Genomic DNA, 139548 nt, shown 5'->3' with positions numbered 1-139548 from the left:
GTTCCATCCCCGCTGCTCTGACCTCTAGATCCCACTCCCATTCCCCCGGGATAGAACCCAGGAGTCCTGACTCCCGACCCCCCTACTCCAACTCCTAGACCCCACTGGACTCAGGGGTCCCAGGTCCCTTCCCCACCCCCCAACCCCCAGTGCTGGAAGCTGGGGCTGGGGGGGCAGGGGTTGCAGAGCAGCCTCAGAGAGGAGGCCAGTATAAATAGCTGTTTGTTCTGCAGCAGAAGCTGGAAGCAGACAGTGACTCATCTTGGGAAGGCGCATGTGGGAACTGGTGCTTGGGGAGGGGCTCCTGCCGCAGTCAGTCCCATGGGGGCTGCGGCCCTCTCAGCCAGTCCTCCTGCCCCGGGGCTGAATTGGGGCAAGGGCTCCCTAGAGTGGAAAGGGCCTGGATCCCATTCTTCGCCTACCCTGAACCAGACAGCCCACCCCCTCCCCACCCTGGGGCTGGGCTGGAGTTAGTGCCCCCCCAGGGGAAAGGTCAGGTCAGAGCTGGTGCCCCTGGAGGCGAAAGGCCCTGGATCCCCATCTCCAAGGTCCAAGCGGTGTCTCCCCGGCAGACGCTCTCGATTATGGTTTGAGTTAAGGCTGTTCCCGTCACTCAGCAGATCAGCAAAGGGGCCAGCAGCCAGCAAGCCCTCCCTCCGGCCGCGTCTTTGCCATGCTCAGGGGGAGCCGAGTGCCCTCCCATGTGGGTGGTCTCATGCACCCAACAGAGAGTTAAGTGGTTCCCCTCCAGGCCAGCAGCAGACGAGGTCTAGGGCCTTGGGGGGTGATTCCTGGGCACCCCAGGGGCTGGGGCGATCTGCTCACATACAGACTGTGCCGGAGCCCTAGTGGGGCACAGCCCCAGGAGGAAGCAGAGGGACGATTTCCTAGTGCTACCTTCCTCCGCACGCCGCCCATGAGCTTTGGCACCGATCCCCAGCCGCCCACGCCAGCCTGGCTCCCAAGAAGCAGCTGTCCCGGTCTCCAGGCAGGACACGGTGCAGCACCCACACATGCTGCCTCCCCACCCCCCGCTTTCCCAGCCCCACTGCAGCTTGCCCAGCTGGGCCACCCTGCACACATGTGAGCTTGTGGCACGCTGGCTGCGCATCCCACTGGGATCGAGCAGCCCTGGCAGCTCCCCTTTCACCTGGCACCCGCAGGTGGGACGGACGAGCTCTCCCCACAGTGCACGGTATGAGCAATGCTGGAGTGACGTCCCCAAAAATCTCCATGCCAGTGAGGCTGCAGGGAAGAAGACTGTTTTCTGCAGCTTGGCCTCCTGCCTCATGCCAGGGCAGTGAGTGGGGGTGGGAGCCCGGACTCCTGGGTTCTATTCTGTTCTCAGCCATTCGCTCAGTGTTCCTCTGATGAAGGCATCCCAGCAGGGGATTTGCTCTGAGGAGCTATTAGGGGAGGGTTTGGCTCAGAGCTGGAAGCTGCTGACCCTGGAGGGGCGGGGGGTGTTGAAGACCCATGGGGGAGTGATTACAGGGTTAAATGTTTACAGGGTCTCCTTCCCTACAGCTGGGCTTGGGGCGGGCTGGCAGGGTCCGGCCCCTCCTAGGCCAGGAGGGCTGTGCCCCTCTGTCCCCTCTAACAAGAGAGTGAGGGGGCCCACACAAAGGGGTTTCTCTGCCCACTGGGCTAAGATCCCTTGTGATTAATGGCCACACAATTGCCCTTGCATCCTGCCCATGCCCATGCCTGGCAGGATGAGGCATGGATACCACCCCTGCCCCAGTCCTTGATGTATCCACCAAGTTCCAGAGAGAGCCGCCAAATGATACGAGGGGAGGGGCCACCCCCAGCGTTAGGGAGCCAGCCATTGAGGGTCACCGTGAGGTCTGGGTCTATCTCTCCAGAGGGACAGGGGGGCACCACAACACTCCCTCCCCCACTGCAGCGTCCCACTGGGAGTCTGCATGACATTCCCATGTTAGAGAGACGGGCACAGATCCACACCAGGGAACCACCCAGGGGTCCTGACTCCCAGCCACCCCATGCCTAACCACTCGACACCACTCCCCTCCCAGCGCTAGGGACAGAAGTCAGGAGTCCTGACTTCCAGCCCTACCTGTTAGACCTCATTCACCTCTTTTTAGTCAGTGCCCCTTGCGAGGCACAGGCCGGGACAGAGACAAAAGGCTCACTGCCATGAGACATGACAATGCTGTGCATGTACTGCCCTCAGGTGGGGGCTTTGAGACTGCAGGAGCATTGACGTAAAAGCCTGCTCCATATGTGTACAGAAGTTGGAGAGACCAGATGGGAGCGGTAATATCTTTTATTGGACCGACTTCTGTGGGTGAGAGACAGGGCTGCCTCCAGCCTTTTGGCCGCCCCAAGTGGCGAAGAAAAAAAAAAAGAAAAACCCGATTGAGCCGATGTCGAAGTACCACCGAAGACCTGGATGTGCCGCCCCTTTCTATTGGCCACCCCAGGCACCTGCTTCCTTCGCTGGTGCCTGGAGCCGGCCCTGGTGAGAGAGACATGCTTTTGAGCCACATAGAGGTCATCTTCAGGTCCAGGAAAGGTACTCCAAGGGTCACAAATAAATACAAGATGAAACAGATTGTTTAGCATAAGTAGTTAGCACATACTCTAAGGGACCATTCAAGCCTGTTAACACCTCTGCAGTCATAGGACAAAAAGGGGGGTTAGTGGGTGACAGATTATTGTAATCAGCCATAAATCCAGTGTCTCTGTTCAGTCCATGATTTTTAGGCCTTATCTACACTACAGTTTTGTTGATGCAAGTTATGCCGATGATCAAAACCCGGTATAATTACATCTCCTGTGCATATTCACACAATGCTCCTTCAGAGGAGCATCAACAGAGAGAGCAGTGCACTGTGGATAGCTATCCCACTGTGCTACTCACCACCTTCTGCAGCTAGGAGTTGCGGGAAGGCAGAATGGATCGAAGTGCATCATGGGTAAGGCTTTGTGTTTGTCACGGAGGTCACGGAAATTCACGGAATCCGTGACTTTCCATGACCTTTGTGACTTCTGCAGCGGCCCATGTGGCTGGCTCGGGCAGCCCCTGGGCTAGTCGCACTGGCTGCTGCTGGGGCAGTCTTGGCGCTCCTCTGCCACCCCACAGCAGCAGGAGTTTGGGGGGGGGGCTCAGGGCTGGGGGTTGGGATGCTGGGTGGTGCTTACCTAGGGCAGGCTCCCCAGAAGGGCTATAGGAACTTCCATCCCTCAGCTCCTAGCTCAGGGATCATCAATTTTTCAAAAGTGGTGTGCCAAGTCTTCATTTATTTACTCTAATTTAAGGTTCCGCGGGCCAGTAATACATTTTAACGTTTTTAGAAGGTCTCTTTCTATAAGTCTATAATATTTAACTAAACTATTGTTGTATGTAAAGTAAATAAGGTTTTAAAAATGTCTAAGAAGCTTCATATAAAATTAAATTAAAATGCAGAGCCCCCAGGACTGGTGGGCAGGACCCGGGCAGTGTGAGTGCCACTGAAAATCAGCTCGCGTGCCGCCTTTGGCACGCGTGCCATAGGTTACTTACCCCTGTCCTAGCTCCATGGCCTGCCTCTGTCTGTAGGCACCGCCCCCCCAGCTCCCATTGGCTGCGGTTCCCAGCCAATGGGAGCTGCAGAAGTGGGGCTTGGAGTGGAATGGAGGCAGCACGTGGAGCTAGGAGCTGGAGGTCGGGGCTTCCCAGGAGCGGGATAGGGAACCTGCCCCAGCCCCACCAACCCCCCACCCCAGCATCCGTGGTGCCCCTGGGCTCCCCCCCCCAGTACCTGCAGTGCTCCCTGGGTCTCCCTCCAGCACCCACGGCGTCCCCCGGGCCACCCCTCCAGCACCCATGGCACCCCCCAAGCTGCCCCCTGGAGCCGCTCTCCCCAACTTTTAGTCAGGGATATATAGTAAAAGTCATGGAGAGGTCATGGGCCATTAATTTTTGTTTACTGCCCATGACCTGTCCATGACTTTTACTAAAAATAACCATGACTAAAATGTAGCCTTAATCCTGGGTGCGGGCTCAACGTCCCATGATGCAGTTTTTTCCATCCCATCATTCCATGGGCTTTTGACTGTGTTTCGTCATTTTTCAAGGGTCCATGTTTTCTGTGCACCCACCATCTCTGTCTGAATGGATGGATCCTGAACTGCTCTCTTTTGTTGTGGTCATTGTTATGAACACATTGTGGATGGTCATGCAGTATATCATGAGCTCCCAATCTGAACAAGAATCAGAGGTGCCTGATCTGCTGTGTGCTATGAAAAGAAACAACAAACAAACAACAACACTGGATTACTTTTGGCATTCACAGAGGCAGCTGCACATGGTGGACCATCACTTTTGGGCTCAGGAAACAAGAACTGAGTGGTGGGATCACATCGTTATGCAGGTCTGGGATGACCAGTGGCTGCAGAACTTTCAGATGTGCAAAGCCACCTTCCTGAAACTGTGTGAAGAGCTCGCCCGAGCACTGTGGTGCAAGGACATCAAAATGAGAGCTGCCCTCTCTGTGGAAAAGCATGTGGTGATCACTGTGTGGAACCTGGCAACTCCAGACTGCTACTGGTCAGTCGGGAATCAGTTTGGAGTTGGGAAGTCCACCGCTGAGGCTGCTTTAATGCAAGTGTGCAGGGGCCATTAATCACATCCAGCTACAGAGGACTGTGACTCTTGTCAATGTGCGGGAAATAGTGGATGGCTTTGCGTCAATGGGATTCCCTAACTGGGGCAGGGTGATAGATGGTATGCATATCCCAATTTTGGCCCTGGATCGTTTTGCGATGGAGTACATCAATAGAATGGGATACTTCTCTACGGTATTTCAGGCACTTGTGGATCACCGTGGCCATTTCATTGAAATCAATGCACACATCTTCAGGAACACTGGCCTGTACAGAAAGCTGCAACTAGGGACTTTTTTTCCAGATCAAAAGATTCCAATGGGGTATGTTGAAATGCCCATAGTGATCCTGGGAGATCCAATGTATGCCTTACTCCCACAGCTCATGAAGCTTTACACAGGTAACCTGGTCAGCAGCAAGGAGCGCTTCAGCAATGGGCTGAGCAGGTGCAGAATGACCATAGAATGTGCCTTTGACAGATTAAAAGCATGCTGGCGCTGCCTTTATGGCAGGTTAGTCCTAAATGAGGAAAATATTCCCATGGTCACAGCAGCCTGCTGCGAGCTCCATATTATTTGTGAACTGAGGTTAAAAGTTTCCCCCAGGGTGGAACACAGAGGCTGATTTTGAGCAGCCAGATACCAGTGCTATTAGGAGGGTACAAGGGTGGAGGGTGCTATTTGAATCAGGGAGGCTTTAAGGCACCATTTTGACAATGAGCTCCAGTAAGCATCCAGAAAGATGTCTTTCTATACAGCACTCTGCCATGCTTTGTTAACTTGCCGCCATGCATGAAAACCTTGATTATTCCTGACCGTGATTTGTTCTCAGCAAATGATTAACTGTGTATTAATTCCGGCAGCAACCACAATGTGTAGCAGACAAATAAAGATTGGTTATCATTCAGAGAGTATGTTTTTATTAAATACCAATTAACAACACACACAAAAGGCTTCGTGAGAAGGGAGATAACAATGAAGGGCAGTGTAGGCTCTTATAGCTGTGTGTAAGACCAGCTATCATTCTGGAAACTGTCCGAAGGGGTAGAGTGAAGGGGTACTGAGACGGGCCAGGAAGTTACAAGGTATGTGTGGGAGGAATTTGGGGAGGGCATGGAAAGCAGTTCTGTATTGGCTGAAGGAGCTGCAGAGCACACATGAATTCTGCCTGCAGCATGATTAGGGACTTCATCAACTCTGTTTGCTCCTCCATCACTTTTATCATCCACTCCTGGCCCATTACAATTCGCTCCTGGCTCTCCTTTCTGTCCTGCCTGTCTATTTTATAATTTTCTTTTAAAGTCTCTCTCCATGCCCTGTGTTCTTGTTTTTCAGCCTGAGGATTGGAGCAACCCTTGAAATATGTCCTCTTTGCTCTTCCTTGGTCGCTTCCTTGTGTGGCGGAGGCGCTCCACCGATGTGTAGGCATGTTGCAGTTCCTGGGGTGCAATCTGAACTGTGGGACTGCTGAGTCCCCTGTCTCAGCAACCTGGGCTCCCTCTTACACTGTGATGCTGTTGGGAAAGTGATAGATGTAAGGGGTCAGAGCTAGTTACCAAAGAAAATAAAAGATAAGGGCACAAGCCAAATCTTAAACCTTATTACACTAGGCAGTATTTAGATCTAGCAGTTTTCCCACCCACTGGATGTTACAGTTCTTAATTCACAGGCTTCTTCCTTAAGCCTCGACCAGTCCCGCGCTGGCCTCTCCAGCCCTTCAGAACCACAATTCCCAGCAAGCAAAGCTACTGGAGGGGGTCAGCGCCCGCATGCCTCAGAACTACAACTCCCAGTGGACAGCGCGGTACCTTGTTTCCTTACTGGTCGCTTCAATACATGCGCGCTGACGTTGCCCTACTGGGGAAGTTCCCAGGACTACAACACCCAGAAGGCTGTGGGTCACCCGCCGCGTGTTTGCGTGGTGGCGGTGCCTACGGCGGCTGTTCAGGGTCGGAGCTGGCGGGAAGATGGCGACCGAGCACCCAGAGCCGCCGAAGGGGGAGCTGCCGCTGCCGGCCTATGGGGCCTGGGCGCCCGCCGAGCTGCAAGCGAAGTTGGCCGAGATCGGGGCCCCGGTGCAAGGTGGAGGCCGGACCGGGGGGGAACTGGCTGAGTGGGGGGCGGCGGCTCCCTCCAGGGGCATGCGGGGGGGGGGGGGAGCGGTGAGCCCCGCTGGGGGAGGGGAACCCCACCTAGGAGAGGGGGTGGGAGCTGCTGGGGTGATGGGAGTGGGGGTGGCGCCTGTCAGGGGGCGTCTGGGGCCCGGGAAGCCCCACTGGCGGTGGGCGAGCTGGGGCCGTATGCGGGCGTGAGGGGGGCAGGCTCTGTGCCGGCCCGCGGGCTCCGAGCTGCGTTTCCCGGGCAGCCCAGAGACGTGGGGTAGGTTTGGGGGCGGACGGGAGCCTACTGGGCTGCGAGGGGTGGGGGAGCCCTAGGGTGGGGAAAGGCAGCTGGTGGTGGCTCAGCGTCGGTGTTGGTCTGTGAGCGCTGATCCTTCACCTTGTTTTCCAGGCAGCCGTGAGGAGCTGGTGGAGAGGCTGCAGACATACACGCTGCAGGTGAGGAACAGCCTCTCTCCCGTGCGCACACACCACCAAACGCGCGCTACTCACATGGGGCGAGGGGCGAGGGACTTGCTCTGCCATCAGAAACAGCCGCCCCAGTGCACCAAGCTTGAGCCCTGGCACCAGAAGTGGAAGTAGGCCGGTACGGTTCGCAACTGCGTACCAGTAAGAGCCGGTACACAGCCGACCATACCGGCAGGGCCGCTGATGAGGGGGGCCAAAAGGGGTAGCTTCCCCGGGGCAAGGCCATTTAAAAGGGCCTGGGGCTCCTGGCTGCCGCAGTGCGGCTGGAGCCCCGGGCCCTTTAAGTCACTGCCACTACTCCGGGGCTCTGGCAGTAATTTAAAGGGCCCAGGGCTTCGGTCGCTGCTGCAGTAGAGGCAGCGCCAGCTGGGAGCCCTGGGCCATTTAAATTGCTGCTGAAGGGCTGGCTGGGGGAGTCTGGCCCCAGCCCCGCCCCTTCTGGTTGATCTGCCCCTCCCACCCCAACCTTGCTCAGGACCCCGGCAGTCCTGAGTACTGGTAAGTCCCTTAAGTTACTTTCACCCCTGCTTGGCACCCACATCCCAACTCTTCTATATGAAAGGCATCCGTATGGAGGCCCAAACCTGGGGCTGGCAACTGGCAGTGGGAGACCTTACTGCTTGGCATGTACTGTAGTGTCACACCCCAAACATGCATGGGGGCATGTAGAGGGCTCCCACCTTTACGCCCCCATAGCCACATGCACACCATGCCAACTACACAGTGTGAGCAGTAATGGCACGCAACAGCCTTGTGTCTAGTGACATTGACTAGGAGCCAGGAGGCTCTCAGCCTGGATTCACTGGTGTTAGAGTAAATGAGCAGCGTTAGAAGATGAAGGTTGCTGTAGTGGTTAGGGCACTAGCTGGGACTAGGGAGATCTGGGTTCTAGTCCCTGCTGTGCCACAGATTCCCTGGGAAATCTTGGGTGAGTTACCCAGCCTCTTTAGGCCTCAGTTTGGCATCTGTATAATGGGGATAATAGTGATGCCATACCTGTAAGGATAAATTAACAACTGGGAGGCGCTCAGATACTGTGTTAACAGGGGCCTGAGAGGTACCGCTCGGCATGAACAGTAAGCTGGGTTGTGACAATCACCTGATTGAACCATCTTGGGTGCTAGCGACCTGTGGAAGGAACTTGTGATCTTTATCTTAAGACTGGAACATGTGGTTGCTGCTGCCATGTTGGGTAGGAGTTGGGGGCACCAGTGACATAGCCAGCGCTGTTTGGGTGCCAGCAAGGAGCTCTGTCCTAGTGAGGGTCATTGAGATTTCATCTGGGCTCCTGTATTCCTTCCTGTCCCAAAAGACAGCAGGGTCTGACTAGCCAGCCCACCCACCCGCCCAACAGCAGAGGGTTAATGGCAAGTGTTCTGCTGAGGCCTCACCTTTCCAGTATGTCTGCTGGTGTTCATAGTAATTAGGGCAATTATAGTGCAACCTGCGGGGATGAAGCTAGTGTGTGGGCTGCCGGGGGTGGCCTTACTTCTATCCCCTCTCTGAGCCACATGCCCTGTGGGCATCAGTATCCCCATCCTGCTTTCTGTCTTGGCTATGGAGACTCTGGTATTCTGTGTTGTGGGGGTGTATGTGCAGTGCCCCCAGGCTCCATCTTGCTTGGAGAGCTCCACACTAATATCTTTCCTTGCCATGGTGGTGTATTGGCCTCCCCAGAGCCTGGAGTTCCTCTCCTGACCCAGCACAAGTCAGTGGGAGTCTGAGAGAGAGGCTCCCCAGTGGATAGGCTTTCACCTGCTTTGCAGCTGCATTTACTGTGTCTTCCCTCCGCAGACTGGCATCGTGCTGAGCAGGCCGTCTCTTAGGGGAGATGATGGTGACAAGCCCACCCCACCCCCGATACCTGGACAGGTAAGTGAGGGGGATATGGAGAGGAGGAATCCTGGCCTGGCTAGGTCACAGGGGCTGACTGCCCTGCCATAGCTCTCCTATGCAACAGCTGCTGTGCAGCTTCTCAGGGTGACTGACATCTGTTGGTACTTCCTGCCAGGAGCTATTGCTAACCCCAGCATCCTGAAGAACAGTGCTGTTCTACCTTCCGAAGTCCCTCCAACTGTGTCTGGGATCCAGGAGCCACCTCCTCTTCCTATACTGAGCATGCTCAGCGTTGCTTTGTGGCTCCTGGGCTGTTAGTGCTGCCTCTGCAGTGGGACACAGCATCTCAGTGCTGGGCAATGGATCTTGGTATAAATAACCTATGAATTGCTTTGTGATCCTGCACACTCTGTGCTGGTCCTTATCTCGTCATCTTTTTTCTCGTTCACAGCTCCCTGGGATCCCCTTGCCCCCTCCCCCCATGGGGATGCCACCCATGCAGCCCCCGCCACCCCCTCCTCCTCCCCCTGGCATCAGTCTCAACTTCCCCATGGGCGTGGGGCCCCCTCCGCCGCCCCCAGGCATGGGCCCCCCCCTCCGCATGCAGAGTGTGGACCCCTCGGCTCTGTCAGAGGAAGATCGTCTGAAGCTGGCGCAGCAGCAGGCAGCCATGCTGATGCAGCAGGAAGAGAGAGCTAAGCAGGTAAGGGCTGTGTTGCCGGCAGCAGGTCAGAGGTGCTCTCCCTCAGTGCTGGCCTCAGGGTGGCACTAAGGGGTGCTGTGCTGTCGGGGCTCAGTCTTTGTGCTCTTCCCTGTCTGTCAGTGCTGACATCAGTGCCCCCTATGTGGTGTGAGGAGGTGCTATGCTGCAGGGATCTTCAGGGGCACTCTCCCTTGGCAGTGAGTGCTGACCCGAATGCCCCAGTGTGGTTAGCCCTGTGCTGCAGGGTATCTGCCAGATGATGTATAATGAAGATTCAACCACTTTGTTTGCCAAGAGTCTGGGCTTTTTAATCCTGGGGTCCTGGCCATTTGGCCTCCTCAAATCCCTCCTTCCCAAGTGCAGTGTTAGGTGTGTATATGATTCTTCACATCCTGCCCTAAACTATTGTGAAGTGCTAATGCTGAGCAGCCTCTGTGCCCCAGAGGTGGCCACATCTCAGCACTATATGAAGGATCCCTGTATATATAGCCTTGTGCCCCACTTTGGTGGCAGCTATTTCTCAACGCTGGGTGAGGGAAAGTTCGCCTTCAAATTCTAGCTTGTGCAATCTGTTCTGTCTGCCCGTAGCCAGGGAATAGGGAGAGACATGTGGGTGAAACCGACCAGGTAGCAGAGCAGTGGGGTCTGTATGTCGCATCGGGGCCTGAAGGAGCCTGATCCGGTTCCTTCCCTCCTCAAGTTGCAGAAGAGACGCTGCTCTCTCCTCTCTAATATTGAACTGAATTGGACCCAATTGCTGTCCTGTTCTGGCAGAGAACAGATGCTGCGATCCATTCAGCTCCCTGTCTGCCCCCCCAGCCCCTCCCAAAAAAACAAAAAGTTCTGCACGCCCCTGCTGACCCGTTCCCAGATTGTTGCCTCTCCTGCTGGTCCTTTCCCAAAGCCCTGAGCAGGCAGGGGATGGGTGCCACTTGCTCACAGCTGGTTCCCAGCGCTTTGCCCTCCCCCTCACTCCTTGCAGGGGGAGCACTCATTCAAGGAGAAGCTGAAGGAGCAGGAATTGCTGGAGCAGCAGACATGATTAAAGCCCCATGCAGCGGCATCGTACTGGGCATTCGGGGCTGGGACATGGGTGGGGTGGACTAACTGGTGAGGTTGCTGCTTACCGGTGCCATATGTCTCCCCTGTCTGCACTGGTACCCCACTCAGTGGGCCCCTCCAGTAACAAGGGGGCCCACCCAGCCTGGTGTCCCCTTTTTCAGCCTACAGTCTCCCCCAATAACCTTCAGACATCCTGTGGGGAAGGCTGAGGGGGGAGGGCTGCTGATCTTCAGCTCCCACCCATCAGTGACCTCTGCATGTGTTTTCCTTGTCTCAGGCTGCAGTCTTACTAGAACAGGAGCGACAGAAAGAGATGGCCAAGCTGGCCCCCCCGGTGCCCAGACCCCCTCTGGATGTGGGGCCTGTCAGACCCATAGGACCAAGGCCCCCAATGGTGCCACGAGGTGAGATTATTACCCCAGATTCCATACCACAGTTGGGGATTTTGCCTCTAGCAGGCTCTGGCTCTGATCTAGGCCCTGGATGCTGCCCCTGCTTTGGAAGCAGGTGTCAGGAAGCAGCAGGGGGCTGGTTACTTCAGATCAGTTCCTTATGGGGACTCACCCCTTTTGTGTGTGTCTCTCCTGTCCATCTAGGTAGTGCCCCTGTAGGACCCCCGCTGCCTGGAGTTCCTATTGGTCCCCCTGGCCCAAGGCCGCGGGGGCCACCACCGCCTCCTGGGGAAGAAGGCCGAGAGGTAAGGATACAGAAGGTGGTGGCTGGAGGGTGGCCTGTTGCAGGTGGGCAGTTTTCTGAGACGTGTTGGAGGTAAAGAGAAGAATTCATATCCACTCTCACAGGGTGGGTTCTGTACCTGGCTCTGGGAGGGAATGGGGTCTGGGCGGGCTGTTAGGAGCCAGGACTCCTGGGTTGTTCCTGTCCAAGCCAGCCTGTGGGTCCTGTTGTGGTGCATCCCCCTGCTTAGTGATCGCCTCTGTTTGTAGACAGACGATTCCACTGTTGGCCCCAAGATCCCTCAGGCCCTGGAGAAGATCCTGCAACTCAAGGAGATCCGGCAGGAGGAGCTCATAACTGTGCCTGGCACCACAGGTAACAGGCTCCTTCCATTCTTCCTGTGTGGTTTGGGGCAGGAGCTCTGGCTGAAGGCAGAGCCCTGGCCTCTCCCAGCAGGAGATGCTGTAGGGAGCAAGGGCGGGAGCTCTGGAGGGTCAGGACGGACACCTGGGTTCTATCCCCAGCTCTGGGTTGGGAGGAGAGTCTAATGTGTTAGAGCTGGTGGGGGACTGGGAGTCAGGACTCCTGGATTGTACTACTGGCTCATGTGGGAATGGAGCCTAGAGGTTAGAGCCTGGAATTGCATGCCAGTGATCTGTGTCCTCATCATTCTCAAGCCTCTTGCTTCTCCTGCCCTGTTTTTCAGTTGTGCCCTGGCATTGGTAGCTGCTGTTGGGACTTACCCAAGAGCTTGGTGCTGTCTGAAGGCAGGTGGAATCCTGCCTTTCAGGCGCACCCCAGTATTAACCCTTCTCTGCAGTGTCCATACCCCAGAAGACAGGAGACCATCTCCTGTCCCTTGGTAATGCTCCCCACAAAGCAGAGGCAACTAACCCACCTGGGTTGTGTTCCTTCTATATGCTGCACCCCCCACTAAGCCAACTCTTGTACTGTGACAAATGGGGGCTGGTTGGCATGTGTCTAAGGGGGGGCACGGGAGAATTGGCCTCCCTTGTAATGTGGTTGGTCACTCCTGCTCCCAGCATGCAGTTCTGAGGGGTTGGCAGGGCTGTCCCCTCCTTCTCTTCCCCCAGAGCTTGCTGCAGTGTGTCTGACCCCCACACACCTTGCTGATCTCACTGTATTTCAGTAGATGATGATATGGAGACAGATTTGAAGGCATTGATCAGTATCTCTGCTTCTGAGACAGAGGAAGACATGGCTCTATCAAAGAAAGAGGTGAGCAGGCTGCGTGCCTCACTTTAGTCCCCAGCTCCAGCATGTCAAGTGGCTTAGAGGGGGGAAGCTGGGAGCCAGGATTCCTGGGTTCTCTCCTCACTTCTGGGAGGAGAGCAGGGGAGCCTGGACTCCTGGATTCTATTCCTAGTCTGTCATTGGCTTGCTGTGTAAGGTCTGGTCAACCCCTTCATCTCTCTGTGCTTTGGTTTTCCCTTCTGTTGAATGAGGCTTGTCTATCTTCAGAAGCAGAGAGCTCTGTTAGATGCTGAGATGGGCACTTGCCCCCTAGTCCAGTGGTTCTCAAACTTTTTTACTGGTGAACCCTTTCACACAGCAAGCCTCTGAGTGTGACACCCCCCTCCGCTTATAAATTAAAAACACTTTTAAAATATATTTAACACCGTTATAAATGCTGGAGGCAAAACAGGGTTTGGGGTGGAGGCTGACAGCTCGTGACCCCCAGTTTGAGAACCCCTGCCCTAGTCTAACCTCAGCCTGGCTAGCGACAGGTAGATTTAAAGTGACTGCATCAGCTGAGCACAGGCCTTGATGCTGAGGCTGAAAACATTGGCTTGGAATGTAATAGATTCCTATGAACCATGTTTCCAATTAAGGCGTTTGAATCTTCCCTAGCTGCCAGTGTGGGGAGGGATGGGAGTGAAATTGACTGAGTGGCATGTGAAACTTACCACTTCCTGCAACAGGGATGCTAGGAGTGAAAGGAGGTGGGAGATCTTTCCCTTTGCATTCAGGGGGCTTTAGGTTGAAAACCCTTCACAGCAGCTGGGAACTGCCACGTAAAGCTGAGGCTCTAGCCTCACGAGAGCTGCTGTGCCAAGCCCAGCATCCTGCAGGATGATTGTCAGAATCATTTCATGCCGTCACCATAAAGTTCCTCCTCCAGAATTCTTCTTCATGTCTGCCATATATGGTGCAGCCCTGTCATGTGCAGTTGAAGAGCTGCCACTTACAGGATGAAGTGTGACTGCATCTCGGCACTGGGGAGAGTTCCCTGTATAAACAGCCCCTCTGCTCCACCCCAGAGGTGGCTGCATCTGAGCACCAGGGGAGGGATCTGTAGGTATTAATACACTTCTGTCGGCAGAGGAACCGTAAGCGCCGTAACCGGAAGAAGAAGAAGAAGGCACGTGTGGCAGCAGAGGGCAAAGGGGAGAAGGAATCTCCACGCACTGAGCCCAAAGACAGCGAGTCAGTGGTGGAGATTGAGTATGTCACTGAGGAGCCGGAGATCTATGATCCCAACTTCATCTTCTTCAAGAGGATCTTCGATGCCTTCAAGGTGAGCCAGGCTCAGGGTGCAGCCCTGGGGTTTTGGCGCTACACAGGTAAAGGAGCCTCTAGTGGTTCAAGTCCTGGCATCTGACCAAGGAGTGGGGTCTAGTGGTTATATCGTAGAAGGGTGCCAGGACTCCTGGGTGGGGCAGTGGGATCTAGTGGTTAGAACAGTGGGGCTGGAAGTCGGGACTCCTGAGTTCTTTCCCCAGCTCTTTTAAACCCCTCTCTTCAGTGGGGCAAGGGGAGACTCACAGGCTGCACTGAGCCCCAAATCTTGTGGTGATCTGTTTGCAATGGGGCAGGGGAAGTAGCTGCAAGCTCCATCTGCCATGACTCTGGGGGCAGTGCTTCCTGCCTCATCAGGATACAGATCGGTGTCTGCCCTCCAGCATCATGTTCCCTGCAGCCTGGGAGTGGGCACAAGCTGGGTTCTTGCATCTGCTGCTGAGTTGGGAGCCTTGGCTGATCCCTGGGTAGGCGGGAGGGGAGACCTGGTGGTGAGAGGAGGGGAACCTTCCCTTCCATAGTTCAGAAGTCCCTCCTCTTCCTTAAGGGCCTGGCTTGGAGATCTTCATCCCCCAGGGCAGGAGCACCCCCACATGGCCTGTATTCCCCCATCTGCTCCCTTTGGGGTCCTGCTAGCTCCTCTGAGGAGATGGGAAAGGAGCCTTCTTCACTCTGTTCCCCCCCTCCCAAGTCTTGTGCCTCAGTCGCTGTGGGGCTCCCAGCTGCTCCTTGGGGGACGATTGCTCAAGCTCATGTGCTCCTGCTTAAATCTCCATCCAGTCAGTGTCCCCTCCCTGGGGATGGAGTCTCCAGCCTCGGCCCCTTCTCACCCTCCCTTGCCTCCACAGCTGACGGATGATGTAAAGAAAGATAAAGAGAAGGAACCTGACAAGGCAGACAAGCCAGAGAGCGCAGCTGCACCCAAGAAGAAGGGCTTCGAGGAGGACCGGAAGGGCAGCGATGATGACAGTTCTGATGATGAACAGGTGGGCTAGGGGGTGGGGCCAGGCAGCTAGCCAGTGGAACTTCCTGGCACCACAATGGCCCAGAGCTCAGGAGAGACTTGGGGGCAGGTATTGCTAGGGATCAATTAAGCTGGCATCTGCATTGACCCCAGTTGGTGTCATGGCCCTGGGGCTACAAAGCTGGGCTAGTGCTGCAGGGAGGTGCTTTATTGGGAGTGGGAGATCCTCCATCTGCAGCTTGCACTGGCCAGTATCAGTGTGTGTGTGTGGGGGGGGGGGAGGGGTACTGGGTCCATGGGTCTGATCTGGTGGAAGTGGTGTGGGGGACTCGTGCTGGATGAGCCGGGCCTGTTATGCTGCTTTTTTGGGTCTAGGAGAAGAAACCTGAGGCCCCCAAACTGTCTAAGAAGAAGCTGAGACGTATGAATCGTTTCACAGTGGCAGAGCTCAAACAGGTGAGATGGTCAGTCATCCCAGCGCCATGTGGGTGTCACAGCTTCTCTGAAGGGGCATCCTCTGTGGAACAGAGCTGGCTCTGCTCAAGACACTGTGGGGAGGGATGGGGCTGAGCCCTGGTTCAGGGGACTCTGCATTGGGGTTGGTGCCCTCTGGGCTGATGGCCCAGCTTGGCCAGTTGGGTTGGCACTATTTAAGCAGCAAGAGTGAAACTGACCCAGCTGGGTGTTGGGCCGTGCTTTTTCTCGCTGGGGACATGGTACCAGCAAGGGATCTCCCAGGATGAACTTGCCTCGGGTCCTGTTGGGACCCTTCGGCCTCTGCTGTCTGTCTGGGCTGGGGCTGATGGAGCAGGGGGAATCTGATACAGTCGCTGGGAATGCGGGAAGGGAAGAGAAGGTTCTGGTGCTCTAAAAGTTAAGCTGATGGCCTGGGGTAGGGATAATGGGAGGGCACTTGGAGGGTTAAGCCTCTGCTGTCCTGTCCCCAGCTTGTGGCACGTCCGGACGTGGTGGAGATGCATGATGTGACCGCCCAGGACCCCAAGCTGCTGGTTCACCTCAAGGCCACCCGCAACTCGGTGCCTGTGCCCCGGCACTGGTGCTTCAAGCGCAAATACTTGCAGGGCAAGCGGGGCATTGAGAAGCCGCCTTTCGAGCTGCCTGACTTCATCAAGCGCACGGGCATCCAGGAGATGCGAGAGGCGCTGCAGGAAAAGGTACCCACACTGCAGAGGTAGCTGCATCTCTGTGCCAGTCCCTACTCTCAGCTCCCCCTCTGATCTCAGTTGCTGTGTGGTGACTTGGGGGGGCTGGTGCTACATTTCCCTGCCTCGGATGATTGCAAGACTTGGTCCTGTTATCCATTGTCATATTTCCCGTCCACACACACCCCGCCCCATTTGTTGGTAGGTCAGGTCTGCCTCCTGGAGATGGTTTTGCATCCTGGGCCCTGCAGGGGGTGGTAGGAGGCTGTGTCTGGTGGTATTGTCTGTCCCTGCAGCTGGAGGGGGCCCGTGGCATGGCTGAGGTGTGCTCACCCTCTCCTTTCTCCCTCCCCCCGTAGGAGGAGCAGAAGACAATGAAGTCAAAGATGCGGGAGAAGGTTCGCCCCAAGATGGGCAAGATCGACATTGACTACCAGAAGCTGCATGACGCCTTCTTCAAGTGGCAGACCAAGCCCAAGCTCACCATCCATGGAGACCTCTACTATGAGGTGGGTGTAGGGCCAGGGGAAGCCCTGTCCCTACAGGACTCCCTAAGATGGGGCAGTGGCTCTGGCTGGGGTCTGTGCCCAGGGCGGGCCCCATGCTGCGACTCAGAGGGGCAGTCTTAATCTCTGGCAGACAGCTGGGGATTGTGGGCTGGGAAGGAAAACCCATCCTGGCCTGGCTCTCTCTGACCCTGGATTTCTGATTGCTGGAGCCTCTCCCCCAAGCTGGGTGCTAGGCAGTGATCAGCCCACTAGCATTAGGGCACCTTGGTGCTCTGACCAAGACTCCCCTCTTTACCAGGGCAAGGAGTTTGAGACGCGGTTGAAAGAGAAGAAACCGGGGGACCTGTCAGATGAACTGCGTATTGCCTTGGGGATGCCCGTTGGCCCGGTAAGTGCTCTTGGAAGCTGCCTGTTGGGGCGGGGCGTAAGCTGGTGCGACCCTCACCTGCTGATCCTACAGCCAGCCTTTGGGAGGCAGCTAGTCATGGCCACTGCATGGCTGGGCACCTCAGGGCTAGAACAGCAGAGCAGCTGTAGGGTGGGATTGCAGGGCACTGGCAGAGCTGTGGTGGTGGGGAGGCAGGTAGCAGGGGGCTGTAGGTTGGGACTGAGGGATGCCTGTGTGAGCGAGAGAGAAGTTTTTTTGGTCCCCTCTTGGGACTTCCTTGCTGATGGTCCTGAGGGCTGGTTAGCCAGGGCTGGGCAAGTAAGTCTGTCCTATTGGCTAATTCCATGTCTCTCCTGGTTCCAGAATGCCCACAAAGTGCCACCCCCATGGCTGATTGCCATGCAGCGCTATGGCCCACCCCCCTCCTACCCTAACCTGAAGATTCCAGGCCTCAATTCACCCATCCCAGAGGTGAGTGGCTGTGTCTGTCCTACAGGGCGCTGAGGAATGTTCCCTCACCCCAGCATGTGCTCCGAGTGTCTGCGGGGCTCTCGAATGGCCTATGGCACTGTCACTGGTGCCAGGGTGTCTGTTGGAGTGGTCCCATTTCAAGAAGCCCCTCCCTGTTTGGCCCTTTTCACTAGGGGGAAAAGGGGGACTCGTGCAGCTGAGGCACTGGGCTCCCCCAAAAGCTCAGCCTGCCAATGCAGTGTGACTCTATCCCTGAGACTCCCCTTTTCCTAGCAAAGACCAAGCTGAAGCAATGGCCTCTTTCCTGCTTCCCACTCCTGAGGCGCCCCCTGCCCCCCCCCCCATCGTTTTCATCCGGCACTCCATGCATCTTCTTGTTCCTGTGTTTCCACACTCCACGTGGTTATATGCTCTTCTTCCCCCTGCCCCACTTGCACCATCCAGAGACCTGCATTAACCATCCCGGGGTGGAATCTACCCCTTCTACCTAGAACCCAGCGCGCTCACAAGGGGTGGGAGGAGCACTGGCCCAGCTTCCCAGCCCCAGATTAAGGCCCACAGATGGGAGGTGACTTAGCCAGAGTCAGTGGCTGGGCTAGGACCAGAGCCTAGGAGTCCTAGCTTCCAGTCACCCCCTGCTCTAACCCACTGGACTCCACTGTCCTCTGCAGCCTGAATAACTCTTTCCTCTTGTCCCAGGGCTGCTCGTTCGGGTACCATGCCGGGGGCTGGGGGAAGCCTCCTGTTGATGAGACTGGGAAGCCCCTGTATGGAGACGTCTTTGGGACCAATGCTTCTGAGTTCCAGGTAGGTAGCCAAGTGATCACGGCCCTGGAGAGACTATGTGGGGGGTGGGAATAGCCATTGCCTGAGGGATTTGGGTCACATGCCACTCCTGTAGCTTTCTGGGTGCAGTGGGATGAGCTAGGGGCCACCCACTGGCTGGCATTCCCCCTCTTTGGTACTGCCAACCAGGCTGGGGCTCTTCCAGGGTGGTGGGAACCAAGATGAATACACAGCCTGCACTGACCCATTATCTCCCCACTGGGTGTCAGTAGGACCCCTGGAACTGTGCTCCTCAGTGGGGCTGATGAGCTGAGGCAGAGCAAAGGGGCAGCAAGGCTGGTGCTGGGGAAAAGATTGGATCCCTGAACCTTGGAGACTGAACCCCCTGTTCCTACTTGTACTGGAGGTGGAATGGTGCCCCCTAGAGGAGGAAAGCCCATTCCCTACTCCTCTGAGCCAGCCTGTCTGCCTGCTAGGCAGCTGAATCGGAGCAGCACCCTCCAGTGGGGAGAGGCCCCTCTTCCCCACACCTTCCTCTGTCCAACCCATCTCCCCTCATTTCAGACCAAGGCAGAAGAGGAGGAAATCGACCGGACACCCTGGGGGGAGCTGGAGCCATCAGATGAGGAATCCTCAGAGGAGGAAGAGGAGGAGGAGAGTGATGAGGAGAAGCCAGATGAGACGGGCTTCATTACCCCAGCTGACAGGTCGATGCCTATCCGGGGTGGGGGCTGCCATGGGGTTGTGGCAGGTGGGGGCATGGTCAGTGAGGGCCATGTGGGGGCTCCTCCATTCCAGCCAGGCCATGTGGCCCAGGTGCTGTCTCTAACTATTTGCCCTTCCTCCTCAGTGGCCTGATCACGCCAGGTGGCTTCTCCTCTGTCCCTGCTGGCATGGAGACTCCCGAGCTCATTGAGCTGAGGAAGAAGAAGATAGAGGAGGCCATGGATGGGTAAGTCAGGCCTCTGCCTTGCTTGGGCCACTCCACTCCCCCAGAGACAGCAGGGGTGAGCAGGACTCAGGGAGAATCCCATGGAACCCCAGGGGGCATCGTCCTGTGCAGTCTGTGCTGGCCCTAATGCTCCCATGTGGCACTAAGGGGTGCTGTACTGCAGGGAGTGGGGTAGGGTGCTATTGGTGATCCTGTTATTTTGGAGGGCTCTCAGTCACTTACTTTCCCAGTTGGGGCTCTTAGCACTGTTCTCTTGGCCCAGTCTCAGCCCTGCTGTTTCCATTCTGCTTCCCAAATCCCTCTTGCTGTTTTATTAGGGTCAGACTCTCTTTTCCACTTCTTGTCCCAAACTGCTGTCTGGATACCAAACATCCCACCCCCGAGGTAGCTGCATTTCTGTCCCCCTGGCACTCATGGCCTGTTGTGCTGATCTTGTCTCTGCCCCCCCTTTACCCACAGCAGCGAGACGCCCCAGCTCTTCACAGTGCTGCCAGAGAAGCGAACAGCCACGGTTGGGGGTGCCATGATGGGTTCCACTCACATCTATGACATGTCCACGGTGAGTGACACAGGCCAGCCAGCCGGGTGAGCTATGGGACCAGAACCAACGGCTTGGCGGGATGGGGGCCTGTACTTCTGGAACCCACCTATGTTCTCTGGGCCCCTGGAGCAGTTGTGGTGACAAGGCTTCCCGGCAGTGGGATGGGGCTGCTCATCCTTGGCATAACCACTGTTCTGTGTTCACTAGTGATCTAGAGCAGGGAGAGGGCCAGCTGGGCAGGGAATCGGGTACTGGGGGGAGCAGGCAGCATTGGAGCAGAGGGAGCTGGAAAGCTATGGTGCGGGGAAGGGGGCAGGACTCAGCTGGATGGGCTATGGAAAGGGGTTGAGCAGCATGGAGGGCAAAAGGTGGCCCTTGGCTGCTGAAGGGCCAGGCTAGAACTGAAGTTGGGACTCCTGGATGCAGCGAGTCATTCAGGGCACCCTATCCAAAATGGAGGTGGGCTGGCATTCGGGCCTAGACAGTCCCCTGCTTCTGAGCAGAGAACGGCTCGGGGCTGGGATTTGAATGCCTGGTTTAGAATGGCTTGGTCAAGTGCTGCTGTTGGGGGGGCTGGAAGGAACATGTGGCTGGGGAGAGGTAGAGGATGGGCCCAACAGGGGCAGAGGAGTGGGGTTCAGGGGCTGCTCTCAGGGCAGTGATTAGGCCTGTCTCATCATCCCAAACAAAGGGGTATTCAGTGAGACCACCCAAGCTCAGTTCAAGTGCAAGGCCCTGGCCTTCCCCACTGCAGTTGGCCTGTGGGACTCACTGCCCACAGGATCTCATGGTGGCTGTGAACCATGCAGGGTCTGGGTGTTTCTGTGGGAACCCTGGGCATTTGAGGCGAGAATACTAAATGCTCGGCCTGGGAGAGATTGTGTGTCCATCCGTCCGTTGTCGCGCCCCCCCCCCATAAGATAAACCGGGCTAGCTTGGCCCCTGGCTGCTGTTCCCTGGGGGGCAGGGGCTCCCCCTCCCATCCATAGTGCTGGCGTCTCACCCTTCCCTTCACCTGCAGGTGATGAGCCGGAAGGGGCCAGTGCCAGAGATCCAGGGAGTGGAGGTGGCGCTGGCTCCTGAGGAGTTGGAGCTTGACCCGATGGCCATGACCCAGAAGTACGAAGAGCACGTGCGGGAGCAGCAGGCCCAGGTGGAGAAGGAGGACTTCAGTGACATGGTGGCTGAGCATGCAGCTAAGCAGAAGGTGAGGGCTGTGGGAAGGGGTTTGGGGTGGGATATGGGGTTGAACCCTCTATATGGGGTGCCAGCTCCTATCTGGCCCCACAGGGTAGGGGGATTGATTGGGATACAGAGCCTGTCCCCTCTAGGGGGTGCCATAGCTCCTGTCCAGCCCCAGGATGTGGGGACAGTCTGGGTCAGGGAGGGGGTTATGATCCCTTGCTGGCTGAACTTTTTCTCTCTCTCTCTCTCTTTCTCCCCCCGCCCCCCCCCTGCAGCAGAAGAAGCGGAAAGCACAGCCCCAGGACACGCGTGGGGGTGGCAAGAAGTACAAAGAGTTCAAGTTCTAGCCCCATCCCTTCTGTTTTTAACTCACTTGTTCCTGTTCTGTAGGGAGAACTGCACTCCCTGCTGCTCAGCCCCCTCCAATTGTTTTGTGGTTTTTTTGTAAATAAAATCCAGGGTGCTGGGGCAATGGCCCTGCCTGGGCTCTGTCTCAGACTGGCCCCTTTGATCTTGTCTCTAGGAGGCGAGCGCTGCCTCCTCCCTTTGCTGTCTCAGGATCCCATCAACCAACCGCTGCACCTTCCCCTCTGGCCAAATGCTGTGGGGCAAGTGCAGACAAGGGGGGGTGTGCTCCTCATGCAATAAGCCACGCTGTGGAGACTTGGACATAGAGCTTTCTGTTGCCTGGGTGCCAGGCCTTGGAGTACAGTGATCTCTGTGCACTGTGCTTCCAGTTCCCTGCTGGCTCCATGTGTGGCTCTGCCAGGCAGGTGAGATCTCCCGGTCTATTGTAAAACGCCAGTGGGTGCAAAGGAGTAGGTTGCCTTGTAGGGCTGTGCTTTGAGGCGTACTCTCCCCTGGCAGGGCCCCCTCTGTTGTAGCAAAACTGCTGTGAGCTGGGTCACTGACCGCCCCCCCGGGGCTGCAGCCCCTACTGTAGTGTCTCAGCCCTCACTGCTTTGGGAAGAGCTGGCCCTAGGCAGAGGGGACAAGGGGCAGCTGCATATGAAGCAGCACTGCCGCTCAGCCATCTTAAAGTGCTTGCCAGTCATTCCCATGCAGCAGGCAGTGACTTGCCATTGCTCTGTGTGACCATGGGCTGGGCGAGAACCCAGGAGTCCTGCTAGACCAGCAACGAGCTAGAAACATCAGGCTGTAGCCTTTGTGCCATAGCTGTAGGCTGCTGGCCCCCCAGCAGGCACCAGCTGTCCTGGAGCTTGGGGCAGTGTTGGCTGTGGCTGTTTGAGATGGGAAACTTTTCCTTGGCCTCAGCACAGGTGATCTGTGCCCTTGGCCCTGCTGGAAAACCTGATTCTTGTTTCACCCTAGGGTGCTAGCCAGGAGTGTGCCCCCAGGGGACAACTAGCTCAGTCAGCCCAGTGTGGGCCCCACCCCAGGTCAGAGCCACAGCCTTGTCCTCGCTAGTGGCTGGGTAGGTGGGATCCAAACTCCAGCTCCTTTCTGCCCTGATGCCTGCGCTTTGCTTCCTGCTGTTGGTCCCAGCAGCTGCAGCACGGTGGCATGGCAATGCCTGTGACCCTGGTACACTCACTGCCATGCAGAGCAGTGGGCACAGTACAGCCCTGGCACAGGGGTGGGGTTCTGCTCTGGTTAGACAGGAGCTTTTGGGCACATGGAGGGATGGCAGGGGGACCGGGCTTCCTACTGTCCATCACCTTGACAGTGGGGAGGGGGGAGTTAGGGGTTGCCTTGCTCAGCGGCTGGGAGAGTCTCTAAAGCTGCTCAAGGAAAGAGGTGCTGTCCTCCTCTTCCTCCTCCTCCCCTCCCCACCCACAATTGCCAGCAAGCATGCAGGTCTTTGCCATGTGCCTGGGAGAGTGGACTACTAGTAGCTGCCTCACAGGTTGAGAACAGAGCAGAGGGGTGGATAGGTCTTGCTGTCTGATGCTGAGCTAGCATTTGGGCATGGATGGCACTGAAGAAGCTGGGGGCATTCTTTCACTGGGGAGAGGACCCCCACCCCTTTGCAGCAACTAACCTTGCAAGCTGCAGCCTGGGGCTTGCCCCCTGAGGAAAGCAGGTGGGTGGCACAGCCTTGGTGCTTGCCTGGCCCAAGGTGGCTGCAGGCCAGAGCTCTGCCAGCCATGTTCTTTACATGGCCTCCCAGAGTTGGGGAAGGGAAAGCTGAGGCCAGGTAAGCACCGTGACCTATTGCTGCCCTTTGGTGGTAGCTGGGGCCTGTGCAGCAGGTTGGCTGCATGGCAAGGGGTCAGACTGGGTTCCTGACAGGTCCCTGTTCCCCAATACTCACCTATGACCCTTCTCATGCCCTCCGTTCTACCCCTGCAAATGAGGAAACAGATGAAGAGCTGGGCCTAGACCTCGGGACTCCTGTCCCCACTCTGTTCCAGAGGCTGCTCCCTTTTCAAGCTCCAGTCCTGCAGTTGCTGTGGGGAGCTCTTGGGCTGGGGCTAGCGGCTGGAGCCCAAGCTGGTGCATCGCAGTGGATGGGGCTGCTGGAATGATCTGTGTTGTGGGGGTGTTGAGAGCCACTGAACTAAACTAAACCCTGTATATAATGGAAACCACTTCAAGCCAGAGGGTGCAGCAGCACCCCTAGTTCCAGCACCTATGGCAGTGGAAGAAAAGTGGGCCAGTGCCCTCAGTCTGGTTTCCTGCCCTTCCCCCCCCCCCCACCATTCCCTTACTGGCATAGAGGGGTCCTGGGGCCCAGAGTTGGGCTGAGTGACTCCCAAGCTGGGGAGGGCTCTCCCAAGCCAGCATGGGCCCAGCCCCCCTGCACTAGCATAACTGGGGCAGTGGATGGTGCCAGTAGAGGGCAGAGAAATGTGTGCTTGAGTAGGTGCTCTACCTACCTGGAGGCTTGGTGGGGGCAGTGGGAAGGGGGCTGGGTTGGGAGGGGAGGGGGGGCTGGCCAGGGCAGTGTGGTGGGGTGGGCAGAGATGGTTAGTGGGAAGGGTGGGAAGAGGGACAGGGGCTGGATTAGCAGGTGGGGGCTGAGAGGGTTAATGTGGGAGATGGGCTGGGTTAGGTAGGCGGGGAGGGTGAGAAGGGAGGGAGAGGATTAGAAGGAGGGCCAGTTTGGGGCAGAGAGAGTTAGTGGGGAGGGTGGGAAGGGGGACGGGCCAGGTTAGTGGGGAGGGGCCTGAGGGGGTTAGTGGTGGGGGAGGAGGCAGTGCGGTGGGTGGGCAAGAGGATTAGAGGCGGTTAATGGGAGGGAGGGCTGGGGGACCGGTTAGTGGGGAGGGGGTTAGTGGTAGGATGGGAAGGGGGCAAGGCAATAGGGTGGACAGCAAGGGAGGACTAGAGGGGGTTACTGGGTGGGTGGGCTGGGTCAGTGGGGAGGATGGGAAGGTGGACAGGGCCAGGTTAGTGGGAAGGAGGCTAAGGGGGTAGGGGGGAGGCAGTGGGATGGGTGGGCAGAGGGGGTTAGTGGGAGGGGGGGCTGAGGGCTGGGTTGGTGGGGAGGGGGAGGCAGTGGGATGGGTGGGCAGAGGGGGTTAGTGGGAGGGGGGGCTGAGGGCTGGGTTGGTGGGGAGGGGGAGGTAGTGGGATGGGTGGGCAGAGGGGGTTAGTGGGAGGGGGGGCTGAGGGCTGGGTTGGTGGGGAGGGGGAGGCAGTGGGATGGGTGGGCAGAGGGGGTTAGTGGGAGGGGGGGCTGAGGGCTGGGTTGGTGGGGAGGGGGAGGCAGTGGGATGGGTGGGCAGAGGGGGTTAGTGGGAGGGGGAGCTGGGGACTGGGTTGGAGGGAGGCAGTGGGGTGGGTGGGGAGGATTAGAGGGGGTGAGTGGGAGGGAGGACTGGGGGCTGGGTTAGTGGGGAGGGGGTTAGTAGGAGGGTGGGAAGGGGAGGCAGTGGGATGGGTGGGCAGAGGGGGTTAGTGGGAGGGAGGGCTGGGTTGGTGGGGAGGCAGTGGGATGCGTGGGCAGAGGATTAGAGGGGGTGGGGGTGGGCAGAGGGGGTTAGTGGGAGGGAGGGCTGGGGGCTGGGTTGGTGGGAAGGGGGGGAGGCAGTGGGATGGGTGGGCAGAGGGGGTTAGTGGGGGGGGCTGGGGGCGTGGAGAGGGGGAGGAATGGGATGGGTGGGCAGAGGGGGTTAGTGGGAGGGGGGGCTGGGGGCTGGGTTGGTGGGGAGGGGGAGGAATGGGATGGGTGGGCAGAGGGGGTTAGTGGGGAGGGGCTAGGTTGGTGGGGAGGGAGAGGCAGTGGGATGGGTGGGCAGAGGGGGTTAGTGGGGGGGCTGGGGGCGTGGAGAGGGGGAGGAATGGGATGGGTGGGCAGAGGGGGTTAGTGGGAGGGGGGCTGGGGGCTGGGTTGGTGGGGAGGGGGAGGAATGGGATGGGTGGGCAGAGGGGGTTAGTGGGAGGGGGGCTGGGGGCTGGGTTGGTGGGGAGGGGGAGGAATGGGATGGGTGGGCAGAGGGGGTTAGTGGGAGGGGGGCTGGGTTGGTGGGGAGGGGGAGGCAGTGGGATGGGTGGGCAGAGGGGGTTAGTGGGAGGGGGGGCTGAGGGCTGGGTTGGTGGGGAGGGGGAGGCAGTGGGATGGGTGGGCAGAGGGGGTTAGTGGGAGGGGGGGCTGGGTTGGTGGAGAGGGGGAGGCAGTGGGATGGGTGGGCAGAGGGGGTTAGTGGGAGGGGGAGCTGGGGACTGGGTTGGAGGGAGGCAGTGGGGTGGGTGGGGAGGATTAGAGGGGGTGAGTGGGAGGGAGGACTGGGGGCTGGGTTAGTGGGGAGGGGGTTAGTAGGAGGTTGGGAAGGGGAGGCAGTGGGATGGGTGGGCAGAGGGGGTTAGTGGGAGGGAGGGCTGGGTTGGTGGGGAGGCAGTGGGATGCGTGGGCAGAGGATTAGAGGGGGTGGGGGTGGGCAGAGGGGGTTAGTGGGAGGGAGGGCTGGGGGCTGGGTTGGTGGGAAGGGGGGGAGGCAGTGGGATGGGTGGGCAGAGGGGGTTAGTGGGGAGGGGCTGGGTTGGTGGGGAGGGAGAGGCAGTGGGATGGGTGGGCAGAGGGGGTTAGTGGGAGGGGGGCTGGGGGCTGGGTTGGTGGGGAGGGGGAGGAATGGGATGGGTGGGCAGAGGGGGTTAGTGGGAGGGGGGCTGGGTTGGTGGGGAGGGGGAGGAATGGGATGGGTGGGCAGAGGGGGTTAGTGGGGAGGGGCTAGGTTGGTGGGGAGGGAGAGGCAGTGGGATGGGTGGGCAGAGGGGGTTAGTGGGGGGGGCTGGGGGCGTGGAGAGGGGGAGGAATGGGATGGGTGGGCAGAGAGGGTTAGTGGGAGGGGGGGCTGGGGGCTGGGTTGGTGGGGAGGGGGAGGAATGGGATGGGTGGGCAGAGGGGGTTAGTGGGAGGGGGGCTGGGGGCTGGGTTGGTGGGGAGGGGGAGGAATGGGATGGGTGGGCAGAGGGGGTTAGTGGGAGGGGGGCTGGGTTGGTGGGGAGGGGGAGGAATGGGATGGGTGGGCAGAGGGGGTTAGTGGGAGGGGGGCTGGGTTGGTGGGGAGGGGGAGGAATGGGATGGGTGGGCAGAGGGGGTTAGTGGGAGGGGGGGCTGGGTTGGTGGGGAGGGGGAGGAATGGGATGGGTGGGCAGAGGGGGTTAGTGGGAGGGGGGCTGGGGGCTGGGTTGGTGGGGAGGGGGAGGAATGGGATGGGTGGGCAGAGGGGGTTAGTGGGAGGGGGGGCTGAGGGCTGGGTTGGTGGGGAGGGGGAGGTAGTGGGATGGGTGGGCAGAGGGGGTTAGTGGGAGGGGGGGCTGAGGGCTGGGTTGGTGGGGAGGGGGAGGCAGTGGGATGGGTGGGCAGAGGGGGTTAGTGGGAGGGGGGGCTGAGGGCTGGGTTGGTGGGGAGGGGGAGGCAGTGGGATGGGTGGGCAGAGGGGGTTAGTGGGAGGGGGAGCTGGGGACTGGGTTGGAGGGAGGCAGTGGGGTGGGTGGGGAGGATTAGAGGGGGTGGGCAGAGGGGGTGAGTGGGAGGGAGGACTGGGGGCTGGGTTAGTGGGGAGGGGGTTAGTAGGAGGGTGGGAAGGGGAGGCAGTGGGATGGGTGGGCAGAGGGGGTTAGTGGGAGGGAGGGCTGGGTTGGTGGGGAGGCAGTGGGATGCGTGGGCAGAGGATTAGAGGGGGTGGGGGTGGGCAGAGGGGGTTAGTGGGAGGGAGGGCTGGGGGCTGGGTTGGTGGGAAGGGGGGGAGGCAGTGGGATGGGTGGGCAGAGGGGGTTAGTGGGAGGGGGGCTGGGGGCTGGGTTGGTGGGGAGGGGGAGGAATGGGATGGGTGGGCAGAGGGGGTTAGTGGGAGGGGGGCTGGGGGCTGGGTTGGTGGGGAGGGGGAGGAATGGGATGGGTGGGCAGAGGGGGTTAGTGGGGAGGGGCTAGGTTGGTGGGGAGGGAGAGGCAGTGGGATGGGTGGGCAGAGGGGGTTAGTGGGGGGGGCTGGGGGCGTGGAGAGGGGGAGGAATGGGATGGGTGGGCAGAGGGGGTTAGTGGGAGGGGGGGCTGGGGGCTGGGTTGGTGGGGAGGGGGAGGAATGGGATGGGTGGGCAGAGGGGGTTAGTGGGGAGGGGCTAGGTTGGTGGGGAGGGAGAGGCAGTGGGATGGGTGGGCAGAGGGGGTTAGTGGGGGGGGCTGGGGGCGTGGAGAGGGGGAGGAATGGGATGGGTGGGCAGAGGGGGTTAGTGGGAGGGGGGCTGGGGGCTGGGTTGGTGGGGAGGGGGAGGAATGGGATGGGTGGGCAGAGGGGGTTAGTGGGAGGGGGGCTGGGGGCTGGGTTGGTGGGGAGGGGGAGGAATGGGATGGGTGGGCAGAGGGGGTTAGTGGGAGGGGGGCTGGGTTGGTGGGGAGGGGGAGGCAGTGGGATGGGTGGGCAGAGGGGGTTAGTGGGAGGGGGGGCTGAAGGCTGGGTTGGTGGGGAGGGGGAGGCAGTGGGATGGGTGGGCAGAGGGGGTTAGTGGGAGGGGGGGCTGGGTTGGTGGAGAGGGGGAGGCAGTGGGATGGGTGGGCAGAGGGGGTTAGTGGGAGGGGGAGCTGGGGACTGGGTTGGAGGGAGGCAGTGGGGTGGGTGGGGAGGATTAGAGGGGGTGAGTGGGAGGGAGGACTGGGGGCTGGGTTAGTGGGGAGGGGGTTAGTAGGAGGGTGGGAAGGGGAGGCAGTGGGATGGGTGGGCAGAGGGGGTTAGTGGGAGGGAGGGCTGGGTTGGTGGGGAGGCAGTGGGATGCGTGGGCAGAGGATTAGAGGGGGTGGGGGTGGGCAGAGGGGGTTAGTGGGAGGGAGGGCTGGGGGCTGGGTTGGTGGGAAGGGGGGGAGGCAGTGGGATGGGTGGGCAGAGGGGGTTAGTGGGGAGGGGCTGGGTTGGTGGGGAGGGAGAGGCAGTGGGATGGGTGGGCAGAGGGGGTTAGTGGGAGGGGGGCAGGGGGCTGGGTTGGTGGGGAGGGGGAGGAATGGGATGGGTGGGCAGAGGGGGTTAGTGGGAGGGGGGGCTGGGTTGGTGGGGTGGGGGAGGCAGTGGGATGGGTGGGCAGAGGGGGTTAGTGGGAGGGGGGCTGGGTTGGTGGGGAGGGGGAGGAATGGGATGGGTGGGCAGAGGGGGTTAGTGGGGAGGGGCTAGGTTGGTGGGGAGGGAGAGGCAGTGGGATGGGTGGGCAGAGGGGGTTAGTGGGGGGGGCTGGGGGCGTGGAGAGGGGGAGGAATGGGATGGGTGGGCAGAGGGGGTTAGTGGGAGGGGGGGCTGGGGGCTGGGTTGGTGGGGAGGGGGAGGAATGGGATGGGTGGGCAGAGGGGGTTAGTGGGAGGGGGGCTGGGGGCTGGGTTGGTGGGGAGGGGGAGGAATGGGATGGGTGGGCAGAGGGGGTTAGTGGGAGGGGGGCTGGGTTGGTGGGGAGGGGGAGGAATGGGATGGGTGGGCAGAGGGGGTTAGTGGGAGGGGGGCTGGGTTGGTGGGGAGGGGGAGGAATGGGATGGGTGGGCAGAGGGGGTTAGTGGGAGGGGGGGCTGGGTTGGTGGGGAGGGGGAGGAATGGGATGGGTGGGCAGAGGGGGTTAGTGGGAGGGGGGCTGGGTTGGTGGGGAGGGGGAGGAATGGGATGGGTGGGCAGAGGGGGTTAGTGGGAGGGGGGCTGGGTTGGTGGGGAGGGGGAGGAATGGGATGGGTGGGCAGAGGGGGTTAGTGGGAGGGGGGCTGGGGGCTGGGTTGGTGGGGAGGGGGAGGAATGGGATGGGTGGGCAGAGGGGGTTAGTGGGAGGGGGGCTGGGGGCTGGGTTGGTGGGGAGGGGGAGGAATGGGATGGGTGGGCAGAGGGGGTTAGTGGGAGGGGGGCTGGGTTGGTGGGGAGGGGGAGGAATGGGATGGGTGGGCAGAGGGGGTTAGTGGGAGGGGGGCTGGGTTGGTGGGGAGGGGGAGGAATGGGATGGGTGGGCAGAGGGGGTTAGTGGGAGGGGGGCTGGGTTGGTGGGGAGGGGGAGGAATGGGATGGGTGGGCAGAGGGGGTTAGTGGGAGGGGGGCTGGGGGCTGGGTTGGTGGGGAGGGGGAGGAATGGGATGGGTGGGCAGAGGGGGTTAGTGGGAGGGGGGCTGGGTTGGTGGGGAGGGGGAGGAATGGGATGGGTGGGCAGAGGGGGTTAGTGGGAGGGGGGCTGGGGGCTGGGTTGGTGGGGAGGGGGAGGAATGGGATGGGTGGGCAGAGGGGGTTAGTGGGAGGGGGGCTGGGTTGGTGGGGAGGGGGAGGAATGGGATGGGTGGGCAGAGGGGGTTAGTGGGAGGGGGGCTGGGTTGGTGGGGAGGGGGAGGAATGGGATGGGTGGGCAGAGGGGGTTAGTGGGAGGGGGGCTGGGGGCTGGGTTGGTGGGGAGGGGGAGGAATGGGATGGGTGGGCAGAGGGGGTTAGTGGGAGGGGGGCTGGGGGCTGGGTTGGTGGGGAGGGGGAGGAATGGGATGGGTGGGCAGAGGGGGTTAGTGGGAGGGGGGCTGGGGGCTGGGTTGGTGGGGAGGGGGAGGAATGGGATGGGTGGGCAGAGGGGGTTAGTGGGAGGGGGGCTGGGTTGGTGGGGAGGGGGAGGAATGGGATGGGTGGGCAGAGGGGGTTAGTGGGAGGGGGGCTGGGTTGGTGGGGAGGGGGAGGAATGGGATGGGTGGGCAGAGGGGGTTAGTGGGAGGGGGGCTGGGGGCTGGGTTGGTGGGGAGGGGGAGGAATGGGATGGGTGGGCAGAGGGGGTTAGTGGGAGGGGGGCTGGGGGCTGGGTTGGTGGGGAGGGGGAGGAATGGGATGGGTGGGCAGAGGGGGTTAGTGGGAGGGGGGCTGGGTTGGTGGGGAGGGGGAGGAATGGGATGGGTGGGCAGAGGGGGTTAGTGGGAGGGGGGCTGGGTTGGTGGGGAGGGGGAGGAATGGGATGGGTGGGCAGAGGGGGTTAGTGGGAGGGGGGCTGGGTTGGTGGGGAGGGGGAGGAATGGGATGGGTGGGCAGAGGGGGTTAGTGGGAGGGGGGCTGGGGGCTGGGTTGGTGGGGAGGGGGAGGAATGGGATGGGTGGGCAGAGGGGGTTAGTGGGAGGGGGGGCTGGGTTGGTGGGGAGGGAGAGGCAGTGGGATGGGTGGGCAGAGGGGGTTAGTGGGGGGGGGCTGGGGGCGTGGAGAGGGGGAGGAATGGGATGGGTGGGCAGAGGGGGTTAGTGGGAGGGGGGCTGGGTTGGTGGGGAGGGGGAGGAATGGGATGGGTGGGCAGAGGGGGTTAGTGGGAGGGGGGCTGGGGGCTGGGTTGGTGGGGAGGGGGAGGAATGGGATGGGTGGGCAGAGGGGGTTAGTGGGAGGGGGGCTGGGTTGGTGGGGAGGGGGAGGAATGGGATGGGTGGGCAGAGGGGGTTAGTGGGAGGGGGGCTGGGGGCTGGGTTGGTGGGGAGGGGGAGGAATGGGATGGGTGGGCAGAGGGGGTTAGTGGGAGGGGGGCTGGGTTGGTGGGGAGGGGGAGGAATGGGATGGGTGGGCAGAGGGGGTTAGTGGGAGGGGGGCTGGGTTGGTGGGGAGGGGGAGGAATGGGATGGGTGGGCAGAGGGGGTTAGTGGGAGGGGGGCTGGGGGCTGGGTTGGTGGGGAGGGGGAGGAATGGGATGGGTGGGGAGAGGGGGTTAGTGGGAGGGGGGCTGGGGGCTGGGTTGGTGGGGAGGGGGAGGAATGGGATGGGTGGGCAGAGGGGGTTAGTGGGAGGGGGGCTGGGGGCTGGGTTGGTGGGGAGGGGGAGGAATGGGATGGGTGGGCAGAGGGGGTTAGTGGGAGGGGGGCTGGGTTGGTGGGGAGGGGGAGGAATGGGATGGGTGGGCAGAGGGGGTTAGTGGGAGGGGGGCTGGGTTGGTGGGGAGGGGGAGGAATGGGATGGGTGGGCAGAGGGGGTTAGTGGGAGGGGGGCTGGGTTGGTGGGGAGGGGGAGGAATGGGATGGGTGGGCAGAGGGGGTTAGTGGGAGGGGGGCTGGGTTGGTGGGGAGGGGGAGGAATGGGATGGGTGGGCAGAGGGGGTTAGTGGGAGGGGGGCTGGGTTGGTGGGGAGGGGGAGGAATGGGATGGGTGGGCAGAGGGGGTTAGTGGGAGGGGGGCTGGGGGCTGGGTTGGTGGGGAGGGGGAGGAATGGGATGGGTGGGCAGAGGGGGTTAGTGGGAGGGGGGCTGGGTTGGTGGGGAGGGGGAGGAATGGGATGGGTGGGCAGAGGGGGTTAGTGGGAGGGGGGCTGGGTTGGTGGGGAGGGGGAGGAATGGGATGGGTGGGCAGAGGGGGTTAGTGGGAGGGGGGCTGGGTTGGTGGGGAGGGGGAGGAATGGGATGGGTGGGCAGAGGGGGTTAGTGGGAGGGGGGCTGGGTTGGTGGGGAGGGGGAGGAATGGGATGGGTGGGCAGAGGGGGTTAGTGGGAGGGGGGCTGGGTTGGTGGGGAGGGGGAGGAATGGGATGGGTGGGCAGAGGGGGTTAGTGGGAGGGGGGGCTGGGTTGGTGGGGAGGGAGAGGCAGTGGGATGGGTGGGCAGAGGGGGTTAGTGGGGGGGGGCTGGGGGCGTGGAGAGGGGGAGGAATGGGATGGGTGGGTAGAGGGGGTTAGTGGGAGGGGGGCTGGGTTGGTGGGGAGGGGGAGGAATGGGATGGGTGGGCAGAGGGGGTTAGTGGGAGGGGGGCTGGGGGCTGGGTTGGTGGGGAGGGGGAGGAATGGGATGGGTGGGCAGAGGGGGTTAGTGGGAGGGGGGCTGGGTTGGTGGGGAGGGGGAGGAATGGGATGGGTGGGCAGAGGGGGTTAGTGGGGAGGGGCTAGGTTGGTGGGGAGGGAGAGGCAGTGGGATGGGTGGGCAGAGGGGGTTAGTGGGAGGGGGGCTGGGTTGGTGGGGAGGGGGAGGAATGGGATGGGTGGGCAGAGGGGGTTAGTGGGAGGGGGGCTGGGGGCTGGGTTGGTGGGGAGGGGGAGGAATGGGATGGGTGGGCAGAGGGGGTTAGTGGGAGGGGGGGCTGGGTTGGTGGGGAGGAGGCTGAAGGGTTTAGGGTGGGGGTGGGTAGGGGGCTGGCTGGGACGGGGGTGGGGTGGGGGGCAGCGGGCAGGAGTTGGAGGCGCGCTCCCCGAAGCGGGTCCTCGCAGGGCTCAGCGCCCCTCCCCCCCCAATATTCTGTTTCTTGCCCTCCGCATGGGCACGAGCCTGGCGCTCCTGCGGGGTGGAACCGTGGGGAGGCGCGAGTCCCCCTGTGACCAATCAGGTCGGCGAGCCCTCCCCCGTGCTCCGCCTCCTGCCCTCGGGAGCGAGCGGGAGCGAACGGCGACGGGCGGGAGCGCGCCCAGGGCAACAGGCAGGGCCGGGCAGCGGTGCGGGTCCGGCTCGGCTTCATGGCGGAGCGCGGGGGTCCCGGGGGCGGGGGGCAGCGCGCCCCCGCCCCGCAGCCCGCGGCGGCCGCGCTCCCCCAGCAATCTCCCTCGGGGCAGCCCCCGGCCCAGCCCCCGGGCGCGGCGCCCCTGCCCCCCAAGCCGGGCTCCGGGCCCCTCACCCCCGGCGGGGCGGCCCCGGGCGGGGCGGCGGGGCGCCCGGTGCAGATGAACCTGTACGCGACCTGGGAGGTGGATCGGAGCTCGCCCAGCTGCGTGCCCAGGTGAGAGGCTGGTGGGGCGCGGACCGGACCCTTCCCCCTCCCCGGAGAGACCCGGCTGGACCGGACCCCTAGCCCCGCCCCCCATGCTGGGTGACCTGGCTGGACCAGGCCCCCTGCCCATGGAGAGTCTCACCTTCACTTACCCCTGGTCCCTTCTCCTGCTTTGTCTCCCCAACATCTCCCCCCAGAGCCCGCCTTGCCCTGCTGCTCCTTCCTAGGGAGTCTCCTCTCTCTCTCTGCCCTGCTGTTCCCTTGTTTCCTCCCTGCCACCACCCTGCTCTTCCATGGAGAGGCCTCAGGGGACCCTGCTCCTGGACCCAGCTCCCTGCTTAGCCTAGCAGTGGCCAGCCCCTTGGGATAACCTCCAGGCCCTCCTATCCCAGAAGTGGGCTCTGTAGGATACCAGGGCCCCACTGCTGTGGCGGCCCACCTGAACTGCGGTACCTGCTTGGGAACATATGTCTGCTCCTGAGCCCAGAGGGACCAGCATGGGGCACCCACTCCCTGCTCAGTGTCCATCCATCCCCAGGGGAACCATCCCTCTGGAAGCTAGGTGAAACCCAATTCTGTTTCTTCCCCCAAGTATCCAGGAGAGAGATCAACTTCCTCTGCCCCACACGTCCCTCAACTTCCCCATCTTGTGCGTGCGACATGCCCACAGCCACCTTGGGGGAAAGCACCCTTCTCTCTCTCTCTCTCTCTCTCTCTCAGGTGTGTGCTCAGGGGCCCACTGTGTTCCCTTTCTCCTTGTGCCTGAACCAGGGACACACCACCTTTCTAAAAATGCTAGTTGTTGTGAAAGCCCAATTGATGGTGTTGGGCTGGCGGGTGGGGGCTGCTGCCTGGTTGTGCCTGGCTAGGGAGAGGCATGTGGCTAGTGGGAAATAATCAGCCCTCTCAGTTCATTGATTGTTTATTTTTAGCGCCGTTCCTCCGATTCTGCCAGAGTCCAGGTGACTCGTTGTCATTCTGCTCCCGTGCTGCTGCTGTGGCAGAGATTGTAATTGCTGTGCTTATCTGTTGTTTGGGATATTTTTCTGCTACCTCCAACACATCCGGCTGTTACTGTATTGTAGCGATTTGTGGTCACCAAGGCGACTTCCTACATGCTAAAGGGCACCCCAATCTCAAACACGGTGGCGGCACAACACACTTACTTGCACATTTCTCAGTGCACAGAGCATTGGCCTCAGGCTTGCCTCCCACCCCACTGGAGGGTTTAAAAACCAGCCAACTGTTCTTGTTGATTTCTTGGACGTTTGGATGAGAATTCAGGTTTTTTTCCACCCAGTGCATTTAGGATCTGCTCTGTATTCAAATGCATTCAACACCCCTTTAAGAACAATGCATGTAGCCCACAGAACCAAACCTGCACCGAGGTCCACCTCCAGTAAGCAATCCTGCTTCTCCAGAGAACTCTTAGCGGTGGATCCTCCAGGTTTCCCTGTCTAAATAGGTAACTGGTCTACATTTTTTTCACGGTTTGCTCAAGACACTAAATCCCTTGTATTTTATTGTCCTGTCAAACTATGCAGCTAGTGATGAGTGAGGCTCACTGTAGAGGGGACAGGCTGCCTCAGGTAGCTTGTGGTCTGCCTTGGATGGGGTATATAATGTTTGTAATTTCACCCCTCTCTTCCATGTCTCTGTTATGGGGGTCCATTTCTGAGGAAGTGGCAGGTTTAATGTGCTGTGTATGCAGACCTTGGTTGTTCTAGGAGAAAGCTACTTCTAAAACAAATGGAGTGAAAGTTTTGCGTGTGTGATTATACCAAGCTAAATTATGCTCACTTGAGAGGATGGTCTCATAATTCAGTCCTGGGCTAGTGCCTTAGGAGATCTGAGTTCAGTTCCTGGCTCTGCCACAGACTTCCTGTGTGTCCTTGGGCAAGTCCCTTCATCTTTCTGGGCCTCAGTTTCCTATTCATGACATAGGGAATTAAACCTCCCAGCCCACAAGGCTTTGAGGACAAATTCAGTAATATTTGAAGCACTTGGATGTGATGGTCAGGAGGGCCTTATAAAAATACTAGACTGTTACTTAAGTAACAAAATTAGTACTAAGAAAAGGATTACTTGTGGCACCTTAGAGACTAACCAATTTAACCAGTTTATTGAGCATAAGCTTTCGTGAAGCTCACGAAAGCTTATGCTCAAATAAACTGTTTAGTCTCTAAGGTGCCACAAGTAATCCTTTTCTTTTTGCGAATACAGACTAACATGGCTGTCACTCTGAAAGTTAGTACTATAAGACTGAGCTGAATCTATGCAGTATTGTAGCTGTGTTGGCTCTCAGGATACTAGAGAGACATGGTGAGTGAGGTAATCTCTTTTATTGGACCAACTTCTGTTGCAGGGGAGAGAGACAAGCTTTTGAGCTACACAGAGATCTTCAGGACAGAAGAGCTGTATGTGTCTAGAAAGCTTGTTCCTCTCACCCACAGAAGTTAGTCCAATAAAAGAGATTACCTCACCCACCTTGTCTCTCTAAACTGAATCGTGACCTTTCCATAAGAGGTAATAAGGTGCATTTGGTTTTTAAGACCTAACTACTGCTCTCTGTGCTTTATAACTAGACACCTCTAGGCCATTAAGGTCCATATTTCAGCGCTATTTGAGTACTGGCTCAGTATCTCAGTATATTTCCCCTTGGGCTACTTTGCCCTCCCTGAGGCATTTCTGGGCCTGCCACACATGGCAAACTTTTCTTGTCTGCATTCTCCTCTCCCCTGCTGTGAGCTTTTGCTATAAAACTGTGCTGTGCACACAGTTTCTGCTGGTCAAAGAGTTACGTTGATTACCTGGGAGAAAAGGACCATTCCAGATGAATGTGCCCTCTTTGTAAAGGCTGCCGTTTGTCTCTCTTTCAGCACTTAGCTCATTGTGCATGTCCTAGTCAAAGTCACTGACATTTTCAGGAAGAGCTCTGAAACCCTCCTAGGAAAGGTTTCAGAGTAGCAGCCGTGTTAGTCTGTATTGGCAAACAGAAATGCATCCGATGAAGTGAGCTGTAGCTCACGAAAGCTTATGCTCAAATACAGTCTCTAAGGTGCCACATTTTCCTCCTAGGAAAGGTGCCCTGATTGCCAATTATCAGCTCCTGTAGCATTTTGTCATGTGGTTGCTTCTCTTTCAGATGGACTGCTAAGGTCAGGCTTGTGCTACATATGCCTCACCTCCCAGCCTGTCAGGCTGGTAGTTAAATTGTTTCATCATCCATCCAAAAAGAAAGCAGATTTAGGGCCTGATGGTTTTTTCCCCAGAGGTCCTGAGCAGCTCCTGCTCCCATTCACTTCAGCTGGAGCTTGGGAAACTTGCCACTTGTCTGAAAAGCAGACTCTTAGCGTAGGCCTTCCCAGTACCCACAGATTGCTGATGTTTTGGTCCTAGTCAGCTTTAAAGGAGAATGTAGAGCCATGTTCTGCACCAGGGTTCTGTACTGCATTTCAGCATGCTGCTTTGGCTGCCCAGGACCACCCCTTTGTTGGGATCTTGGCTCTTTGTGGCTGAACATTCAGTGCTAGTTCAAGTGGCTTCACAAGATGGAAGCCTCCTTTCTCATTTTAGTGGACAGCGGGTGGGGAGGGGGCAGGGGGAGCAGAGAGCCTGCTGTAATCCCCCCCGTCACTAGCCGGATTCCTAGATTATAAAGCCAGAAAGGACCCTTGTGATCATCTGCTCTGACCTACTGTCTATTGCAGGCCATATGACTTCCCTGGATAAGGAACCTTAAGTCAGTGAGGATATCACAAGGATTAATTTAGCTTCTCATGTACAAAGCAAATTGAAAACCTACAGCCTGAACAGGGACTCTGAGGCACTACTGACTGAGCTAGCCAAGCTTCTAGGGGCCCAGGAGTCAAAGGACCATGGAGCCTGGTTTCTTTCTCCCCTAAAGGGAGTCCATCTGAGCTAGGTTTGAGGCATGTTGGTTGTGGGTACTGCATGCTCACGGCCTTGTAGCTAAACTGGGGGCTTGTTCTCCAGGGCTATTTCTTGTGGTCATTACTCCAGAAATGCTTTTACATTGATCCACCATAAATAAATAAATAAATGCGATCCACTCTAGCCCCTTCCCGGGACCCTGAGGGACCCAGTCCATATTGCAGCTTCTGAAGGTGAGGGTTTGGTAGAGAGAAAATAAACCAAATATACACTGGGATAATAGTCTATTACCAAGTTTTAATGCCTTCTTCAAAGCATTAAGTGTACTCAAGTTTCAGAGTAACAGCCGTGTTGGTCTGTATGTGCAAAAAGAAAGGGAGGACTTGTGGCACCTTGGAGACTGGCCAATTTATTTGAGCATGAGCTTTCGTGGGCTGCATCTCGCTTCATCGGATGCATGCCGTGGAGGCTGCAGCGGACCTTATGTGCACACAGAGTTCGTGGGACGGTGCCTCCTCCCACCCCACTGTCCAGCACCTCCTCCCACCCCACTGTCCTGCTGGTGGTGGCTTGTCTGGAGTGATCATCAGGTTGGGCCATTTCCGGCACAGGTCCTGGTTTTCTCACCCTCCACCCCCCCCCCCCCAGAAGTTTAACCAGAACGTCTGGGGGGGGGGTAGGAAGGAGAGTGAGTTTGTGTGTGAGTGTGTGTCCCCGGGAAAAAAAAGAAAAAGGGGGGGGGTGAGAGAGCCTGGATTTGTGCTGGACATGGCCCACTTTGATTACCATGCACATTGTAGGGAGAGTGGTCACTTTGGATGAGCTATTACCAGCAGGATAGTGAGTTTGTGTGTGTGGTTTTTGGAGGGGGGTGAGGGGGTGAGAGAACCTGGATTTGTGCAGGAAATGGCCCACCTTGATTATCATGCACATTGTGTAGAGAGTTGTCACTTTGGATGGGCTATTACCAGCAGGAGAGTGAGTTTGTGTGTGGGGGGGTGGAGGGTGAGAAAACCTGGATTTGTGCTGGAAAGGGCCCAACTTGATGACCACTTTAGATAAGCTATTACCAGCAGGACAGTGGGGTGGGAGGAGGTATTGTTTTATGATCTCTGTGTGTATATAATGTCTGCTGCAGTTTCCACGGTATGCATCCGATGAAGTGAGCTGTAGCTCACGAAAGCTCATGCTCAAATAAATTCGTTAGTCTCTAAGGTGCCACAAGTACTCCTTTTCTTCATTCATAGATAAAATCTCAGCCCGAGTTGTAACTTCCTCTGCTGTGAAGATGACAGGACCTCCTTTTTTGCCCCATAGATTCGGGGTGATTTGTGCACTACATTTTTATGGCCTCGCCATTTACCGTACTTCACCGTAACTGGCATGGCTCTGGTGGAGAGGCTGGCTCCTGTGTCTCGCACATAAAACTCTGAGCTGCTTGGGTTTGTTTGTCTCTTGTATCTCGCCCATCTGCTAATCCCTGGTGTTTTGGTAGATGTAACTGGCATGCAGAGAGTTCCTGAGGAAATGCAGCAGGCCAGGCCTCCTCTTGTTGGCGGCGGCTGCTGCTGTTAGAGTCCTATGGCAGTTTTGAAACACAGTTGTACCAGAGAGTGGTTTGTTATACCTGCCGTGTAGCGCTCCATTGCCCTGGGGCGGGGGGAGGAATATAAATCCAAGAAATGTGTTTTCCCCATTATCCTCAATTGTTGAGGTGAAGGGCAAAGTGAGAAAATGTGCCTGCATTGGCAAGCGTCCATGGTGATTTGTCATGGTTGCATTAAGAAATAAACGCAGGCAGGGATTTATCAACCTTGGTGGTTTTGCTCTCCCTTCCTTCCCTAATCTTGTAACAAGGAAGCCCTCCATGGTTTTGTAACCTATTTCTGTGTCTTGGTGGTGACTTGTTTTCATGTTTCCTACCTTCCAGAGGTGGCATGATGAGAGGGGTCTTCTGCTGTCTGTGAATTTGGTTCCTGAGCAACTTAACCATGTTTGTGACGTGCTTCATGTATTTGCCGCAGTTTACGGCTGGAGGAATTGGAGTCCTATAGAAATCAAATGAATTTCTAGCAGAGCTAGGAATGGAACCAGGATCTCCAAATTCTAAGGTTCCTGCTCTAACCCTTCCTCCCAGAGCTGCAAATAGAACCTAGGAGTCCTGGCTGGCTCCTGCTAGAGCACGTTCGTATTGCACAGTGTCTGCCAGCCAGGGAGGGTATGGAGGTATACAAGATCATCTTTAATTTACATGTGCCCATGCCTTAGAGCCTTAATTATCATTTTTAAACAACATGACTGATCAGATTTCAGACTGGGAACAAAATCTGAAAATAGCTATGAAAAATGCAGACCCCTGCAAATGTGTGGGAAAAGCAGGAATTGTCAAGGCTTTTCAGTTTAGTGTGCAAGCAGCACGTTCTGGGATTAATTGGTAGAACACCAATGGACTAAGAAGCAGAGGAAAGGAGGCCAGGATTTCCAGAGTCTTAATCCTGCCCTGCCACTAACTATCACCTGGGGCAAGTCACTTTGTCTCTTTCTCTGGCTCTGAAGGGGGGCTACTTGCCTGTTTACCAGAGATTGTGAGGAGTAATGTTTATGCAAAGCTGTGGAAGCATCCATGCTGAAGGATGCCATGAAAGTCTTAGCCTCCTGTGGTGATAAGATGCTCAGAATTTGAGCATGCAAAACCTGAGCTGAATCCTTGTATATTTCGTTGCCCTGCTACTTCATAAGACAGGAACAGATGAGAAATACACCCACACACCAGCTGTAAATTAAAGAATAAAATTGTGCTGTTCTAGGGCGCACGTGTGTACGCGCGCGCGCACATACCTGTAAATTAAATCTTGCTGTTCTAGGACAAAATTCTTTTTTAAAAACTCCATGGAACTTAGATAACAAGCAAACTCAACCTCAGACCCCAGGTATCATTAGTCAGCAAACCTGAACAAGCTTTGGTTTCAAAGAAAATACAAATTTCTCAAGGAACTTGGACACTTCAAACAATTGGGAGAGGAGATCTTTGTGTTCACAAAGAACTCAAAATGCTCCTTTCTGTCTGAAAATGTTGTGCCTTTGGTAGATAAGTGACACTTAAAAGGCCAATAACTGAAGGAAGGTAACCAAGTATATTTTTCTTTGTGCAATGTACAGTGAGTTGTGTATATTCAATTTCATTATTTCCCTGCCTACTTGATTGGCTAGTCAGTTTCTTCTTTCCTGAAAACATCAATAAGGGGGGAGAGAGAAATCATTGTAGATTTTTAATTGCCTTTAAGATCCTGCCCTTGAAGGGTAGGGAATGGGGGGGAAAAACAGGTTGTGTCCCTTTAAATTAGGCCCAAATGTAAATTTTATTTTAAGATTGAAAACAGCCCCTTTTAATAATTGACATTTGTTTACAATGTAAGACTCTAAGATTGTGTCCCTTAAGATCTCAAGTCATTGGCAACAAATATATTGATTTCAATGTTTACACAAGTTTTTTAAACAAATATTTGATCTTGTATTTAACATCTGAAATGTTGCAGAGAGCTGCTTTTCTTGCATTGTTTTATAGGCTAGTGAAGCTAGTATCCACTGGGAAATTTAGAAGCCTGAATGTGAGTATTAGTATATTTAAAAAAAATATTTCAGTGGCAAAGCACTTACTGGGATTTAATGAAGCATTGTGAAAGTGTGAAGCTAACTTTGATGGCTTCTAGATTAATTGTAGCCATTCAGAAAAGGATCCCTAGGTGTTCTGGTGAAAGGCTCAATAAAAACCTCCTTCTGTGCAGGGGAAATCAAACCAGCTGACAAGATCTTAGGGTGTGTAAAAAGACAGAGAATGTCAGAGCCCTGAGAGAGGTCTAGCTCACAGGGATGAGTAAGAGAAAACATGATAGAAGTGTGTAAAATGAGTGGTGTTGAAAAGTTCAGTTACATGCTCCTAATTGACTCTTTCCAATACAAAAAAACCCCACTGAATTAAATGAAAAGGTGGCAAATTAAAGCCGATAAGAGTAATCACTTTTAGTGCAGTGCATAATTAACCTGTGGAACACGTTGTCACAAGATATTGAGACCAAGATCTTAGGAAGGTTTGAGATGCTTATTTGAATAACACCCGAAGCTATGTTAGAGAGGTTAAAAACATCTAAGGTGCATGTTGAGTATAAGCCAATCTCTCTCACTGATCTGGGTTTAGGAAGAAACATAGGGCTGTTACTGATGACTATAGGGGTTTCTTGCATCTTTCTCTGAAACATCTGGTACTGGCCACAGTTGGAAACTGGAGACCAGAAGCTGGAGTAGATGGACTATTAGTCTGATCCAGTGTGGCAACTCATTTGTTCTGAAAAAAGACCTTCAAATGTGCTGATGGGGCCCGAGAGATGCATAGCAAAATGTGTGAAACACACTAATTTGGTTGCTACATCAATGCTTAAAAGGACTGTTTTTCCTTTGGTGGATTAATCCGGTGTGTGCTAAAAAAGTAACCAGTGTGCTTTTGAAACTGAATATTAAACTGCCATCCAAATATGTTCTTATTACAGTAAACATTTCACGCCTCTCGGGCAGTACCTCCTCTGACTTCCGTTGCTTGCTTTTTAACATAGCTATAATGGTTCTGGCGATTTAGGTGACACCTCTCAATTAAAGGAGCAGCAGAGTGGATGCTTTTCTTGAGCTGCTTACGTCTGTCAAGAAATGGTGCAGAAATGACACTTTGTGTTTAAAAACATGCAGCCTATGGAATTTGAGCAAGGTCATTTCAAGGGAAAAGCTGACAGTGTGGAGATCTCTGGTGTTGATGTGGGGAATATTTCCATTTAGTTTCACTTTGGCCTGATCAGCACATCTCTCCTCTCACTGTTACAAGGGGAAATGACAAACAAAGTTCCATCAGTTGTTATAAAATCACTGTTGTCAAATAGTTCAGTGTTTGAAAATAAGTGGCCTGCAAATATAAGGCAACCTGGGTTAGTGCCTTATTAATAATGTATTTAAAAAGCCATCCCTTTCAGTGTGTGTTTTTTTTTTTCCCTCTACTTGCCTTTACCTAACTAATATCAGGCATGTCAAGTCTGCACTAACTGGGGTTTTCTGGAGGACACTTGGGAGGTGTGATGTGTGAATTGTGAGGTTTCTCAGGTGTCAGATCTGTAACCAAGACCCCTCTTTTCCCAAGCGTTCGCTAGATGTCTGTTATAGGCCCAAACACAAACAACGGTTTCAATACTCTGAATAAAAGTTACTCCTAATTATCTATGATATCCTAGTTTTATCTAGTCTTTTGTCCTGGGAGTCTCTATGGAAGACTTGAATTTTTAATGGGTATGGAACAGTTTTGAGCTCTTTCTACATTATAAAGAAGACCAACTCCCTTTCATTTCACCTCTTGTACAATTTAGGGACATAAATTAATGCTGAAACTACAGCACTGTGTGTAGGGGGCAGACTGATTTTATTTGAAGAGAAGTTTTGTTTCTATATTTCATATACCGTCTGGCTTTGCTGGGATAGGCTAAACCTCAGTGCATGTTCATAACTGGCCCAAGTTGTTTTTCTACATGGTGATAGAGTGTGAGGTGAGGGGGAATCATTCTCCGAAGCCATGAAGTGCTTCAATGCATCATAGGGTCCTGGCCCTTAAGCTATTTCTATCCTTCATCAGGCCATTTGTCAGCACAGTTACCTGATTTTTAGCTGCAGCCACCACAGTGGTCCACCCAGAAATGTGCCCCTTGTGTCATGTTAGGTGCCAGAATGAGCATCCCATTTATATGAACGGGATTAGCTCACCCCTCTTTGAGAGCTGTTAAACACTCTAATGTTCAGGTTCTAGTCAGAAGGCTTTTAATAAGAAGGGTTCAGAAAATGAACCCGTCTCAGCCTGAATTTGAATCTGTCATGGGGTGTGGATAGGAACGTCAGGTGGGCTAGGAGGTTAACCCCTGGGGTAGGCAATGGATGGGGGGAGAAGGTAGAGCAATGGTCTCTTGTGGGACAAGCTGAAGACACACCTTCTTCCTTCTCTGCCTATGTTCCCTTCACATTCTTGCATTGCCCTTCTTGTAACCAAACAACCTGCTTAATTAATTCATTTGAGGCAATGGCTTTTCTGATAAGATCCCCTGTCTTCAAAGGGAACAAGTAATGCTAGACGGCCACCACACCCGCTTCCTATTGACACGGTTTGATTTAACCCAGGGTGTTTGAAGGTAAACTCTGGCACAGATCAGCCTGATCTTGTTTATGCAATATATTTTGTTAATTATTTTCATCGCATGGAGGAACTGTCAGCACTGTACTTGCAAGCTAAACAATGAAGGGGGATCTGTGTGGGGGAAAATAGGGGCTGCAGGGAGTAGAGTGGGTGGCTTAGTAGCTGGTCCTCCTCCAAAGTCAGTATTGAACCCAGTACCCTGGCAGTCAGTGTTTGAGGGGGCACCCTGTGTTACAGTGTGTGGTTTAAAAAAAAAAAAAAAGTGTGTGGGGGGGAAGAGATTAACTCCATTATCCTGAGCAAGTATGTCCTTGCTTTTTGCCATTGGATACAGTCTTTTTGTACTTAACTGTTAATCAGATAACTTTTCCATGACCAAGGTAGCTGCTTTGCTGTGATGGTAGGAGGTGATTCTCTTCCCCCCCCCCCCCAATTTTCTAAAAACCGTTCAGGAGGCACCAGTTTGTAAACATTATCATTTTTACTGAGTGTTTGTGTCTGTCCATAAACTACCATCAATATGTTACAGACATCAATAACCGTGTAGAGTCTTAAAGAGCACTGGAGGATGTTCTGATTGGAAGCATGATGAACTCATGGAAATGATTTTCTATTAATATAAATAAATGGAAGTGCACACAACGGCGTATGCTAGTCCTTATCCAAAGCACAGCACAAGGTAGGCCAAAAAATCCAAAGGCTTACTTTGGCTAGCGAGTGAGTTAAAGAATGACCTGGTCAGAACTCATTAGCCTTGTCACAAAGCTAAATAATGATTTGCACACAGAGATTAGCAAAGGAGAACTGGTGGGATCTCAGCTTAAAGATCCAAGGCCAAGGCCAGGCCCCAGAAATGGGGTTGTCAGGAATCCCTCTCGGATAGAAGATGCAGAATGAAATCAGATGGGTGTGAATCAGTTACTGAATTTCTGATTGGGACTGGTGATGAGTGAGCTGCCATTCCCTTCCCTCCACCCCCAAGTTTGTTCGTGTGATCTTATTGTTAATGCAGTACATGGAAGAGGACGGGAGGCCTTGCATTGCTTTTTATGATGGTGAACTGACACCTGTAGGACAATCAGAAATAATGCTCTGCCTGTCTTAGTTTTCCATAGTGCCACACTTTCTGTAGTGCTGGATCATCTATATGCATTGTGACGGTCTTGTCTAGCATCACACAGAAGTCTATGGCACAGTCAGGAGTAGAATGCAGCTGTCCTGGGTTCCAATCTAGTGCCTTCATCACAAGAGAACACCATTGCTCTAATACTAATCTTCACTTCCTATGGCCCCCTTCCTTATTTCCTATTCATCCTGTGCCCTGAATGAAGTAAAGGTCCTGCAGAACAAATAGTATGTGAATGTCATTAAAGACTACCTTGCATACATGCAAAGGGGGCTTATGAAGGTTGCTCATACAACCTTAATTCTGTCATTTCCTAACTTTTGAGTCCATGATTTTGCAGCTTCAGTGTTCTTTCAGTGTAGTTTTTTTGTAAGAAATTTCCTAGATTTTAAAAAAAACTAAACCCATCCTAAAGAACTATATTGGCCCCTGCCTGGGTCAGCAGCAGGGTTTGAACTCAGGACCTGTAGCTTCACAGCATGGACCTCTACCACTTGGGCAAAAGGACTGATTGCTAGCAGTAGTAGGGTGTAATCCTCTGTGGATCCATCATTGTCTGTAACAGACCTTGTCAGCAGGAGTCAGGAATCCTAGGTTTTAATTTTCTGGCTCTGAAGGGGAGTGTGGTGTGATGACAGCACAGTCAGACAGAATGTATGTGTCAGGTCTGAAAGGCAGTATGCCTGTGGATGAGAGGTGGGTTCGCTCTAATAGCGGCAGGATTCTGTTCCCAGTTTTGCCTGAAATGACCTTGTGTGCGACCTCTCAGCTCCCCCATAGGTAACAGGATGAACGGTAGCTGCTTTGCTCGCTAGTAAGAGCTGTGATGTGCAGATAACTATTATCAGCAAGTGGAGCAGCTGAGATTAGAACTCATGGCTTCCTGTTGGCTCCCACTCCAGCACTTCTTCCCACTGACCATAGGGATATTGGCAGCTTTGTTCCATGGGAGCTCAGCATGGGGCCAGGAGCGTGCTCCTGGGAAGATGAAAAGTTCAGAGACTTTTAGCATCAAGCTTCTAGCAAGCTGTATGGAGCATGTGCAAAAGGTGATTTTCCTTCAGCTGCTTGTTAGGCTGCCAGATCTGGGTAGATTTTCATGAGGCAGCAAAGGACCCCTATGAGCACAGCACTGTCCCCCTGTGAGATTGCAAGTTCCTGCTTGAAACCCTGGCAGTGCTATAGCTCTTTAAAGGAGTGATGGTGGAAGGAAGTTTAATCTTGGCAAAACTAACAGTTATTCCCTAACCTCATTTGTGCTCAGACTTACCTCCAAAACTCAGCTTGTGGCAGAGAACAAGTATGGAAAGCTTCAGTGGTGAAAGTTTTGGTAAAGTTATAAGCAACAGAAAACAAGAGCTTAAATGGAAAGTGACACTAAATATCGGTATCAGTACCAGCTGTGCCTGTTATGTATGTACACCTGTCTGTCTGTCTGTCTGTCTCTCTCTCTCTCTCTCTCTCTCTGCCCCTGGGGTCCCTCAAGATTGCTGCTAGGACTAGCCAGGCTGGGTTACTCCCCATTAATGCAAGAGGCTCCCTCTGGATCCTGAATGTACTGCTCTCCCATGTTACTCTGTAACAACCATGCTGTCAGGAAGGACAGAATGAAAAAGTAGTATGTCACCTATTTCATAGTTGCCACATCTAGCAGGTATGGTGCCTACGTGCTCCAACACCACCAGAAGCCTGATCTCCGACCTTATTAGCACCAATACACAGTCTGCCTGTAATAAGGTTTGTATTCAAACAAAGCGTTTTTTGTTCTTGTGTGTGTTTGAGGGAGTCACATTCCTATACAGTGTTCCAGTCTGATTTCTTTTGCTTTGAACTGGTGGAGCATTCTGTGACCGACATTTTGTCTCTGTGTAAGTAAAGGAACAGTATATGTAGCACTCTGTATATCGCCAAATCTGAACTCCTGTAACTAGGTGGGAGGAGTTGAGACAGAGCACAGCCATTTAGGACAGGAAGTGAAGACTAATACCATAGCTAATTGAAGCTGCTGGGGAATGTAATTAGCAAAGTTAGCATGGGCTAGGGAGTGAGGGAGGCTCTTCCCTTTTCAGACACCAAATATGATTCGAACTATATTCAGATATATTTGAGCTTTATTATCAGTTTCATTTTATTGCACTTTCCTCTGCCTGCTAATGATGCTGGGGACCTGAATCGCCTGCAGCATTGGTAGTGCCCCCAACCTGTAACAGCCCAGAGTGCTGTATAGTGGGAGAGTCCTTCGGGGACTTGCCCAGTCTGTCTGCATCAGGACAGAGTCAGTGTAATCCTCCTTAACCCATCCTCAATGCATAGATGTCTAGTTGGAGCTTTGATTCTCTCCAGTGCTGGCCATTCCACAAGCGTCCTTAGCAGCTGGTCCCATTGCCTGGCACGGAGTTGCTTTGTTTCAGTGTATTTTTATTATGGTATCTACTACAAACAGGGCTCAGTCATGGCAGGTGCTGAGGGCTCTGGCTCCAATCCAGCAAAGCACGTGAGGATTCCATTGTCTTTAGTGGGATTACTCAAGCAGCTAAAGTTAAGCACATGCTTAAGTGCTTTTAGTATAGTTATAATAATAAAGCAGTGATTTTCCTATGAAGTTTTTCTTAACCACAAAACTAATATCATTGTTGCAAAATCAACATGAAAGCTTATCAGCGGTGCTGCATGTCTAACCTAAATCTCCTCTGCTGTCCTTACGAGCTCATTCAGTCCTCCATGGCTAATCAGAATAACCCCTCCCTGTTGGTCCTCTGCAGCATGTTGGCCTACATTTACCATGCTTCCCTTGCTGCAGATTCCATTATCTGTCACGGCAAAGGTGTCCTCAGCCGAAGAACTCTCCCAGTCATGAATAAATGATGTGGCAGATCTTCAGCCAACCTTAATGCACTGTTTATGAAACTGCAATTACTAAAACATTTTATGAAATTATTATTACTGGGCACCAAGAATGACTCTGCAGAAATGGGCTCCTGAGGATTGGAAATAGGAATTAAACCGAGATTTCAGTGTTCTCTGTTTACTCATTGCCGTTTGATGGCGCCACACTAAGTTGCTTCTGGTAAGTTTTCCCTTTGGCTAAACTGCTCTGAAAGCTTGCCTGAGCAGGAGGTGACTGAAGAAATGTTGGCTATCCCGCGGGTCTTCAACAGCACAGCGTAGAAAGCTTCTCCTCCATTTGTTTGCTGGGATCCCCGAGCCTTCTGCAGCTCACAGCACATAGTTATGGGTAACAGAGGTGGTTCTGTAACACCACGCTGTTTACTTCCCCATATGTAGGGTAAATATATCAACATGCTGGCTTTAGTTTCAAAAACAGGAAGTAAGTGTTGGCTTTTCTTCTCTCTAACTGTCTCACTTTATGGGGAAGGGAAGGTCCTTAATCCCTAGCTCTGCTGTAGCACTTTTCATCAGCAAATCTCAAAGTACTTTACAAAGGAGGTCAGTATCATTAGCCCCATTTTACAGATTGGGGAAAACTGAGCAAAGAGCAGTGGCTTGCCCAGCATCATCTAGCAGGCTGTAGAACACAGGTCTCTTGAGTCCCAGTCTAGTGCTCTATCCCCTGGGCCATGTTGCCTCTCAGTTAACATAACTGTTCCCACTATGGCTCCAAACCTAACATGGAATCAGGGCACTGGGTTGGGACTCGGCCCTGCATTAAACTATCTGCCCTGCTACAGACTCTGTAACCCTGGGCAAGTCACTTAATTTCTCTGTCTTATTTCCCCATCTGTAAATGGGGATGATGATTCTTCCCTTCCCCGCCGCATTGCCTGTCTTGTGCATTTGGACTGTAAGCTCTTGGGACAAGGGTGCTCTGTACAGACACGACTTTGGTGTGGTTCCTTGCTTTCCTCTTTAGCTATAAACATTTCCATGTCGCATATTGTGTTGCTGTCAGGAAACCCCAAATTCGAGTAATTAGCCTGCCACTCAGCCCCGGCCCCTTCCTCTGTTCCTGGGTCCCCTCCCCAGCACCCTGAGTATCGAGATAACAGATGGAGCAGGCACTATTTAGAGGGATTTTGACCTTTCATTGTTGTGAAGCCTGAGACAAGGCTGATATCTCTGGTGATATTAGATAATGTGACTCAGCTAATTACTGCAAACTAACTGCATTCACCCAGACCTAGGGAAACAACAACTGTGCATCTGCTACCTAGTCAGTGCTAGCCACCTCATGCCCCTGTTTGGCTGTGTCTACACTGGCATAAGCAGGACCCATAATTCACACTGGTGCATGCTTTCCAGGGCCAGATCTAGTGTCAACAGGGCTTGTGCATTTTTACTGTCCTATCCTGTTGTCTCAGCAGGCTTGGTAAATTGCAATTAGATTTGTAATGCCCCTGAGATCATCTTGGCCAGCTCGCTTATCAGTGTCTTGCAGTTTGTTTGCCTGTATTTTGTCTAGCCGGCCGTGCCGTGGACAAGCACTGGTGCAGCGCCTCTCTCGAAGGAGCCCCAGGCTCTGCTTTGGGCTGGCTGCAGTGAAAATAAAAATGGGGTCCCCACTGGATTCCAGTCCTCAGTGACTATGGTTGTTTGGTCTCTCTGGGCCTGCCTTGCTCTCTTTGTAAAGCAGGGAGGGAGCTTGGCCTGAAACACTGCTGTGTAAGCGCAGGGTACCATTAAATGGGTAGGGCAATGCACTTCCCCTGGAAACTACTCCACGTTCAGACTAGAACCCATACTCCTGGCTAGGGAGGCGGGCAGGCTAAGGAGGAAGCTATGATTAATCTTCCGCAGGCTGGTTCTCTGACATCTGTCCCCTTGCCAGTTAAGGGGAGCTTCCTTTCTGGAGGCCTTCTGCTAGGCTTGCTTACACTGGTGTACAAGAGAGCCTTGCCACAGCCCAGCCTGTGTTAGGGCAATCTGAATCCAGCCCTGGGGCTCTCCTGAATAAGCCCTTCCCCCTCTAACAGTGCAATTACACAGTCCCAGTCAGGTTTGTGCTGTTGTTCCAAGGTTGCCCATGGACACTGTGCTGGATCTTCCTGCAATCAAATCTTTCCCAAAATGTTAGGGAGGGGAGGATGCCAGGCAGGTGGTGGGTGAGAGCGGTTCCTCAGGGAAAGGCTGGGAAGGCGCTAGGCAGGCGGTGGGGTGGGAGCGGTTCTCCTTGGGAAGGGCCGGCAGGCACCTGCTCTTGTGTAAGGTGGCAGGCTAGCTTACTCGCAAGTGTCAGTGAAGCGCTCCCTACAGCGTAGATATTTAAGTCTCTTTTCCCCAGGGGTGTGTGTGTATTGGTCAAACACTGTTTGTTTGAAATCTATCAAAGCAGGTCCTGCCTCCTGGCCGCCCTCGGGCCTCTGCAGGGATCCCAAGCCAGGTCTTTCCCCTGGGTAGTGTGTTGAGTCCCCCTTCCAGATCCTTTCCCTGACCTGGGGTCTCCTGCAGGGGTCGCCCTCCCCCCTGCAACTCCCCCTCCCCCTTGAGTGAGCTGCCTTTTGTTTCCCCAGCTGGGAGGCAGCTGATCAGTCACATGGGGACCTTGTGACACCCAGCAGTGAAAGTGCCCTGCTTTTTTCAGCAGTCCCATGCCAGCGTGTCTTTGGCTCAGTTGAGAGCAGCCCAGCCAGTGTGCACTGCCCCCCAGCAGAATGCTGTCTGCTCCACGAATGAAGCTGACATTTAAAAGAAATGACTTTTCTAGCCATACGGCTGCAAAGAACACCTTTAAAAATGGCAACAGATTATAACCGATGTAATGGTGTGACTCCTTGGCCCCTGAAAGAGCTGGGAACTGCTCCTGCCTCTTGGCAGAGCTTAACTCTGAAGCTTAATGGTGAGTTTGGATGCCAGCATTAACTATTTCACTGCTGATCAAAGCACAGCAGGCAGGGACCTACCTGCTCCTCCCGAGCTGTGTCTCTCAATCATGTCAGGTGGACATCCCTTATTCAAAGTCAAACGATTTCAGAGCCTCCTTAATTTCCTATGAGTACAAACATATCAAAAATAGCAATGGTAAGGGTTCTGCTCCCAACCCCGCCACTGGCTTGCTGGGTGACCTTTTGGTGCCTCAGTTTCCCCCCTGTAAGGTGGTGGTGATAATTCTGACCTCCTTTGTAAAGCGCATTGAGATCTACTGATGAACAGCACTGGGTAATAGCTGGGTGGTGATATGAGTTTCTTTTATATCATTATTTTAATATTTCTATAAATGTTTTGATGGCTTTGCTTTAGAAGTGAAATAAAAATCCCAATGCCTCAAGACCCCTCTGATTGCCTTTCATGAGCTCCCTGAGGGTTGCCACCCACCAGATGAGATATGCTGCTTTAGAGGGGGGTAATCCCATATCCCCATGGGCCACTAGAGCAGCACAGTGTGTGGTTCATGAGGATGAAACTCCTTCCTGACCTCTTGGCAGTCAGCTGCTGTCCTGAAGCATAATGATTCTATCACTTCTCTTTTAGGGAGCCTAGCTACTAACCAGGATGCAACAAACAACTTCCTGACAGTGACTCAGTGTGGCTAATCTTTAGTTCATCAACATAGTGCTGTCATGTTTGATTGTTAGCGGAACTTGCTGGTGTAATGAACTTGCAGGTGGTGGAGAGTGAAAGTCCTGATCAGCTAAGGTGCTAATTGCTGTTCCAGCTAGCGAGGCCCTTTCTGTGGCAGGCAGCGATGTTGCTGTATGAGAATCTCGCCATATCCCAAAGCTCCTCTTGACTTCAGCTGGATAAGTGAGTGCCCAATGCTCCTGGAAATTAATATCAAAGAGCGTTATCTTAGGCATGTTGCAACCGCCCGTGGCCTTCGCAGTGGAGGAGGGCTTGAACGGACCGCAGAAAGGTCTGATTAGCTCAGAAATCCAAGGCTTGTCATTCTCATTTCACCGCTCAAGTAGACACAGAAGTTGTCTTTTTTAATTTCAAAAGGATGCTCTTGAATTGAAAATCCCTCTTGTCTGCAGATTTCGCACCTCCTCTTGTTATAAGTAACACTTAAAACGGCTTGAGTGTCTCTGATCAGTTATTCTCAGTTTCTTCACATTGCACTTGGGACCATGTGGCTGCATACACTCGTGGCTCCTTTACTGCATTCTTAGGGGACAGGAGGTATGGTCTTCTATGGAGGAACACTGTTACAGAATGGATTTCACTCCACAGCACAGGACGGGAAAGCTCTAATTCTGTAGTTGGGGACTGTCAGTATTAAACCCCCTCCCCCTTTTTTTTAACCTCTCTTCCCCTTTAATTTTGCAAACCCCTCTTTTTGCACAGAAAATTCTTGTGTCCCAGACTTCAGGAAGCTTGCAGAGAAATGCCCAAGCTGCTGTATGCATTTTAGGGTATGTCTACACTACGGAATTAGGTCGAATTTATAGAAGTCAGCTTTTTAGAAATCGGTTTTATATATTCGAGTGTGTGTGTGTCCCCACAGAAAATGCTCTAAGTGCATTAAGTGCATTAACTCGGCGGAGTGCTTCCACAGTACCGAGGCAAGCGTCGACTTCCGGAGTGTTGCACTGTGGGTAGCTATCCCACAGTTCCCGCAGTCTCCGCTGCCCATTGGAATTCTGGGTTGAGATCCCAATGCCTGATGGGGCTAAAACATTGTCGCGGGTGGTTCTGGGTACATATCGTCAGGCCCCCGTTCCCTCCCTCCCTCCGTGAAAGCAAGGGCAGACAATTGTTTCGCGCCTTTTTTCCTGAGTTACCTGTGAAGACGCCATACCACGGCAAGCATGGAGCCCACTCAGGTAACCGTCACCGTATGTCTCCTGGGTGCTGGCAGACGCAGTACTGCATTGCTACACAGTAGCAGCAACCCATTTCCTTCTGGCAGCAGACGGTGCACTATGACTGGTAGCTGTCATCGTCATGTCTGAGATGCTCCTGGCCACGTCGGCCAGGAGCGCCTGGGCAGACATGGGCGCAGGGACTAAATTTGGAGTGACTTGACCAGGTCATTCTCTTTAGTCCTGCAGTCAGTCCTATTGAACCGTCTTATGGTGAGCAGGCAGACTATATGGATTGCTAGCAGTTGTACTGTACCATCTTCTGCCGAGCAGCCATGAGATGTGGATGGCATGCAGTCCTTCTGCACCGTCTGCTGCCAGCCAAAGATGTAAAAGATAGATGGAGTGGATCAAAATAAGAAATAGACCAGATTTGTTTTGTACTCATTTGCTTCCCCCCCTCCCCTGTCTAGGGGACTCATTCCTCTAGGTCACACTGCAGTCACTCACAGAGAAGGTGCAGCGAGGTAAATCTAGCCATGTATCAATCAGAGGCCAGACTAACCACCTTGTTCCAATAAGAACAATAACTTAGGTGCACCATTTCTTATTGGAACCCTCCGTGAAGTCCTGCCTGAAATACTCCTTGATGTAAAGCCACCCCCTTTGTTGATTTTAGCTCTCTGAAGCCAACCCTGTACGCCATGTCGTCAGTCGTCCCTCCCTCCGTCAGAGCAACGGCAGACAATCGTTCCGCGCCTTTTTTCTGTGCGGACGCCATACCAAGGCAAGCATGGAGGCCGCTCAGCTCACTTTGGCAATTAGGAGCACATTAAACACCACACGCATTATCCAGCAGTATATGCAGCACGAGAACCTGGCAGAGCGATACCGGGCAAGGAGGCGACGTCAGCGCGGTCACGTGAGTGATCAGGACATGGACACAGATTTCTCTGAAAGCATGGGCCCTGCCAATGCATGCATCATGGTGCTAATGGGGCAGGTTCATGCTGTGGAACGCCGATTCTGGGCTCGGGAAACAAGCACAGATTGGTGGGACCGCATAGTGTTGCAGGTCTGGGACGATTCCCAGCGGCTGCGAAACTTTTGCATGCGTAAGGGCACTTTCATGGAACTTTGTGACTTGCTTTCCCCTGCCCTGAAGCGCATGAATACCAAGATGAGAGCAGCCCTCACAGTTGAGAAGCGAATGGCGATAGCCCTGTGGAAGCTTGCAACGCCAGACAGCCACCGGTCAGTTGGGAATCAATTTGGAGTGGGCAAATCTACTGTTGGAGCTGCTGTGATGCAAGTAGCCCACGCAATCAAAGATCTGCTGATATCAAGGGTAGTGACCCTGGGAAATGTGCAGGTCATAGTGGATGGCTTTGCTGCAATGGGATTCCCTAACTGTGGTGGGGCCATAGACGGAACCCATATCCCTATCTTGGCACCGGAGCACCAAGCCGCCGAGTACATAAACCGCAAGGGGTACTTTTCGATAGTGCTGCAAGCTCTGGTGGATCACAAGGGACGTTTCACCAACATCAACATGGAATGGCTGGGAAAGGTACATGACGCTCGCATCTTCAGGAACTCTGGTCTGTTTCAAAAGCTGCAGGAAGGGACTTTATTCCCAGACCAGAAAATAACTGTTGGGGACGTTGAAATGCCTATATGTATCCTTGGGGACCCAGCCTACCCCTTAATGCCATGGCTCATGAAGCTGTACACAGGCAGCCTGGACAGTAGTCAGGAGCTGTTCAACTACAGGCTGAGCAAGTGCAGAATGGTGGTAGAATGTGCATTTGGACGTTTAAAGGCGCGCTGGCGCAGTTTACTGACTCGCTTAGACCTCAGCGAAACCAATATTCCCACTAGAAAAAAAGGAGTACTTGTGGCACCTTAGAGACTAACCAATTTATTTGAGCATGAGCTTTCGTGAGCTACAGCTCACTTCATCGGATGCACATCCGATGAAGTGAGCTGTAGCTCACGAAAGCTTATGCTCAAATAAATTGGTTAGTCTCTAAGGTGCCACAAGTACTCCTTTTCTTTTTGTGAATACAGACTAACACGGCTGTTACTCTGAAACCTGTCAATATTCCCACTGTCATTACTGCTTGCTGTGTGCTCCCCAATAGCTGTGAGAGTAAGGGGGAGATGTTTATGGCGGGGTGGGAGGTTGAGGCAAATCGCCTGGCTGCTGGTTACGCGCAGCCGGACACCAGGGCGGTTAGAAGAGCACAGGAGGCCACGGTACGCATCAGAGAAGCTTTGAAAACCAGTTTCATGACTGGCCAGGCTACAGTGTGAAAGTTCTGTTTGTTTCTCCTTGATGAAACCCCCCGCCCCTTGGTTCACTCTACTTCCCTGCAAGCTAACCACCCTCCCCTCCTCTCTTTAATCATTGCTTGCAGAGGCAATAAAGTCATTGTTGCTTCACATTCATGCATTCTTTATTCATTCATCACACAAATAGGGGGACAATTACCAAGGTAGCCCAGGAGGGGTGGTGGAGGAGGGAAGGAAAATGCCGCACAGCACTTTAAAAGTTTACAACTTTAAAATTTATTGAATGCCAGCCTTCTTTTTTTTGGGGGGCAATCCTTTGTGGCGGAGTGGCTGGTTGGCCGGTGGCCCCCCCACCGCGTTCTTGGGCGTCGGTGTGGAGGCTATGGAACTTGGGGAGGAGGGCAGTTGGTTACACAGGGGCTGTAGTGGCAGTCTGTACTCCAGCTGCCTTTGCTGCAGCTCAGCCATACACTGGAGCATACTGGTTTGGTCCTCCAGCAGCCTCAGCATTGAATCCTGCCTCCTCTCATCACGCTGCCGCCACATTTGAGCTTCAGCCCTCTCTTCAGCCCGCCACTTACTCTCTTCAGCCCGCCACCTCTCCTCCTGGTCATTTTGTGCTTTCCTGCACTCTGACATTATTTGCCTCCACGCATTCGTCTGTGCTCTGTCAGTGTGGGAGGACTGCATGAGCTCAGAGAACATTTCATCACGAGTGCGTTTTTTTTTCTTTCTAATCTTCATTAGCCTCTGGGAAGGAGAAGATCCTGTGATCATTGAAACACATGCAGCTGGTGGAGGGGAAAAAAGGGGACAGCGGTATTTAAAAAGACACATTTTATAAAACAGTGGCTACAGTCTTTCAGGGTAAACCTTGTTGTTAACATTACATACATAGCACATGTGCTTTCGTTACAAGGTCGCATTTTGCGTCCCCCCACCGTGTGGCTACCCCCTCAACCCTCCCTCCTCCCCATGGCTAACAGCGGGGAACATTTCTGTTCAGCCGCAGGCAAACAGCTCAGCAGGAACGGGCTCCTCTGAATGTCCCCTGAAGAAAAGCAGCCTATTTCAACCAGGAGACCATGAATGATATCTCACTCTCCTGAGGATAACACAGAGAGATAAAAAGAAAAGGAGTACTTGTGGCACCTTAGAGACTAACCAATTTATTTGAGCATGAGCTTTCGTGAGCTACAGCTCACTTCATCAGATGAAGCTGTAGCTCACGAAAGCTCATGCTCAAATAAATTGGTTAGTCTCTAAGGTGCCACAAGTACTCCTTTTCTTTTTGCGAATACAGACTAACACGGCTGTTCCTCTGAAACAGAGAGATAAAGAACAGATGTTGTTTGAATGCCAGCAAACATACACTGCAATGCTTTGTTGTACAATGATTCCCGAGTACGTGTTACTGGCCTGGTGTGGTAAAGTGTCCTACCATGAAGGACGCAATAAGGCTGCCCTCCGCAGAAACCTTTTGCAAAGGCTTTGGGAGTACATCCAGGAGAGCCGCGAATGCCAGGGCAAATTAATCCTTTCACATGCTTGCTTTTAAACCATGTATAGTATTTTAAAAGGTACACTCACCGGAGGTCCCTTCTCTGCCTGCCGGGTCTAGGAGGCAGCCTTGGGTGGGTTCGGGGGGTACTGGCTCCAGGTCCAGGGTGAGAAACAGTTCCTGGCTGTCGGGAAAACCGGTTTCTCCGCTTGCTTGCTGTGAGCTATCTACAACCTCATCATCATCGTCTTCTTCGTCCCCAAAACCTGCTTCCATGTTGCCTCCATCTCCATTGAAGGAGTCAAACAACACGGCTGGGGTAGTGGTGGCTGAACCCCCTAAAATGGCATGCAGCTCATCATAGAAGCGGCATGTTTGGGGCTCTGACCCAGAGCGGCTGTTCACCCCTCTGGTTTTCTGGTAGGCTTGCCTCAGCTCCTTAAGTTTCACGTGGCACTGCTTCGGATCCCTGTTATGGCCTCTGTCCTTCATGCCCTGGGAAATTTTGACAAAGGTTTTGGCATTTCGAAAACTGGAACGGAGTTCTGACAGCACGGATTCTTCTCCCCATACAGCAGTCAGATCCCGTACCTCCCATTCAGTCCATGCTGGAGCTCTTTTGCGATTCTGGGACTCCGTCATGGTCACCTCTGCTGATGAGCTCTGCATGGTCACCTGCAGCTTGCCACGCTGGCCAAACAGGAAATGAGATTCAAAAGTTCGCAGTTCTTTTCCTGTCTACCTGGCCAGTGCATCTGAGTTGAGAGCGCTGTCCAGAGCGGTCACAATGGAGCACTCTGGGATAGCTCCCGGAGGCCAATACCGTCGAATTGTGTCCACATTACCCCAAATTCGACCCGGCAAGGCTGATTCAAGCGCTAATCCACTTGTCAGGGGTGGAGTACGGAAATCGATTTTTAAGAGCCCTTTAAGTCGAAATAAAGGGCTTCATCGTGTGGACGGGTGCAGGTTTACATCGATTTAACGCTCCTAAATTCGACCTAAAGTCCTAGTGTAGACCAGGGCTTAGATTCTAGTGAAGTGACTGTAGTGCATTTCTGAGCTGAGTCTTCTGAATAATTCTAACCTTCGGCTTCAAGGTTGTCATGTCCTTAAATTTTTTTTTCTATGCATAAGATAACTTTTGAACATAATTGATCTACAAACAAATTCAGTTCCCTTGCACACTAGTTAATAGCAGCAACTGCACATGGGAATACTTAGTCATCCACAACTTCATGACTAAATATTTCATTGCCACAGGCAATTGCAGCTAAATATTTAGTCTTCGTCTAATTAGTAGCGAAATATTTAGACGTCAGTTAATTAAACTAATTGACAGTTATACATACTGACATATTAGGAAGACCAATGATGATGTCAGAGATGCTCTTTAGCAGCAGCTAAGTGAACGATTTAATTCTTACCTGATTCAGTGACAAATACCTGGAGTCTTACAAGGCAATGTGTTCAGACAGGTGTGCGTGAGAGAGTCATCCTGCCATCATTCATCAAGAATGACCTAACATTCATGATGAGCCACTGGTGTTAGGTCATTCCCGATGAGCAAATGTCCCCCATTGCCCTTGGGGACGTGAAGTCTGAGAGATCGAGATGAGCCTTATTATTTTTTAAAGGGAACTTACAAAGTTTGGCTGTTAGACATGGTCCCCCTCAGAAAGCTCTGAAATACTGTCTTTGCAAAATTTCACTGAGAATTTCCAAGAGGTGGTGTGAGCGGAGAGTAACAGAAGCTTTCCATTCAGGGAGCGTACTGTAGAATGTGTCCTTCTAGCAGGGAAAGGGCCTACAGTGTTTGCTTTTGGCCAGAGGCAGAGAAAGGAACTGTGGGTAGAATTTTCAAAAGTACCTAAGTACCATTTTCAAAAGTGACTGAGGCACTTGGGGCCTTGAATCTTAGGCTGCTAAATCACATTTGAAAGTGGGCTGAGGAGCTCTGTGTAAGCCTGATCGCTTGTCTCGCTCACCAACCCAAGTTAGTCGAATAAAAGATATTCCCTCATCCACCTTTTCTCTCCAATATCATGGGACCAACATGGCTGTAACACCACCCTGCACCTAAATCACTTGGGCACTTGTAAATCATCCCTCTTGCCTAGTGATTAGCTCACTCAACCAAGAGCCAAAATCTTCTGTGTTCTGATCCCATCTCTGCCAGTGACTTGTTAAGGCCTTAGATGAGTCACTTAATCCCTCTTCTTCAGGGGCCCCAGCTATAAAATTGGGATAGGGTGACCAGATGTCCCGATTTTATAGGAACAGTCTCGATTTTTGGGTCTTTTTCTTATATAGGCGCCTATTACCCCCCTCGCCCCGTCTCAATTTTTCACATTTGTTGTCTGGTCACTCTAAATCAGGATAACACCCAGCTGCTTCCCAGAGGGGTGGTTAGGACAAAAGTTAGCTAGCTTTGAAAAATGGAAAAGCACCAAGGGCTTGAATCTCTTTAAAAGACCTAAAGTCCTAGCAGAACCGTTCCTACCCTGTGTTAACTGCTCAGCTCTGAAATGGCTTTAGAATGCTTGTCACAAATGGCGGCTCTTGTTTAATTGCAGCTAATGTCCTGCTGGAGTCACTAAGGCCCAGGGAATGCTGCGCCCACCACCGCTACCACCTGCTGCCACTCATTCCACTTGGCAGTGTGACTGTAGGGGGCTTTGGCACTTCTCGCATGGCTGAAGCCACAGAGCCTTTGGCTTCCTCCCTCTAGTCAGCATCTGAGGCATGCGGTGATTGCCCACAAATAGTCTTGTCATTCTATATTGCTTAAATCTCGTTAGTCTCTTAATTGCAGTAAATTCAGATGATTCACCAAGTGCTTCAGTTCCTCTTATTGAGATGTGAGGAATCTTGGCCTGTTGGGATGCCTGGGTCATGCCGGAAGCATGCAAAGGGTTAAATTTGCAATACAGATCTACTCCGAAGAGTTTGCAGGGAGTGGGTTGAACTTTAGAGTGGGGTGGTGGTTTTCAGAGCTGGGATGCTGCCACTGGAGTACTGGTTTTTCACAGCTGAAACATTTTGAATGGAATATTGAATAGTCTTTGTAGTTGGGGTACTTCCTGGCCCAGCTGGCTCCAGGGCCGGATGAAGGCAGAAGCTAACCAAGCTACAGTTTAGGGCCTGGCAATACTATGAGGGGCTTCTAAAAAATGAAAAAACTGACTCCATTTCAAATGTCATCAAAGTCGGTTGATAAAGAAAGGAGATATGGGAAAAAGAAGATTCTCTCCGAATGTAGAAATTTTCATTCAAATATGACAAAAATCTGGCTGCAAAAATACCCTTACCCTCCACTAATTGTTCATTATTGACAGGCGGGAGGCCAGGGCTGAGGGGAAAAAAACCAATGCACTTGCAAAATTAGTGTTTCTACAAGTAAGTCTGCTATATCAGTCTTCTAAGGCGGCGTTTTGTTGGCCAGGTGCTACTGGTAAAATTCTGACCGTGCCATCATCACTTATTTAAATAAAGAAATAATCTCACTGCCAATAAACCTGGGAAAAATGTGAGGTCGGACTAGATGGCAGTGCCGTGAAGCCATCCCGCAAAGTTCATACTCGTATGGGACTCGTCCTAGAAGTGACGTCACATATAGTGTCCCCTTTGGCTGGTAATAGCCAGAAGGCCGCCGTCTTTCGTTTACAATCCAGCTCAGTCATATAGTGTCTTCGCTCCTGTTTTTCTTCATTTTCTTAAGTGTTAGTGTGTTCTTCTTTTGATCGGTACATACAACTGTGTATTTTAGTGTGCACACGGCTTTCTGCTTCGTGCACTATCTGGGCTTCACATGATTGAGTTTGCTGGTGATCATCTTATGGACTTGGGTTGAGTCGATCTTGAGGAGGATTAATTTGTGTTGGCTTCCCTCCATCAGTTTCAGGAGCCTTCACAGTAAATATCAGAGAGTGCTGACGAAAGGATAAATAGAGGGTTTTGAGAAGTGAAGGAAGATATACATATATATCAAAATATTCTGAGTACTTGGGGAGCAAGTTATTTCAAATTATATGCATATATGATTTATAGGCTATTAAAACCTATAATAGTCATTATATTTGCTTGAATATAGGCTAAATTTTCTCACTTTCTCGGTGCCTGTCTAGAGATTACCAGTCTTTTTTTTCTGGTAAATTCTTTTTCTCTTTTGTGCATATAGCTTATTGTCACTCTGTGTGTCCGAGGTGTTCACTCAAGATTAATTAGTGGTCTTGAGGGAGACGGAGGATTGAGAAGCGAACGTGAAGAGAGATGTCTGCCTTGAAAATGCCACAAGAAAAGCGATCTTCCCTAAACAATTCTGGGCATCGAAAGTGACAAACTCTGTTGCTTATCATTTGAGGACATCATCAAAGACTTTGCTCTCCAAAAATCACGAAAGAAAATGCTTTAAATTTCAGTGTTAAAATGAATGTGATGTGCAAACAGACATGCTGCAGGTTGCACTGCTTCTATTAAGTGAGCTGGTCTGTGTAACTGTAACTGCTTTTGTGTTGCTGTAGATACAGTTTTCATATCTACTAATTAAAAAATCATAGATGAAAATATGTTAATTTGAAACTATTTTATAATGCAAACAGGCATATTGAAAGATGTTTCAGTTAGATTATTCTATTTTTACGACTTCGCCTTTGTATATATGCAAATATAAAGCTTTCATGTTTATATATTCAATGTCCTTTCTGTGAAAATAATAAATTTTTTTTTAATCGTATGGGGCTCTTACACTTGACATAGTTTAGGGCCTCAGAATGTCCTAATCCGGCCCTGACTGGGTCTCCAGAAGTCCATTTGGAGAAGCCTCACGATGCTTGGAAAGTGACAGGGAGGCTGGTTTGGCATAAAGGGTTAGTGTGGGAAAGAAGGCACGAAGTTGAGAGCGGGTGAAGGAAATAGAGGGAGTGGGTGGGATGTTTGGAAGATGCTGCTGAAATGAGAGCCTCTGTGTTCCATTCCCAACAGCTGCCTTTCTACTGTGGGTGAAGCATTTCTTGTGTGTTAAATTTGCACACAGCTTTGGGTGGCAAGACAGTGAAATGCATGATGATGGTTTCTCTTTTGCATAGATTCTTACACTCCTGCATCAAGGAGGCTTCCTTTGCTCTCCAGTTGACACTTGTTTAGCATTGCTGACTCTGCAGCTACCTGTGCTAACTGCTCCGCTGATGAGAACTGAATACATTGGTACCTGTGCATACAAATCCTTCTAATCTCTGAGGCAGGTGTGATTTGGGATGACTGCCAGGCCACTCCTTACTGGAAATGCTGGCAGTCAAATTCCAGAATTAATAGTTGGCCTCTTTCATTCACCCGAGACAGCTGAGCACTTCTTAGAGCTGAGGAAAACATGATCTGATTTTTAAAAGCACCACATGGTATTTCCATGCTAGTGGAGCTCTGTTCATGTGAAGGTGCTACCTGGCCACTGAAGCTACTCACACAGAGGTTACTTGACAATGTGAGTCCCGGGGAGTTATGGGAAATGGAGGATTAATGAAATTAACAGGGCACTGGTAGTGGTTTAGAGCTCTCTGCCTGTACATAATGTCTCATTTCAAAGCCAGTGTCTTGATACAGACATGGCGAGAGAATTGATCTAAACTGATAACTGGATTATTGGCGGGAAATGGCTTTCTAATCAAAAGTCAATATGGGTCTGGGACCGGAGGAGGAAACAAACATTTGTATTCTGGTGAGAGGGGTTTGTGTGTTGGGAAGGCAGCATAAGGTCTTTTATGATTCAAGATCTTTTCTGTAACCAACATTTGCACTGTTTATAGAACGTGTATTACTCAGTTTTATCTTCAGATATTGACTTGCTTAATTTTTTTTTTTCTCCAGTGCAGCCTAAATAAGAAGTTGAGGTGACTGTTTCACTTCTATTTTGAGGTATTGTGCTGGGCTGTCTGGATCAGTCTTGGAGAGATATCGCAAATGCTCTTCCTTTTGGAAGAAAGCCTGAGTGGAATGGATGAGACTCTTCTGTTCTGTAGTAATGAGTCTGGAAACTTGCACTGGCTGAAATGGCCAGGGCTTGAAAACTTGCCAGGCATCAATAGCCAGAGGACTAAATAAGCCTGCTAGGTAGAGCTAGGTAAAAAAAACAATATGGTGAATGTTGTTCCCCACTTCCTGTCCCCCCAGGAGCTGGTATTCATTCATACTTGGATAAGAGGATGACGCTGGACTGGATCAAGTCCTGCCTTTGTCATAAACTCCCTGTGTTATCCTTGGACAAGTCTTGTACTCTGTCTCAGTTCTCCATATGTCAGATCAGGGTAATATGCCCTTATCATCCAGCAGTGCTGTGAGGATAAATTCATTAGTGTTTGTGAGCCATTCAGATATGAGTGTGATCAGGGCCATGAGAGGAACTGTATAGTTGAAATTTAAGAGCCAGCTGCTGGAAGCTGGAGCTGTACAGGTTCAGACTAGAAATAAGTGGCACACTTTTAACAGTGAAGATAATTAGCCATTGGAACAATTTACCTGCAGATGTGGTAGCGGTGCCATCACTCAGTCTTTAAATCAAAGTTGGATAGCTCTGTAGCTCAGCCAGAAGTGACGGGCTTGACTCAGGAACCCCGGGAGGATACTCTCTGGCCTCTGTTATGCAGGAGGTCAGACTAGATGGTTATAATTCCTTCTGGCCTTAAAACCTATGTATCTGTTAATTCTGGAGCGTGATGGTTTAGGCTGCCTGCACATCTGACGAGGAGGCCAGGAGCATATCTCTGCTACTGTACCTCTGCGTCGGAGAACATCAACAGCCCCCCCACACGCACAGTGTAGCCTATCAAAGCTAAAATGGCTGCCAGGTACAGCGCTTGCCAGATCATCCCTCCAGTTAGTTACTGCTGTGTCTGTTCTGTAATACTACTGGGTGACTGTATATAGAGCAGAGCTCCTCCAACTCTTTGAGAAGGAAGGAGGAAGCTTTATTTGGGTTGTTTAGGAATGATAGGCTTCCTATTACCCTGCAGGATCATTTTCAATTGCTGTTAACAGTCAAGGGTGTCGAGACATCGCTTTTACTGATGTCAGAACATGCAAGTCTCAACAAAGCTTCCATCTAGTATCCTGACGTGTGAATTTCCAGTTGCCACTTGGAGCAGGTTTTGACCTGAGTCAGTGTGGCTAATTGCCTCTGGCAGAGCTTGGAACACGGTCCATTGCGTTCAGCAGGAGACTCCTGCAGTGGGCAGAAGAGTCCTTGAGATGACCTTGGTTGACAGCTATTTACTGAGTAAACCTTGCTTGGCTTTGGAAAGATTGGTGCTAGGGAGGGAAGGACATGGGATATGTTCTGTTGATGCTTAGAAGCCTGAGAATAAATTAGGTACTTGTCATGATCACTGTAAAGGAGGTGTGATAGAAAATACAGTTAGTATCAAACCCAGGTATATGCCTGGCAAATGGAGCACTAACCCAAGGCTCCAACATTTCACAACTGTTGAATTTAGCCTTTCTGAATGGCTGAATGAATGGCTGGATGTCAGAGCCCTCTATGCTATTAGGAGTGGATGATTCCTTACGTGTAATCCTCTCTAAATTTGCAGTAAGACTTTTTGGTTTTGGTTCGTAGCCTTAACGACCTCTGCTTTGACTCCTTGCTCCAGTTGAGCAGTATTCCAACAAACAGAAGCACTGTTTGTTCTCTGTAAATTTTCTAGAATTTTGCTGATCTATGGGCATAAACTTTTAGGAACTATATCCATTCCTCAGGCAGGGAGTTCCACCAGTGGGATACAAAACAGGATCCCACAACATGTTATAGTGGGTGTGCATATGTCTCCCTAGGATGACTGGCCCTCACAATATTGGCCTTCTACGTGCAGCTTAAATGAGTTTCACTCCTTTAGCTGAAGTGATATGGACTCATGCTTTTGGTGTTGACGGTTGAGTTGCCAGGCTTAGATGTCTGGGATGTTTTTATTGGTAGCCACAGTTCATTAAAGTACCACTTGAATTAAAATAGCATTATTGGCTTGTGTGTCAGCCTATGACCCCAGTGTTGGTGTAAGCTGAACCCAGGGAAATCCTGTTAGATAGAATTTGTATCGTCATAGGTAGCTAAGGTTTCAATAAATCAGTTATAACTAGCTACCTACATGGTTAGATTTAAAACTTCTTACTAGAATTGGTGATGGAGAAAGATTTATAATTGCTCTTGCTGTTAAGAATCTTTCCTTACTGTCTAGAGAGTTTTAAACTATTCCTTGCCTACCTTCAGGCTAGTTCTGCCCTCTTTCAAGCCTGAATAATTGCCTTTCTCTGGCTTGGTACAGGTGACCGTTAAAATGCTAAAAGCTTTGAAACTGCAGCTATCTTCCTTTCTGCTGTATGGAACATTGCTTCAGAACTTTATTGCTGGAACAACTGCTTCAGCACAGATAGAAAAGCTCCACTTCTGTTGGACCAGCTTGGAGAGGAGCTGTTTCATCATCACTGCTTTGAAGGCGGCTGGCTGCTATCAAAGGGTTTTTAAAGCTGTATATATTTGAAACATTAATCTTCATTTGAGCTTGTATCTCTCTCCGAATGTGGCAGGATCCAAGATGTGCTGTCTCAAATTTCCTTGCACTGAATATTTTCAGTGAAGTGAAAAATCAAGTGAGAAGGGCCCAGAGATGGGCAATAAAAGCTGATTAGAGGCATTGAAAGGCTTCCATGCAAGGGGAGATTAAAAAAGAATAGGATTTACATAGCCTACGAAGGAGGTGAATAAGAGGGGACGTAGGAGAGGTGCACAATACAGTGAATATCAACTCGAGAGTTGCAGATTCTTGGGAACCTTTTTTTTTTTAAAATAAATCAACCTTAACTATAGCAGTGCTACTGCTCAAGAGAATAGATCGAAGGGACAGTGGCCGCACAGATGTATGAAGGGTTACAGTAGATCAGGAAAATGGCCCAGTGAAGGCTCCCTGATTGTTCTTTCTCAACGATATCTATATCCAACGAAGGGCTGGCCGGTAACTTTCTGTCTAAACTGTTTTGTCAGAAAACTGGGTTTTCCACTGAACAAAATTTTTTGCAAAAAGGATCTGCTTTCAGCCAGACAAACACATGCCCCAAATCCAAAATATTTTGATTCAAAATTACACTGCCATGCTTCCATTCTGCTCTGAGCCAGACGCCTTGGACAGACTACAAGTTCCATGACTCCAGTGACGCTCCCCAACACCGCTTGCCAAGAGCATGCATCATGGGAAATGAAGTTCAGCCACAGAGCTTGACCCGCAGAAGAGAATATGAGAACAAGGCACCCGAACTGCAACTCATGTGAGGCACAACAGTGCCGTTTTGAAATGAAATACTTTGGTTTTCAACCAAAATATTTAAATATTTCTCCAAAAAGTCAATTTTTTCCATGAGATTTTCCCCCTTGCCCCTCCATTTTTGTGCCAGCTCTGTCTAATCTGTTGTGCTCAGTTTAATACATCCAAAAGATTTGAACACACAGCTGTCTTCACCCCGTTGTTAGTGATGTCTCCTAATCTCTAGTTACGGTCCATTTGGATGACTCACAAGTCCAGATAGTTAGCTCAAGCTAGCTATATTGCCTCTCACTTGTAGGGTAACCAGACAGCAAATGTGAAAAATCGGGACGGGGTGGGGTGTAATACGAGCCTATATAAGAGAGAGACCCAAAAATCGGGACTGTCCCTATAAAATTGGGACATCTCGTCACCCTACTCACATTGCTCCTGCGAGCAAACTTTTTTCAGGGAACCCAGAGATATGATTTAAAACACACAGGGAGCTGAGATGTTAAGGAAGAAAGTGCCAATCTTTGCACAGTAATTTTCTGGCATCAAACACTCTAAATTGCTATTTTTATTTAGTAAACAGATGGAGCAGAGCAATAACTACTCAAGCTTTCCATCTCGGGCTCTGTCAGAGCTCCTCTATTGCATTATAGCCTTTTAATCCATCTCCAGATTTGTGTGATGTGTCTAAGGAACTTCCCTCTGATATCTGAGTGCCTGCATCAGAATTTCATTTCTTCCTAGGGCATTAAATACCCATGATTCCAAAGCAGTGCCCACTTCTTAGCCCAGCTGTCTTAGACTAGTATTTCCTGCTAGATTCCCAGCTTGCAGTGACAGAGGAAGAGCTCTGAACAAGCCCAGATTTTCCACCTGGGGCCACCATGTTTTATTTTTACAATCATCAAAGGGAAGAAATTAACAAGGATTCCAGTCTGGGCATGGTAGTTGGGCTGATTTAATTTGTTTCATTGAAGAGGCCATCTGTTTCGAGGACCCTTGCAGAGCTATTGCTGCAAAAGGGGATTTATTATTTAGATGGCAATTAATTCCATTAGGGCCAGTATAATGAGAGGTGGTTGTGTAGCACTGTCTGCAAAGAGCATATGGTCAAGAACAAGCCATCTGAAAAAAAAAAAATTATATGGATGTAGCTATTAATGGTGCCTTGTGCTTTCCCCCTTGGTGCTAACAGTGCTTTGAAAGTATCTTTTCATGTAAGGTTTTCAAAGCAAGAGTTTGTGGCAGAACCAGAATCATAACTGGGAGTGCTGGCTCCCAGAGTCACTGCTTCAACCCAACCCAAGACACTAGATATTAAAATGTAGTTCTAATCAATGTCAGTCCAACATTGACTTCTGCCGGGGGGATCAGAATTTCCTTTGCAGTGACAAAACTAGGGTTGTGACTTCCACTGTTAACATGGTGCTGTGAGTGGAACTGTGGAAGAGGGCGCCGCGTTCCATCCTGGCCTGATGCACCCTCAGCTCCATCTGCCAACTAAGTGTGTCCGTTGCAGATTCTTTTACTGTTGATATGTGAGCCAGAAGGAACTCAGCTCTCAGATCCCAGGCTGAATGTTCAGGGCTTCGGGTTACAAAGTAAAGGAAAGTAATTGTTCAGGCCAAACAGACTTGATCAGGAACAACTGAGAAAATTAACTGAACCCCCTGATGCTGCTTTCCAGAGTGGAGCTTCTTTACTGAGTGAGACAACTATAAACAATAAGGATCTAGATATACTGGTGCACCAGGATCACTCCATAATCTAAAAGAGCAAAGCTTGGGTGGGCCTGTAACTCTCTGAAGATCAAAGATAACAGAAGAGGGTGATTGAAGCTTTTCAGTGCCTGGAGAAGAGTTTTTGTCTTCTCTTGAGATCCCTGCCCCCACACTGAAGCATGGCTCACCACGCCTTTCTGTGCATGGCGGAGCTGATCACTAGAAATATTGGAAGATGTAAATGCAACATGCAAGCTATAGCCGAAACAGACCAAAATATGGTAGAGACACAGAGGCATTGCAGAGTGAATGAATTGGATGAGATTGAATGTGGGTGAATGAACAGAACGCTGTGATGCACTGGACCCAATTGGGGAGTGGGAGAGGAGGGAGAAGAGAAGTTTTAATTACACTCCTAGCTCTCCTTTGGCTTTTTGAGATCCCCTGCTACTACCATCCACCCAAGGAAGAGGTTGTGGGGTGGAATGAGGGAGGGGGCGATGGTGGTTGGAGAATGAAAGAGGAAAGTTCTACCCCTGCAAGGCCTGGTCAGAGGAGACCCCTTCTGTGCTCCAGTTGCTACTTTTTGTCATTTCCCCAGAATGATTCTGTTGCAGCTGCAAAGGGGTTTGCTGCTGTTAAAGGGAGACTGTGGAATTTCATCTGGGTGTGTATTGCACATGTGTTGATTCTCATGGTCCTCGGTTGCCAGCACTGCAGTACTTCCAGCAGCATGTCCAGCCAGCTTCCAGACACCTTATTGTTGTCACCCAGATGAGTCAGGTGAGGCCTGCAACTGGTTAACTTGAACTGTGAGCTCACAAGCTACCCAAGGGCAGGACTGATACTTGGCTGTGGGAACTCCCCAAGTGGTCCCCATGGCACTGCAGGTGGTAGTGGTGGTGATACATACCAACCAGTATGGCACTGAACCCCGTGCCCAGAGGCTGTGCTAGTTTGCAGGGAGCAGTGGGAGAGACTTGCAAGGACCACTGTTCTCCGGGTGGTGGTAGAGGGTGCTGTGTTGGTGGAGCGCCCATCATTCAGGTGAGATGTAAGACATGAATGCTGATTGCTTGGGACATGAGGGCCTGTGGTGTTTTTGTAAGAGATGGGTACCAGAGCCTGCATCCTGGCCAAATTCCAGTGTGTGATTGTATTTGGCTTAGTCTCCCCGTTCCGCTCCAGTGCAGTTCCAATTAGAGAATGGATACTGCCCTGCCCAGGGGTGTTGTGAAGGAGGAGGGCACCCTGCAGAGGTGACCAGGGAGGGGGCAGCATGGCCTAGAAGAGTCAGGAAGTCTCTCCTGTGGGCAGCTTGCCCTATGATGGTCAGTTGTACGGGTTTCTTTAACCTTCCTCTTGAAGCATCTGGTACTGGCCACTGTCAGATGGGATACCAGATTAGATGGCCAACTGGTCTGCGCCCCTTCCTCCCCCCTCCCCCCCAGGTTGTGAGGATTAAATATCCGTGCAGTGTGTAAAGGGCTTTACTACCAATATAATTTCAGGCTTACCATGAATGTTGTGAGTAGTGCTCATGGCAGCCAGCTGTGTGTTGGAAGGCAGCCGGGGTATGTACTGCTGTAAAAGTCTCAACTTTAAGATTGATGTAGATTGAATCTTGCTGATTCTTTCTGCACAACATCTCTAAGCTGACCTCTCCTATGTGGCTGCACAGCAAAAACTGTCCTCTAGGCTCTCATCTTGCATCTCGGTTACTGCACTGTCCTCTGCTCTTCACACCTTGCCCTGCTTGAGTCCATTCAAAATGCTGCTGCAAAGATCCATTTTCCAAGCCTGTTGCTCCTACGTGTCCCCCTATTCGCATATCCCACTGCTGGCTCCTCCTTCTCTGTCATCACATCAAACCTCAGCTACTTGTCCTTACTTTCCGTGCCCCTCATGGCCCATCCCCACCCTACTGTCATCTCTCCCATGCTACTGAGATGTTGAGTCCTGTCTCCCTCACCTGTCTTCATCGCCCACTCTTAAAATCTCCCTTTGTTTTTTCTCCCTGCTGCCCCACACACTGGGGAGGTGCTCTCCATAAACATCTGCGAAGCTACCTCATTATCTACCTTCAAATCCCGCCTCAAATCTCTCCTTTGCCATGATGCCTACAAAACACTAGACAAGGGTTAGGCAGCTGGTGTGCTGAGACCACTGGCCATAGTGCTGACTGGGTTCCCTGAGCCTCCCCTGTTTGTCTGCATTCATTTGCTGTCTTGTCACATACATAGTATATGTTTTTTGGGCAGGGGCTGTCTTTGTTCTGTGACTAGGCAGCACCTAGCCCAGTGAGGTTCTGGTCCACGTCAATACAAATAATAATGTAGTAGTTTTAGTATCTTGGAGGGAAGAGAGCTACCTAATAGCCAGCATCAAACGTAATCAGAAAGATCTGGGTAACAGGAGAGAACAAGATACCAAAACTGCCTTTCCAGTACCACTGTGGCAGGGACTTGCAGGTGCTTTAAGTCCCTCTCGGGGCCACATGCACATCCCACTGACACCGAAGCTCTGCTACGGTCGGGCCCTTCCATTTCAGTTGAGCATTGCTGTCATTTCTGTGCTTTCCCGTTTCCCTTAGCTGAGGTGCTGGAGGGTGTGAAATGACTTCAGAAATGTGCGCTCCTTCCCGGCCGGGTTGGGAAGCAAGTCTGGAGTCTTGCCCAGCTCATCAAGTGCAGAAGAAGAGAATAGTGTGTGTTGTGGGCACATCGAAGCGGTGTGGCAGTCTGAGTTCCCTTCATCTGGCCTAGTAATGTCCAATTAAGGAATCTCCGAGGCCAAACACTCTAATTTGTAATTGTAATGCTCAGCTTGGCTGGCTAAATTGGTCAACGCACTTTGGGCTTGTGCTTCCTTTTCAGCTGCACTGAAAAAAACCCCCAATACTCTGCTGGATTGGCAGCCTCTGCAGATCAGTCTCCTGGCTCCAGAACAGGTGATACAGGGTATGACTCTGTCATCCACTGCCCTGGAGGGGGCTGGGAGAGATGAGTGAAGCCTCAATAGCCCATTCAGTCCTTGGAGCCTGCACTGCCCTGGAGGGGGCTGGGGGAGATGAGTGAAGCCTCAGTAGCCCATTCAGTCCTTGGAGCCTGCCGTTCAAGCCCTGTCCTGTTAGGAACTGGAGATACTATAATTATAACCGAAATGTTCAGTGAAAATATGTGAATTATTTAGAGAGACTCAGGATGGGGGCGAAGGTAATATCTTTTATTGGACCAACTTCTGTGGGGAAGAAGGACAAGCTTTTGAGCCAAACAGAGCTCTTCTTCAGGTCTGGAAAACGGTGTGTCACAGCAAATACAAGATCGAAGGGCTAGTTTAGCATAAGTAGCTAAGCACATATTCTAAAAAAAGAACAGCAGTACTTGTGGCACCTTAGAGACTAACAAATTTATTAGAGCATGTGTGTGTATATCTATCTATCTATAGTAAGAAGATATGTTCCATTCTATGCATCCGATGAAGTGAGCTGTCGCCCACAAAAGCTTATGCTCTAATACATTTGTTAGTCTCTAAGGTGCCACAAGTACTCCTGTTCTTTTTGCGGATACAGAGTAACACGGCTGCTACTCTGAAACACATATTCTAAGGGACCATTCAAGATGAAGTGGCCCATTAACACCCGTGTAGTCATAGGATAAAAAGGGGAGTTAGTGGGTTACAGATTGTGGTAATCAGCCATAAATCCAGGGTCTCTTTTCAGACCTGATTTTTAGTGTCTATCAGAATTATGAATGAGTTATGAATTTAAGCTCCCAGGCTTGTCTTTTGAAAGTGTTGAGCAGGTTTCCTTTGATAGGTCATTACAGCAGCCAGTGCCCTACGTGCTGTGCTAGTGTCATTCCAATGTCCTGATCCTCCCGGGCCACTGGTGGTCTGTCTTCGGGAAAATCTGTTATCTACCATGACAACTAATGGCGCTGAATCTCTCAAGGTGTGGCAAGCTGCACGTTCATTAATGATGGAGCTTGCCACTATGACAGCCCTGACAAACTAGCCCGTTGTTACTTTCCTGATGGCAAGTTAATGAGATTTCCCTACAATGAACCCCCCTACCTGCTCCATGAGTTATATCAGGGAGGCTAATGGAGGCTTGCAGATTGTTACTCTCTGTAATCTTGCTGTCTCCCAAATCCTGCAGTGCTTGGTGTGCTAGGTGGAGGCAGCCTACATCCATGTTTGCAGCTTGCACACCGAGCCGTTGGAAGGGTTTGAGATCTAGGTGGACTTGGTGGGAAGGCTGAGCTGTGTTTCCTTCCTGAACTGTGGCCTGCATAGCTGCAGCATGAAGCTGCCTTTTTTTGTCTGACTTCTTGTTCCTTTTTCATGCTCTGGCTCTGGAATTGCGGCAGTGAGGTAAACAGCTACTGGGCTTCTGGCCTGTCTGAACACACTGGAGCGCAAAATCCTTTCTTTATGGATTCAGGAAGTTCAAGGTCAGAAGGGGCCATTAGATCATCTAGTCTGACTCCAATACAGCACAGACCAGAGAATTGCACTCAGTTACCTTGAGCCCATTCACTCGTCTGACTAAATCAGATCTTCCAGAAAGGAACCAGGCTGGATTTCAAGAGAATAAGCAGTTGTAAATCCACCCCTTTCCTTGGGAGTTTGTTCCAGTGGGAATCACCTTTCCTGTGAGAAATTTGTACCTTATTTCTAGCCTGACTTTGTCTAGCTTGCTCCCATTGGGTCTTTTTTTGAGAGCCCTCTGCTACCAGAAATCTTCTCCTCCTTAGGTATTTACGAATGGAATCTGGTCACCTTTTAACTTCCTCTTTTTGTTAAGCTAAATAGGTGAGGGTGGCTGGGGGTGTAAATATACCATTCCTGTTGCTGAGGAAATGTAAACAAACAAAACTATATCACTTGTTTGTGTAGGGCCTGCCCAAAATCCAGTATCTTTAGTCCTGAGCTTCCTTTTTTGGTTTTATGGCAACAGCTAATTATCAAACACTAAGCCATGTCTACACTAGTGATCTTACCGCAGTACAGCTAGACCAACACAGCTGCACTGCTGTGAGATTGCTGTGTAGCCGCTCTCTGCCGATGGGAAGGGGCGTTCCCGTCAACATAATAAAACCACCTCAATGAGCAGCAGAAGCTGTGCTGGCGGGAGAAGCTCTCCTGCTGACATAGCACTGTGCACACTATCACTGATGCTGGCGAAACTTACGTGGCTCAGGGGTGTGTGTTTTCCTGGGAAGGGGAATAAACTGTGCGGGTATAAGGCACTTTGATCCCGGTGTCACTGCATCCACACTAGGGGCAGTACTGCTGTACATAAATGGGTAAATAATCACAGCCCTAACAGAGAGGATCCTGCCAGTGGAAAACGTGCAAGCAGGCCTATACCCTGTTCAGTGGGCAGAGTAGAATGAGCTGGTGGGGTTCTGAACAGGGAGAATGGCAGCTTTGGAATGCAGACATATTTGGTGCTAATTGGCACAGGTTAGTTAGAGGAGCCAAAGGCTGAACTCCCATCTGCTTCCTGTAGACTAGTGGTGGGGGTAGGTGATGTGTGGCAGCTGCTACCTTTGCTGTGTCTGTTCTGTGAATGATGCCTTCGCTTCACAGTGGTTATTGATCAGGTGCCTTATGGTTCTTGCTACAAAAAGTCTCATGTGAACAATTGCCCGGCTGCACAGTGCTGGGCTATCAGTCCTGTCAAGCCAGCCAGGGGATTTCTGACTGTATTCTCCTTTCCTGGTTTGGAAGGGAAACATTAGTCAGTGGCTTTCAACCTCTTTTTCATTTGGAGACCCCTAAAAAAATTCGAATGGAGGTGCAGACCCCTTTGGAAATCTTAGACATAGTCTGCAGACCCCCAAGGGTTCACGGACCACAGTTTGAAAACCACTACATTGGTTGATCTGCACAAAATACCCCAAATACAAAGAGTGAAGTCTGTCTTTGAGCAAGGTGAATGAGCAGGCCCAGCTCCTGGTCCCACTTCCAGTGATTGGAAAATAATTCTGCAGCCTGAGAAGGATTTCTCCCAGCCCACTGTTGATCACTGGCTCCATTCTGTATTTCTGACATTGACATGTGAAAGGATGCATGCTTTGAAAAATAATAGATTGGGAACATTTGTTAACTCAGAATCCCAGTGATGAGTCTTTGAGCTGAACTGGAGAGTACTGATGTACATTTCGTAGCTACAAGGGGAGTAGTAAATTAGTTATATAATCTCTCTCTCTCTCTCTCTCTCTCTCTCTCTCTCTCTCTCTCTCACACACACACACACACACACACACACACACACACACACACACACACACGTTAGGCATTCCATTTCTCAATGTATTTTCATTCTGCAAAAATCCAGTGTGTTTTACTGAGAGTAGTTGGAAATGTAAAAGAACCTTATAGCCGGTGAGGACAGGTGTCTGCTAGAGAAGGCAGCTTTAGATGTTTGTGGGAGGAGAATTATTCCAAATAAAGAGCCTTGGTGCACCGTAAGGTCCTGAGGATGTGAATCTTGCTTCTAGCAAATACTCTCTTGCGAGCTCTTTCCTCTGGCTGCTAGAGTTAATGCAGCTATTAAAATTGCTTCTGTTGAAGAGCTCATTCCTGCGACCGCCCTCTAACAGTTTGAAGTTTTACAAGATAATTGGACTGTAATTTTCCTTTTATATAAAAGCTTCCTTCAGCAGTCTTAAAAAATAACGTTTCCCCCTTTGTTAAACGCTTGTCAGGGTTACCCTGAATCTGATGCCTGCTTTAACCTTAGACAAAGGCCAAGTGTGTCTATCACACCCCTTCCACTCCAGTCTATTCAGTATAAAACCTTATACTCCTGAATTCTCTTCTGCAATGCTGCTACTTTAAGTGAAAGGGGTTTTGATCAAGTTATCAGTTAATTCATGATGCCTAGGAAAGCTTTTTTTTCCTTGGAGAGTTCTTTGGCTTTTCAGGTTTTCCCCATGAAAGCTATAGGTAGGGAGGAGAGGTTGCTGTGAGGGGTAAATAGGAAATTGACAAAGAATTCATACAGCCTTTCTTCTGTGGGCCTTGGTAGAGGGCAGACTTCCTGTTATCAAGGCGAGCAGCACTTCCTCTGACTCCTCCCAGCACTGAGAAGTTGGTTGCAGGCAAGGCAGATTGGCTGGCAGGTGGAGAGAGAGTTCATTCAAGCTACCTCTGTTATAAAAAAGCAAAGGCTGGTCTTTTAAACACTTGCAAAGGCTGCAGGTGCCTTACCCACCCCGGGGTGCCAACTGTAGCTATGTATTTAAATGCTCACATTGCAAACAGATTTCCAACATGATTCCCCTGGCTTTAGGGGGTGGGAATTCCCCCCCCCCCCCCCCCACTGTGCTAGAGAAACCATGAAACTGCCAGCCCTCTAGGTAGCTAACACTTGAGTAAAATTTTACAGGGAAGTTGGGAGGCTGGCATGATATTAGAGCATTACAGCATTAGCTGTGCTGTCCTGGACAAATTCAGGGAACTATGTTCTACTTGCCCCGATTTATCCTGCAGTTGAATTGTGCGTGATACCCCTGGCCTAAAAACTGTTGCATAGTGTTGCTCTGAGCTATTAAACAGCTGCCATGTTCCACCCCAGAACTGGCTGCTTTTCAGAGTTGAACAGATTCCTGTTTCATGAAGACTTTGTATCTGGAGCAATATAAATATAAGGCTGTTATTACATGTACCTCTAAGGTGTAGTTCTTACAGAATTTTTTTAAGTCTACAAAATTGTTTTTCAGAGAAATTAAAGATGTACAAAGCTGATTAGTTCAGCTTCACCTACACAGGCTAGACTAGAACTAAATTCACTGTCTCTGTGTATGTCATATAGTCCTAATTTATAAATAAAGAAGAGACATTGTGATCATCTAGTCTGACCTCCTGTGTAAAACAGGCCATAGAACTTCACTGAATTAATTCCTCTTTGAACTAGAGCAGATCTTTCAGAAAAACATCCAGTCTTGATTTAAAAATTGCCAATGACGGAGAATCCACCACAGCCCTTGGGAAGTTGGTCGGGAAGTTTAACGTTAAAAATTTGCACCTTGTTTCTAGCTTGAACTTGTCTAGCTGCTTCTTCCAGCCATTGGATCTTTTTAGATCTTTGTCTGTTGTCATATTGCTTTAAGTGCAACCACAAACCAAACCTGACTACATCTGATAGTACAATAAAGATATTTCTTATTTACAGAGTAGTTGTAAGCTCTTTAGGTCAGGGAATGTCTTTGTTTTGTTTGTACAGTGCCTAGCACAGCGGGGTCCTGGTCCGTGACTGGGCTGCCTGGACACAACCACAGTACCAATAAATAATACTAAAGAACCAAGCAGGGTGTCTCTGGGGCGCTTCCATAAGCATTCACAGTTGCTGGTTCACTTTCCCCTAGATCTGAAAAATAGCTAACCACCAAGCAGAGCAGAGAGAGATCCACGCAGGTGGTGGTGGTGCAGATTTCTGGGGTTGGGACTGGAAGCTAAGAGTTAATTAAATTCCATTCCAGTGGTGGATACGTGACGCTATTGCTACTAGCATCAGTTTGTATGGGTGCTGCCTTATAGGCCTCCAAAGCAAAAGGGATCTGTGAATAGCGAGTCCTATGTGGGGTCCTGGGTATCTTCTTCACATGTGATTAAACGCTGCTTAATGAAAGGGAATTGCAAAGTAAATTGAATCTCTGTTTTTGTTCATGATCCGTACAAAATTATGGATTTAATGGCTTGTTGACCCCACCCCCAACCTGTAATAGCTCTCTCCCTTTCATTCCAACAGGCTGCCTTCAGATCTGGGGAGCGAGTTTAAAATGGTGTCTGTCTTGTTCATGGTCCTTCTTGTACATCTGCCTTGGTTGTCAGTCACGTGCTGCTTGCAGTCTGCATTCGGTGTGCCTGTTTCTTGCCATACCCAGGCATTGGACTTTTTGAGTAGTGATTGTCTTCCTCTGTGATTGTGCAGCACCTAGGACAATGGGGTGCTGATCTACACTGGGGCCTCTGTGCTCTTCCACACTCTCCTGCCTATACCAAGCATTCAAAGATCATGAGTCAGGCTCTCCAAACTCCTGAGGCTTTTTAAAATACATGGTAGTCTCTCTTAGGGCACTGGCTCCCAAACAGTATTAAGGCAACCCACCAACTGCATTTTGTCATTTTTTGCAACACCCTATTACATATATGCACCTTCTGCTCTGGCACTGAAATGTTAACTCCGGCCTGGTGTGGAGGGGATGCCGGGGTTATGGTGGGGTTCAGAGATGACCCAGGCCTGCCAATAGTGGGGGGGCAGAGTGAGGGCAGCCGGCTTCAGTGGTGTTATTGAGTATGCTCAGTACAAGCCAAGCAGCAAATCCGAGTGGGCACATGACCCCACATGACACACACACCCTGCCTCCGGTGGGGTTGGAAAGTGAGTTTACCCCACAGCAGTGGCTCCTTTCCCACAAGGCTGGGTCTAGCCTTCCGCCCTGGGCATTATGACCTGGGATCACAGCACCACTAGGTTTGGCCTGAGTGACACTGCAACCTTGTGTACCAGGTCATAATTCCCAGAGCCAGGAGCCTGGACAAATCGCTGCTACAGGGTGAATACAGGGTGGATGCGCTCTCTAACCCACTGCACTTTACCAAGCTGGGACAAATGTATGTTTGCCTATGGCAACCCATCTAGAACCTTCCTGTAACTTGGTAGGTCAGGGCTCACCGTTCGGGAAACACTGCTTTAGGGTGTCACATTTTCCAAGCTTTTTGCCATAACCATGAAGCCTTGCTTTTTGAAAGCTGAAATTGTCACAAACTAACGTGACTCCAGAACATTGAATAGCATGATGAAATCCTGAGTTAGCAACACTATGCAAAACAACTATGCTAATGATCTGTAGATATCAAAAATGGCTTTGATTTCTAAATGGGTGATCAGCTGCCATGACTGCAAGTTCAGGAGGGTTTCTTTTCTGGGAAGACAGTTGGCATAATTCTTAATAAAGCCACAGATGACAGCAAGTGATGTCTTATCTTGTCCTTCGCTCCATTACTTTTGCCTGGAAACAGATGGAATACACAACTACTGTTGTTCGAGGATTCCTTTAAAATTATTTCAGAGGAAACTGAACAGCCCCAAACAAACACTTCCACAGCAGCATGGTCACTCATATACACAATAAGCTTTGCCTGGCAGAATAACCTCAACAGGGGAAAGATTTACTGGTTACACCTCTCTTTATCTCAGGTGCTTTGCTACAGTATGATCTCTTCCGTGCTAGTTGTGACATTGTGCATTTAAGGATGTGTACAGGTAATATGGGGATTTTTTTATGTTTAGCTGCTACTGGAGATCATAGCAGCAGAAGGCAGTTAGGACTATAAGAGACGGGCTGGAGAAAATAGGGATAGTAGCATGAATGGAAGGCACACAGAGATCATGGAATATTTTAGCCATGGAGTTGAGCAGTTGTGATGTCTCAGAGCAGTCAGATCTTGGATATGTAGCCTCGTCCTCAGCTTTCACAGAGAGAGACATGAAAAACAGGCGTATCCAACATTGCTGCGCCTCTTGTTGGCTCTGGAGATGCAGGCCTGCTGGGTGTGTCAGTGGCGATTCAGTGATAATACATGTTGCTCGTTCAGTGCTTTTCATCTGGAGATCTCCAAGCATGTCATGAAGGAAGGTATCGTTCTACAGATGGGAGCTGAGACAGGAAAGGGGAAGTAACTTGCCCAGGGTCACATAGTGACAGTGGCAGAGTGAGGAATGGAACCGTGGGTCCTGACTCACTATTTGGTGCCATAACCAGTAATAGATGCTTCTGTTTTCTCTGGGTCACTACTAAGCACAGGCTACCAATGTGGCCCTGTGGTTTTCCACATTGGTGGAGGGGGGTCACTTCAGATTAAATGCCTTGTCTAAACACACAGGTTGCACCAGTTTAACAAAGTCCCTGCAGACTCCTTGCGCAGACACTCTTCAGCCAGTTATAAGAATGACTTATATTGACTTAGCTTAGCACGATCCCTGACTTACTTAAAGTAAATGTTTCCAAAGTACCAAAGTGACTCAGGAGTCTAGATCCCTTTGCCTGGGGCCTCTAACTGCTACTGTTTGTACAAATCGCTACAAAGGGAGTGTGCAGGTCCCTTCTCTTAAACAGATCAGGTTCCTTATGTGTGACTGTTCTGTTTGGAATTTTGTGGTATCTCTGAACGCTTTCCAATGAGAAGTAATGACTTGGTTTGGCTTGTTCATACTGGTGGCATCTTTCAATTCTCCCTAGCAATAAAAAAAAAAAAGCACCCCTACCACTCACTGGGCTCTCTCACTTGCAGAGCAGAATGTAGCAATGTGTGATGGTTTCCTGTGACTCTTGTCCTTGCATAGTGCTCTGTTTACGCTGCCTGCAGAGGAACAGTATGTTTCTCTTTGTGCTCTTCTTGTATTTTCAGATAATCCCCAGTGAGTTTGTGTGTGCTTTGCTCAATGGCTCGCTCTGGGAAGAACTGAATCTGTCTGCATCCTGCTGACACCAGATAATGATCAAGCTGGGGAAGATTTATTTTAACACAGCCTATTACAAAGCTAAAGCTGAAACCTGTAGCTCTTCTGAACAGTAACATTTTAACCATGTTAAATCAACATAAAAGGAAGAGCCATATGAGATTATTATAATAAACATAGTGTTTTTCCTGTCTTCAGTAGCTGCTGACACATAGAAGGACTGGGTAAAAGGCTCTTGGGGTAAAGATAGGACCCTTCACAGTGGGTGTTGTTTCTGTATGTCAGTCATCTTTATATGCTTGGCATATGTTAGCATCCATAGCAGTACTAAGGAAGTCACACGCCTCTACTCTTCTGTACGGCAGCATGACCACGAGAGAGAAAGCAAGAATCATAAATCAAGATGTTCAGAAGTGTCTGTCTTTACTTTGGTTATTTTAGTTTGCACATCTGACCTCCTTTTTCCATGCAAATGGGACCGAAAAGGCTGCTCACCGCCAGCAACGGAGTGTGTGAAGACTTGCCTGTGGATTTCCTTAGCTGGCTGAATGGGACAAGTGCCCACTTGTACTGAGTTAAACAAACACACACAAGACCCCACTGGCTTCCGACGGCAAGAGACTCTCGACTCTGTGTTCTCTCTGATCACATTGGCTAATCCCTGGGGAAATGGAGTTCTTTACATCTGTTGCCTTCCATCCTAGGCACTCTGCTAGTATGTGTGTGTCAGACAGAGCTGGTAGACCACAGCAGCACTTCTCAAGCACCCATCTCTCCGAGCATAGCCGGGTATAGTGCTGTCTCCGCATGCTAGTAGGTGACAGTAGCTCTGAGCTCCACATGATGCTCTCATTAATCTCAAGGCAGGTGTTAGTTAACGGGCCTAATGGTGAAATGTTGAGTGTCGCCATTAACTCTTATTGCTGATCATTTAACCGGAGCAGGGGTTTGCAAAGTGTGTTCAGCAGAATGAAAAATATAAGGAGCAAGTTATGGTGGAGTTGGGAAGGAATGTGGAGCTCTGAGAATTAAAAGCTTGGAAACCCCCTCAAGTATCTAGACTGGCCTTAAATTCTACCAGATGGGGGCATCAATATCCTCTAATCTGACCTCGTGTATAGCCCAAGCTAGAGAATGTCACCCTTTATTGAGCCCAGTCACTTGTGTTTGATTAAAGCATCTTCCAGCAAGGCAGCCAGCTTTGATCAGAAGACACCAGCAGATGGACAATCCACCGCTTTCCTTAGCAGTTTGTTCCAATTGTTAATCACTGTCCCTGTTAAAAACTTGTGCCTCGATTTCTAACTTGTCTGGCTTCAGCTTCGAGCCATTGCTTCTTGTTCTGCCTTTCTCTTTTAGCTTAAAGAGCCCTTTGCTACCCGCTCTGTTTTCCTCATAAAGGTAGCTATGCACTGTAATAGTCACCTCTCAGTCTTCATTTTGATAAGCCAAAAGAGTGAGCTGTAAGTCTCGCCCTGTCAAGCACTTTCCTCAGCCCTCAGATCATTTTTGTGGCTCTTCTCTGTGTCTTCTCCAGTTTTTCAACAACCTTTTTAAAACGTGGCCCCCAGAACTGGCTGCGGTACTCGAGTATTGTTCCCACTAGTGCCGTATCCAAAGCTCCCTCCCTGCTGCGGGTCACAGTGGCCCTCTTTGCCAAGCATCGCACTGGGAGCTCATGTTGATTTGTTTGTCTATCTAGGTGTTCTGGGGTGGTGGGCGGAGCTGAGCACCAGAATGTCCCCTATACCCGACCACCATAGATTCCTCCTAGCCAGGCCTGAATACTAGTTTGCTCGTGCACCCTGCATGATTGTTATACACTGCGTTGTAACAATGGAACCTGTGAAATCTCTGTGTCTGAAGCTTGCTTCTGGTTATCCTTTGTACATCACTATTTAGCTTGTTTGTCATAGAGAGTGGCGGTTTCCTGAAACCCTTTTCTGATTTGCATATGCTCTGTTTAACTTTCAGCTGCCCTTAAACATTACTGGCTGAATTCCAGCCCTTCCATATTCATGCACCAGTTTCACCATTTTCAAAGGAAAATAGCCGGAGTGCCAAGATTGTCCCCAGCTAGTGGCCTAATTAAGTGTGAAGACAAGTATGTTGCTTACATATTTTTTAGGTCAAAGCTGAACTTGGTCTGTTTTTTGTTTATTTCTCTAAGCACAAAAAAGGAAGGCTGATCTTGGGGTTAAAAGACAGGACTTGAGGTCTGGGCTCCATTCCCAGCCCTACTACAGACTTCTACCAGTTACATCATTGCTTTGTTTCCCCCATGTAAAACAGGGCTAGCTCATCCTTCCCTACTTCAGGAGTGGTGGGTGACTTAGAGATGACATGAAGCCTGACCGGATGTCTGGAGACCTGTGTTCCATTCTAGGTTCTACCATTAACCTCTAACAAGCCTCTGTGCCTCGGTTTCCCCATCTGTACAAGGGTGCCAGTCCTTGTCTTTCTTTTTGAGATCGAGCAGTGAGATGCACTAGAAGCTAATTATTATGGAACTGGTAAACAGAAGAGGCTCTAAAATTAATAGTTTGCTCATTTAAAACTGCCTGGTATGAAGGTGACCTTTTTAGGAACAAAGGACTAGAACGGGCCTACAGGGTCATCAAATTTAGTCTTTGCTATTGCAGCCAACCTCATCAGAGAATCCTGGTCAGAAACATGTCGAGCTCCATCTTCAAACTAGTTGCAGCGGGGACAAATAACCTTCCTTTTGGAAGGCTGTTCCAGAACCACACTCCTCTGGTTAGAAATCGTCCTTTTCAAATGCTTTTTCCTCTAGCTAGTGGAGAAGAGTGTTAGATCCGGTGAAACCCATGCTGCAGCGTGTCTCCACTTATCCACCAGTAATGCTACACCCCAGAGCTCTGCAGGGACTCTGACATCCCAACTAGTGTGACAAAAAGGTGTGAGAGAGGCTCAGTTTAGCCACCGTTCAATAAAAGCCTAATTATTGCAATTAATTCCTCTGGCCTGCGAGTATTTACGGTACTAGAGTTACACATGTTCGGTGCAGTCCTCTGGCTGCTGGCGAGCTGCTTTGAGCATCCCAGTTTGATTACGTGCATTAAGGTGTGTCCATATGCTACACAGACAGACATAATGTAGACCAATCGATGCCTTTCCTTCCACAGCAGGAAGCATGTACCCCTCCTACCTATTGAACTGGGTACCCTAAAATATCAAGATTAATAGTTTTTAAGGCCAGAAGGGACCGTTAGATCATCTGGTCTGACCTCCTGTATGGCACAGGCCAGACAATGTTACCCCTGCACTGGGCCCAGGCACTTGTGTTTGACTATAGCGTCTTCCAGAAAGGCAGCCAGGCTGGATTTGAAGACAATCCATCACTTCCCTTGGCAGGTTGCTCCAATGACTAATCAGCTGGGCTGTTAAACATTTATGCTTTATTTTCCATTTGAATTTGGCTGACTTCAACTTCCAGCCATTGGTTCTTGTTCTGCCTTTCTCTGCTAGGTTAAAGAGCCTGTGAGTATCCTGCATTTTCTCCTCATAAAGAGACACCATCGTCACCTTTTGATCTTCTCTTTGAGCATTTGAAGTCTCTCACTCCAAGGCATTTTCTCCAGCCCTGGAGTCAGACGTTTCCATGCCTCCTTTCTACACCACCTCCAAATTTTTCAACATCTGTTTTAAGATGTGACCCCCCTGAACTGGACAGGCTGTTCCAGGGCAAGTCTCCCGAGTGCTGTATATGGAGGTGAAATCCTCTCCCTGCTCCTACCCACAACCCCTTTGTTTACACAATCAAGGGTTACATTAGCCCTTTTTGCCAAGTGTGGCACTGGGAGCTCCTGATCAATTATTTGCGCACTATCACCCCTGAATCCTGTCCAGAATCACTGCTCTCCACGATACAGGCCCCGCTCTGTAGGCATGGCCTGTATTCCTTGTTCCTAGATGTGTGACCTTGCATTTGGCTCTATTAAATACCAAGCAGAAAACCAATTGGCCAGAGCAGTTCAAAGGCTGCCATTAGGGGAAGTCCTGACCAAAGAGGTGCCTGGGGATATTTTGGCTCCACCCCACCATTGAGAATAAGAGCCTGCTACTTACGCAAAGTGACTCCTTTAGCTCCAGGGTAGGGGCTGGTGCTGAAGGTCTGGGGTTCAGTCCTGAGGGAGGTAAACAGGCCCAGTGTGTTACACAAACAAGCTGGGGAGGAACTATTCCCATGCCTCCAAGCACCGAAGAACTGCAATGATCAAGTGTCTCTAGGCTAAGCTTCTCTAATATTTTATTGTGCAAACAGCAGTGTAACTTTCACTCTGAGGTCTTGGAGAGCTTGACGAACAGCAATTGCTCCAGCCTGGCAGCGCGCCTATGAGATGGACATTACCCAGCTGAAAGATGGGGAAACTGAGGCACGAGTGGGACTTTCAAAGAGCCCAAGAGTGAAAATCCCAGCTGCAGTGACTTCCCCATGGTCATACAGAACGTCAGTAGCAAAGATAGAAATAGAACCCAGGCATCCAGCCCCTCAGTCCTCTGCTGCCACCATTAAGTTATAAGGAGAAGGAGGCCATGTTTCATGGCTAAAGCAATGGAGTGGGTAGTAAGGGCTGTGTTGCATTCCCAGCTCTGTCACAGACCTAGGGAAGCTGCTTAACCCCTGAGACCAGCTTCCCTAGGTTGTTTGGAGACAACCCCTGCCTCCCAGGGATGCTGAGTTCCTCAGTGCCATAAAACTTTAAGTTCAAGGAGCTGGGGTGAGAGGAGAGATGGTGGTGGTGGACAAAGCTGGTAAAGAGCTGGTAAAGAGCTAAGTGCATTATCCTCATGACCTGCATTCCAACTCTGGTAGCTTTCAGGGGGGTTGTTCATGGGAACCAAGTGCCGAACAATCCCGTACAGGCCTGCTGTCTCATTCCTGACCCGAGTGACTAAGTTGTGAAAGCTTCAGTGACGCTGCCTGGAACTCTTTCAGGAACTCCGTAGTGATAGTTTTCTGCCTGACAAAGCTGTATGGTTTCCCAAAAGATTTCACAATGATGGATTCCTGCAGCAGCCCCCGATACATCAGAAACTCCTGGGTTTGCAACATATCATAGATCTTCCTTTGGAAGTTGTGGCTCTTACTATATGTAATCCTTTTCCCTTTTCCCCTGTGGCACATGTGAGGAAAGTGAGGTTATTACTCCAGGATGGTTTCTAAACTTAGTGGGATGGGGAGAGGATTCTGAACGATCACAATTCACGTTTGCAGTCCTAGTCAATCACCTACCTTCCTGGCTGATATGGGGTGGCTTAGGCTAAAGAAGTGTAATGCAGGAGGTGGCCTGGATTATGTCACCTGAGTAGTAATTTTCCCTGAACTTGCAATCATGTCTTGTAAGTGACCTGTAACTTCCTCCATGGTAATCTTAGGTATCTCTTGGCATTGTGGCAAGAAAATTCTTGCTGTGTCTAAACAGCTTCAGAACTCCTAGATTTTTGTTTATCTGGGAATAGATGTGGGCATGGCTTGGAGACTGGTAGATGATCTTCACTTGGAGAGGAGATGAAAATCAGGTGTCCATGCTGAACTAGTTAGATCTACCTTCAGTACTATTGATCATAAGGCGGCGGTGACTCTTGTAGACCTGTTGCAATAGATGAGCCTGCTTTGGCTACTCCTTTCCATCCGAGGGTATTTTTGGAACACGGTTCTTTCTCTCTGAGGGTGTAGTCATGAAAGGCTGTCAAAAAATCCCAACTACCTCCCCCATTGCTCAGTGTATATATGGGATGTGAAGAATGTGGTCGATATTTGTAGTATTTTTATGAAAATTATGTCCTTGTTTGTTTGCTCTTGTGTTGGGGGTTATGGGATCAAGAAGGGTAAATTCCAGCAGATGCTGAAAGCTTGTCAACCCAGGGAAATAGCCCACAATAGCTGTTGTGCACTAGCTTCCCAAGTGAACATTCTTATTCCACACTCATGCCTTGTGTGGTTAGTGGATTAAGCTAAAGTGCACAAAGGCATTTGTAGTGCGGAATAAGAGTGTCCACACAGGGAGTTAGTGTGAAATAGCTCTTATGCTCCAGATTCACACCCTAGCTATTCCACACAAATGTCTCATATAGACAGACACTAGCAAGCACACAGGCAGATGAGACTAACCATTCTAATTCCCACCTATTCACTGGTAGTTACAGAACAAAACAGAGAACCTACTGCTGTGAAGTCCAACCTTGACCTCACGGTGAATAACCCAGTTTGGACCAGGCCCAGGAACCCAGGGATGAAAAAAGAATTTTGAAATGACATTTATGAATGGGATTCTATGACAGGGTTGGCTGCGACAGCAGGGGACTGGACTTGGTCACCCAGAAGGGCCCTTGCAGTTCTGTGTCCTACACGCCTATGAATGACAGTCTGCCTTGTTTCTCTCAGCGTAAGTTTCTGTGAATCAATAAATCATACTTAGGTTTGATGAAGCTATCCTGAGTCACTGCTGATTCTTACTGGTCACAAGCTCCCATTGAGAAGTCTACAGCCAGACCCAAAGCCAGTTGGTCCGGTTGAGGTAATTTGGTTGGTAAACAGGGGGTGTTGTAGCCTGGTGATCTTCTCTAAAGTGAAGTGAAACTCATGGTTCCATTCCAGGAGACGTGCAGGTAGAAGCACTTGAAAGACATGGAGAGAGCAAGATTGAGATCCCAGGGGCAGCTTGTTCCAAACTGCAATGTGGGGCTGATAGGGGGCCGAACTTTAATGGCAGCTGGGCAACTCTGAAAAACAGGCCACTTCTGAGCTGGCTAACTAGAGAAACCCAAGTCTGAAGATTTTATCCTTTGCTTCTGAAAACAAGAACAATGCGCTCTCCCCCCACCCCTCAAATCCTGCCTGATCCGTCCGGGGACAGCACTGATCGTTCTTCTGACTAAGACATCTTCTGTTAACTCTCCATATGCTGGGAGCTCACGGACAGTATTAGGTAATGGTTGGGATGCATCTGCTCAACCTTATCTCCTGTGACAAAGTTCCTCCTCTGCCTTGGTGGGTCCTGCGTTTATTGGCGGATTTTCTCACCTCAGAGGTTCACGGCAGCCCTCAGTTTGGCCACTTTTGTGGCTCAAATCTGCCGTTCACTCAGTTAGCCTCATCACTGGCCAGCATGGGGAAAGGAAGAAGAACAATCCCCACAGTCTCTGCTGATCCACCTAGTGGATCGGGGAACAGGCCAGAGACCATCCCCTCTGGTGGAACCCACGGTCCAGTTCAACTCCTCCAGTATCAGTGAGGGAGTTGGGGGGATGGAGGGATGGGGGAACCCAGGCCCGCTCTCTACTCCGGGTTCCAGCCCAGGGCCCTGTGGATTTCAGCTGTCTACAGTGGCTCCTGTAACAGCTGTGCGACAGCTACAACTCCCTGGGCTACTTCCCCACGGCCTCCTCCCAACACCTTCTTTATTCTCTCCACAGGACCTTCCTCCTGATGTTTCCTGTTGTCCAGCTCCTCGCACGCACCACAAACTGAAGTGAGCTCCTTTTTAAACCCAGGTGCCCTGATTAGCCTGCCTTAATTGATTCTAGCAGCTTCTTGATTGGCTGCAGGTGTTCTAATCAGCCTGTCTGCCTTAATTGTTTCCAGAAAGTTCCTGGTTGTTCTGGAACCTTCCCTGTTACCTTACCCAGGGAAAAGGGACCTACTTAACCTGGGGCTAATATATCTGCCTTCGATGAGCAGATTGTTACAGCTTCATGTACTGCTATCTATCGGAGAAGTTCTTCTTTGTGCAATCTATCCTTAATAGTAGGTGAGGGGGAAGAAGAGAAGTTACAACTGTTAAAAAACTGTGTGTTGTGGGGAACATTCAGTGGTTCCTAATTGTACAATTTTGTTTGAAATGAAATAGTGTGTTTTTTAGCCATCATGGTTGTAGAAATAAATATACAAAAACATGAAAAAATCACTCTGCTGTAGCCATCTGGCCCAACCCTGTCACACTCCCTTTTAACAGAAGGTTTTTGCCTGGGAATTGCCTGTGTTTTTTAACTTTTCTCAGAGCATGTGGAAACCCATACAACAGCAGTTCCCATGTAAGTGAAGAATGTATGTAACTGTACTGAGCATTTGTGAGGTTCCATGTTATGCAAAAAGGCTGCCGGTTTGGAGTTCCCTTGTGCTGGCCTCTTATCTGTCACAGCAGCTGTGCAGATAACAATAGATATTCCTACATTGGGCTCCACTTAGCTCCTGTGGCTCTAAAAAGATCACACTGCTTGAAAGACAAAGTTGTTTTGGAAGTAGAAGCAGCATTATGTTTCCTCAGTCAGCACCTGATGTGTTTGCTGTAAGCTGGCGGCAGGTCCTTACCCAGTTTCTCTCACCTTCACAATAAAGCTATGCCTCCCTGAACCCCCTGCACTTACCTGTCTCCTTCCTGAGCTGTGGCATGTGCTACTGTTACAGTTGCAGTCATCTGTGCAGATGAACAGTGAGTCATGGATGACCTACCATGTGCCTGGTAGTACACAGGCTGCATCTCAAGAGGCTTCTCTTTGCAATTAACCAATTCTGGTGCCACCTGCCTTTTATTGCTCTTCTGCTTCTTTATTTCCAACTGCTAGAGATTGTCCTGGGCTTGATGGGATGTAAAGTACGGGACTGCTCTTGGGAAATCTGAGTTCAGTTCTTGGCTCTGCTATAGATTAGGGCCCTGGGGCAGATCTCCCCTAAATTCCCAGCTGTGGTGACCCCCACCTTTCTTAATAGAACATGGTGACCTGTTACATGTTCATCTGGTCTGGCCTCCTTAGTTTGTCCATAAATAGCACAGACCTAACCTTCTAAACTAGTCCTAGCAAAAAGTTAGAGTGGTGTTGGCTCTGACGTCAGGTCAAAGATTGATCAGGAGAGAACTTGGAGGCTTCATGCCGCTGAGAGTTGGGTCAGTGAGCTCGGCAAAGAGGCGATGGTTCCCTTTTTTATGGTATGGGTGCAGGTTAACACCTATTGCGTTAAAGAGGGCAAGGTGCTCAGCTCCAGTGGTGATGGGGGTCAGACAGCTGTGAGGCCTCAACCTGGGTTTCACGTCTGTTTGAACTCGGCCCTGAAAGAGTCCTAGGTGGAACCATCTGCCCTGCAAACTCTTTTTTGTCCTCCTGACTCATTTTTTTTCCCTTTCCTCCTTTTTTGTCGTGCTGCTGGCTTCCTGTCTAATAGCAGTGCTTCGAGTGGGCTTCTATTGCAGTGAGGTAGCCTGGAGAGAGAAGGTGGTGGTGTGAGGGACTCTGGAAAGCATCTGTTTCTTCCTTCTAGCCTTCTGTTTCCCCTTCATCTCTGAAAGAGGAAGGTGCTGCCTTCGGTGCATCCTGGGACTTCATTACTCCTCGAGTATGGATATGAGAAGTTAGTAAAGTAGTCACTAAAACCTGCAAATGAGAACTTGGATCTGATAGAAATCTAAGGATGCACAGCTACAAAACCATGGCATTTAAGTTACCATGGTCTAGTGACTGAGCCACTGGCTTGGTCTTGAGCAATAGGGATTCATCCTGAAGTATTTGAGCATCTTGTCTCTGTGGAGTGGGGAAGTCTTGTTACTCCCATTTTACAGATGGGGAAACAGAGGCATGGAGGGGAAGTGATTTGCTCAAACTCGCCCAGCGGCAGAGCGGGGACTAGAACCAGACCTCCTAGCTTCTCGTCAAGTGCCTTACTTAACACAAGATCCCCGAAGCTACTCAGGCGCCAGCCAACCCGGATGATTTCCCTGTTGCCTAGAGATGAGAAGGACGCTTCCTCCATATCACCATTTATTGATGCCACACAGGCCCCTGTGCTTTACTTTAGGAAGATAGGCATTTCCGGCACGGGGTTTTCCTCTTGCTCTGGCCACTGCTCCCAGAGTATTCACCAAGGGCTTGCCATGAAAGGAACCCTGGCAGGAAGGCATCCCCATCTACTGCTTCTTGGGCTGCCACAGTGGGGGACCACTGAGAGACAGCAGTGGCAGACGCTCCCCAACGGGTTCACATGGAGGAGTTACTGCTGTGTCCTGATCAGAAGAGTCTGCCAGCCACGCACACAGTTCTGCTCCTGGGAGCAAACAGGGATGGTGCCTGTCTGACTATCAGCACTGCTCTGAGATCAGCACTTCCAGCGCTCCCCGGCAGGAGGGGCCTTTCTGCAGTCACCTCTCTGGTGGCTGAGGAGTGATGCCTTTTCATATGCAAGCTGGAGAGCACTCGCTGGCGCCCCCAAAGGTTGTAGCGTCCATCTGAGGGGGGTGCCCAGTCCTGGGGCTTGGTCCTTGGAGAGGAGGCAGGGTAGAGGTGGATGGAGCCCAAGGCCCAGCTTTCCCTCCATGAGCAAGGGGCATTGTGGAGTGAAGAGTTCCATTTACCATGTGCTAATTGGACAGCTGGGAAGGAGGCTTTCCTGCCTCCAGAGGGAGGTGCAACTGTACCTGTCCTGTGCAGAAAGATCCCTGCGGTTATTCACTATCCTTAGCACAGAAGGCAGCTCTCTGGCAGTGTCAGTCCATCTCAGCCCCTGGCACCTGGATCTGGTCCCCACCGCTCTCAGGGAACATGCATTTGCACCGCGAAGGGAGTGTCTCTTTATCTCCCCTCCCCTACGTTTGGAGTCTTCATTGCTCTCTCTGCCCCTAGAATTGGGGCTGTGAACACTATAACCCGTTTCCCAAAGAGGTCCTTTGTCCAGAGCCAGCCCTCAAGATTGACCCTAAGCTGTCCTGCCATTTGACAGCCTTCTCCAACGAGAATCAAAGGGAGAGAGAACCTCCTAGCCTGTCATTTTCAAATGGCTGATGTGTGTCTCTGGGGTCTACCCAGTGGAAAGGTTATGTGGCTAATGTCAGAGCTCACTGCCAGGGGACAGTGGTGGCCACTTTGAAGGACAATCGCATGTGTCCTAGTGGGAGATCTACTAGGAGTTTTCTCCCTTTGCTCCAATCTCTGGTCCCTCCAGTACAGAGAATGCAGTTAGTGGAATTTTCAGAGCACCCAAGTGATGTTCTCTTGAAATGGGATTTGTGCTCCTAAGTCCCTTTGGCACAAATGAAAACGCCGCTCAGTCTCTGTCTGTAGGTAGTCTCCCTGCCCAGGTCCATACTGCCATCAGGGTCCCACAGGAATGGATCTTAGGACTTTAATAGGAGGGAAAAGAGGAGAGCGTATCTGAGCTATATGAAGGTTTCCTTTCTCTGCATAATGAGGTCCACAGACCCAGAATGTTGCTACAGGAGCTGGTGCAGGGTTTGGCTCAGTGGAGAAACGCGCCTGTTTCTGTTGAGCTCTGCAGTACGTAGCGGTCTTGAGTTTTTCTGGAAGCAGATTGTGAGGATTCTGTCAGTCAGCCAAGCAGGTAACTTCCACAGAGCAGGAAGGTCCTTGGGGCCTGGGCTGTACCCCTTCCTGGCAGTGACTGGCAGGTCAGGTTTCCCCCCAAACCTGCAGACCCACTATAATGTGGGTGTGGAGCTGGTTGCTCAGTGAAAGGAGATGTCCCGACTTTTCTGGGACAGATCAGGCTGTTGGTAAAGTACAAAGTGTCTCTCACAATGGGCGTCCTTTGAAATCTATTTTCAAAGATCCTTTAATGTGTGGCCTGCACTTCACCACTCCCTGCTCATGACAGCACACAGACCGTGCAAACCAGTGAAAATCACTGGTAGCCAAAACCCCCATTACCCAAAGGTTTGGCATGGCCCCCCCCGAGACCTGGCTCTGGATAATCAGAGCTTTACCTGTGTGTTGACCTATGTGCCTTCCGTGCATTTAGTGCAGTCCATAGATGTTATGGCCAGAAGGCCTGTTCTTTTCTAATCTGATCTCCTACCTATCACAGTCCATAGCACCTTACCCGGTAACTTCTACATCAAGCCCAGAACTGCCAGAGGCTCAGACTGAACGGAACAGGTTTGAGTTGCCGTCAAAGATCATAAGTTCAAAGCAGGTCAGCTGAAGTGTGGCTTGACTCCCACATGAGCTTCCTTTCCCTTTCCCTGAGCGCTGTTTGTATTGCAAGAGGCTGGATGGGCCAGGCACATAGCTGGGAAAATATTTGCACGACAGAAATGCACAAGAGCATGTAGACAGCCTTGGGGAGTGTCTACTCCAACCTGCTTGTAGCACAAAGCTCTGAAGAGCTGCCTGATGGAATAGAAAGCCATGAGTGGATTGCATCTGTTACAACCTCTGATTCCCTGTTTAGCTTCAGGAATGCTTCATCTCTTCCTGCATCTCCCATCTGCTCCGTCCTGTTTCTGACAGTTTCTCTTCTCCTGACAGGTTGTTCAGCTTGACCCTGAAGAAGCTTATCATGTTGAAGGAGATGGACAAGGACCTAAACTCGGTGGTGATCGCTGTGAAGCTGCAGGTCAGTGTGCCCAGTCAGCGGCTGAAGGTGGTGTGTTTTGCATGTGGGAGCAGGGTGGAGGGGTTCCAAGCTAACTAGTCACTGCTGCTGCCTGCCTGGTCTCCTGCTGACTTTTTCCCTGCCTGGTGCCTCAGTTTCCCTATCTGAAAATGAGGCTATGCCCACCTGTGTAAAGCACACTGCGATTGACGGATGAAGAGCTCTATGTAAGAGCTAGAAGATAGGTATAATTTAGGGGAAATCTCTAACATGCGAGGTCCTTGCCCTCCAGGCAATCTCTCCTCCCTCAGAACAGGAAAGTGCTGACAAGGGACTGCTACAATGAGGTGGGCTGTGTGTGGGTGGTGGTGGTGGTAGGGGTCGGCGAGGGAGAGGGAGAGAATCAAAGCAGCAGGGGATGAGGGTGAGTTGACATTATTCAAGCAGTGAGGAGCAGCCCAGCAGGGCAAGGATATAAATCAAACCGGAATGTTTAAAGAGCAATTTTCTCTAAGGTATCATGAAAGAGGCAGGTCTTAGGAGGGACTTGACTGATGGGCAGAGGAATGGCCTAGGTGAGGAGCACCATGCAGATGTGGTGTGTGTGGGGGAGGGGAAGCGGCCAGACAGGCTGCTGAGTGGAGAGGACAGGCGGGTGGGGAGCAGAGTGAGCAGTGTTTTGCAGTCAAAGGTAGTGGTGGAGAAAGGGGAGCCAGTGACAGGGTCAGATCAGGCTCGTGATCTTAGCAGATGCGCTTTTCCTCGTGTGGAGTGGGACATGGGGCGTGTCAGAGAGCCCAGAAGGGAGCGGGTTACAGCAGCCAAGCCAGAAAATGAAGACCTGGGCAGGATCATTCTCTGTAGAGAGTCTGGAGCCGAGAGATGATCTGGGGAAACAAGCAAGCAACAAGATTTTCTCTGTGCACCCAGCCCTTGGACAAGAGGGAGGCGTGGGACACTGGTGGTGTTGGGGAACGCTAGGAGGTCAGTGTTGTCCCTGCTCCAGTTAGGTGAATGCTGTTACAGATGTAACTTGTTGTGGTCTTTCTGGTAATCCTCTTGAATTGGGCGCATGAGGAATGAACATTGGCCCGTCCACTGCTTACTGATCTGCTAACGTAATGTAAGCTCTGCATCATCAATAAATGTTTAATCCAAGCTGTCGTTGTGCATCTTTCTCTGCCAGTTTCGATGTCTGCAGCTGTATGTCAGGTGATGCCCGGGAGCTCTTCTTTCCCACTCCCCTGTAATGAGTCTCGCTAAAAGTGGTTGCTCTTGCCTACCGTTCAGGTTGTCAGCTTTGCAAGAGATCATTGGCGTGCTTGACACACATTCCCTACTGCTATCTCTCTCCCCCGTTGTCTGAGAGAGCCAGCATGATCCAGATCTCCGGCTGTGATGCCCTGTGGGGATTCCCTGCAGAACTTGGAGAGGAGGTTGAGGGCTGAATCACTTTTGGTTAATCTGTGCAGCTGCTTTCTGTGTTTGAAAGGGCATGAAGAAATTAACCCCTCCTTTCAGGAGCTCAGGGGGTTTAATTCAGGCAGTGTCACTATGTCTGCAGCCCTTTAGCTAGGACACTTGGATGGTTAATTACCCGCGGGGGAAAGGGATGCCCTCAGAATTTCCACCACACATTACACTCTGGACACTTGAGCCATCAGAACGAGAATCCATTCACAATATATTGTCCAGATCTTCAAAATCGAACTTTCCCGCTTCTAACGTTGGTGTTGCTGTCATTAGGGCCCAGAGTTAACATTTTAGTCTGAGAAAGTGGGGCAAAGTCTCACCTCCTGTAGGCTCTTGCCAGGCTTGTGCAGCTTGGACTGTTCTGACTCATGCTGGGTTCACCTCTGAAAGTAGCCTGCAGCTATAAGAACTGGACATTCTGGGTTCTGTTCCCACTTCAGATCCTGCTCTCTGAGGCCTTCAGCAGGTCATTTATCTCACCTTTTTTTTTGCCTTACCTTCCCCATCTGTCAAGGGGGCTCCTGACTGCCACCCTTTGCAAAGTGCTCTGAAATCTTGGGTGCAAAGCCTGTAGAACTACAGCCGAACTAAAAACTGTATCTGCAGCTTTATTGGCCAAGCCCAGTGAGGTCTTACGCCCAAATCAATACACTTCTCTGTTGGCCTGCTTTGTGATAGCTTTTGAATGCTACATCCAATAGATTCCAAAATTCCAGGGAGTGTTCTAGGCATCCATGGACAGCACCCTTTGATTTTGTGAAAATCAGTAAAACCGATTGGAGGAAAAGGGAGACACACAGTGCTGCTGGCCGGGGTTGTAAATGCCAGTAAGGAAGAGGAATTGTTCAGGATGGCCTTAAAAAGCACATATGGTGCATTCTTTTACATGCTAAGGTCTGCAGAGCCATTCCAGTGGATATGCCAGCCTGCTTCAGCTCGGGGCAGACCCAGCCTGAGAGTCACTGGCTGCAGCACCCCCTCCAGTTTTCTCTGCCTCCCCAGTGGCAATCCTGACCCCTCCCTGCTACTGAGCTCTGCTGAGGGAAACCCCAAACGAGCAGAGCAGGGCCTTGTCTGAAATAACTAAATACGTTCCTGAAGGAGGCTTGACTTCAGAGCATTCCCATTTTCCCATCCCCAGACAATTCTCTTGTTTTGCAGATGCATGGCAGTCTTTTCCCTTTGCTCTGACGTGTGCTCCCAGGGTCCCTCTCCAGGATCATGGCAGCAGTAAAACTGTCTTTAGGGAAGAAGGAAATTCACTTAATCTGTTCCTGGACAACTTTTCTGATCGGGTTCTGTACAGAGAGAAAGCTGAAGCAAACACATGAGTGGTATGGTTCCTGGAGTAGCTTGGCTTCAGGACAAACACAGACACATGGTGCCTGGAAAGTCGATCATAAGCTAGGGCTTGGGACCAATACTAGCTGGTATGAGGACTCCTCTCAGAAGAAGATGATGGCCATAAAGAAAACAAGTGGTGTGCCAGAGAAATTATCCAATTCTTATTGGAGCCTATGGAGAATTCTGATCTCCCAGACAGGCATGCTTCAGTGATCCTGACTTCCTCTGAGTCCTTTGTAGTAATTCTGGGTATCCCCTCTACATCTTGCCCTGTCACATCCATTGGCAGAGATCTAGCTCCGAGTGTATATTCTGTCCCCCACCCCCATAGCTGGAGAACGCAGAGAATCAGATTTTTTTTAAGAGATCTTCTTCATTCAGTTCAGGGAATGGGAACCAGAATGAGAGTACCACATCCACCAGCTGGACCAGAGTGATTCATTGAGGTCTCGGAGCTTCCATGGATAACAGACCTGTTCTGGTCATGACAGTCAGCGTGTGTGATTGTGTTTTTCCTAGTGTGTATGGAAACCCTATCAGCCCTTCCCCAGAGAGAAACTCTCCTGTCCTGGGCAGAGCAAAGTTGGTATCTCTATGTACGTTGCCCACCAAGGTGGAGATGAACACCAAGACTTTCGCAGCAGAAGTCGGATTAGCAGAGTAACTCCTACACCCAGAAATATCTCTAGTTGTAAACCAGTTTGGTGGGCTGGTGATCAACTGCCTTGCATCTGGAAACTGTAAATAAAGTGCCCTGTAGCCTCTCTGTATTGGAATGTAAGGTGGTGAATGACATCTTGCAAACCTGGGTGAGGTCCCTGCTTTGTTTTCCTACCTATGGCGCTGCTCCCCAGAGCAGTACAAAAGCTAGTGAGAAGATAGAAGTGGTGATATGTTTTATTCCTTTCTGGCTGAAGAGGCAATGGCGTTCAGACCTGATAACTGAGTGTAGGATTGTCACCTTGTCTTTAGCTCACAGATGAGGTCTGCTATTGCAAGACCAGCCCCCCATCCGTGACCAGTCAGGTTTAAAGGAATACAGGCTGAGGTGATCATTGTCCCCATGCACCCCGAAGGAGAGCTCAGCAAACAGAACGTATTCTACTGGCTGGGTGCAAAGTCCCTGGTTTAACTGCCATGCTAACCTGGTGAAATGTAACCTTGAGAACCTCCCTGAGGGCGTTACTGCAAATGTATCAGCGTGTCCAAGCAAAAGGTCAAGTCTCTGCAGTGTAATGTTCTCAGCATGTTCAAGCAAAGGACATTTTGTGCAGATCCCAATATTAAATGCTTTCTTAGGGCATCAGCTTTATTCCAACCTGCAAGGTCGTAGGGCACGACCTTTGGATCCTCATTCTGCTCCTGACAGCACTACCCAGACTGAACCCCTGTGGAGGTGTCGTCATACTTCCTGTCCAGTAGAGCAGGCCTCCTGGTGTTTGAAGTTGGGAGCTTTCTCTAACGAGACCCTGTATTGTTCTTTTAATGTACAGAAGTCATTTTGTTCCCTACGTAAATTCAAGAAATAGTCCTCCTTCGGGTAAGCATCCAAATCCCGTCCATAGGAGCGCAGACGGTCAGACAGCAGAGTAGTGATGTCTCCTGTATTGAGACTGGCTGGACAGCCACATGGCCATCAATATGTAAGTTCACCAACTTCTGCATCTTAGCCAGTGCGAGAAATCTTCTCCATGCCTTAGTGCCCCGGGGAAGATGGAGGAGATATAATTTACCTTGTTTTGGATGTCTGTTTAGGATGATCCTGCTTCCTGCTCTGGGAGCACGCTGCTCTGAAAATCCCAGTGTAGCAGATCTGGTGCCTGGAAAGTCCATTGTAGCCTTAGCATGAAGAAGTATAAGAACATGTATCCTTGCTTACCTGCGAAGTTCCTTTCTTCAAGTAATAAGGTCCACATATCCAGCCCACCCAGGAGACGAATCATCCAGGCTAGAGATGGAAATTGACGTTCAAGGATTTGGATTTGTTGTCATTGAAATTTCCCATGCTTTGAAATAGGAGAAATTGTGCTTTTCCCATGAAGTATATTTACCACCATCTGTAATTTAGGAAACTAGGTCTGAATGATCCTGGCTGTGAAAGTTCTTGGCTGCAGGGGACTTCACTAGGGAGGCATTCCCCTGCTGCCAGTGACTGTCAGGCCTGGTTCTTCAAGCAGATGGAAGTACCCATTGTAATGGATCTGGGGACCTTGTTGCTCGGTAAAAGGGAATTTTCAGGTAAGCGCAAATACATTTTTTTCTGTTTCTTCATCTTCCAAATTCTTTGCAAACATTAACTCTCTTAGCCTGCCCCAGGAATACCATCCCCTGCCTCTCACCGATGCACAGAGATAGCAGAACAAAGTCTGGGGGAGAGTCAGGACTGGAAATGGAGTTGCTGATCCTGGTTCTGTGGCCTCTTCCTAGGAGCAATAAGCTTCCTAATGGTCAGATCTGCTAGGCTGGGGAATAGTCTCTCCTAAGAAACATCCCATGAGATGGGCCAAAGCCTTAGAGATTTGCTCCAACTCTCTCCCTCCTTTACAGTATCTTCACCACTACGCTACTCCACATCTGCCGCGGGCCCCCTTCCCTTCAGTGTCCCTTCACTGCCACTACATAGTTCACTCTACTTGTGTGTTACATCCTTTCACCCTGCATTTGGTCTGTTTCGATTGTCAGCTCTTCAGGGCAGGGACCATCTACTCTATACAGGGCCTAGCACAGTGGTGCCCCGTTCTGGGCTGGCCCTTCGGCACTACAGCAATAAACAGGATTACTAATCATACTCAAAGTGGAAGCCATGCTGCATTGCTGGGGGCAGCTGGGGCTAATCTAGCAGGTGTAACTAGTATGACTGAAAAAAGAACTAGTCTTTCCTCCAGCAGCCTAGCAGTGATTTGGAGAGAGACCTAAAGACAGCAGTGACCAGCCAAAGAGCCTGCAGTAAGGGACAAACCAGCATTGCATTGGGGGCTTTTCCAGCAGCTCCCGTTGGACCCGGCAACTCTTCAGTCCATTCAGTCCACACTTCCTGTGTAAGGCAAAGAGGAAAATAAATATGTCAGGCCAAGAGCTCATCTGTCTAATCACAGGAGAGGGGGGGATGACCTTCTTCATCCTCACTCCTACCAGAGAGCCCTATGCATTTAATTAAAAAATTATCCCAGTGTGAATTAGTTACAGCTGAGATGACATGCTTTTATTACTGACTGACTGCTGGGGGTTTTAACCCTTCCCCTCTGGGGTTTCCATAGACTGTACAAATGATACCATGTCATGGCAACGCGCCCCGTCCCACCTCCAAACCTCACCGAAAGTTCTTACCAACCAATGCTAGGGGGTTTTGAACCAGTAATTTGTGTCCAGTCTAAGGAGAGCTGTTACCAAGAGAGCATGTCCTTTTACTGCTGTCTGCTTCCTGCTGTTTCCCTATCATGTTTCTCACTGTTAATAAATTGGGTTTATTAGGTTTTCATGCAGAAGAATTTCAAAGTGCTTTAGGAACTATATATAGCTCGCTCTGTCCCTGCTGAGATGCAGCCACCTCTGCAACACGCAGCAGCCATTTACCAGTGTGGATCACAGCACTCAGCGGGTCGGGAGAGGGGGGGAAGTAGCCTGCGTTTGATTGCAAGTGCCAGGGCTTGAGTGGCACTTCCCCCACAACGCCGCTGCCTTGGAGAGCCAAGGAAGAACTTTCAGAGGAACTCTGACCTCAGGCACTTGCATCACTGCTGAGTCCAGGGCAATTCTTTTGTAGGACACACATGCAAATTATTTAATGAGCTACTTAGCATAAAAGCGTAAACCTCAGCTTGAAAATGGTTGTGTGAATTTGATGCAAATCCTGCCTGCCCTCAGTGAGGAAGCGCTTTGGGTGACGTGTGGGGTCTGATGGCTTGAGCGGTGGTTCCTGACAGCAAAGCCAAGAGCACGTACCTGGCATATTCACTCTGAAAATCATGTGGCTCAGTGGGACAAGATCTGTCCTATTAAGAGACCTGGCTTCTGTTCCCAGATAGCAGTATAGGCACCCTGCAGAAATATTAACAGCAGTCCATGGAAGTGGCAAGCCTCAAACTCATGGTCTCCTGGTTTGCAACTCAGTGCACCTTCCTCTCAGTCTAAGGGTGTCAGCTGAGGTGTGACAAGGCTGCCAAATGTGCGGGTGCCTGGTGAGATGCGAGGTGCATCGCGGGTTTCTGCTCAGGACTTTCTTTGATGAGCGAGGCCTTGAACATCTAGAAAGCAGTTGGAGGGCCCCACCTATGGGCCCCTCTGCTAAGTTCACAAGCACCATCTCAGATTTGGTTGGCACTGCATGCCTGCTGCAGGGTTTGTGTGTCTGTCTTTGCAGCACCTGGTGCTGGCCACTCTGAGCAGTGGGGTTCTGGGCTAGACTGGCCATGGGTCCAATGAGTCTGGGTGCTCCTATTGTTTCTCATTTTAGGCAGCATTGGCCTGATTCCCACCACAGGTCATCAGCAGGGATAGATCCTGTAACCCTCTGCAACAAAAGCACAGGCCTCTAACACTAAAGCTAAAGCAGTAACCACATAAGCTAATAAGGGATTCAGAGATGGGAAGGCCGGAAAGGCCCATTAGATCATCTATAGGGCCCTACCAAATTCACAGTCCGTTTTGGTCAATTACACGGTCATAGGATTTTGAAAATTTTACAGTTCATGATTTCAGCTATTTAAATCTGAAATTTCATGGTGTTGTAATTGTAGGAGTCCTGACCCAAAAAGGAATTATGCGGGGTGGGGTGTCACAAGGTTATTGTAGGGATGTTTGCGGTACAGCTACCCGTACTTCTGCGCTGCTGCTGGCGGGGTGCTGCCTTCAGAGCTGGGCAGCTGGAGAGCGGCGGCTGTTGGCCAGAAGCCGAGCTCTGAAGGCAGCGTCCCACCAGCAGTAGCGCAGAAGTAAGGGTGGCAATACGATACCAGGCCACCCTTACTTCTGCGCTGCTGCTGGTGGGATGCTGCCTTCAGAGCTGCTCTCCCGCCACCCAGCTCTGAAGGCAGTAAGGGGTGGCAATACCGCAACCCCTCTAAAATAACCTTGCCAACCCCCTGCAACTCCCTTTTAGGTCAGGACCCCCAGTTTGAGAAACGCTGGTCTCCCCTGTGAAATCTGTATAGTATCGGGTAAAAGCACACAAAAGACCAGATTTCGTGGGGAGAGACCAGATTTCAGAGTCTGTGGTGCATTTTTCATGGCCATGAATTTGGTAGGGCCCTAATCAACTGGTCTGACCTTCCTGATGGCCCAGGCCAAAGAACGTCACCTGTTCCCCCTGCGCTGGGGCGAGATGCGAGTGTTTGACAAAAGGCAGCCAGGCTGGATTTGGAGACACTGAGAGATGGGGAATCCCCCCCCCCCCCCCACACACACACACACTTCCCTTGGCTGTCTGTGCCAATGGTTAATCACCTGCACTGTTAAATCTTTGTGCCTTGTTTCAGTTTGAATTTTTCTGGCTTCAGCTTTCAGCCATTGGCTCTCGTGCGGTCTTTCTCTGGTAGGGATAAGAGTCTATTTTTTTTGTGTGGATCAGCTCCCAGAGCAGGACATGCCACATGTACCCAAAGTCTTCCACTGTCTGTGGTAAGAGCAGGGAGCAATTGGAGTCAGGATTCCTGTGGTCATAGTAACAAGATGCCAGGGGCTTTGAAGGCGAGGTTCTGCTACCCAGGGAGTCTGTGTGCTCTGGGAGAAGTGGCTGGAGCAGGGGATGCTGGGTATTATTCCTGGCTCTGCCACTTAGTCTGTGACTTCCCCTCTGCTGGGAATGGGGAGAATCCCCAGAGCCTTCATGTCTCTAAGCAGCTTTGAGACTGGAGGAGAAGGGCTGCTCTGGTGGTTGGGGTGCTAGCATGGGACTGGGAGACCTAAACTCAATTCCCTGCTCCAACAGACTGCTTGTGTGACCTCGGGCCTCTGTGCCTCAGTTCCCCATTTGGACAGCGGAGATAATCCTTCCCTACCTCCCAGTAAAGATTGTGAGGTGCCCAGATGCTGTGGGGGCAGAGGGCGGGGTAAGTGCTAGGAGATCTCGGATGACAGGCGCTTGGAAAATGCCAGTGTTATTCCCACAGCACAAGCTCTTCTTATGTCTGGGTCTGTCTCCAGGAGCGCTCTGCCTGCTGCTGGATCCAGAGCTCGGTAACCGGGGGATTTAAAATGGTGCTGAAAGTGAAACAGCAGCAGGGGAGTGCCTGCTTCTTACAGGACACGTGCAGGTGTGGTATTGGCGCTCCCTTCGGAGATCTGCCAGGCAGTGCATTGGAGAGCTGGCCTCTGGGACAGATGTAGGGTGGATTTCAATCCCGTCCTCGCCCCCAAGCTCCCTTCACAGCTGTGGCCAAGGATCAGCATGAGCAGGAGGCTGTGATACCTTCTCTCTATGTAGCTGGGCCCTCCAGGGTGGGGTTGGCACAGGTTGATGTGGGGGCAGTGCTGGGCCAGGTTGCCCTGCTGGTGCTGATTTGGGCACTATTCTCTGCCTGTCCTGATCCTGAACGCATGTCACACTGTCTGCTCTGTGTTGGTTACAGGGCTCAAAGAGGATCCTGAGATCCAATGAGATTGTCCTGCCGGTCAGCGGACTTGTAGAGACAGAGCTTCAGCTGACCTTCTCGCTACAGGTGAGTGCGTGCAGCTGTGGGGCTCTGAACTAGAGAGGCCTTTTCCTTGACAGGTGAGAACTCCCGTGTGGCACCAGCTTAAGGTTATGTCTCTTCCAATATACCCAAGGGCAGGTCTACACTACAGCCGGGATCCACGCTCTGAGATCGATCCACCAGTGGTTGATTTAGCGGGTCTAGTAAAGACCCACCAAATTGACTGCAGATTGCTCTCCAGTCGACCCCTGTACTCTACATCGCCCCCCCACCTCCGACGAGAAGAGTAAGGTAGGTCGAAGGGAAAGTTTCTCCTGTCGACTCCCTGTGGTGTAGACCCCACGGTAACTCGACCTAAGGTACGTTGACTCCAACTACGTTATTCATGTAGCTGGAGTTGCATAGCATAGGTCAACTTACTGCGGTAGTGTAGACATAGCCATAGAGAGAAACTTTGCATTACAATTGGAGTCCCTCAGCAGCTCAGACAGCCTCTGCTCTTGGCTGGAGGGGCCTTCCAGAGTCCTTAATGCCCACAGGGCTACAAAGCTCTTGGAAGTGGCAAGCTGAACAGGCACAGTTGCACTTAATAACACCAGGTTTCCTTGAAAGCTCCAAGCAATGACAATACCATCATCTCCTGTTTGACATTCCCCCTGCCTGCCCTCTGCCTTAAATCCAGTCTAACAGTTGGGTGGGAGACCGAAATTATATTCCCAGTGTGACCTTGGGCAAGTCCTTTATCATCCCTCTACCTCAGTTTCCCCATCTGTAAAATGGGAGCATTCTTAGGAATGCAGGATTGGACTGGACTTCCTGGGTCGTTGAGCCCATTCCCGTGGTACTGTAAGCAACCCTGCCATGCCATTAATGATGGAGGATGCAGATACTCCAGTGCTGGGACCGTACAAGTACCTAGATTGAATGAGGCAGCAATCCCAAAATCAGTGGCTTACAGCTGCACTCTCCACGCAGCGTGCCATGTTTCGTCCCTGCTGCTTGACCCCTTTGACAACTCCCTCCACCCTTGTAAGATCTTGGCAGCAGAGAAGCGACTGTGTGATAGTTCAGGCCCCAAATGTCAGCCTTGTACCATGGGACTCTTGTGTTTTCCTGATATGCTTTGTATCTTTTTGAGATGTGACCCTTCCCCTTTCATGTGGGGAACCAACCAGCATCCCTAGAGTATATGAGCCAGTGTCACTGATCACAGAGTGAAACTGACCAGCCTACTATAACTTCCTAAGCAGAGTGATATGCACAAAGCGGACTAGCTTCCCCCACGTCCCCAGTTTTTTGCCCTCTTTAAAAACACCCAAATGTTGCTGATAATACAGCATAAGAGGATTTCCAAATGATTTGAATCCTGCAGGAAAATGCACAGTGGGCAGTAATAAGAATTGATTAATTAAACTGTTGTAACGACATCCTTTGGCAGTTTCCATCTCTTTTAGCAATTGAAAGTGTTTGCAGCCAGTCCTGGCCTGGGACAGGTCCTTGGAGCAGTTCTGAATGTCCCCTTCTTCCCTGCACTCAGCCAAAAGAGTGGCATAGAAAGAGCCTTGTTATTTCTCATGTGGGATACTGTATCCTCCCTTTGTTTTTTTAAATACAGGCTCAAAATGACAATGAAGCTTTTGCCACACCTCATTGGCCAGTGAATGCAAAGTACTGCCCTGGACTGCGTATCCTGGAGCTGTGTATTGTGCTCAGACATTGAGCATAACACATTTGTCTTCCTGGATTATTTCAAGGTGTTCATGACCTGTCTGATCCCTTCCTTAAAGCCTCTCTTGTGTAGCAGCTTTTGGAAGCTGCGGTACGCTCAGAATAGCCATCCAGAACACTGCCTCTTTCAACAGTTGGCTTCCAGACACTTCTTGAAATTAACTTGGTTTCTTTCAGGAAGAAGGTATAATCAGTGGGAGGCATGGGAAGGCAGGGAACTGTCAAGCAGGACTCCTGGGTTCTGTTCTTGGTTTTTGGAAGGGAATGTGAGCTAATGGGCAGAGCAGGGACTGAAATCCAGGAGTCGTGGGTTCTAGTCCCAGCTCTGCTATTCCCTCAGTTTGTCCTTGGCTCAAGGGTAAAATCACTGGCACTTCTAAAAATGCAGTTCTAAAGACCCATTTTCATAAGTGATTTAGGAGCCCAAATCGGACTCAGTGGGATGTAGGCTCCTTAATCACTTTAGTGCTTTTGAAAACGTCATCTTTCAGTGCTGCAATTTTGCCACGTGTAAGATGGGAATAATTTACCTGCCTCCCAAAGAGAGAGGAGGATTAAAGTTCATAGAGCACTTGGATTCCTGGAGGAAGACATGACAGGAGGGCAGAACGTTATTCCCCCTCCCTCTGTGCTTGGTCTCCCTGCGCAATGCTAGTTGCCATCTGCAAACCTAGCATGGGTTGTTTCCAGAGAAGACACTTCTGCTCACGTTGTTACTCATGCAGGTAGTGGCATGAGATTTTCCCATCCTCTTTCTCCTGCCAGTGGAGCTGCAGCCACCCTGCCCCCGGACAGAACAGCTCACCCTCTGTGCCTGACTGTCCGCTGTGCTGCATAAATCCCTGCTTCCCGGGACAAGCAGTTACGAGCTCTGAGAATTGTAAATGTGTGCCCCTTATGGTCTTGTTGAGCCTTGGCTGCTGCTCACCATGCAAGCTGGATCCCACCAGGGGGCTGATCACCAAACAGGTGTGGACGGGATCTTAGATCCCACTTCCATGGCTTTGTCATACTAGCTCTGAGCACCACCCCATGTAGCCTGGCCGCCTGCTTTTACTGATCAGACCAAGCACTGTGCCTAAGGTGGGAGCTGCTATTTGGTGCCTGGGAGGAAGATGCACGAGGCTTTGCTACCCAGTGCTGTCCATGGAAGAGGGATAGGATGGGGGGATGCCTCCCTGAGCACTAGAGCTCTCCTCTGAACCCCTGGAAACATGAGATGTGATCATCATCGTAGCTTGGCCAATAAGCCTTCTCCTGAGCCTCAGAGGCTCCGCATGACCTGACAGGTCTTCCTCCAGTGGAAGCCGTGGCATGTATTGACCACCCTCTGCACGTCCGCTATAAGCAGGGCACCATGCTTCCTCCTGGCTACCTGGCAGCCTGGGCGAGCAAGTGTCCGCTAGGCCGGTCTTCAGCAGTGTGCCCGCACTCACCATCAGCCCGTGATGCGTGTTGGGAGAGTCTCTCTCTAGCAGGGCTGGACATGGGGTTTTTAGCAGCCTTCCTGAGTACCCCCATGGGAGCCCCCAGACAGATCTCTGCCCCCCACACCCTTGCACTGGGCCACCTGGCACCCCAAACATACCGGGCTCTCATGCGGCCCCCTGTTGTTGCTGCTCCCTTGACTGTCACTTGCCCTTGCAGTACCCCCACTTCCTGAAGCGAGATGCCAACAAACTGCAGATCATGCTACAGAGAAGGAAGAGATACAAAAACCGGACCATCCTGGGCTACAAGACTCTGGCTGTTGGGCTCATCAACATGGCTGAGGTGAGGAGGAGGAGGGAGGCCCCAGGAACGGCCATGGGGAAGAAGTGATTACATGTAACCTCCCCCCCTCTTTAGCTCAGGCAGAGGCAGAGTGCTGTGTCCCTAGGCTGGGCTCAGAGGTGGGACCTAGCCAGAGACACCTAGACCAGCTGAGCTGTCTCAGTCTTGTGTCAGCTTGGCCCATGTGGGGCCACAGTCTCGGTGTGGGTGATGGGCTCGGTAGTCTCAGTAGCCTCCTGCGGGGCCCGCTGGGAGTACATGCCACGTGGTGTCTCCCCTGCCCAGGTCATGCAGCACCCCAGCGAAGGAGCTCTGGTGCTTGGACTCCACAGTAACGTGAAGGACGTCTCTGTGCCCGTTGCTGAGATTAAAATCTACTCTCTGTCCAGCCAGCCAATTGATCACGAAGGGCTTAAGTCGAAACTGTCCGGTAAGGAGGGGACTAGTTTGGGGTGGTGGGGCTTGGGCATGGAGTATCCAGAGGGGAAGTTCATTGGCTGCCGTGGAGCCAGCATCACTAGGCAGGTGCACAGCTCGGTAATACTCAGTTAGTACAGCGAGCTGCAGCTATTGCCAAGATGGGGCCCAGGTGTTTTCGATCCTCTCCATTGAGCATGTGCCCCCCTCCCTCCCTGCTGGGAGAGGGGTGGGTGGCAGGGGACACGGCGCTGGAGGTGGTGCCTCCTTCAGATGAAGCAGAGCCAGTGTCCTGACCTGGTCATTAAAGTTCCTGAGTGAGTCACTTGCTGTCTGCTAGAACTGGGGTATTGGAGCCAGTGTCCTGGCCAAACTCCACCAGGGGGAATTATGTTCTAAATTCCCTCCCCGCTCTGCCTTTTCCCTGGGACCGAGAATTCTTTCCTTCCTGTCCTGAGCTGTTATAGAGGGTGGCTACACGTTCCTCCCCAGAGGGAGTTGCATTTCCACACTGTGGCAAAAACACTTTTCTCCAGAGGCTTGGCTTGACTAAAGTCTCAGAAGCAGAACAGATTTTTCTTGATCCCTGAAACCTACCAGCTGTAAAAGCCACATGCCTGCTGGTTCCATTCTGCATTGTACAGCTCTGCTAGTCTCTTGTATGCATGGTTGGAGGCAGTGCCTTAGAAAACACATGGAGCCTCTTCAGTTACATTCTATCCCTGCGCAGCTACATGTGTTCCTGGTGCTTCTGTGGCACAGCTCAGGTGCGAACAGCAGCTGGCTGGGCATCAGCCCCCTCTTGGTTACCTGTACAGCGATTCAGTCTCGGGTTTTAATGTGTTTAATCTGCAGAAGTGAAGGCAAAACCCTGCTCAGGGCCCAGTTCCACCACGTCCATTCGCATCAGATCTTGTTTGAACAATGGAGGCTAATTCCTTCCAACACGGCTATATTTAGCCCTGCGTCTTGGAATCCTTCCGTTTATGATACTGTCGTGGATGGCTGCCTAGGCAGTAAATCTGGTTGCCAGGGAAACTGATGGAGATGCAGGCTCTGTGTTGGATTTATTTTAATATTTGGGTTTATTCCCAGTAACTGCGTGACCTGACAAGGGAAAGCAGTGGGCACTGATGGGGGTGGGGGGGGCACCTGTTAATCTGGAAATCTGCACCCTTTCCTGTCTGGCATATTGAGGCAAATAGAAATCAGTCCAGGTCTCTCATAGACAGAGCCTAAGTTCCTCTGTGGTGGCAGAATTTAGTCTTTGCCACAGAATCGTACTCTTTTATCTAGCTTTCATTAAAAACAAATCTGTGCAGTTCTTTTGGTTGCTGCACATGTGAAGGATGTAGTAGTGTCTGCCTTAGTCTGCAGGCAGCCTGAAACAAGCATCATCAAATGGAACCTCATTCATCTCAACAGGATGTTAACTCTGAAGCATACCGATGACAATGTACATGTCAATATGGTTAACAATTTAGCTGCTGAGCATATTAGTGGAGACATCCCCCCAGTGTGTATGTGGTGCGTGTGCCACACCCCTTGGCCCTATCTTCTAGGAAGTCTGTGTGTGTGTGTGTGTGTGTTAATGCTCGTAAAGTGCTGTGAGAGCCTCCAATGAAAGGCACTAAAGAGGGGCCAGGCTTGTTGCTGCAAAGGGAGAGGTGGTTCTACTCTGCTAGATTGCGTGAGGAAACAGGAATGTAAATATTGTGAGCCATGAAATCCTCTCTCTCAAACTCCAGCACCAGCTGCTCTTTGTCCTTGAGTGAGAATTTAAGCAATTATTTTATTTTAATAGTGTCCAAGGATGACTCCCCACCCCCAAAAGACACTAACCAGATACAAATAACTGTCTGTCAAATAATGGGAAATACCAGATGGTCCCAAAGGGAGTGCAGGGAGCTGTTTGCAGCTCAATAATCAGCACAGTTCCCAAGTTCATCAGTCAGTCCATGGCCAGCTCCTCTCAGATGTTGGGCTGGCTCCATATTCCACACTTCTCCACACCCTGCACAGAGCGACTGTTCTCTAGTCATTGGATGCAGGCAGGGCTGCAATCAGAAGTGCTATGGGCTGCTATGGGCCATGGGGATGCTGTCTTTGGACATGACTGAAGGAGAGGGGCAGAGGAGGATTGACTGGGCGTGTGCTAGTTTATTTGCTCCTTTAGGGCGTTTGAAAGGATTCTTTTGCTTTTACCTTAGATGTATCAGGGATGGCTGTTCCCTGGGGTTTTGAGACCCCAAAGAAGCTGCCTGGGAGCTTTCTCATCCCTTAAATGAAGTGGGGAGGGGTTGAATCTTCAACAGACTTTATTTTCTACCAGCTTTTCATCCAGTGGAAGGCTGGCCTGGTGGCTCAGCACTTGCCTAGGAGACCTGGGTTTGACTCCCTGGGCCACCTTGAGTAAGTCCCTTATGGTAACCGTGCCTAAGTCCCATTTCCAAACACGACTTAGGGAGCTTGAGTCTCATTGAAAGTCACTGGGATTTAGGTGCCGAAGTGCCCGAGTTACCGTGGAAGGAAGGCCTTACGTGCCGAAGTAAAGGATGGGGATACATGTCTCCAGGAGCTCAAGCTATTTAGCTTAATAAAGGGAAGGTTCAGGAGTGACTTGGTCCGTAAGCTCCCACGCGGGGAACAGAAATTGGCTAATGGGCCCTTCAGTCTGGCAGACAAAGGTCTAACAAGAGCCAGGGGCTGGAAGTTGAAACTAGATGAATTCAGACTAGAACTAAGGCATACATTTTTCATAGGGAGGGTAATTAAGTATTGAAACAACCTGCCACGGGCTGTGTTGGATTCTCCATCACTGGTAATTCTTAAACCAAGGTTGTCTGTTTTCCTAACAGCTCTGCTCTAGTTCAACCAGGTGTTGGTGCAGAGAAGCCCTGAGGCCTTGGCTATGCAGGAGCTCAGACTAGATGACCACAATGGTCCCTTCTGCCCTTACAGTCTATGAATCTAAGCCACTCAAATGTGACCCTTCCCTCGGTGCCTTGGTTTCCCCATCCCCCCAGTTGGGTCACTAATCCGGCTTTTCTTCAGCCTCTTGCCTGTTTAGACTGTAAGTCCTTCGGGTCCTAGCTCCCCTGGTGTCTGTGCCACCCCCCAGCAGAGCAGGGCATCCAGGCACTACTGTGGCACAACCCAGCTTTCGAAAGAGTCGGCATAAAAGGCCTTCTCAAGCAGACCTGCCTCGGTGAGTCCCATGGTGCCGGAGCCCTCTTAGCTCTCCGGTCACCCACAGAACCTTCCAGGGTAGCCGAGGTCTGAATTTCTAATGGAAAGCCAAGCCACTAAAGCCTCTCTTGTCTATATTGTGCATGACCAAAAAAGGACACACGCTTCTCTTTCGGATCACCCTTAAAACTGAGTCCTGACCACTCTGTGGCTACATATGGCCGCGTGGTATTTTCCACTAGAGAAGGCGTGTGCTTGTCTGATGGTGGAGAGGCCCAGTGCTGGCTGCCTGCTATCCCATCTGTAACATAGGCCAGGCTATACAGAGACTAGGGCTCTGGCTGGACTGCACTGCCCTGGAGGACTAGTCTGCACTGCTGAGCACGCTCTGACCTGCTAGGCTGTGATGTGTGGTGTCCTGGACCCTATTCTGCTGACAGCGCTAAGCTCTCAAGCTGGACTTCCAGCCTAACCCCAGCTGTGTCTTCCAGATCGGTCCCCTGACATCGACAACTACTCGGAAGAGGAGGAGGAGAGCTTCTCCTCGGAGCAGGAGGGCAGCGATGATCCCCTACACGGACAGGTAACCCCGCACCTCCCCCTTCCCAGTCTGCTGCCCCCTCAGAGTGCTCAGGGCAGAGCTCCATTGTAAGGCATTACAAAGCAATAGGCTGGCTGGGCCTGGCTGCCTCCATTTGCAAACCCCTCTTTCCATGGGTTCAGGCTTTCCTCCAGTCCTGATCTCTCCGCAGCAGGGGGGGTTTTCACCTGGTTTCTGCCTTTAACCCTCCCCAGCCCCGTTTACTTCAGTGGCTGAATCAAGGCAGAGACGAGTGCCCCCAGCGAGCTCTGAAAAAGATGCTAAGTAGCTCCCCCTTCCAGCCTGCACCTCTGGGGGCAAAGGGAGCAAGAGGTGGTACTGTGCAAGCCAGGCTGGGAGCTGGCTCTGGGAGCCACCCCCCTTTGGGAAGGGAGGGGAGAGGCAGACAAGCTGCAGAGCAGCCTCCCTTTGGGATCTAGCTGAGGACTGTGGACTCCAGGCCACTGATCCCTTGGCTGGCTGCCCCAAGTGGTCACCTATGACTGGGCTGCTGCTAGAGGCAGCCTATGTGGAACTGTACCTGCCTGGAGCTGAGCTGCTGTGGCCCGAGGACCAGGGAGATCCTGGTTAAGAGAGCTAGCTATGGCAGTGTGGCCAGGCTTCCATAGCCCCAGGGCCTGGGGGTATTATTTCTCTGAATGTGCTGTCTCCCCTACCCCACAAGGACTTATTTTACGAAGATGAGGATCTCCGGAAGGTGAAGAAAACGAGGCGGAAACTGGCCTCGGCCTCGGCAATCACTCGGGTGAGTGTGTTCTGCGGGTGCGCTGGCTGGCTGGTCGCCTTCTGGCTCCAGTCTGGTGCGAGGCCTGGTGCATGCCGGCCGGGCCAAGAGGGTCTCTGAACTGGTCATAAGCAGCCTCCGGGGGGACTGGATGGCTCTGGGACTTGGGATGGGGCAGAAGGAGCCATTCGCCTCTCTAAGTGACCACTATTCAGCACATTCAGACACGCTGCTGGGGGAGCTATGCAGCGGCAATCTCCAGAGCTGTCAGGCTGTCCCCTTTCCACCGCACTGTCGCTTGTCCAGGCGTGGCTGTTTGACCTAAGCCGTGGCTGGTAAGCTCTGCCCTGTCTCCTAGGAACTGGCCTGCAGTAATGCTGCCTCTCACCATGCCCTGCTCAGAAGGCAGTTACCAGAGCTGCTTGCATGCCTCTCCTTTAACACCTAGCTGTGATAACCGCCTCTGAGCTGCATGCAGCTGCTATGCCTGCTTTCAGCCTTGCCATCTCGCACAGTGAGCTTGGCTGGTTTGCAAGCTAAGCAGGCTTGCTCTGGGCTAGACCTCCGGAGGACGAGCCAGAGGTGCAGCGTGGAAACGTGTGGGTGACTCAGGAGGAGTAGTGCTCCCCTCTGGGTTGGTGCTAACCCCAGTGCACCAGCATGGTGCTAGGGAGTGCTGTGCTTCACTCTGCATGTTCCCTATGTCCAGCCCTGCATCAGGTTTGGAAACTGGTGGACTTTGAACTGTCACTTAGGGCAGCATTTCTCAACCGCGGCCACTGTGGCACCCAGTGAGTTCTCCACTTTCCCAGAGGCGGTGGGGCTCAGGCTTTGGGCTTCGGCCCTGGGGTGGCAAGGTGGCAGGCCGCAGGCTCTGGCGGTGGGGCTTCAGGTTCTAGCCCGCTGCTGCCTCCCCTGGCCCCCCATCCAGGGTTTAATTTGTCCCCAGGCTTGCCAGGGCAGAGTAAGTCTGCTGTGGAATGTGATACTTGTATGTTTGCTAATATCACTTTTCACAACGGTCTTACTAGCTAGCAATAAATAAATGACCATGATTTGGATGTGTATATGTGCATATTTGTTTGTTTTTCCTAAAATTAATCAAGTATTTTAGGAAAAAATGTGAAAGTGGCCACCAGCAAAAGTTGGTGGCCGCACTCAGAGGCCACCAAAAAATTTGTCCTGAGAACCCCTGATTAGGGTAACTGGGATTATCTGTGGGGCGATGTGATATTCTCCTTCCATTGGCCCCTCAGTCGCGCCTACAGCAAAGGCCTGCACCCCCTCATTGGGGCCCCTGATTCCTGTTCCCTTTCTTGGTGTCACTGTAACGAGTCAATGGCACCGTTTCTTCACAGCAGCCAAATATAAAGCAGAAGTTTGTGGCTTTACTGAAGAGGTTCAAGGTGTCGGATGAGGTAGGTGCAGCCCTTCCCTGTCTTGTTGCAAATGCCTTCGCTATTTCCGTGGTCTCTTGTTGGTAGATGGGCTGTGATCCAGATCAGGTGAAATGCATCCCTCATCACTGTTCTTCCCTCCTCCAGATGAATGGCAGTGTGAGCTCCAAACTCAAGTCCTTCAATGGTTTGTCTCGTTTTTGTTGTTGGAAGGAAGGGGAGTAGGGTCTAGTGGCTAGAGCAGAGAGGGGCTGGGAGCCAGGACTTCCGGGTTCTGTCCTAGTTCCTCCACTGAGTCATTCATGGCAAATCCCATCACTTCTGTGCCAGGTTCTCAATCCCCTGCTCTAATCATGAAGCCATCTCTCCCTCCCACACTCCCCTTCCAGCAGTCTGACCTCTGTTACCAGTTACCCCCAGCTCCAACCTCTGGACCCCATTTGTCTCAGAGCTGCGGATAGAACCCGGGGGTCCTGAATTCCAGCCCTCCTATTCTGACTACAAGATCCCTCTTCCCCTCAACCTTCTAACAACCAAAGGATCAGGAGGTGAATGAGACTAAGTAGGGGCCCCTCCTGCTTCATGGGCTAAAGCAGCCGTGTGCTGCTGGGTGTTAGACATGCCTGTGAGAGCAGTGTAGTCCATCATCTGCCTCGGAGGTTTCTTGGAACTCTTCCTGAACCTTCGGTGATAGCCGTTCTCTGACATGGGATCTGGGACTGGCCGGGCCATTGCTCTGTGGGTGACTCTCGATGTTCTCTGGGAGATGTCAACCGACAGCTGATTGGTGGGGTGTTAGACCCTTGACATGCCATTGGCTGGGGAAGGAGAGCCACGAGCAGGAGGAGGTCCTTCAGGCTTCTTCTAGCACTCACTCCCGTGGGCTTCCACAAAATATGCAGTCTCTACTCCGGGTTGCCTGGCCCTGGTCTAGTCTGGAGTCTCCTGCCCGCAGGTTGGCTTTGGCCTGGAGCACGTCTCCAGGGAGCAGATCCGAGAGGTGGAGGAGGACCTGGACGAGTTGTATGACAGCCTGGAGATGTACAACCCCAGCGACAGTGGCCCGGAGATGGAGGAGACGGAGAGCATCCTCAGCACGCCCAAGCCCAAGCTCAAGTGAGTGCTGGCAGTGGGGGCAGCACGGTGAGCGACAGCTGCAACAGGGAGTGAACCTGGGCTGGTGGGACCAATGGGACACGGCAGCTGCTCCCAGCTCTGCCACTGCCTTGCTGAGTGAACTTGGGCAAGTCGCTTCCCTTCTCGGTGCCTCAGTTTCCCCTCCCACCTTCTCCTGGTCTCATCTGTTTAGACTGAGAGCTCCTCAGGGCCATGGCTAGTATCTTGCCACACATTTTGTGCAGCATCTGACATAGCAGGGTCCTGATCTTGGCTGGGGCCTCCAAGCACTCTTGTAATACTACTGATAGTGTGGGCTGGGGGACTAGGAGTCAGGGCTCTGGGAGTCTCTTCCCATATGACATTGATGCAGCAAGTATCTACAGTGCTCCGTGACTGTCTGTGAAACACTGTTGTTATTTACACTGTGGTAGCTCCCAGAGGGCCCAGGTTCATTGTGCTGGGTGCTGTATGAACCTGTAACACAGATGCGCTCCCTGCCCTACAGAGTTCACAATCCAGCCATGAGACTAGACAGCAAGGAGAAGGGAGCACAGGGTGCCCCTGAGATGGTTGAAAATGATTGTAATTCTCCATGAGTGACAGTGTAAGTCTCCACAGTGCTTTAGGAAACAGCTGCATTGAAGTGCAGCTAATTCTGGGGTGGAGCGCAGCCGCCGCTGTGTCAGTGACATAAGGGTGCATGTTGGCTAAGGACACTAGAGGGGAAAAGGGCCCTGCATCTCAACTGCACATTCAGAGCCCCCCATCCAACAAGCCTCATGGAAACTACCCAAATGGGCTGAGACTCAGGATCTCCGTTAGTACATCCATCCAGTCTGGAATCAGAGCGCTGATGCTCTAGGGCTCTTCCCCTGCAGCTGAGACTGGTGTCACATGCCTTCCCCTGGGAACTGAGGATTAATTAGGATTTGTGCAGCCCTTGGAGATGCCTGGATGAAAGGAGTGATCTGTTCAGCTAGGTTGTTTCTCGCCCTGCTTTGCTCATGCATGCCAGCCACTGCTGCTGCAGACCCTTCTCCTGAGGGTGTCCCCCCCCCCCCCTCAACACCCCACCCAGTCCCCCCCTCAACATCACAGTCTATAACACCTCTACCGCACCTGCCCTCACAAGCCCTTGGGCACTCTGAGAGGCTGCCTGAACAGGATTCCTGCCATCTGCCTAGAGCTATGGCTTCAGTCACGGTGCTTCACGGACCCCAGTAAGGAGCTCATTCCTTTGCTCTCACCATTAGACACACCTCCCCTCCCAAACCTGGGAACAGAGCCCAGGATTTCTGGCTCCCAGCACCTCTGCTCTAACCCCTACACTCCCCTCCCCTCCAAGAGCTGGGGATAGAGCCCAGGAATCCCCATTGCCAGCTCTGGTCTGGTCTAACCCACTGGACCCCAATCACTTCCCGTAAGTTGGAAGAGAACCCAGGAGTCCTGGCTCCCAGCCCTGTGCCTTACCCACATGGCGGTCTGTGGGGAGTGCAGTTCTATCGCAGGGGGCTTGGGGGCCCTTCTCCAGCATTGCCAAATGGGCTGGGAGTTGCTGTTGCTGAGAGGTTGATCAGGGGCTGTGGAAAACCGGCTCCTTAGATCACGGCCATATTCGGTGTGAGTCACAGCCAAGGCCAACATCGCACGTGCTTAATCAGACACCAATAGCAATCTGAGGCCCCCCCCTCCCCTTCCCAAAGCAAGTGTGGGCTGCCAGTCCAGCCCTACCAATAACACACCATCTCCTCCTCCCGCACCTGAGCTGTGCTCTGTTCTCCCCCACAGAGCACAGCCAGTGATCTCGCCCCCCCAGGCTCTGGTGCTTGCTGTCCCCGCGCTGCCCAGCTCTCAGCATCGCTGTAGCTGCTCATGTCCCTCGCTGCTCTGATCCAGCCCTGGCATAGCACCACAGCCCCGGCGAAGGGCTGCGCGGCTCTCCTAAACGCCAGCCTGGCTCTGATTGGCCCGAACTGCATCCCTGACGCCAGGCCGCTCCCTAGGGCTACCGCGAGCCAGAGCTTGAGATGGACTTGCTGGGCTCAAGGCCTGGTGGGTTGGGGTTCAAACACCGGATCAGGAGCACTGAGCTGTAGCTGACTGTGCAGAAGCTTTCAGCCACACACAGGCTACAACAGGGGACGAGGTGCTGGATCTCCTGGTTCTGTCCTGCCCCAGTCTTGCCACCCAAGGGCCTTGGCATCTGCGCCCTTCCCCTCTCTGTAGCTCGGCTCCCCCATCTCCTGGGGAAGGCATGCGAGATGGATGGCTTGTGTACGTTTCTCCCGGAGACTGGTGTGACTGAAGCTGTGAATGGAAGCCAGGATACCAGGCCACCTGGATGTAAGAGAAGGCCTTGTTGCGATTTAGCTGTAACCCATTCCCAGACGTTGCACTGGGTTGTGGGAAATCGCTGCAGCTTTTGCGTTTGGACTCGTATTGGTTTCACACTGGTGCAATGGGGTTAGCGCTCCCAGTAAATGGACCAATGCGAGTCGAACGGAGAGAAGCCAGGCCTAGCCCAAACCAGCCTTGCAGGCTTGTGTGCTGACTGAACTCCTGCAGGGTGTTATGGTACTGCAGCTCTGTGGGTGGCCCAGGACTCAGGCTAACCTGACATAGGCCCCTCTGGTACCAGAGCAAGGCTGATCGGCGCACACACTCGCGTGGTGTCAGGGAGATCAGTGCAAATCCCCACACGGACACACTCTGATCTCGGTTTGAATTAACCCTGTTCCCAGACGACTTGAGCTGCAGCGTTCACAGGGCCTTTGGCACCAGACTAGTTCGGTCTGTAAGTGACACCGTCTCAGCTTTCTCACGCAGACGAGGCCTGCTGTGTGTCTGCCCAGCCCCCAACCTTCCCTGCTTGGAGCTAGGAGGGGCCCAGCAGCACTGCAGCGTTTCCAGGGAGAGAGGCCCCTGGAGAGAGCCCCTTGTGGGTAAGGTGAGCCTGTCGCTCCAAACCAGGCTGGGCGTTAGATGCTCCGTAGCGGAGATGGTGCCGGGGAACCTGGAAGGGACGGGAAGCCCTGCGCTAGCGTTCATTGCTTGCCAGTGCGGAGTGCCTCTTGCAGAGCCATGCAAACCGTGGGAGGAAATGGGTCTTTAAATATCAGCCAAAGTCTCCGCCGTGCAGGCCGGCCCATAGGCACTGAAATACGCCCGGGATTCGCGCAGGCCGTCCCTGGGGCTTGAATCCCTCTAACCCTCTCCTCGCCCTGGGCCAGGGTCTGCAGAAGCACTTTGTTCCCTGATCCGCTGCATCTCTCCCTGCTAGGCCTTTCTTCGAAGGGATGTCTCAGTCCAGCTCCCAGACAGAAATTGGAAGCCTTAACAGCAAGGGGAGCCTGGGCAAAGATGCCACCAGCCCGGTGAGTCATCGCACAGGGAGGGAGTGGGTCTCGTGTTCCAGCTGGGGGTGCCAGACGTAGTGGGCCCATGTGGGGGCCCATGTGGGTCTGGCTGCGTGGTGATTCGCAGCTGGTATATGTCACGCTGAGGCTCGGACCTCGACTTCCAACGCATGTGAATGCAGTCGCAGGATCTCTGCTGGAGCCAGGTGGCTGCGGGAGTGCTGTGCACGGACAGGTGCCATCTCCTCCCTGAGCACTGCTGAACGGCCGCGTGCCGCTTGGCCTGGGGACTGGCTGAGGCAGAGCAGCGCGGCCTGTCAGTGCAATGGGCAGCTGCCTGTGCCTCGTAGTCACTAAAATCTTAGCCAGCACCTATCCTGGCCAGTTTGAACTGCCCCCCAATCCTCCCTCAGTCCAGGCAGCTTTGGTGCACAGAAGGGCAGTGGGGCCTCCCCTTTGGCACCACGGTGCTCCCCAGCTCCTAGGCAGAGTTTGCTTCCTGAGAGCCCGGCACATACAAACTGGGTTTTCTAACACCAGTGTTTGTAAAAGGCCAAGCTGCTTCTTATCAGCATTGATTATCTGTATTCGGCAACATACAATACCCCCACTCCTGGCCGAGCCCCCGGTGTGCTAGGTGCTGTACGAACACTGAGAGCTGCCAGTCCAGTGTCAGCCAGAAGCCGGCTGGTGGACACAGGCAGATGGGCAGTGAAGCCCAAGGAGGCCATGAAGCGTTCCTGCTCAGCACAGTGGCAATGCTGCCAGGGGATGCCCGGAGTGTGCCTGGCCCTTCATACCTTGCCCAAAGAGCTTCACTGTCTCGACGGAGCACTCAGCCAAGGGGGGCAGGACTCCAGGGGATGAGCTGGGAAGCACTGTTGGGATCCTGGCTGGGCCAGTGACTCTGAGCAGCGGCCCTTGGGGTGGCTGAGGAGGAGTGAGCACAGTAGGGCAGTGTCTGCCCCAGACCTGTAAACCCCCCATCCTTCTGCCCTTGGCTGGTTTTTCAGATGGACGCAGCCGTCGGGGACAAGTTGAAACCTTCGCGGAATAAAAACCTGGACGACAGCCTCAACGAAATAGACACCCTGGTAATATGCCCCAGCCACGCTGGCTTGCTCTCCCCTCGGTGCTCTGCCTGGCTTAGGAGCTGGAGCAAGGGGGACATGGCATGTACAGGCCCCTCCCTTTTGGGGGAGCTCACATGCCCAAGGTAACACCCTGTGCTGGTGCCCGTTTGCCCCAGGAGGCAGCATGGCCTAGTGGGTAGAGTGCCAGGAAGCTGAGCTCAGGATGGGGGCATACAGCCCCTCTGATAATGGAGCCCAATTTGTCTCAAGTTGGCACCTCCAGTCAGTGGCTGCTTGGTACGACACAGTCGGTGGCTTTTGGCTGCGAACTGTCCCCTGCTAGGGCCCCAGCTGCTGATGGCCAGAAGGAGCTCTGGAACCTCCTCGTTCCCTTTCCATGTCCGTAGGAAGCGAGCGAGCAGGACACGTTCGGAGACTCCAGCACCACGTTAGTCATCCCCGAAAAAGTCAAGACGCCCATGAAGAGCAGCAAGGGGGAGCTTCAGAGCATAGCATCACCCAGGTAAGCTGCCTGCTTTGAAACCAGGGATGGGAGACGTGGATTGCATAGAACAGCAGGTGACTGCCTCTAGGGGCACTGGCTCCAGGCCAGCCCAGGGCAGGGCTTGGCTGGCTCAGAGGGCAGAGAATAGGTCATTTCCCTTTCCCCTTTAGGGAGCTGGCTCCTAGCCAGGCTGATAGCTATCAGCCATTGCTCCCCTTCCATGGCCTGTCTTGATGTAGCTCTTAATAGACAGGTTCCACCTCCTTGTCCGTTCCCAGGCGGGCCCTTTCCCCAGCGCTCTGCAGGGTTGGGGTCAGATTCTGCTCGACACCCAGGGAGGAGGCTCCTTGACCTCACAGCCAGTGGAACTCGATTTCTCTTATTGAATTCTCCCTGAGCACAGGCTCTCTGCGGGCGTTACTTGAACTGTCACTCCAGCCCCAAAATCCCAGGGGCACGCATCCCTCGCTTGTCATAGGTCACTGATGTCTCACACTAGCAGGCTGGGGGATGAGATCACCAGGATCAGTGGGGTTTGCCCCTCGGAGGCAATCCCTGCTTTGTGCTCTCCAATGAGTTGGCCCTGAACTGGAGCGGTTCAAAGCAAACTGCTGGTTACAGCCCTGCCGAGATTCCCCGCCAGAACAACCTGGTGTGTTGCACCTGAACAGCCTGAGACCCTCCCAGAGAGAAAGGGGATGTTGCAGGAGTCAGGAGGCCTGGGTGGCATCTCTGGCTCTGCCCTTGGAATGTGTGGTTTTCACTAAGTCGCCTCAGTTTCCCCATATCAGGTGTTGGGCGCTCAGAGGACTGTGTGGCATTCTGCATCCAGTACCCAGCATTAGGCATCTTCCCCTGGCTAGGGGTTTCTGGTCCGGTCTGCTATTGCCCATTCCATCCCAGGCCAGGGAGGGTGGCGATGCCTTATGGCTCTGAGCCTCCAGCACTGGATGGTCTGTGGGCAATCTCGATGTGGCTGTATTTGAACCTTTGACTGTGTGGTGTCGGGCCCCCATCCCGTCCCCGATATTCCCTGTGGGTACCGGGCCTCCCCCGCTGTGAAGGCAGTGGGGCCGTGCCGGAGCTGCACTGAGTGAAGGATTGGATCCACATACCTGGTGTGTTCAAATGTCCGTACGTTCCCAATGGAAACCTGCCAATCCGGAGGGTGCTGTGTACTCTGGGGGTGCCACCTGTGCAGGGCAGGAGGACAGGCCTCGAGAGGTGTTTGCTTGGAGACACTATGGACAAAAGTGCAGCTTCAGCGTGCGACGCAGGCCCACCGTGCTGGCTCCTCTCCCAGATGCTATGGGGGCGGGGACGACACCATCAATACCCCTCCCCCCCCATTTGTCTTAGTGCTGAAGCAGTGCCTTCTTGGAGCGAAGCACCAGGCTGCTTTGTCCTGGAGTTAATGCCTTTGCTTAATTGCTGCCAGGTGGCAGCAGAGGCGGCTGTGTCCTCGGGCTCCTGGGAGCGCTGCCGCTTCCTTCAGGCCAGGCTCCAGATCAGATCTGCTCGGCTTACAAGCGAAAAGCTCTTGTTTCCCGCCTGCCAGCACTGCAAGCCCCCGGCTTCCCGCCTCCAGCAGGGGAGAGTCTGAACTTCGGGGGGGGGGGGGGCACGAGCTGGTTAACAATCCACCTCTCCTCCCCCAGAGCTGAGCTGGCTCTCGGGCACTAACAGAGCTCTAGTTCAGCTGGCTGGGCTGGCCCCTGGTGGGGAGCTCAGACGGTATGATCAAACCGGCCCTTCCTGCCTTTACGCGTCTGAATCTAGGAGCAAGGACTAAAACCATATTCTAGTCAGTGGCGGAAGAGCTGGGCCTCCAGTACCCAAGCTGGGCTGTGCAGTAAGGTGGGACCATCTGAGCCAAGGTCACGTTTCAGGGGAGCGGCACACTCTAATGGGCCGAGGCCATCGGAAGGGGAACTGACAAATATCCCTTAGCAGTGCGGTGGCAGGGTCTAGTGGTTAGAGCAGGGGACTGGGAGCCAGGACTCCTGGGTTCTAGCCCCAGCTCCATGGTTGGGAGTGTAGGCTGGAGAGGGTGCCAACCTCATCCCACAGGGGCCTGGGCTGGAGAGCATGCCCTTCTTGCCCGACTGAGGGAGGAGGGTGTGGGCAGGAGTGTGGAGCTTTGTGCTCTGAACTGACCATGTTCTGGATCCCGCGGCCCCCCATGGTGCTTTGTTAGCTCGTATGTCCAAGGCCTGCACAGTATGGTCTTCGCCCTCCAGGAGAGATGCCAAACCTGCCAGCCATTGGCGGGCTCTGCATTCCTGTGGGGATCGAGCCCCAACACCTAGCACAGCCCCCTCTGCTGCTCTGAGATTGCTGCAGGAATCTGGATCATGGGAGAGAGCCCTCTGAACTGGCTAGGAGCCCGCCCTGGATCCGCAGCTAGAGGAGGAGACCCAGCCCGCCCCTGGGGTTCCCTCTCGGCCTGTGCTGGCTACAGACTGTACATGGGCTCTCCCTGTGTCTGACCAGCCCACCCAGTCCTGTTTGTACCCAGCAGCGTTGCTGAGCTCCCGCTCTTGGCAATGTGCCAGGAAACCCAAGTCACATGGCCATGCCACTCTGTCCCCTTGCCAGCGGGCAAGTGTTGTCCTGGTGCAAACGCTCAGAGGAGCCCCAGGGCGTGGCTTAGACCTGAGCGGGGCCTGTGTGTGTATCTGCAATCAGAGACCCTGGTGCATGGGGGAAGGACCCTGCTCTCCCATGGATGCTGTGCCATGCCGGGGAACCAGGCCAACAGCACTGTCCTTTGTATGCTGCAGCAGAATGGAAGGTGCAGCGCACACGCCCCGGCAGAAGAGAAGCACTCCGCTGAAGGAGAGACAGCTCTCCAAACCCCTGAGCGAACGGACCAACAGCTCGGACAGCGAGAGGTCCCCGGACCTGGGCCATAGCACACAGGTGATGTGAATGCAACCCCAGGCACTGTTCTATGGGGGGTGAGCCCAGCCTGCACCACCTACAGCTGGGAGCTCATCACATAGTCGGTTGCCTGGGAGTCCTGTACGGAGAGCCAGGGGCTGCAATGAGTGACATCAGTGGCATCGGGGGGGCAGTGCTGCGGGGAGCGGAGGCGGGTGCTCAGTATGGGGCACTCTCCCTTGGGTCAGTCCTGGCTCCGGTGCCCCAGCGCGGCACTAAGGGAGACTTTGTGCAGTAGCTTTCCATCTTCCTGACGATCTGTACAGTTGTGTCCTGCCCGCTGGCACTCAGCACATATCCCAGGCACTGTGTATAACAGAGCTAGATCCCGTGTCCTGGCCACATTCTAGTTCAGCTAATGGATTTACCTCTCTGAACTCCCCTTGTAGGAGTTGCCTTCCCTCCTCTTCCTACCAACGCGGGCTGTGGGGGGCAGCAGGGGCCTTGAGGCAGGTGGCTGGATACACAGAGCTGAAGGAAAGGCAGGGGACCGGGCTCCGGGTAACAGCACCAAAGGAGAAGCAGCTCACCAGGGGAACCTCCAGGGTTCTGGCCCAGCCCAGTGTGTGTTGCCTGTGCCCTGCCAAGGCTTAGCCCTCCCCTCACCCTCCCTCCCCAACAGATTCCTCGCAAGATCATCTATGACCAGCTGAACCAGATCCTGGTGTCAGACACGGCCCTGCCCGAGAACATCATCCTGGTGAATGCGGCCGACTGGCAAGGCCAGGTAAGGAGGCCGGCCCTGGGACGGGACCCTGCAGGTGCTGCTGGGCAGGGTGGCAGTGACCCATGGAGACGAGGCCCCTCTGTTTCCCTGTCTTCCGCTGACATGCCTCAGCCCTGAGCGAGGGGATGGGGCCTGTCCCCCGCCCTGCCAGTCTCTGGGCTCTGCTGCCGTCACCGTGCCTGCCTTTTCCAATGCAAACTGAGCCACAGCTCGGGTCACCCGGGCCCTCGGAGCCCTGCTGCCCTGGGAGTGGAAATGGCTGCTCCGCAGAGGGGCCGTTGGCCGTGTCGCCTGGACCCAGCCTCTGCGGGGAGCCATTGCAGGCAGCGGGGCCTGTTGGGTGGTGCTCCGGTCTGTGCGAGCAATGGGAGTACAGGGCATTGCCTGGGCTGAGCTGAGGAGGGGGCTGAATGGGAAGGGCCAGGGGGCGAGGCCGGGTTGGCTGCCCACAGACATTTCCCTGCAGGTGAGCGTTAATGCTGCTGCTGTGACTGCATGGCCGAGTTTGAATCCCATCTGAGCATCCCCCTTGACCTGGCGTGGAGTCTCCCCAAGCTGTGGCTATAGGAAGCTCTGGGGCGGATGCTGATCTTTCCCAGTCCGGACCAGGGCAAGCATGTGATCTGACGGCTCTGGGTCTCTGCGTGTCCCTCGCTAGCCCTCCTCACTGCAATGCCAAACACCTCTCGAGGCCTGTCCTCCTGCCCTGCACAGGTGGCACCCCCAGAGTACACAGCACCCTCCGGATTGCAGCTGACAGGCCCACTCTTGTTTGCACGCTCAGCGGAGAGACCAGGGCTGTGTAGCCTTGACTTCTCTCCCCCCGCCCCCAAGCAGGTCCCTCACTGGAGCCTGTTGCGTGGGCATTGTAGGCAACATGCCTCTGCGAGCCATGAAGGGGAGTCTTGACTTGCCTTGATCTCACACCTGAGATTGCCAAGCCCCAAGCAAACCAGCCTCTGCTGCCCCACAGCTGCCACTTCCCACTCACTAGGCAGCCACAGCGCTCCCGGCCCTTGGCAGTCTGGAATGAACACGCGCCCCATGGCCATTGCCGCCTGCCAGCCCTCGGCAGCAACAGCCAACCGGCGCAGGGAGGGGCCCGCTTGCCCACCTGTCCCCAGGGACTCTGGTTGCTAAGCACAGAGGGGGAGTATTCGTGGCAGGTGTTGTAACAGATCACTTTGCTCCCATACACCCGGGCGCACTGGGCTCACCTTTCCTCCTCTCCTTGCCAGTATGTGGCCGAGCTGCTTCGGGACCAGAAGAAGCCAGTCGTGTGCCCCTGCTCCACCGTGGAAGTACAGGCCGTCCTGTCTGCCGTCCTCACCAGGATCCAGAGATAGTGAGTGAAGGGCGGCGGCCCTCTGGCCCCTGCGCCGGGGGCAGGTGGTTTCTGTCGATGTGGGTATGGTGCAGTTGCTCTATTCGCTAACCCTGCCGTGAGTTGTGAGGCAGCTCTCACAAGCTAAGCAGGCTGGGGCCAGATCAGTGCTTGGAAGGGGAGGCCTCTAGGCAAGACCAAGGAGCGGCATGAGCGTTGTGGGAGGCTCATTAGAGGGCACTCTCCTCTTGGAGTTGACACCAAACCAATGCCCCAGTGTGGGGCTAGGCGCTGCAGGAAGGGGGGCAGGAGCTCAATTGGGGGTGCTCTTCCCTCACTGTCAATGCAGGCCCCAACACCCCAGCGTGGCACTAGGAGGAGCTGTGCTGCAGGGAGCTGGGTGGGGGACTGAGCAGGGGGTGCTCTCCTCCAGGCGAGTCCGGGTGCCAGTGACTGAGCGGTAGTTGGCAGTGTGGTAAAGTAGGAGGAAGGGCTGTTGATCCAATAGGGGATCGTTCGTTCGGATCCAGGATTGAACCACGGCCCCAGGGTGATGCTAGTCCTGTGCCACTTGAGATGCTGTTTTCAGATGGGAAATAAAACCAAGATCCTGGCCACTTGTGTTCATTCAAGGGCTTCCTGACCATATAATGTTCCTGTCCGTTAGCCCCCAAGGTCCTGCCCAGAGTCCAGCATGGTAATTATATTCCACCCGTTTAAAACATCCCTGGCTGCTTCACTTTATGTGCTCTAAGCTGTCAAACGGCTGCTGTGTTCCACACCAGAGCTGGTTGCGTCTCACCCCTCAGCAAGAGGTCCCTCTACAAATCGCCCCTTGCCCCACCCCAGAGGCATTTCATTGCTGGGCAAGCATTCCCTGTATAACTCCCTCCCCCATCTCTCTCCAGAGCTGGCTGCATTTCACTGCTAGATGAACTATCTCAATGTAATAGCTGCTGTGTTCCACCCCAGAGAAGTCTGCATTCCAGTAGTGGATGATTCATGTATAGCACAGCAGGGGCCTGCAGGGTGAAGGCTGCCACAGATGTGTAAGATACTTCATTCATAGTGCAGGGACATGAGGGCTGGAGTCTTTCCATGGTTCTCTTGCCTATGACTCTGAATATTGTGGTATCTGAGGGACAAACCCCAGCCTGCTTCATGCACAAGTGGAGCCGCCTAGGCCTTGCCTACAGTCTGCAATCCCCACTGCGCCCCAGCCGGCTCTGCTCCTAACCCAGGTCGTGCATTGCCAGCAGATCCGCCACTGGGCTGCTTCCCTGCAGCTAGAGGTGCTCTGCAGACGCTGCCAGCAGTGCAGGTATGCGGGCCTTTCCCTGACCTCTGAGGCTGTGACTCAGCAACAGCTGGCTGGGGATGCAGCCAGGCTATTTTTACCCACTCTTTCTGCCCATCTCCACACTTTAAAATGCTGTCTGTTCCCTGAGGTTGTTTTCAGGTGAGCCGATTGTAATGCAGACGGCTAACTGTTCCATAGAGCCATCTCTCCTTCCGCCTGCATGGCAGAGAGACAGGAGCTTGGGGCTTATTTAAGATGTAGAAAGGTATGAAAGATTCCCCTAAAAAAACCAAGCCGAAATGTGCTTGTTAGAAAGTCAGGTCCCATCAGCCTTGTCTCTCTCCAGGAGACTCTGTGGGCACCTGGAGAGCTAGGAAAAGAATTACGAGTCCAGGTACCAAGAAAGGGGCAGGCTGAGTCAGACAGGCAGGACGTAGTAACACCTGCAACTTGGGGTTTGTCTACACTTACCGGGGGATTGACGCATGGGCGGTCAATTTATCGGGTCTTGACCGCTGATCGCTCTCCCGTCAATTCCTGAACTCCACCTGAATAAGAATCACAAGGGGAGTCGACAGGAGAGCGTCTCCCATCAACATCGCATAGTGTGGACCCCGCGGTAAAGTAGATCTAAGTACTTCAACGCGTAACTTAGATCAGTCTCCCCCCATAGTGTAGACAAGGCCTTAGATGCTCTACAGCAGGGGTTCTCAAACTGGGGGTCGGGACCCCTCAGGGGGTCACGAGGTTATTACAGAGGGGGTCACGAACTGTCAGCCTCCACCCCAAATCCCACTTTGCCTCCTGCATTTATAATGGTGTTAAAGATATTTAAAAGTATTTTTAATTTATAAGGGGGGTTGCACTCAGAAGCTTGCTATGTCACCAGTACAAAAGTTTGAGAACCACTGCTCTACAGACAGCTGGGAGAAATGTTCTTTCCTAATAGTTCCACCTCCTCCCTTCACCAAAGGGGAGTGAGCTCCCAATCTCCCGGCACACCCACGGAGACCTCCAGGAACGCTCCGACTTCACTTTCTTCTGAAGTAGATAAATGAAAGTTTGTTTCTCCCACCTGCCTTTGTGCATCAGATCCTGCAGGGATAGGTGCCGAAAGCAAACCTGGCTGGTTAGATCAGAAAAATGCAAGAAAGGCTGAAAGCCCATCGCTTGCCTCTGCAGATCACCCACATCTGTCAGCCTGCAGCCCTCCCCCACGGGGGGTCTGTCTGAAGGGGAAACCTGGGCCCACGCTCCTTTCCCGGGGAGAGGACAACCTGTGTGAGTGTGAACATCCCTGCCCTCTGCATTTGGACATAGGATTAGAAGTGGCCCTCTGGGCCATCAAGACCTGATCCTGCTATTGCAGGCTGTCACAGAATCCACTGCAGCCCCAGTGGTTACAGCTTCCAGCAAAATCACTCTTACCTGTGGTCCAGGCCTTGAATCTGGTGGCCCCCATGAAGGGGGATTTGAGTACTGATGGCTTGGAGGCTGGCTGGCAACGCCTGCAGCGACTTGCGCTCCTGGAGGAAGAGGTATAGCATTGTTCTGCTTGACAGAGGAGGGGAGAGGCAGAGGCCTAAGCCAAGGGGAGAGGAGACGCTGTCAGCTCGGGCAGGTGAGATGGGGAGCAACTGCAGAGGAGAAGGCTCTTGCATCAGCAGTTGCATGTTGGTGAAAAAGGAAGCAGTGCTAGTGAAATACAGGGAGCGGACTAGAGCAAGGGGGGGTCTAGGATGGTGTAGCCGGGAGGGCCCATGACACTGCACTGTAGCACTGATCTTTTCTGTTGCCTGGGGGACAGGCTGTCCCAAAGCCATGTGGTAGCTCCTTGCTTTGGCCCTATTAGCTGCCTAAAGGAAGTTGGTGGTTCTCTGGTGCCCTCTAGTGGTGGCCGTTGTGTGGCACGTTTAACTGCAGCTGCCCTAGATCAGCTGCTGGAGACGCAGCGCTGGGCTGGGCTGTAGGGCGCCAGGCCCATGGACATGCTGGGCGTTAGCAATGCTGGAGGGGTCCTTGGTCCTGAGCACATGCGCTGGGCCTGGCAGGGGGGCCAACCCATCGGGAGCTGCTCTGAGAGCCACCTCCACAGCTCAGTGGGGCACCATGGGTCCCAGGGCTGAGAGCGGCTGGAGCGGCATCAGGCCCCCCAGGATGCTCCATGTGGCAGAGAGCAGCAATGCCAGGCTCTGCTGGCTCCTCCCTCAGAGGAGACCTTCCTCAGTGCAGGCGGCAGCTGCTCTGTCTAGCTGGTGGGTTGCTGACGTCACTGCTCCATGGTCTGCTGCCCTGCTCAGGGCAAAGCTTTTCATCTGCGAGTCCCGCTGGAGCACTCTGCTGGGATTTACGGCCTGCTTCCTGGCATGGTAATTACAGCTGGGCACAGCAGTGCCGGAGATAGCAGTCGCTCATCAACTCGGTGCCTGGAAGGAACAGCAGCCCTCATTGCCTGTACTGCCTACCACAGTGAATGGGGAGGGGCATCCATTGTCTTCCTCGCTGGCCAAGGGACTCCTGTATAAATGGCCCCTGGGTCCCACCCCAGAGCTGGCTGCATCTCACCACAGGATGAGGGATCCCTGTATAAAGAGCCCCCGTGCCCCAACCTAGAGTTGGTCATGTCTCAGTGCCAGGCGAGGGCTCGCTGCCTAGCGTGATTTAGCGTCGTACCCTGCAGGCAGAAGGGCGCAATAAGTGCACACATTCCCATTGTCCTTTCTTTTCCAGCTGCAACTGCAACTCCTCCGTGCCGCGGCCCGTGAAGGTGGTGGCTGTGGGGGGGCAGAGTTACCTCAGTGCCATCCTCCGTTTCTTTGTGAAGCAGCTGGCGAACAAGACCCCAGACTGGCTTAGCTACATGCGGTTCCTCATCGTCCCGCTGGGTAGGCGCCTCTGCCCAGACCCCGCCCAGCTGGCGCGAGTCCTGCTTGACCCCCCTGCAGCCAGAGTGCGGCTGTCGGTGCAGGCCTTGTTCTAGCCTCTCCCTGTTCGTGTGGCGATGCCATGGGTGGGGGGTCCGACGCTGACACCCAGGGGTGCACAGAGGGGCGGCTGAGCAAAGCACGCCTGGGTCTGTAGCGGGTGCCCCCAGGGGCCGAGCCAAGAGCTAGCCCTGCTGGTGGCTTGAGCTCCAGCAGGCCGCCTCATGGTGGGGATACCAACACAGCAGCTGCGAAAGGGGTCCCAGGCAGCCCAGCCTCTGCATTGCCATGGAGCTGGGTAAAGGCCCAGGATGGGGTGGGAGCCTGGGGTGTGGCATCCACGGGACAGCTAGACCATCGCTCCTGTCACAGGGCCCTGCGGAAGGCTGCTTTCAGAGGAGCAGGGTAACAGGAAGCACCCGGCTGAAGGACCCCTCCCGCAGGCACTGTAGTACACAGCTAAGAACCTCCCCCCCCGAAGGCACTACAGCAACACCCCCCTTTCTCTCCTCCACAGGCTCCCATCCCGTAGCCAAGTACCTGGGCTCGGTGGACAGCAGGTACAGCTGCACGTTCCTGGACTCTACCTGGAGGGAGCTGTTCGGCAGGGCCGAGCCCCCCGGGACAGGTGAGGGGCCATGCAGCTCCGAGCACTGTGTCCATGGCCCTCATGCCGTTGGACAGGGAGGGCTGTGGGTCGCTGTTCCCCAGGGGCTAGCGAGGGAGCAGCCAGAGCTAGGCACGGTCTGTGGGATGTGGCGGGCCTGGCTGTTGGGATGTGGCCTGGGCTCCCCTATGGCAGTGGCTGTTCAGTCTGCACAGAGCAGGCCTGGCCAGTTCCTTCCTGAGCCCTGGTTTATTCCCTGGGGCCTGCCCCCAGCACCAGGGGTTACTGAAGGGGTCACAGCTCCAGCCTGGTGAGCAGTGCGGGAGGCAGTCTCCAGTGGGGCCAGGGGGAGCTCTGTGTGAGAATGTGTCCTGCCCCCTTTCTACTGCAGCGTAAGCTCTGGCCCTCCAGCCTTGCAGCCAAGCCAGAGGCCTGGCCACCTGCTTTCTGCCTCAGCCGTCCCTGCCTGGGGCAGAATCCTCTCTGACCCACACACCCCATTCCCCTCTGTGACGAGAGCACCCTCTCCTCTGCTGCCACTCAGTCAGCGGGGGGCATCCTGGCTCTGCTGTGCAGCTCACCCCTGCTGCGGGCTCGGGGACAAGGAGTCAGGGAGCGGGCTCTGTGGGGATTGCTGGTCACATCCCTCTCTCCCCTCTGCCCCCAGAGCCGTTCGATGTGGTGGGCCGCATCGTGCAGTATGTGGGTGGAGCCAGCGTGACCCACCAGCTGCCTGTGGCCGAGGCCATGCTGACTTGCAAGCATAAGTTGTAAGTGTCGCCCGGGCGACTCTCCTGCGACAGGGGGCTGGTCGCACGTTACAGGCACCCAAAAGACCCTTTCAGTTGGGATAGCAAAGCTGTTAAAGATCACTGAGAAGGGGGCTGGGATTGGGACTCCTGGGTTCTGGTCCCTGTTCTGGGAGTGGGAATGGGAGTGAGGACTGGTGGTTAGAGCAGGCAGCTAGGAGCCAGGATTCCTAGGTTCTGGTCCTGGCTCGGCCACTACTCAGTGTGTGGCCTCTCTGTGCCTTGCCTTTTTTCCACCTCTCTCAAAGCTGCCCCGAATCTGGGTGTGTTTCTGGAGCACCAGTTCCCTTTGTATCCCAGCCCCTCTGGCATGGGGATGGGAACTTACCTTCCTCAGCAGGCGGGAGATGTGCTGTGGTCACTGTCATTAACGTGGTGGGGCAGGGGTGGAGGCGGTCGTTGAGCCTGGCGAGCTTTGGATGCCCCTCGTGTATCCAGGGTGAGGCATTCCATGCCTGCTGGGCCCCGGCCCACCGCCCACCAGACCCTAAGAGCTGTCTCTTCCTCTCCCCACAGCCCGGATGAAGACTCCTACCAGAAGTTCATTCCCTTCATTGGGGTAAGGCTGCCCCCTGGGGCCCCTCCAGTGAGGGCCCAGGAATACCGCTGTGCCGCTGGGGTGGGGCAAGACCCATTGTGACCCTCTAGTTTGAGCCCTGCCTCACCCAGGGTAGGGCTCCCTGCTTCCAGCCCATCAGTGTTGGGGCTAAAGCAGGCTGGAATTAACCCCCCAGGGTTTGGAGAATCCCTGCCCTGGCCCTGGGTCAGTTCTTCCAGGGGTTAATCCCCCTCCCTAGTAAGTAGGTAACTCTCGATGCTTCTCCTGCTGTCATGGGATCCACACAGACAAAACCTCTCCAGAGCCAGGCTCTCCGGGGTGTGCCAGCCACATTGCGCCCGACACCCAGAGGGCGTGGATCACGCTGCTCAGCCCCAGACTCACTGCAGCAGCTGAGAGGGGCATGAGCTCTGCTGGCCACCAGTGGGCGCCATCCCCCCGCTGAGCAGGGAATGCAGTGCCTTCCGCACAAGAGCCCCTTCTCCCCATAGAGCACTGGGACTGCTGCTCCGAGCTCGCTGGGCCCTGAGCCAGGCTGGCCGAAACTGAGGGCCTCAGCCCAGGCTGCCCAGAGGAGAGACGTGCCAGGGCTGGGCCTCTTCCAGGGGCATGGGCCTGCGAGGGTTAAACCTTGGGACTAATCAACAGTGATCAGAGCCTCTCTGCTGTGTCCTTCCCCATAGAGGTCTGCTTAGAGGACTGGAGTTAGTGTTTCCAGCCCTTCACTGCCACCTAGCGGAGAGAGAACTGGCCTGGGAGTGAGGAATCCTGGGTTCCATTCCCAGCTCTGCCACCCAGCCTGCTGGGTGCCTTGGGCAAGTCACTTCCCCGCTCTGTGCCTCAGTTTCCCCATCTGTAAAATGGGATAATGCTTCTGCTATAGCCTGTCTGGCTCTGCATAGAGTCTCCTGGGGCATCAGCTGGGTGACACTCTCTGATAGAAGGAACAAAGTGGGAGGGCAGCCCCCATTGCCTGGAGGAATTCACTGTTGTCTGGATACTTTCCGAGCACTTGCCCTTCCATTGTAAACACCCCACTGCAATGTCTCAGGGGGTGAGGCTGCCATTGCTTTGGGCACTGGGATGTCGGCTGGGAGAGGGCATCCCCCACTCGCTATCACCTCAGGGGTGGCTGGTGCTTGGGATGGGGGCAGCCCTGATGCAATGATCCTGGGGGGTCCTGCCCACCTAGATTTCTGCATGGAGCTCGTGGAGCGCAAGTGGGGATGTGAGTCCTTTCCCCATGGTGTGGGAAGGGTTAACGGCAATCTTGGCACTGCAGCTCTGGGTCTCCCGGAGGAGCAGGCTCAAATGTCTTCTCCTGGACGGGCTGGCAGCCCGGCCTGAATTACTGATCTCTGTCTCCCCGTTGCAGGTGGTTAAAGTGGGCCTCATCGAAGATTCCCCTGCAGCCACAGGTACGTTCCCTGTGAGGCCGGGCCCCGGCTGGGTCCAGGCCAGCTGGGACTCGCAGCCTCAGAGCTGGTGCCACGTCGGGAGTCCAGGGGCACAGTTCCCGCCTCCCTGAGCTGCTCTTAGGCTCTGTGCAGAGCTGGACAGGCCCAGGGCTCCCTCTGCAATCAGCTGGGCCAGGAACCATGGTTGGTTAAAGGCAGGGTGAGGTCCCCTCGGGCTGAGACACCCTCCCCTCCCACCCATCCCCCCTCCATCCTCCCTCTTCTCACCCTCCGCCCACAGCCCAACCTCAGCCCAACGGGCCTGCTTCCAGCTGGGCTTTTACTGCCCCCTGCTGCCGCTGGAGTGGGGAGTTGTCCAAGCAACGGGGTCTGCCCCTGGGATTCCCCTCCCCTCCAGCTCCAGACTGCTGCTCGGCTTGTTCACCTCTCACTCCGGCTGGACAGGGCGTGACGGTCGGATCCCCGCAGGGAGGCTGGGGGCTGAATCCGTATGGGCTGGGGAGCAGGGGGATGACGCAGTGCAAGAGTTCAAGCGTTGAAGGGGAGTCACTAGGGCTGTGGAACCTGCCCATGGAGGCGACAGCGCCTCGTGGCTCAGGACGCCCATTGGCCTGGTACCCCCAGAGTGCCCCCATCCCCAAGTCCTCCGCTGAAAAGGGCCTGGGAGCTCTCACGCCACAGGAGTGACTGGGAGGCTGGTGGCAGTAGTGAGCTCATCTCCCGCCAGCCCAGCAGAATGGGTAGGGGCCCAGCTGAGACACCTACAACAGGGCCTGGGCCTGCTCCAAGTGGGTCACGGCCGGAGACGAGAACCCAGGGAAGAGGAATGCACCAGCACCGGGGACTTGGTGCCTGCCACAGAGCCACTATGGGGAGGCTGGGGAGCGCCTGGGGAGGCCAGGATGCCCCCAGGGGGACAGGGAGCCCCTGTGGGAGGCCGAGGTGCCCTGTGTGGAACCAGGAGGTCTGGGGCTTCCCATGGAGAAATTAGTCTGAGTGGCACAGCCCAGAACCTGCCTCACCCCGGCCGCCCCCTCTGCTCTCTCGGCAGGAGATGGAGACGATATGCCCGTGGTCAGCCTGACAGTTCCCTCCACGTCACCCCCCTCTTCCTCTGGCCTGGTGAAGGACGTCTGCGCCACCCCCCCATCCTCACCGTCCATGAGCAGTGGGCTCGCTGTCGTGGGGTGAGGCAGCCTTGGCCACCGGCCCCATGGTCGTTAATGAGGAACCTCATGCCCCGGCGGGCAGATTGGTACCATCCGTGTGTGTACAGGGCCTAGCACACTGGGGCGGGGCTGTGACTGGGCGTCCCGCAGGGCAGATCATAGCTGCCATGTTCCAGCTGGGGAGAATGAGGCCTGGGTAGGGGAAGGGACAAGCTGAGCCACACAGGGAGTCAGCAGCAGCTGGGGGAACCCTGGCGTCTGGGTGCCTGGTTGTGTGCGAGGCCATCCCGGTAGACTGGTTCTCTGTCTGTGCCTGTTCCTGCCTTCCTGCCCGTGGGGGCATGTGCTCAGTAATAGCCTCTGCCATCGTGGGGACGGGGCTGTCCAGCTCTTGGAGCCACTGGTGCTGGCAGACCCCTTCCCTCTGAGTGCCCTTGAGTGGCTGGTGCCCCCGTACCTCCACCCATGCAGGGTGGGGCAGTCATCTTGAGTCCTGCATCAGGGGCTCACTCTGAGCTAGTGCTTAAAGCAAGGACATGGGAAGTCAGGACTCCTGGGTTCTGTCCCTGGATCTGGGAGGGGCGTGCAGTCTAGTGGGTTAGAGGAGGGGGACCTAGGCTCTGTACCTAATTCTGGGTCGAGTCACACTACCTCTGTGCTTCCTGTGCCCTCGGCAAAGCAGGCTGGTGTTCACTTGACTCCCGAAGGTATCTGAGTTAGTTACTGTTTGCAGGGGGCACTGGGATCCTCCAGGAGCCATCAGCCCAGGATTCTGGCATCGAATTTCAGATCTGTTTGCTCTGCTGGGCCCCCAGTATCCTGGCACTGGGAGCCAGAACTCCTGGGTTCTCTTCCAGCTCTGCCACTGACTTGTTATAGGCCTTTGGGCAGGGCCCTCCCATGTCTCAGTTTCCCCATCTCTGTGATGTGGCTGGTACTGTCCTGCCCCTGGGGGGTGAACCCCTGCTCTGCCCAGCTGCTGCTGATGCTTCCCCACTGTCCCCAGGTCCCCCAGCAGCCCCTATGGAGACGTCATTGGCCTGCAGGTGGACTACTGGCTCGCCCATCCCACAGAGCGCCGGAAGGAGGGCGAGAAGCGAGACGCCAGCTCCAAGAACACCCTCAAGAGTGTCTTCCGCTCGGTGCAGGTGTCGCGGCTGCCCAGCGGCGGGGAGAGCCAGCCCTCGGGGACCATGGCCATGACGGTCGTCACCAAAGAGAAGAACAAGAAAGGTGGGTGTGCGGGGGTTGGACGGGCATCAGGCTGGTAGCACTGGCCCACTCTGAGGGGGTGGGGAATGGGGAGCTGGGGCCTTTTCCCTCTAGGGGTGCTGCCTCCAATCTGGCCCCATGGAACCGTGTCCATGTGTCGTCTCCGGAATTGGCACTAACTGTCCAGAATGGGCATTCCTTGGACATGCTAGGGGCAGCAGACTGGCTAGGCCCTGGGTGTGGACCCCCATCTTGCCCCAGAGAAATCCTGCTAGCTAAGGGGGAAGCCCATTCTGTACCTCCTCCGGGCTAGGGGCTCTGCCAGCCCCTCTTCTCCCCACAAAAAATGCCAACGGGCTGCAAGAGGCAAGGCTGTGCCCTCAGGATGCTGCCCTCTGCAGGCTGCCCGGGGCTAAGCCTGCAAGGTGCTGCTCTTTGCAACCCAGCTCCGCCTTCCCTCTGCAGGAGGCAGCTAGGCATTGGTAAATGCGCCCTTCCCTCCCCACCATTGGCAGCTGTGCTATTGCCACGTCTTTCCCAGCCCCCTTGTTCACCCTGTGCGCTGGAGGAGCTGACTGAGCGGGGGTGTCACTGGGAGACTGTCTGAACAGGCCCCTGCTCCTTCACACTGGGCGCAGGATTCTGCCTTTGTCACTGTGGCCGATGGTGAGAAATGGAACATGCACGCCGTCTAGTCCCTGGCAGGAGCGTGGGCTGAGGCGGTTCGCAGGAGACTCACTCACAGCTACCAGTACTTCTGTGGGTGGGGAGGAGCTTTCGGACAGTGCGTTCATAGACACTAAGGCCAGAAGCGTCCTTTAGATCATCTGGTCTGACCTGGATGGCCCAGGCCAGAGAACGTCACCCCACTCCCAGGGGTGACCTCCTGCACTGAGCCTCGGCGCGTGGGTTTGTCGAAAGCATCTGCCCAAAAGGTAGCCAGGCTGGATTTGGAGACACCGAGCCATGGGGAATCCCCCCTGATGGTTAATCCCCCACACTGGGAATGTTGGTGCCTCATTTCCAGCGTGAATGGGTCTGGCTTTAGCTCCCACCCCTTGGTTCTCATTCCACCTTCTCTGCTACATTCAAGAGCCCAATAGTGCCTGGGGTTTTCTTCCTGGGAATGTCCTTACAGTCCCTCCAAATATGGGGCTAGAGGAATTCTGAAAACACGATAGGTAGGCTGAGTGACCCGCGGAAAAGTATTGGAGAGGACTGGAGCTCAGCAGCCGCTAGCTACTTCTGGCAGGCAGATTTGGACTGCAGGGCACACCTGCTGAGTTCAGCTGGTGATGCCTGTGTGTGGGTGCTGGAAGGGGAGCTGATGGCAGAAGAGCAGGAGGCAGGAAGCAGCTCTTGGCCGGATGATGCGTCTTCTGGGTGGGTCCGAGGAGCTGTTGGTCTGCAGGGACCAGCAGAGGATGGTACCGAACCAGCTGTCGTGGCTTCAGGCTGCCAGGAATGGAGAGGCCCCGTAGGAAGGAGGTGGTACTCAGACCCAGGACTGAGTTGCCTCTTGACCATGTTGATAAGCTAAAGCTCTTTAATGGCACAGACGCAGGCCAAGGGCTGGGAGTGAGGCCCGACACATTCAGCCTGGAACTGAGGGGCCAGTGTTTAACAGGGAGGGGGATTCACCGTTGGAAAAACTGCCCCGGGGTGGTGGTGGGGAGGTTCTCCAGCCGACTCCCAGTCCAGGCAGCACGTCTCTCTGTAAAAGCTCCGCTCCAGCCCAGTGCTGAGGTGGGCTCCCTGGGCCGGGCGAGACAGGGGTCAGGCTGGAGGCTCACAATGTCCTTCCGGCCTCAGGCTCGCTGAAAGTGCAGCTCTGGTAGTTTTCCCACTGCGCAGATGGGCGGGCGCTTGCCGCCTGTCAGTCAAGAGGGAAGGCGTTCGCCCCAGGCTGGCTGGGCAGGCCATGGCCTGGGGGCCCTGCCTGAGTGATGGGGCGGCTTGGTCTGGGGGCTCAGTCCACGCTCTCCGGCCCTTGCCTGCTCGAGTACAATTTAATCCATCTTTGCCATGCATCAGTGTTGGCAGAAAGGCTCCCTTCCCCAACCTGGGGCTGGGGAAGGGCCAGATGAACCCCAGGGCTCCCCGCTGTGGGGGCAGCTCCAGAAGTTCAGGATTTACAATCCAGACCAGAGACTGTTCTCGCCCCAGGCAAAACCTGTCTGTCCTTGATCTCGGGCTCAACCAGGAACATAGGGCACCCCGCCTGAGAAATGGGCCTCAGCTCTGTGGAGCTGGAGATAGGGGCAGGGCTTTGGCCTGCAGGGCTGTGTTGGGCCCCCAGCCCGCTGAATTAACCACTACAGGGCCTTGAAATGCCCCTCCCATCTTGGCCAGAGGGCTTTGTTGCGATGAAGAGCGGGAGCCTGGGAGCCAGGACTCCTGGGTTCTTTCCCCATTTCATCGCTGACTCACAGTGGGGCCATGGCTGTGGGGTGGTGGTGTGCAGCTGTGTGTCTCTATGGGGCTTTCCCAGGATCTCTGCATGGGGCCCTGAGCTCAGTGCTGTTCTGGCTCCCAGGGCAAGTTCTGCTCCCCCCACAGCCCTCCTGGCAGCTCTGGGCTGGGACAGCGTCTCCCTGGCCAGACCTAGCCCAGGAAAGTGGCCTATCCCTTGCTGCTGCTGGTGCTGCTGTAGTGCGGGGCCGTGCCCCAAGTCTGGAGCTCGGCAGGAAGGAGTCAGGTGAGGCCCCTTCGGCCAACTCCAGCTTCCAGCCCCCTCTCTAGAGCTGTCCCCTGGTCACAGGGTGTCCAGCCCCCCCTGCTACCAGCTGTTATCCTCTGAGCTGGGAGCCAGAGTCGAGCCAGGTTTGAGTCACTGCCCTAAGAAACAAATTGGGGTGCAGTAGATGGGGCCCCGGACTCCTGGGTCTGGCTCTGCTGCTCGCGGCGTGACCTTGGGCGCATCACTACCCCCCGTGCCTCAACCCCCGTGAAACACACGCAATGGGGCACAGACTCTAGAAGTGCTTTGAGAGCTATATATGACCCACTAGCCCCCGTGTGGGCTCCCAACTAACCCCTCAGAGACTCTGGGAGGCTGAGCACAGGGCCTCAAGGTACTTCTAACAGCCAGTGCTCGAATTGCACCCAGCAGGGAGCGTTCTCCCTCTGCCATTCCCAGCCCATGGGGCAGAGTGGCTGCCAGTTCCTCCATCCTTCCATGGCAGGACTGGGGGCGAGGCTGGGTCCATGTGTGACCACCAGCCTTGGGGATGCCACATCTTGCCTCTCACCCAGCTGCCCTCCCCTCAGCACCGCCGTCTAAAGGCTTCTGCTGAGCGCACGCTAATCCCGGCTCCCCTGCCTCTCGTTCCAGTCCCCACCATCTTTCTGAGTAAGAAACCCAAAGAAAAGGAAGTGGATTCCAAGAGCCAGGTGATTGAGGGCATCAGCCGGCTAATCTGCTCTGCCAAGCAGCAGCAAACCATGCTGAAAGGTAAGGCCTGCCTCTGCAGTGCAGCTACCTCTGCGGCAAAGCAGCTGGTTATACAGGGGTCCCTCATCTCTCACCTCTGGGTGGGGGCGCAGGGATATTTATAGAGGGATGTTGAGATGCAACCAGTTCTGAGGCGAGGCAGCTGTTGATCCAGAGGTCTCTTGTCCAGCGTTGAAATGCAGCCACTTCTGGGGTGGGGCAGCTTTTTTAACAACCACCCTGCAGCACCAATGTTGGGGAGGCAGGTGGGAATTATCCAGTCTGTTTGTTCAGTTCCAGGGTTGGGGCAGTGTTACTTGCCATCCTGTGGGGGAAGCATAGGTAGGTTAGGGGCATAGGACCCTCAGAGCTGTAGCTCAGCAGGGGCTAGATGCCCCAGGCCTCACTCTGCACCACGAGCCAGCTGCCTAGGCCCTGCTCTAACCTCCCTCGTTCCTTTGCAGTGTCCATCGACGGGGTGGAGTGGAGCGACATCAAGTTTTTCCAGCTGGCCGCGCAGTGGCCCACGCACGTCAAACACTTCCCCGTCGGACTCTTTGGCTCGAAGCCGGCGTGACAGCGCCCGCCCTGCTGCCGGGCCGCACCCACCAGCCTGGCCGAACCCTCAACCAGTGGGAAGCCTCTTTGGCTACATCCCACCCTCCTTGCGTAACTGTGTTGGTATGTTCTGCACTGGGAGGGCTGGAGGAGGGAGCACCCCAGTGCCAACCTGTCATCCCCCCATCACCAGCTTTGTCTCCAGCTGCCACCGACCGCTTCCTTATGCGTGCGCGCGCGCGTGTGTGTGTGTGTGTGTGTGTGGGTGGAGTGTGCACCGCATTGGGTCCTAGTGCCCAGTGGGGAGGGACCCCAGCCGGCCCCAGACACACTCCCCCGTCCAGCCTGGAGCAGCTGTGACTCCCAGGACAGGCCCGGGAGTGCTTAGTGTGTGAGAAGGTTCTTGCCTGGCACAGCTGGCCAGTGGCTTTGCCCTCGCCTGTGGCCCATACACCCCTCATCCCCGTCTGTAGCCCTTCTCCAAAAGCACAAGCAGCCAGGCCACAGGCTGGGTGCCCACAGCTGTCTGCCCCGGCATAGCATGTGGGCACAGGGGGCCCCTTCCAGCACAGCCTGCCCCCTCCTGTAGGCAGTGGGCACTCACTGATGTCGAGGGCCACTGCACTCCAGGCAGCATGGCCCCTGCTGTTCACAAGCGGAGGAGAGCTCTGGTGTGTGATGCTGCTGCTCTGATGGCTTTGTGTCCTGGTGGAAGGTGAGCCCATGAGGGGGGCCCCTTGCTGGTGAAGCCAGGGATGAGGGTTTGGAGGTGGGGGGAGGGGTGTCTGCCTTGCCTGGCCTGGGGCAGGGGCATGCTCGGACTTCCAGCTGTGTGTAACCATCCCCTGGGCACTTGTGTTTGTTTCTATCCTAAATGGTTGCCAAGACTGAGTTGCTTAAATTTATCCCTGCCCCAGTTCATCAGTGCCCCCCCGCCCCACGTCAGTCACCTTTGCCACATCACGCTGCCTTGCCAGGCACTACAGGACAGTAAACAGCCAGCTCTTGAGTCACTGCAGGCTTGGCTTTCCCACTGCCCCCTTCCCCCCATCCCATGCTCCGCTGCTGGCTGAGCTCCTCCCTGCCCCATGCTGCCAGCGGTTGGTTAGAAAGCCCCCAGCTGTGTCGGCTGCCATGCTTCAGCTGGTGTCTCTTTCCCCAAAGCCAGCAACCCGAATGTAGTCTGCTCCCAACAGGGGCCAGCCCCGGGCCAGCCCCAGGCCAGCTACGGGCAGAGTAGGTTGGTTCAATAGGGACCAGGTCACTGGGGTTGGCCCAGTTTATTACAGCTCTGAGCATGGCAGACAGAGACCCTATGTGTGGCCGGGGGAGGGGGGGGTATAGTCCACAGATGGGCTTTTAAGAGTGAAGCAGTGGGCAACTGGGTCCCAGTCCCAGCTGCCCTGAGCCCCTCACAGCACTGAGTTCCCGACCCTGTTCTCTAGCACCCAGGTGTGGCAGGAGCTAGGAAGCGGCATCTGGCCATCCCATGCCAATTTCACTCCTGGCTGCACTTCATCCCTCCCACTCCATCTCAAGCCAGCACCTTCATTACGAACCCCCCTTAAACTGAGCCCCATATTTGGGCTGCTTCTCCCACCCCCAGCTGTTGTCTTTCTGACCCCCTCCCCCCAGCAGGCAGCAGCTAAGTGGTTGGATTTTCCCACACAGGCTCACTGTGAGCTCCGCTCTTTTCTCCCCACACATCTGGCAGGGACTCGCAGTCCATGCAAGCGTGGTCCAGTGGGTCCATGAATGTGTCCAATAATTCCCATTGGTCACTGCTGAGTCCTGGGCCCTGTGGATCCTGCCTGTGCCATGTGCGAGGTCCACACGGACCATGAGCAGGACACCCCGTACCCCAGCTCTGAAAGAGACACAATTATCAGAAAGGGGCCTCCCTGAGCCTCATTCTGATGGGCCTGGAGTGCCTCTGCCAATAGGCACCCCCACTTTCAGGGTGTGTGGGGGTCTTAAAGAGCAGGTGGGAGCCACAGTCCAGCCCTCTGGCATCCCAGCCCCCCTATTTCCCCCAGCACTCAGCCCCGACCGCTCCGTGCAGCGGGCAGGAGAGGGCATGAGAATCCAGACGATCTCCCCCACCTACCTGCTAGCAATAAAGCCAGCTGAACCTTGGCAGAGCCCGTCTCCCTTCCCCTCCTCCCCCCCAACACACAAACACCATGTGCCCCGCTGCCTCCATTGATTTCTCATTGCCCTCCAGGCCGGCCTGGCAGGGTGGGGAGGAAGGTCACTCGGCTGTGACAGGTGGCACTCATAGGCCTGCCTGGCTTCTCTGGGAAGCTGTTTATTTGCTGGCTGAGACAGTAGCCGCCCCATTGCCACCCCTGCAGTCACAGGGAAGCTGCAGGACGGTCCCTGTGTCTGAGTCACTGCGAGTGAGAGAGCCGGGTAGCAAGTGTCCGTACCAGCGCTTGCCTGCACGGTGGGTCAGTCACCTGGATGTGGCAATTCCTTTGAGGGTTGCTCAGGTGGCCTGGGCAAGCTCCGAACTGGTGCTTGGGGGGCCAGACATCCCAAGCCGAATTGCCAGTGCAGACAGGTGCCACACCGCAAGTCCCTGCAGGCCAGCTGCTCCCTGCTGACCGAGTGTGTCCCGTCCATCTTCTGGTCTCACTCGCTGCAGCCTGGCCCCCACGTTGCAGTTTCTCCCAAGCACAAAGAGCTGCAGCCAGAGCTGGCCCCGCAGAGGGGTCTCATGTTTGCTCGGCGTTCTCTGCCTTTTGCATTCCAACGTGGCCTGTTCAGTGCTGGCTCTCTCCAGGGCTCCCTGTCCCTCTGTGCTCCGAGCCTGGCAGCTGCATCGGGCTGGGGACGGTGGGGGAGTCAGCGGGCTGGGTGGGGGGTGTCTCCCAGGCCTGCGCACTAGGCTAGGGCTCTGAGGCACTCCAAAGCCCCCAGGAGACCTCAACAAAGCTCCGGTGTCCCCACAGGCTGGGCTGGCTGCTGGGGGGTGGAGGGAGCTGCCCTACCACCAGGCACCCCAGGCCCACATGATCCCTACACACACTTCCATGGCCAGAGTCGTCAGAACATTCTTGGCCACCCCAATCTCCATGAGAGCTGGTGGGGTCCCCATCTCAATCTGTGCCCCCACAAATCACTCCAGAAACGCCCTGCACTCCCTCAGCTGTGTGCGGCCCCAGTGAGCTCTGGCTTCAGGCCGGAGCTGCACGAGCACCCAGCAGGACTGTGGTCCAGTACATGGGGGCCGGAAGGCGCCTGGTCCAGCCCACAGGGCCTATGTGGGCTGGGAATCTCGATCTGTCCCCCATCCCCGCGCATGGTGCTGGCTGGGCACACAGGGCACTGTGTACATAGCCCCCTGGTGTGTATAAGTGAGTGCCTCTCCCGTTTGGTTTGCGCACACCGTCCACGTTGGGATCATTGTCTGGGGTTGGGGAGAGACCCCTGTTGTATTTGACACATTTTATTGGGGGAGCTGTTGTCCCCCCCTTTTTTTGGAGTTTTTTCATTAAATAAACTGTGGTTATTTCTTAGAAGGCATTTCTTTATTTAATCAGTTTGTGTCTGTTCAGCCTGAACCCTGCAGGGGGCTCCCCAGTCCACAGGGGGTCAGAGCTGGGAGCCAGGACTCCTGGGTTCTGTTGCAGCCGGAGCTCTGTGAGCCCAAGTCAGCTAAGATAGGCCAGCTGTGGGTGTTTGATTGCAGTGTAGACATATGCTGTGTGACGTGGGCCATTGTCTGTTAGACCCTAATGGACACATGCTCACAAGAGACTCCCACCCCTCCCACTGCTGCCCCCTGCTGGGAGAGGCCAGGAGGAGGCTGGAATTGCAGGGTCACGCCGACTCCAGCAGAATGACGAAGCCCCTTCCCTGGGGTGCTGGAACCATTTTAGACCGGGGGGGGGGTGTGTTCTGGAAGCCATTGAAATAGGGGGAGGGATAGCTCAGTGGTTTGAGCATTGGCCTGCTCAACCCAGGGGTGTGAGTTCAATCTTTGAGGGGGCCATTTAGGGATCTGGGACAAAAACAATTGGGGATTGGTCCTTCTTTGAGCAGGGGGTTGGACTAGATGACCTCCTGAGGTCCCTTCCAACCCGGATATTCTATGATTCTATGAAACTGTGAAGCCTCTATGATGGGAGCCAGACATTCGGTTGCTGCTGTAATTCAAGCTAGGGGGTGCTGCCTCACCCCTAGTGCCCTGCCCCAGTCAGTGTGATGGCCCTGGCCTGCCAACCCCCCCCACACACTACACCATTCAAGAACCATCCTCCTGCTGGGGTCTGTTGCCTTAGGGCTGCTGCTGCCTGGCGAAGAGCCTGTGGTACTACTGTGAGGGAGGCAGGATGGGCTGGGCCTCAGCTCTGTGGCCCGGGACTGCTCAAGGGGATCGCTCAAACTTGGCTGCAGTGGAGAATTGCTGAGGGGAAATGCTCCCACTGGGCCAGAGAGAGAGACATGCCCCCCTCCCCACACACACCCTGGGGGAAGAGAGCCTGCCCCTCTCACCATACAGTGGCAACCCACCCCCAGCCAGACCATGCCGCCTGCCAGGCCTTGTATGGAAAAACACCCATGGAGCAGCTGCAGCCTGCATTGTCCCAGCTCAGAGCAGCAGCAGCACCAGCTGGGCCTAGGGGCTGCCAGTTTGGGCCCTGCA

The 139548-nt window shown here is 53.2% G+C and overlaps 2 protein-coding genes across 7 annotated transcripts; both read left to right on the top strand.

The window, feature by feature from the left end:
- The first annotated feature begins 6532 nt into the window (after window positions 1-6532).
- SF3B2 (splicing factor 3b subunit 2) lies at window positions 6533-21467 on the top strand. Of its 2 annotated transcripts, none has more exons than XM_075130355.1 (21): window positions 6533-6689; window positions 7119-7165; window positions 8990-9067; window positions 9483-9734; window positions 11074-11200; window positions 11393-11493; window positions 11741-11846; window positions 12625-12710; window positions 13816-14010; window positions 14861-14998; window positions 15352-15432; window positions 15924-16151; window positions 16499-16648; window positions 16947-17036; window positions 17400-17507; window positions 18207-18314; window positions 18858-19000; window positions 19144-19245; window positions 19705-19804; window positions 20808-20993; window positions 21247-21467. In XM_075130355.1, exons 1-21 carry the CDS (start codon window positions 6575-6577, stop codon window positions 21316-21318), a joined length of 2613 nt encoding a protein of 870 aa, XP_074986456.1. In that variant the 5' UTR covers window positions 6533-6574; the 3' UTR covers window positions 21319-21467. The 2 variants fall into 2 exon arrangements, with proteins under 2 accessions (XP_074986456.1, XP_048713020.2); XM_048857063.2 differs by having other exon boundaries at window positions 12622-12710.
- An 11262-nt stretch (window positions 21468-32729) lies between these two features.
- Window positions 32730-138421, top strand: PACS1 (phosphofurin acidic cluster sorting protein 1). Of its 5 annotated transcripts, none has more exons than XM_048857059.2 (24): window positions 32731-33029; window positions 90517-90604; window positions 99967-100056; window positions 103408-103533; window positions 103819-103963; window positions 107631-107722; window positions 108405-108485; window positions 109826-109882; window positions 110817-110977; window positions 114261-114354; window positions 115350-115430; window positions 115817-115932; window positions 118698-118836; window positions 119480-119584; window positions 120823-120929; window positions 124939-125093; window positions 125650-125760; window positions 126407-126509; window positions 127065-127107; window positions 128483-128525; window positions 129577-129712; window positions 130701-130927; window positions 134241-134360; window positions 134804-138421. In XM_048857059.2, the coding sequence occupies exons 1-24, from the start codon at window positions 32770-32772 to the stop codon at window positions 134914-134916; spliced, it is 2793 nt and encodes a 930-aa protein (XP_048713016.1). In that variant the 5' UTR covers window positions 32731-32769; the 3' UTR covers window positions 134917-138421. The 5 variants fall into 5 exon arrangements, with proteins under 5 accessions (XP_048713019.1, XP_048713016.1, XP_048713017.1 ...); XM_048857060.2 differs by having other exon boundaries at window positions 109823-109882; window positions 118701-118836; XM_048857058.2 differs by having other exon boundaries at window positions 32732-33029; window positions 109823-109882.
- Window positions 138422-139548: the final 1127 nt, after the last annotated feature.

This window comes from Caretta caretta, chromosome 7 (assembly GCF_965140235.1).
Source record: "Caretta caretta isolate rCarCar2 chromosome 7, rCarCar1.hap1, whole genome shotgun sequence".
Lineage (NCBI taxonomy): Eukaryota > Metazoa > Chordata > Testudines > Cheloniidae > Caretta > Caretta caretta.
Note: the sequence above shows the minus strand (reverse complement) of the source record. Positions and strands in the feature narration are given on the sequence as shown.

Bases quoted from the DNA above. Each gene is read 5' to 3' on its own strand.
- SF3B2 (XM_048857063.2), top strand. From the start codon at position 6,575: ATGGCGACCGAGCACCCAGAGCCGCCGAAGGGGGAGCTGCCGCTGCCG. The intron at 11,201-11,392 runs GTGAGATTATTA...CTGTCCATCTAG, and splicing joins GCCCCCAATGGTGCCACGAG to GTAGTGCCCCTGTAGGACCC. The intron at 14,011-14,860 runs GTGAGCCAGGCT...TTGCCTCCACAG, and splicing joins GGATCTTCGATGCCTTCAAG to CTGACGGATGATGTAAAGAA.
- PACS1 (XM_048857058.2), top strand. From the start codon at position 32,770: ATGGCGGAGCGCGGGGGTCCCGGGGGCGGGGGGCAGCGCGCCCCCGCC. The intron at 100,057-103,407 runs GTGAGTGCGTGC...TTGCCCTTGCAG, and splicing joins AGCTGACCTTCTCGCTACAG to TACCCCCACTTCCTGAAGCG. The intron at 115,431-115,816 runs GTAATATGCCCC...CCATGTCCGTAG, and splicing joins TCAACGAAATAGACACCCTG to GAAGCGAGCGAGCAGGACAC.